Source organism: Hippopotamus amphibius, chromosome 2 (assembly GCF_030028045.1).
Source record: "Hippopotamus amphibius kiboko isolate mHipAmp2 chromosome 2, mHipAmp2.hap2, whole genome shotgun sequence".
Taxonomy (NCBI): domain Eukaryota; kingdom Metazoa; phylum Chordata; class Mammalia; order Artiodactyla; family Hippopotamidae; genus Hippopotamus; species Hippopotamus amphibius.
In genome coordinates, this window is record NC_080187.1 from 218,885,167 (window position 1) to 219,029,345 (window position 144,179).

General features: G+C 42.1%; 1 protein-coding gene and 1 non-coding gene across 2 annotated transcripts; one reads left to right on the forward strand and one right to left on the reverse strand.

The window, feature by feature from the left end:
- The first annotated feature begins 2,292 nt into the window (after positions 1-2,292).
- On the forward strand, positions 2,293-114,204 carry CHRNA7 (cholinergic receptor nicotinic alpha 7 subunit). Its single transcript, XM_057722648.1, has 10 exons — positions 2,293-2,399; positions 2,673-2,812; positions 52,073-52,117; positions 60,625-60,734; positions 98,238-98,317; positions 102,472-102,639; positions 103,611-103,805; positions 105,190-105,276; positions 108,696-108,805; positions 113,572-114,204. The coding sequence occupies exons 1-10, from the start codon at positions 2,354-2,356 to the stop codon at positions 114,088-114,090; spliced, it is 1,500 nt and encodes a 499-aa protein (XP_057578631.1). The 5' UTR covers positions 2,293-2,353; the 3' UTR covers positions 114,091-114,204.
- Positions 80,489-80,595, reverse strand: LOC130847310 (U6 spliceosomal RNA). Its single transcript, XR_009052082.1, has one exon. It is a non-coding gene; the product is annotated as a U6 spliceosomal RNA (small nuclear RNA).
- Positions 114,205-144,179: the final 29,975 nt, after the last annotated feature.

Sequence of the window (144,179 nt, forward strand, 5' to 3'; positions counted from 1 at the left end):
TCCCAGGCTAGCAATATGTGGTACCGTACTCTCGTGATGCTGGGCAGTGGACATGAGCACAGCCCCCAGTCAGCCACGTGATCACGTGATCATGAGGATAAACAAATGATACTGCCATTCTGTTTTTCACTTTCAGTACAGTGCCACAATAAGTTACATGAGATATTCAAGACTTCATTATAAAATGTTTTGTCTTAGATGATTTTTCCCAACTGTAGGCTGATGTAAGTGTTCTGAGCACATTCAAGGTAGGCAAGGCTGAGCTTTGATATTTGGTAGGTTTACGTTGTATTCAATGCATTTTCAACTCAAAATGTTTTCAACTTAAAATGTTTTCAACTTATGATGGGTTTATTGAGATGGAACCCTATCACAGGTCAAAGAAGATCCCTACTTACTGACTTGTCATCCCACTGGAAAATGCTTTAACTTGAGGTTTCTGTTATTATGGGGTACAAGAGAGGCAAGGAAGTAGTTAAGCTTTCAGGAACGTGATTCCCAGGACTATATGTACATATATGAAGTCCTTTGGCCCCTCTGGGCTCATATGCCTCTAAAATGGAGAAGGGCTTTTAGGTAATTTCAGGGAATGTATAGGAGCGTGAGTGCTGCATTCATTGGACCAGTAGAGATGGTGTGCCAGTGGGAATCTTCCAATTGATGCTTCTTACGTCTCCTCTATTCTGTTGTTGGGTTTTATTTTCCTTGTCTGACTCCTTTTTTGCCAGCAGCCAGTACCATGTCGCTCATTCCTTCACCACATGCCAGCTCTGTGTGTATCCAGGCCGCCACAGATGGTATGGAACTCAGGAGCCAGATGAAGTGAAGAGCAAGCCTGTCTGCTCACCAGGAATCCCTGTCCTGGTGTCCCTGTCTCTGGGCAAACACCTCCTTTGAGGCAAGCCCAGGTCAGCAGTCACCTCTTCTATGAATTCTTCTCCAGGAAAGAATGAATCCTTCGTTCCTCTAGGATCCTACTGCAGTTATCAAAGCCTATACTGATTATTTATTTATATGCACATCAATTAACAGGGGTGTGAATTTGCTACAAAACACTTCATTGCAAGGCTGACGTATTCCTCTGTTTTTCCAAATCAAATCACTGGCTTAGTTGCCTATTCCTCTGTTGGGGTAAATTCAAGGGCAGTCACATTTTGGTAAGACTTTCCCTAGTTTTTGGTGCCATCCAAGAATCCTGGGCCTTATGCAGTTTCAGCAATGTGGGCACTGCCTCTGCTGGTCCACAGCGATCCCAGCTCCTGGTGGAGCTCAGATTCTCTAGGGGCTGAGGAAGGTGAGCTGCAGAGCTCCCTAAGTGGGCACAGGGAACTCCTCAGCACTCAGCCTTCTGCAACATGCTTGCTGAGAGCAGAGGGGACAGAGTTTACCCACCACTGTTGAGGGCCCTCCTCAGCATTCTCTCTCCCAACCTCTTCCAGAACCATGACCCCTCCTCAACATCCAGGGTATAACTAAGCCCCTGACCCCTTTGACTGGTGTCTGCTCTGAGCCTCCCCTTGGCAATTAACTCTCTCCGGCTCAGAAAACAAACAAACAAAAAACCCAGATCACACCACCAGGTCTTGACTGTCCTTCCAGCGAGCGGTTCTGAGTTAACTTTTCAACCTTTTGAACCTCCTTTAAAAGAGAACGAGACAAAAAGAGCATATACGCTGGGAATTCCTCCGCACACTTACGCAGCCTCTCCTCCCTATAGAATTCCTTCCTGTCAGACCTCGCCTCTCCTCTCGGCACCTCCAGAACCGGCTGAGAATCAGGCCCGGGATGCCCAGCAAATGGTTGCTGAAAGAACATCCACGACTGGCGGGAGGTAGGAGGGGCCTGTCTCAGGTCTGTCTAGTCTCCTTGGAGGGGCTCACGAACCTGTGGGAGCCTGGTTCCCGGGCGCTGTACCCAGCCCAGGCGCGTGGGAGGGAGGGCCCTAGGGAACCGGACCCAGAAGGGTCCCGGCGTTCTCCCAGCGACCCGGTGGCTTCTCTGAGAGCAGCAGCGAGCGGAGTGGGGACAAAAGACAGAAGGGACCGGCAGAGTCCAGCCGTGGTCAGCCTTGGGAGCGCGGGGACCGCTTGGTGGAGACAGAGGCGGGGCGGGGGCTACTGTCCCCTGCTGCGGCCAACCGAGCCGCCCTGGGGGCCGGCGGTCGGGGAAGTGGGGGGGCGCGGGGGGGTGGGGGCGGGGCTCGTCACGTGGAGAGGCGCGCGGGGGCGGGCAGGCGGGGCGGGGGCGCGCGCTCGGCTCTTTAAAGGCGCGCGAGCAGAGCCGGGAGAAGCGGCTCTGCGGCCGCAGGCGCAGGCCCGGGCCGACTGCCGAGACGCGCAGCTGTGTCCCCAACATGCGCCGCTTGTTGTGCCTGGCGCTGGCCGCGTCGCTCCTGCACGGTAAAGCCGCCGGTCTCCCCGCCCTCCTCTCCTCGTCCGCGGGATCCCGGGCGCACCCCGGGCGGCACGGGGCACCCCGCGCCGGGGCCGGGGTGGGGGGCTCGCGCCGGCCGGGGACGGCGGCGGTCGCTTCCCGCGGTGCCCGGGGAAGGCAAGCTCTGCGCGTCTGGGCTGCGCCGCTTGGGCGGCCGGGGTGCGGGCAGGGGGCGCGGGGCGCATCTCCCGCTGGCCTTCCCTGAGCAGCCCGCCCCGCTCTCCTCTCCTCTCCTGAAGTGTCCCTGCAAGGCGAGTTCCAGAGGAAGCTCTACAAGGACCTGGTCAAGAACTACAACCCCTTGGAGAGGCCCGTGGCCAACGACTCGCAGCCGCTCACCGTCTACTTCTCCCTGAGCCTCCTGCAGATCATGGACGTGGTGAGTCCCAGCCCGGGCCTGCTCGCCGCCGCGTGCCTCGGTTTCCCCGGCGGCCCGGGAGGAGACTGGCGCGCCCCGCCCACCTGTGCGCGGGTGCTTCAGACCCTACTTACCCTCGGCTTAGAAACTCGGGACGAAAGTATGTCCGTCCCCAGCCTGGAATTATCAAGAACAGGTCCGAATGATCACGCGTTAGTACCCCTTATGGTATAAGTGTTGGCGTGCAGTCCGACGTGATGTCAATTTAGAGATTTCTAGGCTTTTCTGCCGTCCGTGCTATGCAACTTCGCTGGGTAGGGGGCTGGCCCTGGGCTTTGCAGCTGGTTCATCTGTCCAGCCAGAGCATTGAGACCCCTCCCCAATGCCAATAATGGGCATTCTTTGCCTTCCTGGGGAGGGAAGTGAGGGTCGTCCTGCTCTGAGGATGAGCAAGGCTCCGCCGCCGGGATACACTTGTCTGCTCCTTCAGGCAGCTGCTTCCAGCCCCACGGGCTTCTTGCAGACTTCTGGTGCTTACTTCAATTGTCAGATCTGTGTAATATCTGGGTAAGTTTGTTCTTTCTCACTTCTAGATTACTTTGGATATTCAGTCAGCACATATTTAATATGGATATTGGATATTAAATCGGCACATCCTTCATACAATATATTTTACAAAAAAGTTGAAGTCATTATACATGGGTTTCAGTGTCTATCCTGTACAAGGCATTGGACTCTGCTCTGGAGCAGTGTACAGGCAGGATGGTGTTCCAGGGAGGGAAGAATGTGGAAGGCAAGGGGTGTGAGAAGAGCTACAACAGGTAGAAAGTGCTCCAGGGGAGTGCAGATTAGACGTGTAAGAAGACGGGTGAGATTTCATAATCCTGCAAATAAAGAGTGCCCGTTCTGTTACACTGATGTATGTGGCATCCCTTAACCTAGTTAAATTGCTGTGATGAATGGCTTGCTTTCCCATGCAACACGTCTGTTAACTGTGTACTTCCTTCTACAGATAGACCTATGCTTTAGAATATTCAATGTGCATGCGATGACTTGGGCAAGTTATCACAGAGGAAAGCTGTAAAGGCAGACAAGTGCTGTCCTGTGGGTTACCAGGGGAAACATTCCTGTGTACAGAGCTTCGACAGCAGGAAAGGCGAAAGGACAGAGATTTGGGGTTAGGGGAAGAGGGGCTGAGAAAGCCGCCCTGATGTTGAGTGGAGCCAGAGTGGGGGAGTAGAGTTACCGGGGATTTGGAGCAGCACAGGCCCTGCGGCATCTGGGGAGGCACGTACTTTACAGAGCAGCTTCTCTGTTGCTTCAGAGAGCTCAGCTTCTGTGCTTGGGGGCCTTGGCAGGTTCTGGCTCTGCTTGTTTCTGGATGGTTGGCTGGAGGAAATTTCTTAAACATCTCAGTCTGTACTTCCCTGTTAATACATTGGACAGGGTAGCACTTCAGTGGTCATTGTGATGACCTGAAGACTGAGGAGGAAACACAAAGTTAAACAGAAGACTATGGCCATTTTCATCAAAACAAAACAAAACAAAACATCCGTCCCCCTGCTCCCCTCAATATGACAGAGGACCAGACAGCTGAGCTGACATGCTCCACAAGTGGTGAGAAAGGGAAACATCCCCACCCCACTTGCCCAGTCTTGGCCTCTGATGGGTGTCACTATGCATGTGTGCCACAACTGCCTATCTTGGAATGGTCCTTGTGCTGGCTGGATGGGATGTGGAGGGGCAGTGACTACTTAGCCAGGGAGCAGGAACAGCGACCAAGGGGAGTAGACTCCCTTAGGGCTGTGGCAGTCTTGTTTGAAGAGAAGACCATTCACCAGGAAGCTGCAGGCTTCTTCCTGGGTACCTTCTCTTTAAGAGACCCTTAAGGAATCAGGTTACATGAGGGATTTTGGCTTTTATGAGAAGCATAAGTTAGGGTTACATGATGTGACAACTAAAAATTAATAAAACACAAATATTGTCAGGTTAGAATATTTTAGAAATAACAACAATTATAAGCAGTGTGTGTCACCAGTATTCCAATATTAGAGAAGCACTTGTCAAGATGGCTTTTAGCTGCCAGAGGTCATGGGAGGGTGGGAGGGGAGAAAGCCTTGATCTCACCTTGGCCGTGGATCTCGCCCTGAATGTGTTGAACTTCGCAGGCAAGCAATGCTGTGAGCTCATGGAGTGGCCTTGAGCAAATTACTTTACCTTTCTAAGCCCTGTTTCCTCATGTGTAAAATGAGAATAATAATACCAACTTCACAGTGTTTTGAGAGGATTAAATAAGAGAAAGTGCTTGCCACACACTAGTGATTCACTGAAGGTTTGCTTGATCTTCATTATGTAGTTACTCAACTCAAAGATTGGGACATCAGTGCCTAGAAAGATGTGGTCTCTTGCCCAAGGTTAAAGGCAGGGCTACTAAGAACACCCACACCTACCTTGCACGTCCTTTGCATCTCCTGCCTCCTTTAGAATCTGTAACTTCTTTTGCAGAACAAAGCCAGGTTAATTTATTTAAACTGCCTTAGTATAATTGATTAAATGTGACTGTCCTGAGATCCTGGGTGAAAAGGAAGTCTCTATATCAGAAATAATGAAACATGCAAACATTTGTATTCCAGCCTGACTCGGCTCTGTCTGGTTTTGAAACAGAGCCAGGGCTTTCCAGCTGGACTCTCAGGACCCTGGACAGAGATACAGTGACTCATAAGTGATTCAGGTGGCAGAGCCCTAACTGGTGTCAGGTTCTCTTTACAAATTTTGTTTCTGGGGTCCTTTGCCCATTCTGACGGGGCTGTTCTAGAGACCAGTTTTTCTTCCCAATGTTGTTATTGTTCCCCCTTTTGCCAGCAGAGATTTCCTGGCGTAATAGGGAGATAATGTCTGATCCTACACATCTTATTTTCATGGAAGGTCATTCACCTGTTCATGTTACTCCACACATACTTATTGAAACTTTTTTGTGGACTTTGCTAGATTCTGGGAATTAATACATGGTTAAGGTATTATTTCTACTCCGAGACTTCACAGTCTTATCTAGGAAGACTGATATGTAAATCCAAGATTACATCATGTGTAATTGAACACAAATGTCTGTACAAAGTGGTGCAGACACACATAGGAAGAAATATTTACCTCCTGCCAGGGTGACTAGGAATTAGATTTCTAAAGGTGAGTAGGAATTTGGCAGTTGGAGAAAATAGGAAAGGCTTTCCAGGTAAGGTGAACAGAGTGAGCAAAGATGAGAGTGGGGGTGAGGACAGCACACCCTCAACAAGTTGTGTTCTGTGGAACACTGGCTCCCAGTTGATATTGGCTGCAGGTTTTGCTGCAAAACTTTTCAGAAACTTGAATTTGCTCGTGTGTATTGAGAATTTTTTAAAAGAGGGATATCATACTAACCAAACTACTAACTTTCCCTTTTATACCCTTTTGTAAGAATGATATTCTAGAAACACACCTTGCAAGATGAAGGATGGGGTTATCTTTTGGTGGGAGGGCTGAGGCGAGCTCATACCGTAGACAGAAGACTTGTTGAGCATGAGGTGTGTTGCCTGGCTCTGCGGAGTTTAAATTTTGCCCTGGGCCCTGGTCTGGGTATCTCCTAGGACATGAGGAGGCCGTGGTGGTGTGCCAGAGGAGTTGTGAAGCTGCAAGATCAGCTAACTATTGCATATTTTCCTAGAAATGGAAACAGTCCAAACCATGATATTTGTATTAAATCCAAAATGTATAAATCATAGACTAGAATAAAAAATTGTGTATAAATTTTTGAAGACAAAGCATGTGTGTTCAGAGGGTTAGTTTTACCTGCTGTGGTCTGCTCTAGCTATGCATCAGGCCCCCTTGGTGAGGCATGAGGTGGAGAGTGGGAAGGGGTGGTGGGTTTTTAATCAGAGGAGGGACGTTACTAGCTCTTTGTTTAGATCGAGGATGCTGAGGGCAATGCATGTGTGGGACGATTAAAGAGAAGAGAAAGTGTAGACAAAGGATGAAGAGATCGAAACTAGAATGGTCATTGTGGGAATGTGAAGACATGAACAGATTCCAGAGACATTTTGTGTATACTAGCTATGATATATAACCATGTATGTGAACTTCATGTAGGTGCATAAATAAATTTAAGTGAAAGTACCTAAATTATTCCTAAATGCATACTCTGACTTATGGTGATTATTAATTTACTTCATGGGCTTGTAACTGGGATGGGAATGAGATAATACCTAAGAAATCATCTTGAAGTGATGCAAGTATAAGGTTCTAAACTACCAACAATTTCCATAATATTTCTCCTTTATGCATGCCATTTAGTTGTTCGCCTGTACACATACATCTAAAGGCCACTCTGAGTGTTGATTTGCATAAAATAAATGTGTACAGTTACGAAAGCATGTCTGGAAGGCAGGTATTTAAAAGAGTGATAGGAATCAACACATAATTACATGGAAATGTATAATACATAATGATGCAGGGATGATGATTTTTGCCATTTGATAGATTTGGGATTGCAGATTCAACTTTTTAGAAGATTTAGTCACAAGGCAGCAGAACTAAGTGGTCGTGAATTTGGGGTTTGCTACTGCAGGTGGCAGGCATGGGTGTGGAGCCCAGGATCCAAGGGCTTGTGTGTTATCTGAAAGCACTTGGCAGCCTCTGCTCTGGTTTTTCTGACTTATGATTTTATATTTACTGGCCACCATGTAAAATGCTACAACTCTAACTTAGTATTACCAAATATTTGCTGTAAAATTTGTACACCTTAAAGACAGTCTATGAAGAAAACCCAAGGTGCAATTATGTAATTGTCCTAATAATGTTTTTATAAGTGATATTTCTTACAGCTACAAATATAATATGTCTTGTGCAAGAAATCAAATCAAACAAAAAAAAGACTGCCGGGGGAGAGCAGGGGGAATCACCCCAATTACCATTACTCAAGGCCTTCTGGTGCAGTTCAGGCTCTTTTCTCTATGTTTACGGGATGTTTAGAGGAATATTTAAAAATTAAGATGGCGTAACACCACTATGGCACCTTAAGCAATATTAGCAGGTATTACTTTTAAAGTGACACAAGTAGGCCAAGTAGTAAACTAATATGAGTTTTAAAATAAAATTGTGTTCTTTCCCCACAATTACATAACTCTTACCATCACTGCATATTCAGTCCCTATTCCTATTTTTATTTTAGAAATCTCTTACCAAGTATTTATTGAAATGATTCATGATGTTACTTCTAAGCCTGGCTGCTTTTTTATTTTGTCCCAGATGTTGTATGTGAAAAATCACAGAGAAAATTTGAAGATCCTGACGCGACTGTCCTCCAGTTTTATGTGTGCTTCTGATCAACGCTCAGGCTATAGGTATCAGCAAGCACAAATCACATTAATCCAGTTAGTGATTGAGAAGAGGAGGACCTGCACTTCCATTCCTGTGAGGACTGGTTTGTTTCTGAATCTTGTATGTACATTCTAGGGTGTGAATATAGAGGACTTACCAGGGTCTTCCTCCTATCCTATGGACCCTGCACCCCCATCTGTCCTGATATCTCTCGAGTCGGCCAAGATCTGCTTAAATTTATGGCTCTGTAGGAATTGCTTTAGAAATCATCACACGGTTCTGGAAAAATGGTTCCAGATCGTGTTATTCTCCTAAGCTTCCCTCCCTTTTCTGGACCCTGACCCTGCTGTTCCTCATTGCCCTCTTAGTTCTCTGGTGCCTTCATGCACCTGATAATTGCATTTTTCTAATTGTTCTCACTGGAGGGCTAGTGAGAATTACTTTATTCATCATTGCTGGCAGCAGAACTGAAATTATAAATTAAAACTTGTTAACTTTATAATGCAGCTTTATAATTGATCCAGATTTATTAAGGTAGAAATTGTATTCCTCTTAAACCTCTTTATGGCTCTGGGACATAAAGGTACAAAATTCTTTCAGCTTTATAGACTGGGGATTATGGGCACTTTTGGTAAAGGAAGCTTTCTTGTAAATGTTACCTTTCAAGTCTACCCCTGAAGATATTCCCCACAGGCTCAGTTATCTCAGAGCACCTGATTCATCCCTGACATGCTGCTAAAGGACCAGAAATGATCTTGTCATGGAGAGATGCCAGTGAAAATTTCTGCTCCCTTATTGATTTATCCGGATTAGGTAGTGTTTTTCTCCTTAGAGAAGAAGAATGTAATTTGGAAGTTTCTAATTCCCACGCTCTTTATTTCAGTGATTTCGTTATTCACATTCTACATCTGCTATAAACTGTTTTAGCAAAAAGAGCCCTCAGAGTAAAAACCAAAACCATTGTAAAAAAGTTTGCATGTGCACATTTATGTGTGTATAAATACACACACACACACACACACACACACCTGTTAGTCTTATCTCTCCTTGTTGAATTTTTTTTTGGCTATCACAAGATAAGACATCACATAATGTGCTTGTTTAGTTTCCATGAGAAAAAGGCTAGATGTTACAGCAAAAGCCTTGGAGTCACAGCTCCCAGAGAACCAACTAATTGACTGAAATTAACACGAAATTAAGTAAGAAATTGTTTAAAATCCTGCAGGGGGAGGGGGTTGTGGGAGAGGCCTGGACACCAGGCTCTGAGCTAGAGAGTAGAAGAAGGAGCTGACCCATCCCCCCTGCAGGTGGCGGTGGGCTGAGTGGGGGGACATTGTGGCTGCCGCGATTAATGAGTGCCACCTGTGAGGTGACTCCCAGCATGGGAAATTTATTCTGGAATCACTGAGGGCAAATTCTCAGTAAAGATTCCTGTCTTGGGGTAAACAGGGTGGTTCTGAGCAAGAAAAAACATGTTTGTTTTATTTGGTGGAGAAAAGGCAAGTGGTCAGGTTGAGCTCCAGGTGTTTTGAAACCTTAGAATCGTAAGACGGTTTTCTAATCTACTGCAAAGGTCTTCAAAAGCTCATATATAAAATTTGTTATGTGGGCCGCTCTGATTAAGCAAATTAAGCCAAGGCTGCTCACTGATTGATGAAACTCAAATTGATAACATTAACAATTAAAATCACTGGTCCGGAAACATTCATTTAATCACTGTTTTCTCTTAAGTTGTTTCACTGACATTTGAAGTAACCTTTAATATGCTGGCTAGGTCTTACACACATTTCATCTTAGAAGTCATTTTAAACTTTGAATTACGGTGTAATACGCATCCACTGTGGGGCACAATATCAAAACCAACTGGGTGAATCATCACCGTGAACCCACGCAGGTAACCACCACCCAAGACGGCTCTTCGCCCTTCTTTCCCATGGGAAAACCATTAACGTGATGTTTTGCCCTTCTCCAGAACTTTATACAAGTGGAGTCACACAGTGTGTATTCTTTTGTTTTCTTTTGGTCATGTTTCTTTTTTGTGAGTCATCCAAGTTCTTGCCTGTTGCTGTGGTTTATTTTTTATCGTGTGGATATAACAAGATTTGTTGCTCTATTGCTGAAGATTTAAGTTGTTTCTAACTTTTGTCTCTTATGAAGGACACTGTCATGAATATTCTAATTGCACACGTCTTTTGACACACATGTGTTTGTATTTCTGTCGTGTGTATATGTAGATAGGAGGGGACTAGCCAGGCCATAGGATGGTATATCTTTAACTTTTCCAGATGAAGCCAAACCCTTTTCAAAATGATTATACCAATTAACATTCTCACCAGCAGTGTCTGAAAAATTCTTCTTGTTCTACATAATTACCCACACTTTGTATTTTAGTCTTTTAAATTTACCATTCTGGTGGGTGGGGAGTGATACTTCCTTGTGATTTTAATTAGCAGTTTCCTGATTACCAATAAAGTCTAGGACATTTTCATTTCTTAATTTTCCACTTGGATATCATCTTCTCTTGCAAAGTATTTATTCATGTCTCTTACCTATTTTGAATCTTTGTGTGTTTGTGTGCGTGTATGTGGGGGGGGGGTTTGTTTTTTCCTTACTGGGATATGTATGAATTTTTCTATATTATGGACATGAGCCCTTTTTAAAATGTTTTTGGAAGTATTTTCTCTGACTCTTTGGCTGGTCTTTTCACTCTTTTCTTATTCTTTCTCTCTTTTGTAAACTTTTAATTGAAGTAGAATATGCTTACAGATAAATGGTATCTTTTGATGAACAGAAATTCTTAATTGCCTAATTTTGTAATTCTTTTCTTCTATGTTTGGTGCTTATTATGTTATCATGGAAAAAATGTCTTTCCCTTCTTCAGGCTCATGAAGATACCTTCCTATATATTTGCTTTTAGAGGCTTTTTGTTGTTATTGTTTTACCTTCACATGGAAATCTTGACTGATGATTATTTTGTTTTTCAGGGGTAATTAAAGGGTTGTTAGTATAATGACTGTATAATTGGTGAACTTTATTGCATTTAAACATTGTATTATCCACTATGTCTGCCCCCAAATGGACATTTCAGTTATTTAGTGTGTGCATAATATGAGAAAATGTAGGGGCTCTGACATTTTTAATGTGACACAAACGAACCTATCTATGAAACAGAAACAGATTCACAGACACAGAGGACACACTTGTAGTCGCCGGGTGTGGGTTGGGGTGGGGTGAATTGGGAGTTTGGTTAGCAGATGCAAAATGATAAAAAGAAAATAAAGGAGGGATTACAAACTGTAGCCCACAGGTTAAAATCTGCCCACTGCTTGTTTTCGTAAATAAAGTTTTATTGGAACACACACATAAATGTCAGCAGGGCACACAACATTTACAGAGCCGACAGTAAAGGATTTCTGAAAAGTCCTGGGCCCTCTCCACGTTTCCCATTGCTGACCATTTCCCAGAGGTCTTCAGCTACCTCTGTTTCTGGTTATGACTCCCATTTTAATAGTCTGCTTATAGTCCTCTTCCTGGATTCATCAACTTCACCCACTTTCTGTGACTTCCTGTTATGACAGATATGAACTTGGCTCATTCACAGCTCTCCCTACCTGCCCTCTTACCTCTGGTCTTGCTTCTTCCACTGCTCACTTTTGCACCTTTGAGAGGGTGGAACAGGTATAGGGGGTCAACAGTATGGTGATGGATGGAAATTAAACTTCCGGTGGTGAGCATGCTGGAGTGTATACAGAAGTAGAAGTGTAATGTGCACATCAAACTTATATGATGTTATAAACCAATGTTGTGATATCAGTCAAATGTGGAATCTAAAATATGATGCCAGTGAACATATCTAAGAAACAGAAACAGACACACATAGAGAACAGCCTTGTGGTTGCCAAGGGGGAGAGGGGGTGGGGAGGGATGGATTGGGAGTTTTGGGTTAGCGGATGCAAGCTATTATATATAGAATGGGTAAATAACAAGGTCCTACTGTACAGCACAGGGAACTATATTCAATATCCTGTGATAAACCATAATGGAAAAGAATATGGAAAGGGGTGTGTGTATATGTATAACTGAATCACTTTGCTATACAGCAGAAACTAACACAACATTGTAAATCAACTATATTTCAATTAAAGAAAATGTTACTTCGATAAAAATATTAGAATAATCTCAACTATATCTACAAACTAACTTGGTGAAAAAAAAAAGACAGTCTTAAAGCTTCTTGTCATTTCTGTTACCTGGAATTCAGTTTTCCTTCTCTGAAATTACCACCGTTCTGCCCCTTTCTTCTCTCGAAGTCCTTCCATCTCCACACTGGTAACATTTACATTCTATTTTGGAGCCATATTTAATTTCTTTGTAATTTGACATTGGCTTGATTCGACTTAAAAAGAAAAAAAAAAAGCAACCCTCATGATTTTGTGACAGTGTAAGTGCTGTTCTCTGCAAAGCCATTTTTCTAAGCCCCGTTTTCCTTCTCTGTGGGTTCGGTGTTGTGGCTTCCATGCCATTCAGTGTGGTTGAGTGCTCTTGGTGTCAGCTGATCTAGGGTCAAGCTAAGATGCTCTCCTTTTTTATCTTCTTCACCAAACCCTATTGTACCTTCCTTTCCTGACGTCCTCAGTCATGCTGTCTGTCCTCTGGGTCCTCCTTTCACTATTCCTTCTGTCTTTTGTACACTTGCCCCTCTTTCTCTGAGGATACCAGTTAGAGGGTTGTCCTTTATTTTATTTTATTATTTTATTTTATTTTAGTTTTTTAATTTATTTGGTCATGCTGGTCTTAGTTACAGCTGGTAGGCTCCTTAGTTGTGGCTCGTCAGCTTCTTAAGTGTGGCATGTGGGCTTCTTATTGTGGCATGCATGTGGGATCTAGTTCCCTGACCAGGGATTGAACCTGGGACCCCCATACTGGGAGCTCGGAGTCTCAACCACTGTGCCGCCAGGGAAGTCCCTCTTTCTTTATTTTTGTAGTTCATTTGTTTTAAACCAAACAATGTTATTTCTTCTAGGGTTATTTTCCCCCCTTTCTTTTAATTTTGCTTATTTATTGATTTGCCTTTCTGTTTATTTTTACTGTTTGTTTGGCAAGACTTCCTAAAGTGCTTTGTGATTCTTAGTATTCTCTTCCTATTTTTAAATTAGGGAACAGAAACATTGGTAGAAGTGCTCTATCAGATGGGGGCTGTTATATTTTGAGGACCTAAATGCTCAAGGGCCGAATGCTTTGCTCCAAGGCACCTCTTTTGGCTTTAGTTTCTTTATTCTTAACTCAGGGCTGTCCAGTAGAAATGTAATGTCAGCCCCAGATGTGATTTTAGATTTTATGGTGGTCACATTTGAAAAGGAAAATGGTGCGGGGAACATTAATTTTAATAAGATATCTTACTTAGCTTGGTATTCCTAAATTATTAAAATTACAACAGATAGCAAACATAAAAAAATGTTAATGAGATAGTTTATGCTTTTAGAAGATGGCAGAGCTAAGCCTTGGAAATCCCGTGTTAGGCTCACAGCACTGGCCACACACATAGGACTCAAGAGCCACGTTTTGGAGTGGCCACCATATTGTACTGTACAGTGCTTACCGATCAGATCAGTTTGTTTGAGTTTTGGCTCCGTGGAGTGAGGAGAAATCTGGCTGCTTGTTATTGTCAGAAGGGAGTTGACAAAGCTTTCTCTGAATTCACCTGTGACAGCTCCACTCCGTACTCTCTGCCCTCCTCCAGACTCTGGGCACTTCTGAACTCCATGGGCTTCTGCACAGCAGACCTGCTCCCTCTACCCTGCAGTCCCCTCCCCAGTGTTCAGCATGGGGCGTCCTTCATCTGATTTTGCAGTCACCAAGCCTATATGTGTGTGCTCTCTTCTTGTAATGTATTGAAATATCTTGTCTTTTTATGGCCTCATTCCCATTCTCTTTGTTTTGGGGGAATTTATACTTGTTGACTGAAAAAAATGCACAACCTAAAAGTTGAGAATTATGTTTTATTTGGTGGACAGAACTGAGAACTTAAACCTGGGAGGCAGCCTCTCAGATAGCTCTAAGGGACTGCTCTGAAGAGATAAGGCAGGAGCCAGGGTAATATAGGAGTTTCTGCAACAAAGACCAGATTGTCAGAACATCAGACGATTACTGTTAGTTAAAGACAACCAGACATCTCAAGTTAAGAAATTTAGCACTTTTCTATATATAGGCAGATGCAAGACTCTGGCTCACTGAAATCATTCCTTTGATATGCACCTCAGCTATCTGGGGCCAGTATCCTGTGCAGTTCTCATCCTGAGTCTGCTTAGGGTGCCTCTTTGGGGGTGGCTGCAGTGACTGACTGCTTGATGGTGGGCATTCTGTTTCCATCCTGAGTTCCCTCAGGGCTCACCATCAGGGCAGCTGTAATGTGGTGGCTTGATGGCTGCAACATCTTTTGTTTACTGATATGGCAGGCAACACTTTTTCATTGACATACCATTTCCCTCTTTTATTTTAATGTCAGTGGTCTTAGAAGGAAAGGGGAAATAGATGGGTATAAGCTGGCATCTTAAGCTAGAAACTTACAGGATACTCTTATCAGCAAATAAGCCACTGGGCAAAAATATGTTATTTTGTATTTTCAATTAATTATTCGATTCACAAATCCATGTCGATAATTCTGCAATTTTATTTTGATATTTAATGGGTTCCTTTAAACTGACTGAGTGGTGAACACTTGGGCAAAATTGTGTCTGTCATTTTTGTAAATCAGTGCAGTTCCTTGGGAAGGTGTATGAACCTGTCTTTCAGATGGATTTTAGTGAATTGAATATATGCCTACAGGGTATTATCTAAAAAAATACAGTTAGAAGTTGTAATTTCCTATTCCATGGCTACACTTGTGACTTAATTGAGAATGAGAGAATGAGCATTGTTATGTACTACTTACATTTATGATTTATTGAAATGTTAATGAATGTTTTCTTTAATGTAGCCCCTGTAGAGGGAGATGTAGTTACTCTAAGAAAGCTTTTAAAATATCAAATACTTTTGGACTCCTGTTAGGATTAAAGCCCAATTATTTGAAAAATTTTGGTAGAGATATTCTTCTTTTCAGGCTGAGTTTATTTAGTAGGACTGGCAGGTGTATCTCAAAGCAGGGTCTCATGATGGGTGTTGATGGCCCACAAATGAGATGGAGATGGATTTTTCTCTCCTTATTTTTGTTTTGGATGCTTATAATCCGACACTGGAGAAAAATAAAAGTTCCCCACAGTGTGCGAAGCAACTTAAAACAGTTCTCTACTGATTGTTTTCAAAGACAGCTTTAATGAGGAAATGAACTTTTTGATATGTTAACTTGAAAAATCTTGACTTTATATTTATAGCGTATATATTAGTAAATGAAACATTTTATGGGTCTTAAAAATCAGTTGGTCAAAAACTTTAAAACACTTAAGATAAAACATTTAAAAACTTCTTTACGAGGGTTTCTTATTAAACCAAAAATGTTACTCTTAGACTTTTTTCATTAAATGTTGGAGTTACTCAACAAATTGTGACTGAACCACCTAGGACAATATTTTATATTTACCTAAAATATCTGGAGATTGAGGATCAACAAAATTCCTTGATGGAAACCAGGCATGTTGATAAAAAAACAAAGCCCAGAGAATCCCGATATTTGCAAAGAGTCAAGTGCTTCTGGCTAGACTTCAGGGGCACATTCTATAGACAGAATCGCACGCAGCGGAGATATTTAAAAATAGGAGAATCTCTCCAAATCTGGCTTATCCTCTATATTAGTGGTCTTGGGTTTTTTAGTTCCAGAGTGAATGGAAATTGCACCAGAGGCTTTTCTCTGGAAGTCTTTACACCCGGGAGTGATCTGTGCTGACATCTGGTCTCAGGAATGAGAGGCACTGAAAGCAGCTCTGTACCAGGAGCTGGACTGGTACTCAGCTGCAGGGACGTCCCCCTTACCTCGTTTCTTTCCCTCGGAGGGCATCAGGCCAGTTGGACCCCTCCTCTTGTTCCATGTATGGAACAATTAATGTGATGGCCTTGGCTCAGGATGCTGCTTTGTCAATAACAATTGGGTATGCATTAAAGCAACAGTGTGCAGATGGCACCTTCATTGTTGATGACAGAGAAAATTATAGGCAGTGGATTAAATTAAAAACTGAAAGGGAATGAATACTCATGACAGGAAATGTGTTTCCTTTCCAGTGGTGGTTTGCATCTGTGGGGAGCAGCTGGTCACTGATGTGTCATCACAAACCAGCTTTCCACTGACTCCCTGCATTTTTTTCAGATATCACTTTAAAAGCACACAGAATTAGACAGAAATACTTTTAAAGGGCTTGAAACTTAATCTCAAATAGAGGAAGGGAATAGTAAAATGGGATACATGGTGTGACTTTCTCTAGATTGGAAAGATTTCACCTATTTCAGAAATGCTGCTCTTCTGGAGGAAGATGAGACTCTGAGTTTATCATCATGTCTATAGGAAATCTGGAAAAGACGGTAGGTGTTGACCTGATCTCAGAGAGGCAGCAGTGAGCAGTGGTATGAATCAAGATCTTAGCTCCCTGCCCAGGAATTGAACCTGGGTAGCCTGGATGAAAACAGGAGTCCTGGCCCCCAGACCAGCAAGGGCGAGAGGTTAGAAGCTGTTTTTCCCTAGCTCTTGCCCCCAGTGAAAAATGCATTTCTCACGAAGGCAAAAACTGCAAAAACAGGTACAAAGTTTATTATTAGAGACACAGCACAACAACAAGTGGGAGAGCATGCAGAGAAACCATTTGTTTAGTTAAGACAGAAGCAAGACAGAGACACACACCTGGAGAGGAAGGGTGTGGGCATCCTCCCTAATGGAGGGGGGGGAGCCCAGTAAACAGGTGGTTAAATCATTTGTACAGGATGGTTCTTCCAGGTCTTTGTTACCTTTGGCCAATTATGTGGTTTCTTTTTCCACACCTGACCTGTCCTAGGACTCTCTCCAACATGCGTGTGTGACTTTTTTCCAAGATGGATTCCAGCCCAGAGGCCTATGGGGTGGCCTTCGTATCACATATTATGGGGTGGTGCCCCCTCCTTTTTGACCCCAAGGAGCCTTTCTGCACATGTGCAATGTCTCCCTTGCCCCAAGGATGGGACATATATGACTTCTTGATCTCTTAACAGGGTTTAGCCCCTCTCTGTTGCTGTCATGACTGTCATCTTAAGGGGTCCACAGGAGACAAAGCCTGGCAATTTACCCCGTTTCTGTTGTTACTTCCATTTCAGAGTGCAAACGGCTGGTTGTAAATATCTAACCTGGAGCCCACCTATCTCCTGTCTCAGGAAATGCAAACAGGAGGCTAATTGTGTCTGGCCTGAAGCCCACTTTTTTCTTGCCCCAAGAAATGTAAATAGGAGGCCAGTTGTAAATGCCTAGCCTGGAGCCCATCAATCTCCTGCTTCAGACCTGGACTGAAGGGGGATTCAGGGCCTGTTTCCCCTGCTGATAGGTGGCTTTTTAGGTGTATATCAACATCTGCGTTTGAAAAGAGCCCTAAAATGGCATCATCTGTATGTGTGTAAATTTAAAGTGTTCAGACACTTTCAAACACCTAGCTTTTGCCTCTTCTTTGATCATGTGAATGAGGTGTTATATTATTAGGACCATTCTTGTCTAGGCAGAGAAGATTTGGGGACTTGAACCCAGGCATTCTTCATGTTTTTTGTTTGGGGATATTTTTGTTTGGTTTTTAATTTTTAAACATGTTCTGCAGTATTCAAGATAGTTAAATAGGTGACCAATGAGATTTTATTATTATTTTGAATTATTTTGGGGGGTATTTGATGTCTTATTTCATTCCAGTTATTTTTGTTTTTGATGCTCAGATGATCAAGGTGACTCCTGTCCTTTTGATAGGGTCACCGTGATCCTTGATAGCTTCTCTGTTTTATGAACAAAATAAAGTGAGGTGTTCCAAGGCTGTCTTATACTTCCCACTCCAGACCTGAATCTGCTTATATCAAGAAGCCTGTCAGTGGGAAACTGTATTTGGAAATCACAGATTGACAGTAAGCATTGGAGTAAATTCTGACTTGATCCTAGTAAGTATCTCAGAAAGAGATAACTGAGCAAAAGGGAAGTAAAAATATAAATAAATGGTCTTTTTAAAAAAGCCTCTAGAGTTCAAGGAAGGCATGAAAACTTAGATGTAGAAAGCTCACTGAACACTTCAATTTCAGTGCACCAAGGACAAGGAAAAAAAGTCTTAAATTCATCCAGAACAGAGGGAAATCATTTGCCAAAGAATAATTGCCAAAATGACATCTGTGGTCTTATCAGAAGATCTGGGCTTTGTAAAGGCCCTAGGCTATAACGTCATAGCTCAGGTGAGAAGTTGATGGTTGTCCTGAAATCTCTACACAGCCAAGGAGGAAAACAAACCAAATTTTCAAATATGCAAGGATCCAGATTTTACCACCCACAGATTATCTGAAAGCATTTCCAGATACTGTATTCCAGTTATGTAAAAACCAAAACATACCCTAGCCAAAGTAAGCGGGGTATGAGAAAAATTAGTCAGAGGTCAGAAAAAATTCCCATCAACCCTAATTAAGTGTCAAACAGCGACCATCCCTGAAATGTTAATAGCAATCTGTAACCCAAATCTCTCTCTCTCTCTCTTTCTCTCTTCCTCTCTCTGTATGTATGTGTATTTCCAAAAATTTTAAATAACTGCTATATGAGTGGAAGGAGGTTCTAAAACTTTCAAGTCTTGAAGGGGAAACTGAAACAAATAAACTTGAACATTCCAATAATATTTAGAAATGGTTTTAAGAAGCATGACAAAATACTGTGGGAAAACAGCCACACACGATAACAGAAACAAGCCCAGTCTCATCCCCAGTCACTCTGTTGTGAAGTGGGTAGACACACAGATTTAAAAACAGCAGCCCCAGGTTCACTTTTAAAAGCTGCAGCTGTGTGCCACTTCCAAGAGAAATAAATTAAAAGTACTTAGAAAGGCAAAAATACGTAGACAGACAGACATAGAGATAAATGGTAGGTGGGGAATAGCTCCAGCAGATGTTAGTGGACACGGCGCTGGATCTGGCCCTAACAGAAGCTCACTGGGATGGTTAATTCTGTGTGTGCACTTGTCTGGGCTGAGCTTGCCCGGATAGCTGGTAAAACTCTAAATCTGGGTATGTGCGTGAGGGAGTTTCTGGAAGAGACTGAGTAAAGAAAATCACATTTATCCAGGCAGGTGGGCCTCATCCAATTCATTGAGGTCCTGAAGAGAACAAAAAGGCAGAGGAAGGGCAGATTTGCTCTCTGCTTGAGCTGGGATATCTAACTTCTCTTGCCCTCGGACATCAGAGCTCCTGGTTCATGGGCCTTCCAACTTCACACTCCGGGGGGGTTGGGGGGGGGGGGAAGGATACTTACACCGTTGGCCTTTGGACTTGGACTGAATTACACCACCAGCTTTCCTGGCTTTCTGGATGGCAGACCACAGGACTGTGCTGCCTGTTTTGTGTGAGCCAATTCTTATTAAATTGTGTGAGCCAATTCTTATTAAAATTTTCTTCTTGGAATTCCCTGGTTGTCCAGTGGTTAGGAATTGGCATTTTCAGTGCCGTGGTCCAGGTTCAGCCCCTGGTCTAGGAACTAAGACCCCACAAGCCATGTGGCGTGGCCAAAATTTTTTTTTTTCTTCTCTGGAGAACCCTGACTAACACGCTCATCATGGAAAGCCATCAGCAGTGGGAGATGGAGCTTACATGTCAGGCAGGAGGTGATGGACAGCTGTGCATCCTCAGAGGCCCTGTGGGCCTCAGACTCTGGGTCCTTCATGTGAATTGCAAGATCCAGCACCGGTGCCCAGCTCTGCAGTGAGCGTGTCACCAAATTCAGTCCTTGCAGCAGCCCTGTGGAATGTACTTTTTTTCACCTTATTCTGTTGATTGCACACCAGTGCTGGTGCAGTTCACGGGAGCTGTGATAGTGGGGTCACCAGGTGCTCAGAGATTGTAGGTGGCTTACAGACAGTCGGGAGCTTGTCAGACACCACATGGGGTTCCTGTGATGGGTGGACTGCGGGAGCTCCATCCTTCCCCCAGCCCAGACTGGAAGCCAGGTAGCAGCAGGAGAGGAGGGAGGAGTATGGTCCAGGCACTTTCCATGCCTACAGAGAGCAGCCTGAGATGGCTCAAAGACTAGCTCAAAGACTCGTTTCTATAAAGAGATTTCCCAATCCCTGCCAATCAGGGTTAATTTTTTTCACTCCTGTGATCAAAACATTTTACTTATTGACACGTTGCTACTAGGAAGACTGAGAGAGAAACACAAGATTTGGGATCATAAGAACAGTTTCAAACTAGATCCAACACTCCGTAATTGTGTGAGCTTAGGAACCCTGCCGCACCTCTTGGGTTCTGCCCCTTAAAATACAATACTGCTTCCTGTGATAACATCCCAGTGCTGTTATGGGTTGGTGATGCTTTTAAAAAATTTGTTAACATGATTCTTGCATATAGGTTAAACACAGAAATAGTTATACAAGGCCTATTCATACCTCTGCCTTGGTTTACATTTCCCAGAAGCGTCTGATTCTGACTCTGGGTGTTTCTTTGAGGTTTGCATCTTATATGTCTAAATAAAATGATTATAACAACTACTGCTTTTTGGTTCAGAGTTGTGGTCTAAGGACTTCCCAATACTGAAGGTGAGGATTTAGTTGTCCATTCACCCCCCACCACCAAATAAGTAATCTACTTTCTTTTTTCTTTCCTTATCCTTCCAATGAAATTGTATTATCATTTTTGGTTAAATTAATATACAGTGTATTTATTAAAATTGTTATGAAATCACTGTTCACCCAAGCCAAGTAGTGGGCTATGATTACATTTATTTTCTAGTATAACCTTTTAGTTTTCCTCAGAGTGAATACTGTTGTCTTTTCCTAGTTGTTGAATTTTTCATGTAACAATCAGTGTTTCATCCCCAGACTTTCCAGCAGACATGTAAGTTGCTCTCCTTGATTCAGACACATGGGGTTTTATTTCGTCCACATTTTTAGTGAACTTATCTTTAGAAGCATTTGTCTTCCTGCTTGTAACTAAATTGGCAACTATTGAACTGATATTTTCCTTCACTATCGGATTCTGTCAACAAAGCTCTGACACCGACTGGGTGTCTTACAGTTCAGTCCAGTTCTGACCCTAACTACTCTGTGTTGGCATCAAACCCTACAAGGTAAAAGGCACGATTCCCAGTGAGATGCTCTTGCTTCAGATGCCAGCTGCAAGTGGGGTCTTCAGGCTGTCTGCATGTGTCTGGCTGACTGCAAATTTGGGGCTTCCCCAAACCCCAGGTTTTGATAATTCATTAGACCAACTCACACAACTCAGGAGAATGCTATACTTACAATGATCATTTTATTATATGGATACAAATGAGCAACCAGATGAAAAGTATGTAGACCTAGGTGGAGGAGGGTTCGGAGCACAGGAACTGGGTTGTGCCACCCTCCTGGTATATTGTGCCACCCTTCCAGGAGGAAGCTATAAAAAAGAGCCAAAATATAAGCAAGGAATAAAGGGGCTTTGAAGAAACGGACAAGTACAGGGAGCAGATGAAAACTTCCAAAACTTAAAAAAAAAAGTAACTTCAGAAGTGTAAGAGAAGCAATTACATCAATGTAAAAAGAGCAAGGTTTATCAGGACACAGATACTACCAATAAGGAACAGTCAGAGTGCAAAACAGAGTCTTGGAAATTGGAACATTGGAAGATAGAAGGCAAAAAACCAACAAAATTCCAAGGAAAAAATTCTTTAGCTTATCCCCAACCAAACTATCCATTAAGTAGAAGGGACAAAAATAAAGGCACGTGAGACCTGGAAACCATTCTTCTATGCTCCCTTTCTCAGACTGCTGCTGATGGACCCCATCCACCAGAATGAGAACATAAATCTAGAAATGAAATCACATAGGTCCCTGAAAAGGGTATAACTGGAGAAAAGCAATAGGAATTCTCTACTTGAGTTGTGGTATAATAAAATATAAAGTATATATATAATATAAAATATTGTATATATATATTTTTTCCTTTGTACCTAGTTCCTGACATGCCACAAAGCTTCAAAAATACTTGAAATTTCCTGATAGGAATGTCTTCATTATGCTAATAAGGTAACTTATGGCAGGGCTATCCTTAATAGCTTCAGGGTAGATGCAGGTCATCAGAAAAACCCTAGAGGAGGTTAGAGGGTTGGAACTTTCCGCTCAACCTTCAGTGAGGGGAGGGGATACTGGAAATGGAGCTCAGTAATGTGGCCAATAATCTAATCAACTGTGTCTACAAAAGGGAATTTCAATAAAAACTAGATGGCAAAGTTTGGGAAATAACTTCTGAAGTTATATATTTTTTAAGTTTTGAAAGGTTTCATGTGCTGCCTGTATTGTCTGTTTCTTGTTTTTTATATTGGAGGCTTTCTCATAATGCTAAGTGATCCTTGATAGGAGCTGTGTGTGTGTGTCCATGTCCATGAGGGTCTCAGAGAGAGTAGTGGTGTAGGCTTCACTATAGCACAATTTGGCTGGGAAGGTATTATTTTAGAGACCTTAGTATGATTAGATCTCTTAGGCTGATCAGTTTGCCCAGAGAAAATTTTTATAGTCTGCCACCTGGGCAGCCTGGGCCTGGCAAACAGAGTTCTGAGAGCCAAGAGGGGACAGGGGCTGGAGGAGTCAGGTATTCTTAACCCCATCTCTATTTGTAATGTGTTACTTCCATTGTAGCTCTGCCTGTATCTGATGTACAGAATCCTGCTGGTCTGGCTTCTCCAGAGGGTAAGATTCTAATATCCTGCCAGGGCAGGGAGGAGCAGCTACCAGTCATGCATATGAGTATATTGGGACATTTGAATGATTCTTGTAAAAACTTGCTGTCCGTCCTCCTGTTTTGGTTAAAACCTCATCTGCACTTCTGCTCTCATGGATATCTGCTCCCTCCAACTTGTGAGCCGTTCTGGGCTCCGTCTCAGCCTCCTCCACGTGGTCTTAGATTGCACTTGGAAGACTCTGTCAGTCATCATTTCTTGTCCATTTACTTTAGAGATTCCAAATTGTTTATGTTGTTTCCTTTTATGTTTGTTTTGGTAAGTTTGCATTTATTCCTTAACGTGTTTCTTTATTGCACTTTTTCTTTTTTTGAATTTTGGGAAGAAGAGGGTGTATGCTTACGTCTAGATCACATTTTTAGTAGGAATCCTCTGAACGTTGATTCTTAACCAGGATTCTGTACCAGAACCCCATGAAGAGCTTTGTCAAATATGATTGCTTGAGGGATGGGAGTGAAAAATAGTGGGATAAAGACCCCTGGAAATTCTCCCCTCCACAAAATCAAGGAGAAAACTGGAAAAAATTTCCCAAACCAACTTTTTCCAAAACTTTGGAAATTACCCAAAGGCATGCAGAAATCCAGGGGAACATTAAGTCAAGAAAATTAGTTGACTTTTGGTAAGAACAGTGAGCTTTGTAACTTGCCCTCTATTCCATCCAGGGTACCAGCCCCCACAGGGAAAAGAATTCATTGCCACAGAATAGTTTTCTTTGATCTGTCTGTTGAGTGATTAGAAAACCCCACTTGCAAGGCTGTCTTTAACAGACCTAATCCAGAGTTTTCTAGTCCATAAAACTTTTCCCAGGAGCATTTGCTGAATTTTTTCCACTCTGTCTCCCATTTCCATATTTCTTCTGTGTCACCATAATTTTTCTTTTTTTGTCTTTTTTTTTTCTTTAACTTTTTACCCCCTTCACCCATTTCTCCCACCTCCCACCCTCCGTATCAGGTTTTTGTTTTTGTTTTGTTCTTTTAGATTCCACATATGAGAGATCATACACAGTATTTGTCTTTGTCTGACTTATTTCACTTAACACAGTGCCATTCAGTTTCATCCATATTGTCACAAATGGCAAGATTTCATTCTTTTTTATGATTATATGTGTGTATATATATGTTTGTGTGTATATATATATATAGTGAAATATATATATCACAGTTTCTTTATTCGTTCATCCATCAGTGGATACTTCAGTTGCTTCTGTATCTTGGCTGTTATAAACAATGCTACAGTGAGTGTGGGGGCACATATATCTTTGAGTTAGTGTTTTTGTTTTCTTAAATTCCCAGGAGTGAAATTTCATATAGTAGTTCTAATTTTAATTTTTTGAGTAACCTCCATAATGTTTTCCAGAGTGGCTGCACCAATTTACATTTCCACCAACTGTGTATAAGAGCTCCCTTCTCCAGAAAGCATGTGTAGGCTATGCACATGCTCGGAAAAGACCTGAGAAGGTCTTAACTCCTCACTTCTGATTGACCTTGAGGCTGAGCACAAGCAGGAAGTAAATGCTAAGGCAGTGTGGTCAGCTGCCTGGCTGAGAGTTGATGATGTGCCTCAGCACACACAGAAGATCCCACTGACAAAGACTGGGAGGCTTGTTGGTTCCAGGCATTTAAGGAAATTTCTGTTCATTCCATCATTATCTGAAAACTGAGCTAATCAAACAGAGACTTCAGTGGCTACATACAACAAAGAATACACTTTACAGAATTAATTCAGAAAAGTGATTACATAAATAACAACAAGATCAAACCTGGGTGGAGAAAGAATACGATTTCTAGAGTTGTCATGTTATATTATTTTAAATGTACATTTTCAGCAAAAATATATGACATGCAATGAAAAGGGAAAGTTTGGTCCATACGCAGAAATAAACAATCAATAGAAACTATCCCGAGGAAGCCCACACATTGGATTTATTAGACAAAAACTTTAAATCAGTTATTTTATATCTCTCCAATGAGTTAAAGGGGATCATCTATAAAGAACCAAAGGAAAGTTCAAGAATGTCTCATCAAATACAGAATATCAATAATGAGATATAAAAAAGGTATAAATTCTGGTGTAGAAGATTCCAAAAACTGAAAGGAAAAATCACTCGAGTCTTCAAAGGCAGATTTGAGCAGGTGGAAGAATGAAACTAGGAACTTGAAGATAAGTCAATGAGATTATCCAGTCTGAAGAACTTAAAAAAAAAAGAATGAAGAAAAATAAACTAAATCTCAGAGACCTGTTAGACACCATCATATGCAAAATGAGAGTTCTAGATGGAGCAGAAAGAAAGTTGAAGAAAGAATATTTGAAGATATAATGGATGGAAACTTAAACAAATTTGATGAAAAACATTAACCTACACATCCAAAGAGCTCAGTGAACTGCAAGTAGGATAAACTCAAAGAGATCCACACATAGATGCTCATAATCAAACTGTTGAAAGACAAATACAGAGAGAATCTTGAAAACAGCAGGAGAGAACTGACTCATCCCATTCAAAGAATCCTCAATCAGGTTAACAACTGATCTGTCAACAGAAGCCATGAAGAATAGAAGGCAGTGGGATGACATGTTCAAAATGCTAAAAGACCTTTAATCAAGAATTCTATGTCCGGCAAAATTACCTTTTAAAAATGAAAGATGAGTTAATACACAGTTGGCTCTCTGTATCTGTGAGTTTCACATCTGAAGATTCAACCAACCTCAGGCTGAAAATCTCAGGTTGAAAACCTCAGGATGAAAATTAGATTGAAAATATGAAAAAAAAAATTTTCAGGAAGCTCCAAAAAGAAAAACTTGAATTTGCTACATGCTGGCAATTATTTATATAGCATTTATATTGTATTTACAACCATTTGCATAGCATTTAAGTTGTATTAGATACTATAAGTAATCTAGAGATGAATTAAAGTACCTGGGAAGATGTATGTAGGTTGTATGCAAATACTACACCATTTTGTACAAGGGACTTGAGCATCCCTGGATTTTGGTATCCGAGGGTGGTCCTGGAACCAATTCCCCTGGATACCAAAGGACAACTACATTCTCAAATTTTGAAACTATGAGAGAGTTCATGTCATAGGTCATCAGGCAAATGCAAATTAAAACAACAGTGAGGTACCAATAACACCTATGAAAATGGCCAAAATACAGAACACCGGCAACACCAAATACTGGCAGGGATGTGCAACAGGAACTCTTGTTCATTGCTGGTGGGAATGTAAAATGCTACAGCCACTCTGCAAGACGGTTTGGTGATTTCTTATGGAACCAAACATACTCTTACTATAACATCTAGCAATCCCACTCCTTGGCATTTACTCAAACGAATTGAAAACTTATGTCCACACAAAAACTTGCACACAGATGTTTATAACAGCCTCATTTAGTATTATTGCCCAGATTTGGAAACAACCAAGATGTCTTTCAGTCGATAAATAGATCATCCAGTCGATGGAATGTTATTCATCACTAAAAAGAAATGAGCTATTAAGTCATGAAAAGGCATAGGAACCTTACATACATGTTACTAAAGTGAAAAGTCAGTCTGAAAAGTCTTCATACTGAGTGAGTTCAACCATATGACATTCTGGAAAAGGCAAAACTATGGAGATTATAACAAAATCAGTGGTTTCCAAGAGTCAAGGGAGGGCGTGATGAATAGGCAGAGCACAGAGAATTTTTAGGGCAGTGAAACTACTCTGAATGATACTTAAATGATAGATATGTGTCATTATATTGTTTGTCAAACTCATAGACAACACCAAGAATAATGTAAACTATGGACTTTCGTTGGTAATGATGTGTCTGTGAAGGTTCATCAATTGTAACAGTTCTGTTACTTTGGTGGGGGGGGTATTGATAATGAGGGAAGCTGTGCATGTGGGGACAGGGAAACCGCTGTACCTTCCCCTCAGTTTTGCTGTGAATCTAAAACTGCTCTAAAAAACACAGTTAAAAAAAAAAGCTGAGATAATTCTTGCCAGTAACTTTACTGTACAAGAAATACTAAAAGGACTCCTTTAGGTGAAATGAAATGTCAGTAGACAGTAACTTGTATCCACATGAATAATAAATAAAGAGCAGCAGTAAGGTAACTACCTAGGTAAATATAAAACACAGTATAAATATGTGTTTTATCACTTTTTTCTTCCTATTTGATTTGAAGTGCAAATAAAGCAATAATTATAAATATGTGTTGATGTGCATACTGTATATGAAGTCTGTGTGGTATAGGGAAAGAGGGCAGAGGAAGCAGAACTGTAGAGGGGCAGAATTTTTGTATAATATTTATTTCGGTTAATATCAATTCAAACAGGATTGTAGTAAGTTGTTAATTGTAATCCCCAGGAAAAATACCTTTAAAAATATGGTAAATGAAATGACAAGGAGATTGAAATGGTAGTCTAGAAAGTTTTGATTTAACACATCAGAAGGCAAAAAATAAGAGAGGGATTCAGGTAGAGGGAGCCACATTAGACACTGAAAACAAATAGCAAAATTCAGATATAAATCCTGCTTTTATCAGAAATTACATTAAATTTAAATAGACATTCCAATTGGAAGACAGAGAATGATGGAATGGGTAAAAAAAAATGATCTGACTGACTGTCTCTACAAAGATACTCTTTAGATTCTAAGATATAAATACACTATCATTTGAATTTTGTTTGCCTATACATAAGGTATTCTCTTTCTTTTGGTGTTTCAAAGGTTTTCTCATTGTCTTTAGCTTCTGGAAGTTTGACTCTGATGTATCTTGGTAGGATTTCTTTAGATTTATCTTGTTTGGAGTTTGCTCACTTTCTGAATCTATAGATTGCGTCTCATCAGATTTGGGAAGTGTCAGCCATTATTTCTTCACGCACTTTTTTAGTTTCACCTTCTTTTTCATCCAAGACTCCAATTATACAATTATTAGATATTTTATTTTAGTCCCAGAGGTCCCTGAGGCTCTGTTTGTTTTTTCCTTTTTTCAGTTTTTTTTTCTCTGTTTTCCAAATTGGGTAATTTCTATTGTTCTATCTCCCAATTCATACATTCTTTCACCATTCTTCTGTTGAGCCTCTCCATTTAGTTTTAATTTAGGTTATTTTGTTTTCTAGTTCTAAAATTTTCACTTGATTGTCCTGTATATCTTCTACTTCTCTGCTGAGACTTTCTATTTTTTCATTTATTTCTTTCATGTTTGCAGTTGCTCTTTGGAGCAGTTTTTGATATCTGCTTTCAAACCTCTATCAGATAATTCTAACATCTCTTGGTTGTCATCTTGTTGGCATCCATTGGTTGCCTTTTTAAATTCAGTTTGAGATCTTCTTGGCTCTTTGTCTGGTGAGTAGTTTTCAGTAGGAACCTAAACACTTCACTTATTTTGTTATGAGACTCTGGGTCTTATTTAAAGTTTCTGTTTAGCTGGCTCTCTCTGACACCACTGCTGCAGAGGGAGGAGGGGCACAGCCTTGTTACTTTCATTTGAGGGTGGAGTCCAGATTCCCTACTTGGCTCCTGTTCACATGGGGGAGGGGAAAGGGGCAGGCTCCTCCTTTCTGCTGGGTTGAGATGGGATTCCTGCTCCCTATTGTGCATCCTGCTACCATCCTGGACCTCGTTACTGTTCTCCACATGGCATTCACTGACACTGAGAATGTGTGTGTGTGTGTGTGTGTGTGTGTGTGTGTCTCCCTCATTACTGCTGGGCAGTGTTTAAAATCCTCACTCTCTGAAATGTGTCCTGTGACATCATTCCAGCAAAGAGGAGGGGCAGGGGGAAGGTTATTGTCTCTTTACTGCCAGATGGGGGTAGAAGCGGGCTCCCCACATGTTCTTCACTGCATGGTTGGACATAGCTTGTTAAATGAAAGTCACGGCTTCCAAACTGGCCTTCTCTGATCCCAAACTGGCTTTCTCTGACCCAGCCCTGGTGGGAGTGTTAGGGTGCCTTGTTATAGCCTGGAGAGGGTACAAGTCTGGTGTTTGTGGACCTGGTTGATCATGGGACCATCTTTTTTCCTATGATGTTTGGGTAGAGTATCTGTTTGATCATGGGACCATCTTTTTTCCTATGATGTTTGGGTAGAGTATCTGTTGTATAAAAATAAATCTTGCTAGCATGTTGTTTCCTAGCTCTTTGATTAGAGATAACAGGCTTTTGTTGGCACTATTTTTTTTTTTTTTTTGTCTGTGCCTGATGCCTTTCTGGGTGGCCAGGTCTCTTTGTCTCTAAGTCTGGAATATATAAATCAAAAAGAACACCCAGGAAGTTCACTGCAGTGTTGTCCCTTGGGTCCTGAGGTCTCCTCTGCACCTTTTAGAGTCTTCCTATGTTTGATTTATATATAATATCTAAGGGGTTTAGTTGTTTTTCATTGTTTTTAGTGATGGAGATAGGAAAAAGTATATCTATTTTGTCTTTCTGGACCTCATACATTTTTTTTTTATTTTTTATTTTTTTGGGGGTACACCAATTTCAATCATCTGTTTTTATACACATATTGGACCTCATACATTTTTATTGCTGTTGAAGTGATCACTAAAAATTCTGTACTGAGTCAAAATACATAGTATATTTAAAATCATAACTCCTATGTATATGTTAAGGTCAGTTTCACACCCTTCATATATTTATCTTAGTGAAGTCAAGTAATTCTTAGTAAAACAGGTTGGATATAAGAAAATTTCACAGAGCAGTTCAGTATTGACATAATCAGTCAGATCATAATCATCACTGGGGATGAGAAATATGACATCACAGAGCCAAATTTAAACAATTCTTTAAACAATTGGGTAATGCTATAAGTACAATTTTATGGGATGTTTTTCTTCCATTTTATATTTTATTGTATTATTCATATGACTATATCCTTTTGAAAATATTTTACTGATTGCATAGTATTTCCTTTTACTGATATGCCGCAATCTATTATTGGGCAGTTAGCTTGTTTATATTATAACAGTGCTGGCACTATAAATAACATAATCTTTGGACTGCTGTGTTTATTCTGATGTCTAATTATTTCTTCAGGATCATTTCTTAGATGTGGAATTAATCCCAAAAGTTAATATTTTTTTTTTTAAGTCTCTTGACCTAAAGATAACTTAAATGTTGTTGGAAGAGAGTATGTGCTAGTTTACATTGACTCACGGTTGTTGGAAACTGCCTGTTTCATTATACCCTCATCAGCTCTGAGTCTTATTATCATTTTAAAATACTTAATAGGCAACTTGGCTTAGTGTCTGGACACACAACTTTGTATGAATACAGATTTAAGTAAATGGTCCACAGTTATTGGAAGCCATTTCTTTTTTTCCCCCCCTCAGGATCATTTCCTACTGTCAGTGATGAAAAATCCATGAACCCATACCCAGAGGAGGAAGAATCCAGAAGGTGGAAATGTAGTATTAGTTGACAGTTGGGTGAATTATTTATAAACTTGATATTGGAGTTAATCCAGTGAGATGAGAGAAGACAAACATATTGAATGGCAGTCTGTTACTTGCTTTCCCTTTGGATATTTGGAGGAACCTCGTTTCGCCCCTTCCTGCCAAAGCAGCAATATGTATTCATAACTTTTGTAGTATTACTCCTTTCCTCTTTACCTGTCCATTTACTGGGCAAGATTTTCATTCTTATTAGTGTGTTGTATTCACTTTGCAAGAGCCAGAAGAATAGGTGTGTCATCCACTGTCTTAACATCCTTCCCTGGTGCCTTTCTGATGGAGAAGAGAGGGATGACCTCAGACTCCTGGTGGAGCAGTGTAGGTGTGCTCTTGGGAAACTCCTCCTGAGGGCAGAGGGGTAGGTGAGACTCTTGGCATGAGGTTGGTCAGGGGAGGTTAGGGAAGGGAAGGGAAGGGCAGGTAAGAAGAGGATAGAGAGTGGCCAGTCCATGCTGGCACTCCATCAGAGTTCTTGAACTAGATTGTAAGATGTCAAGGGGGTACTTCCTTCTCTGGGAATCTGTCCTTATTTCATAACCTGAGCCTCTCTAATAATCTATCCATGGAATCCAGGTTAGGGCAAATGCATTACTTCATTAAGTTGAACAGAAATTGGTTGCTGTTCTAGATGATAATATAAAAGTAGGTGCAGATTAATTTTGATCTACAAGTGAGACTGGGATCATAGATCGTCTGGGAGGAGGAGGTGGGGGTTGTGGGAGAGAATTTCAAAGCTGTAGCTGTCCTGTAGATATAAGCTCAGGCATCCCCTATACTGAGCACTTTCTTCCTGCTCCCCCACCCCAAGTTCATAATGAAAAAATATTCCCAGACATATTAATTGGCTCATACTTAACCTAAGGTCATTTATGAAACAAGGAATTACTTGGGAACTTTATGCAAACTATTTAATCACCTGAATTACGAAAAAAGTTCCTGAAGTAATTCCTTTTCTGATTTTGTGACGGGAACATTTTTCTTGGTCATTGGGGTCATGTGCTTTATGGCCTGGGTCACTTCATTGTACTTCTCAGAAGAAGCAAAGAGGTCTGAATAGTCTGAATTTGGGTTATTTAGCTGCTCACTGTTTGCTGTGAAATAGGAATCTGAATATGCTCTGGATTAGATGGGAAATGGACTTCGGGGCTGCGGAAGGGAGAGGTGTTGAATTTTCCTTTCTGAGTGTTAGACTCTGCAGTGATTATTTAGAATGAATTGCCAAATTATTTCTGGGCACCGGTGATTTATTAGCTTTCTACAAGTCTGTAAGAGATGGATTAGAATCTAAAATCCATAGGGGACTCATTATTTATAGATTTTACAGAAAAACATAAAGGATTCTATACATCTGTTTGGGAAACACAGGCTTAATCAGATTCTCCGGGACCTCTTAGAGCCCTTGTGATAACAGTATGAGCTGGGAATCTAAGAGAGGACATCATAGTGCTTTCTCTTGGTTGATGTGCATCATTTGGGTAGTACTGTTAGCCCACAGGTTTCCAAGGTGGCCCCATCCTGGTTTTACAAGGGGAGGACTTTATATTTTTAAATTTTATTTTATTGAAGTATAGTTGATTTATAGTGTTAATATCTGTACAGCAAAGTCATTCAGTTATACATACATATTATTGCTCATATTCCTTTCCATTATGGTTTATTACAGGATATTGAATGTAGTTCCCTGTGCTGTACAGTAGGTCCTTGTTATCTATTTTATATATAGTAGTGTGTATCTGTTAATCCTAAATTCCCAATTTATCCCCCATCCCTGCTCTCCCCTTTGGTAACCATAAGCTTGTTTTCTATGTCTGTGAGTCTGTTTCTGTGCGTCTGTTTCTGTTTTGTATCTTATTTTACATTCCACATATAAATGATATCATATGGTATTTGTCTTTCTCTTTCTGACTTACTTCACTTAGTAGATTTAGTTTTTTAAATACATATTTTATTTTAGAACAGTTTTAGATTTAGGGAAAACATGCGGAGATTTATCCATTTACTCCATGCACGGTTTCCCCGTTATTATCATTGGACATTTGTATGGTGTCTTTTATTATAATTAATGAACGTATATTGATAGATTATTTTGACTCAGGTCTATGCTTTATTAAGATTTTCTTGTTTTTTTGCTTATTGTCCTTTTTCTGTTTCAGGATCCCATCCAGGTACCACATTCCATTTAGTTGTCTCCTTAGGCTTCTCTTGGTTGTGACAGTTTCTCAGACTTTCCTCGTTTTTGATGATTTTGACAGTTTTGAAGAGTGCTTGTCAGGCATTTTGTAGAATGTCCTTCGATTGGGATTTGTTGGATGTTTTCCTCACCTGGGTACTTGTTCTCTTTGTTCCTGTGATGCTTTGATGCACCCTCATCATTGTGATTTTATGTGTTTATTTTTTGACCACTTTCTTACTTCCTGGCACTCAAAGATGCTCCAGGTCATCTTGTCTATTTCCTGCACAACACCTGGAATCAAGTGTTTCTCAAGGACCCCTGGTTCTTTCTATTGGAGAATGATTAGGAAACAAAATCTGGGTGCTAGGTGTGTGTGTTCATCGCTCCTGGAGCATCATAGTTTCTAGGCCCTGTAAATTGATGGAGTAAGGAGACGTGTATGTATACTAACCCATGTATGTGCACATATATGTGGTATTTCTATATATAACATTGGAATCTGTATTAAGCGAAACATGAATTCGTCCTTATATCTTCAACTGTCATCCATTACCATATAGGTAATTCTAACCTCCTTCCACCCCAACAGTGAGAAATCTGACTCCCTCCATCTTCCATCCATTTACATAATTGTTCAACTGCAGTATACATGCAGTGGTTTTAGAATTGTTAACCCTCTATGGAGAACAGCTTCATCACCTAGAGTGCAGTGCTTGTGTACAGTGCCTTACAGACTCCATTCACTTTGGAATTTACTTAGGTCAGCACCCTTTTCCTGCAACTCTGTCAGGGAGGTTCATACTTTTGTTATGTATTTAGATCCCTTTCTCACATTTTTCATTCCCTCCTGGATCCTCTGACTTCCTAGATGTTTTTCTTTTAAATTTGCAAACATTAAGGTTTACTCTTCAGGCTATAAAGTTATATGGGTTTTGACAAGTGCTTTATGTCTTGTGTTCACTATTGCAATACTGTACAAAATTGTTTCCCTCCTCTAAAAATCCCCTGTGCTCCATCTATTCATCCCTATAACCTCTCATACAACACAGCTGATCATCTGTTTACCAGCCCTAGTTTTGCCTGTTTTGGAACGTCTTATAATTGGAATCATACAGTATGTTGCCTTCTCAGTCTGGCTTCTTTCACTTAGCAGTATATATTTAAGGTTTCTCTCTGTCTTTCGTGGTTTGATAGCTCATTTCATTTTATCCCTGAATAATAGTCCATTGTATGGCTGTAACACAGTTTGTTTATCCATTCTTCTACTGTAGGACATCTTGGTTGCTTCCAAGTTTTGGGAGTTATGAATAAAGCAGCCATAAACATTAACATGAAGGCTTTTATGTGGATAAAAGTTTTCAAACCACTGAGTAAATATCTAGGAGTGCAATTGTTGGATAGTCTGGTGACACTATGTTTAGTTTTGTAAGAAACTGCCAAACTGTCTTCCAGACTGGCTGTGCTGTTTTGCATTCCCACCAGCAGTAAATGAGAGTTCTTGCTGCTCCACATCCTCTCAGCAATTGGTATTGTCAGTTTTTTAGATATTAATCCTTCTAATAGATGTGTGGAAGTATCTCACAATTTTAATTTGTGATTCCTTAATGACATGTTGAGCATCTTTTTGTATGCTTGTTTACCATCTCTATATTTTCGTTGTTCAGGTGTCTGTTCACATCTTTTACTTATTTTTTTTAGTTAGGTTATTTGTTTTCTTATTGTTGACTTTTTTCCCTATATTTCAGACCCAAGTCCTGTATCAGAGATGTATTTTGAGAAACTGTCCCTCAGTCTGTAGTTTGTCTTTTCATTCTGGTAACTGTCTTTCACAGGGCAGTTCTTAAGTTTCATAAAATCCAACCTAGCAATTTTACTTATTTCATGTTTTGCATGGATCATCATCCCTTTGGAGTTGTGTCCAAAAACTCATCACCAAACCTGAGAGCACACATATTTCCTCTTACATTTTCTTCTAGTTTTACATTTAGTCTTATGATCCACATAAAAAAATTATTTATTTTTTGGAAGCATCGGGTATTAGTTGTGGCATGCAGGATCTTTCGTTATGGCGTGTGGGCTCTTCATTGCAGTGCGGTATGCGGGCTCCAGAGCACATGGGCTCTTTAGTTGCATTGCATGGGCTCAGTAGTTGCGGCAGGCAGGCTTAGTTTGCCCCGCAGCATGTGGGATCTTAGTTCCCCCACCAGGGATTGAACTGGCATCCCCTGCATTGCAAGATGGATTCTTAACCAGTGGACCACCAGGGAAGTCTCCATTTTGATTTTACTTCTGTGATAGGTATTGGGTCTGCATCTAGTTTTCTAGATATTATCCTGCTTGGTGATATGGATATGTGATTTGTGCCTGTCCTTAATTTTGGGAAGTTCTCAGCCATTATTACTTCAATTATTCATCTACTGTGCTCCTTCTTCTTCTGGTAACCCAATTACATAAAGTTATACCTTTTGAAACTGTCCCAGAGTTATTGGATGGTCTGTTTTTTTCATTTTTTCCTTTTTTTTGCACTTCAGTTTCAGAAATTTCTATGACATACTTTCAAGCCTACTGATTCTTTCCTTGGTTGTGCCCAGTCCACTCATGAGACCGTCAAAGGCTTTCTCTCTTTAATTTAAAATGTTTACATTTAATAGAATTTTGTACATTTTTGACAAAATATATTCAAATTGCATACATTTGAATTCTTTATTTCTGTTACAGTGTTTTTGATCCCTAGTATTTCCTTCAGATGCTTCCTTAGAGTTTCCATATTCCTGCTGACATTACCCATCTGTTCTTGCATGTTGTTTATTTCTCCTTTAGAGCCCTTTAAGATAAGATCATATTATCTTAAATTTAGTGTCTGATAATCTCAACACCTGTGTCATATCAGAGTCTTTTTCTGATGCTTGCTTTGTCTCTTCAGACTTTTTTCTTGTCTTTTAATTGCCTTGTAGTTCTGTTATAAACCAGAACTGTCCTATAGACATTTACATATAGGTAACAGAAATTGAAATAAATACACCTTTCGTGGGAGAACTTATGCTAGTTTGGCTAGTATTTGGGCTGTAATGTTTGCTGTAGCTTTCTGTGCCAGAGGCTTCAGATTCTTCTAGTATCTATTTTTGTCTCCCCTCTTGGCTTTGGTCTTTGCTCAGCACCCCTCCTCAGAGGGAGTCTGCAGCTCTTTCAGTGAGGACCCACTGCCCTCATTCTGGAATGTTAGTGTGGTGGGAAGATGTGGGGTAGGGGAAGTGTTCTATAGGTTCTGTAGTTTTAGGACTAAATCTCAGTCCTTCACTGGGCCTGTCTGTGCTCCTGGGCTGTGGCCTTCAGCAGTGTTTCCCTCCTACGATAGCTTTTGTCCCCCCCTTCACATGAAACAGAAAGGCTGCAGGGTGCTGGTGTGGGAGGAATGGTGGGGATCAAGCTCTGGAAAGCTTGGAGAGTGGCTTTTGCTATGGAGAAGGTCCTGGGTGGCCTGTTTACCAAGAGTTGCTCCTTCCCTCCCCATGCCAGAGTTACAAGGGGGTCTTTCTTGCACATTTACCGTGAGAACTTGGTGGTGCTTCTGAAGATAAAATCCATGAAAGTGTAGGGTGTCCACAAGGTTGTGGCCCACTGGAGATTTCTTATTCTCATTCAAGTTCATCTGCAGCAAACAAAGACTCATCAAAAAGAGCATGTGGGTGTTACTGCAAGTTTATGGCTCTAGTGGCCTCCGCCCCAGGTAAGCAGATCTTGTCTGTGACTCTCTGAATTCATCTATTTCCAGGTTTTGGTGTGCTACTTTACCTTGCAACATCAGTCTCTCATGGGGCCAGCCAAAGTCACTGATTTTCAGTATGTTCACTGTTTGTTTTTGTTTTGTTTTGATTTCCTTGCTATAAGTGTGGGAGTGATTAATTCTGAACTCTTTACATATAGGAGCTGAAAAACTGATTACACTTTGATTAGTTTTTGAGGCATACTCATTTTCTTGAGGAACTTGTTGAGCTTCATTAAACTGAGGGTTAGTTCAGCAGTTCTGGAAATTTCTCAGTCATTGTTTCTTTAAATTTTCTCCTTCTGAAGCTTTTTCAAATGTGTATCAGATATTTTCATTGTATCTTTTGTGTCTTTCAAGAATTCATGTCATCCTGTATTTTAGGTCATCTGTTCAGATATGTCTTCACTTTACTAACTATTATTTCAGGTCTTTCTAGTCTGTAACCTATCCATTGAATGTTTATTTCAATGACTACATTTTTCATTTTGCAAAACTTGTACTTCTATTTTGTCTCGTCTTATCCCAGAGTATCGTAATCATCTATTGTGCTTTTGATATCTTTATGTATTTAATCATTTTAAGTATGTAGTAAGTATTTTCCCTCTGATATTTCTCATCTGAATTTTTGGGAATTTATTCCTGCTGAGTTGGTTTTCTGTGTCTTAGTCATGGGTGATTTTTTTAATTACGTATTTTATATTTTGCATTAGGAGGACATGATCATGATTGTGGTTTCTGAACAAAATGTGTTTTTTTGCCTTTTTTTTTTTTTTTTTTTTTTTTGGTTTGCTCTTTCGTTTGTTTTCTCTGCTTTTGTCTGGTGCCTCAAGTTTCACTGCCGTGGAACAGTTTTTATACTATTTTCTTGGTTTGCAGAGTCCCCAGGCATTGTGGATTATTTATATTTGAATTCTCCATCAGAAAGAAGACCCACACATTTTTTAGGAGTTATAAGTGCAGCCTTTTCCCCTCCATTGTCAGCCCAGACTGAGACAGACAGACCTCCTTATATTTCCTCCTGGTGGTTGGCTCTTCAAGATCCCTGTGCTCCGTGGCTGGATGTGGGGTGCAGTTCAGCTCCCCTCACCTGCAGAGTTGAAGCCTTGCCTTCAGTCCCATGGAGGCATTGCTCAGGTTCTCTGAGTATAACTGGCCACTGCTATTCCCATTCTAACCACTCTCCCCACACCAGCGTATGCACTTTTCGGTTTCCTCTTAGATTTTTTGTTTTTGAAGATTTCTATTCCTTTTTTGTGAGCTTCTATTTGCATTTAAGAAGACATTTCTGTGATTTCCTCTAGCATCTCTAGGTGTTTGGTAGGCAGGACAGTGTTCAGGTCATGGATTTGGCTGTTTTGTTAGAACCAGAAGTATGTCTCCTGTGTGTGGTCCCAGGACACTTTCTGTTTCCCACGTACGTATTCTCCATTTCGGCTCAAGTTGTGTCCTCCTTGTGGCACCTCTGTGTCCTCTTCTCTAATTGACTTAATCTCTTTGTGTTTTTCCTCTACACACACTGTGGTTATCTCATGCCTTGCCTTCATGCCAGTAATTCAGTTTTCAGCTGAGTCTGTTTTGTTCCTTTCTGGTTCTCATTTATTAGCCATGTAACCATGTTGTTTTGGTTCTCAGTTTATTTGCTTAGCTCTGCAGTCTCCCTTTTTTTTCATTTGGGTATTTTATAATCTCATCTTTGAAATCATGTTTAATTTGATCCAAGGCTTTATTTAATTATATAGTAGAAAGAACCCACAGGAAGCATGCTCGTCTTTATTGGCTTTTTTCCAGATTATACTTTGTATTTCAGTTGTGTTTATCTGCTTGCCTTCCTTTCTTCCTTGCATTTGCTATTTTAAATTATTTGTGTATTCATTCATTCATTGCCAAACTATGTTTGTGAATCTGCCATTCCAGTTTTTTTTCATCTTGCCCATGCCTTATGAGGGTGTGTCTACTCATAATTTTAAATTTTTTGTGCTGTAATGGTGGTAATTTTTTTTCATATTATTCTTTCCTTTTATGTGATCTTTACTTTTGCTTAATTTATTAAACTGGTTAATCTACATTGCTTGTAGAAATGTTATAAATGTCAAATAACAAATGAAGAAAACATTACTGCTTTCACTTCTGGCTCCTGCCTTCCTTCATGTATCTCATCTCCTTCCCTATCTTTGACCTTTTGAACCCACCTTGGTACCAAAGGTACTGTTGAGATCCCTTTACCACTAGCTCATGTTTTTAGAGGACCTCGTTTTGATGGGACTTGCTACAACCAGGTTCATGAGAGAGTTCGTTGGAGAAGCCTGATGCTGAAGCTCCTGCACCGTTTCCATGAGCTGGGTATTTGTGGAGTCCAGCAGTGCATGCAGTTCATTGCTTTGAGTCCTGCCAGAGATAACCTGTCATGTGTGCTGTGTTTGTGAAGGGGATGCTTAGACACTGATTTAGTTAGGATGATGGCTTCAGGAAAGGGAAATTTATTGTTTCTGTCCAGGGGGAGTTCAGATAAAGCTTGAGTGGTGGTTCACTGGTGTGGCTGCTCTACCTCTCTCCCGCTTCTCTCCTGCATCCGTAATCCCCCGGCCCTTCCACTGCTTCCTCCACTTTCCAGACCTGCTGACTCAAAATAGAGTCTCTTCTCTGGTTCTGCTCTCATGATCCATGCCTCAGGCTTCATTCTTCCAGATTTGGGTCTTTTGTGGGGAGACGGGGAGGCTTTTCCTCTAACAGAAGTGGAAATAAGGCCTTTCAGTCCTAGTTAAAAGCACATCCTTGAACCCCTCGCCCCTCCCTGGGGAGGCTGGGGAAACTTTTCACACTGTACCTCAAGACACAGACCCTGAGCAACCCCCAAATGAGAAGAGTGATGGGGCTGGGCCCTGAGTCCAAGAACAGTGATGTCTCAGGAGTGCCAGGCCTGCACCGGTGGTTCTCAAACTGCTAAGCTTCAGGACCCCTCTACTCGTGTAAGTTATTGCAGATTCCATCCCCCACCCCCCATTTTTTTTTTACATGGGTTACACCTATCAATATTTATTACCATGTTTGAAATAAAAACTGAGAAAACATTTTCAAGTCAATGAATTATTTAAAATTATAATAAACCTGTGCCTTGTTACCATAACAATATTTTAAGAAAAATAACACATTTTCTCAGGAAAAAAATAGTCGTGAGAAGGGTGGCATTGTTTTATATGTTTGCAAATCTCCTTAATGCTCAGCTTCGTAGAAGAGAGCTGGATTCTCTGATCCGCTTCTGCAGTCATTCTGCTGCATCATATGTCACGTGGCCTTTGCAGGGCTCTACCAACTGCTCATGAGTAATGAGGGTGAAACAGGCTAATAACGTCTAAGGATTGTGAAAAAGTTGTGACTTCACTGATCCTCTGAAAGCATCTCAGAAACTCAGAGGTTCCCAGCCTGTACTTTGAGAACTTCTGTGCTGTACAGATACCAAAGGGAACCATTTTCTATGACCATCACCAAAGTGTTTCCTGTTAGGATATTGGAAACAGAGTCACCTGGTGGCTGAAACACTGGTGGCTGTTGAGCTAAACAGGTGAGGGGTTAGGTCTCAGCTTCCACACGAGCTGCAGGACTTAGGGCCATGGGCTTGTTTGGTTTCACAGTTTATATCTTTGTACACCCTTCCCCCTGGATTATAAAGGTGATGTAGGCTCACTGCAAAACACTCAGAACAGAGACATATACAGTTAAATTTGGGAGTTCTTCCCTAATCCCCATTATTAGATGAGAATAATAATAATAGTACTGAGTTTGCTGGGTGGTTTTCACAAGACTGTAATGAGTTTGCAAAAAAAAAAAGTGTACATGGGTGCATGTGTGTGTATGACATGCAGAAGACTACAAACTCTATTTAAGGTTTAGCTATGTTATTTTCAGGTATCATTTACTGGTATCCTCTGTGGTGAAAATCATGGGCTTGTTCATCTTTTGCCCATTTTTCTGTTGCATTGTCTGCCTTCTTCTTAATGATTTGTAGGCATTTATTTCTTATTCTGGATATGAGTCTTTTCTCAGCCCTAATATTGTGCTGACTCAGGGAAAATCACAGTCTCTCAATTTATTTTTCTGTAGAAACAGGACAAAAATATGGTTAGTGTAAAGATTAAATCAGATAAAAGGTGTGATTCTTGTTAAAAAAAAAAAGAAACTACAGAGTGCTACATAAATAAGAATTTATGTTATCTGGCAACTTTCTCTGCAAACAAGAGTTGAGACACAGTTAGATCTGTTGTTACCTATTTTTTTCCCCAGCATCTACACAAATGCAAAGAAAAAGTATTGGGAGATCTGCAAAATAATGTTGAATAATGTTACCCTGTAACATCCAGAAGAATAACTGCTGTAGGAGTGCAGGGTAGCACATCAGAATGGTTATACTCTAAAGCAGACACATGATTATTCCAGGAGATTTTTTTTTTTAAAAGCATGGCTACTTAAGTCAGAGTGTACTCAAAAAATCCCTTTATTGAGATGTGATTGACATACAAAAAGCTATACGTATTTAATGTATGCAATATGATGAGTTTGGAGATAACCATACATTGTGAAACTCTTATCACAGTCTATTTCATAAACATAGCCATCACCTCCCAAAGTTTCCTTCTGCCCTCTTTTTAATTTATTATAATTGTTATTATTTCTGTGCTATAAACACCTAACATAAGATCTACCCTCTTAGCAAATGTTTAAGTCTACCCTACAGCATTATTAGTTATAGGCTCTGTGCCTCACAGGAGATCTCTGGGGCTTGTTCATCTTGCAGAACTGAAAATTTGCACCCTTGTACTAATGCCTCCACCAGCCCCTGGCAGTCACCATTCTACTCTGTGCTTCTATGGGTTGGATTATTTTAGATTTTGTATACAAGTGGAATCATGCAGTATCTTTCTGTGTCTGGTTTCTTTCACTTAACATAATGTCCTCCAGGTTCATCCACGCTATTGCAAATAGTGGGATTTTCTTCCTTTTTGAGGCTGAAAAATATTCTGAAGTGCTCAGTTTGAAAAACAAAGGAGGGGGCGGAGTCAAGACAGTGGACTAGGAGACTGCAGAGTTTGCATCTGACACAACTAGGGCACCTTCCAGGCACTGGTTGGGGGCTATGGACACCTAAAGGGATGGGAGGAACCCCCAGCAACCAGGTAGGCTATCCGGGGAAATGAGGGAGGAGGATAAGTGGAGGTGGGACAGGACCGGTGCCCCTGAGATGTGGCTGGGGGAGGGGAAGGGATCCCACACCCAGAAGGGAGATGGAGGTAGGAACCGTTGAGAAGTCAGAGAATCATCAGAAGGGAGCATGGCCAATGCTTCCCCTGCCCACTTGGGCCCCAGGGAGCCTGCTGAGATCCCAGGCCAGGTCCTCTGCCCATGGAGGCCCGTTCTAGCACATGGGTTCTGAGGGAGGGGGAGGAAGGGAAGGGAGAGCAAAAAAGTAAAGGCCAGACCAGTGGGACTGGTGCCTCTGAGGGGCAGCTGGGAGAGAGGAGGAGTTACTACACCTGGCAGGGCCCACCTACTGTTAGGAGATCAGCGGGGACAGGAGAGACCCATGGGAGAACAGAGGAACGGAAGCAAGTGCAGCCAGTGCTTCCCCTGCCCATGTGGGCACCGGGGAGCCTCTTTGGCTCCCTCCAGCAGCACTAAACCTAAGCACTGCCAACATCCCCCCACCTAGGGCCTTACCTTCAAAATCTGAAACTCCACGCTATAAGGTCCCCCTCAGGCCCTGCTGCCTTTTCCGCTCTGCACAGGTACTAAGCCTAGGCACCATCCCTACCTAAGTTCCACTCGTGCCTAAGCTTCACCCCTCAACATCCAAGGCCTTTTCTGGCCTTATTTATTTATTTAATTTTAATTTTTAAAATTTGTTTTCTTCTTTTAGGTTGTGGTTCTGTTTTACCTTATTATTGATTCATTTATATTTTTATTTTTTCTAACAATTTTTTATTTTTCTAATTTTATTTTATTCTTTATACTTTGTTATTCCTTTTTTTCTGTTGTGGTTATGTTTTACCTTGTTGCAGTTGTTTTAATTATATTTTTTTTTTCCTAATATGTTTTTTATCTTTCTAATTTTATTTTATTCTTTGTTGTTGTACTGCTTCTTTTTTTTTCCTTTCTTTTGCCTCACCATGTGGCTTGTGGGATCTTGGTTCCCAGGCTGGGGGTCAGACCTAAGCTCCTGTGGTGGGAGTGCCAAGTCCAAACTGCTGGACTAACAGAGAACCTCAGACCCCAGGGAATATTAATTGGAGTGAGATCTCCCAGAGGTTCTCATCTCGGCACAAAGACCCAGCTCTACCTCACTGTCTGCAAACTCCAGTGCTGGATGCCTCAGGCCAAACAACCAGTAAGACAGGAATACAGCCCCACCAATCAAAAAAAAAAAAAAAAAAAAAAAGAGAGATGATAAAACTATACATTACAGACAAAGGAGCAAGGTAAAAACTTACAAGACCAAATAAATGAAGAGAAAATAGGCAACCTATCTGAAAAAGAATTCAGAATAATGATAGTTAAGATGATCCCAAATCTCCAAAATAGAATGAAAGCACAGATCAAGAAAATATAAGAAATGTTTAACAAACATCTAGAACTAAAGAACAAACAAACAGTGATGAACAACACAATAACTGAAATGAAAAATACACTAGAAGGAGTCAATAGTAGAATAACTGATGCAGAAGAGCAAATAAGTGAGCTGGAAAATAGAATGGTGGAAATAAATGCCAAGGAGCAAAATAAAGAAAAAAGAATGAAAAGAATTGAGGACAGTCTCAGAGACCTCTGGGACAACATTAAATGCAACAACATTTGAATTATAGGGGTTCCAGAAGAAGAAGAGAAAGGGAAAGGGCCAGAGAAAATATTTGAAGGGATTATACACAAAAACTTCCCTAATATGAGAGAGGAAATAGCCACCCAAGTCCAGGAAGCACAGAGAGTCCCATACAGGATAAGCCCTATGAGAAACACACTAAGACACATATTAATAAAACTAATAAAAATTAAATTCAAAGAAAAAATATTAAAAGTAGCAAGTGAAAAGCAACAAATAACATACAAGGGAATCCCCATAAGGTTATCAGCTGATTTTCTCAGCAGAAACTCTGCAGGCCAGAAGAGAGTGGCCAGGATATATTTAAAGTGATGAAAGGGAAAAACCTGCAACAAAGATTACTCTGCCTAGCAAGGATCTCATTTGGATTTGATGGAGAAATCAAAAGTTTTACAGACAGGCAAAAGCTATGAGAATCCAACACCACAAAACCAGCTTTACAACAAATGCCAAAGGAACTTCTCTAAGCGGGAAACACAATAGAAGAAAAAGACTAACAAAGAGAAATCCAAATCAATTAAGAAAATGGTAATAAGAACACACATATCCATAATCACCTTGAATGTAAATGGATTAAATGCTCCAACCAAAGGACACAGATGGCTGAATGGATACAAAAACAAAACCTGTGTATATGCTGTCTACAAGAGAACCACTTCAGACCTAGGGAAACATACATACCAAAAATGAGGGGATGGAAAAAGATATTTCAAGCAAATAGGAATCAAAAGAAAGCTGGTGTAGCAATTCTAATATCAGACAAGATAGACTTTAAAATAAAGACTGTTATAGGAAACAAGGAAGGACACTACATAATGATCAAGGGATCAATCCAAGAAGAAAACATTACAATTATAAATATTTATGCCCCCAACATAGGGGCACCTCCATATGTAAGGCAAATGTTAACAGCTATAAAAGTGGAAATGGACAGTAACACAGTAATAGTGGGGGACTTTAACACTCCACTTACACCAATGGACAGATCATCCAGACAGAAAATAAATAAGGAAACACAAGCTTTAAATGACACAACAGACCAGATAGACTTAATTGATATTTATAGGACATTGCACCTGAAAGTGGAGGAATACACTTTCTTCTCAAGTGCACACAGAACAGTCTCCAGAATAGATCACATCTTGGGTCCCAAATCAAGCCTTAGAAAATTTAAGAAAATTGAAATTGTATCAAGCATCTTTTCCAACCACAATGCTATAAGATTAGAAATCAATTACAGGAAAAAAAAAAAAAACCTGTAAAATCACAAATATATGGAGGCTAAACAGTGTACTGCTAAGTAACCAAGAGATCACTGAAGAAAAGAAGAAATTAAAAAATGCCTAGAAATAAATGGCAATGAAAACATGACAATCCAAATCCTACAGGATGCAGCAAAAGCAGTTTTAAGAGGAAAGTTTATAGCAATTCAAGCTCACCTCAAGAAACAGGAAAAATCTCAAATAATCTAATGTTACACCTAAAGCAACTAGGAAAAGAACAAAGAAAACCCAAAGTTAGAAGGAAAGAAATCATAAAGATCAGAACAGAAATAAATGAAATAGAAATGAAGAAAACAATAGCAAAGATCAATAAAACTAAAAGTTGGTTCTTTGAGGAGATAAAATTGATAAACCTTTAGCCAGACTCATCAAGGAAAAAAAAGGGAGAGAACTCAAATCAATAAAATTAGAAATGAAACAGGAGAAATTACAACTGACACCACAGAAATACAAAGGATCATAAGAGAATGTTACAAGCACCTGTGTGCCCCAAAATGGACAACGTAGAAGAAATGGACAAATTCTTAGAAAGGTACAACTTTCCAAGACTGAACCAGGAAGAATTAGAAAATATAAACAGACCAATCACAAGGAATGAAATTGAAACTGTGATTAAAAATCTTCCAACAAACAAATGTTCAGGCCCCGATGGCTTCACAGGCACATTCTGTCAAACATTTAGAGAAGAGTTAACACCTGTCCTTCTTAAACTCTTCCAAAAAATTTCAGAGGGAGGAACACTCCCAAACTCATTCTACAAGACCACCACCACCTTGATTCCAAAACCAGACAAAGATATCACAAAAGAAGAAAATTACAGACCAGTATCACTGATGAACATAGACACAAAAATCCTTAACAAAATAATAGCAAACAGAATCCAAGAGTACATTAAAAGGATCATACATAATGATCAAGTGGGATTTATCCCAGGGATGCAAGCATTCTTCAATATATGCAAAAAAACCCTATATGATACACCATATTAACAAATTAAAGAATAAAATTAGTATGATCATCTCAATAGATGCATAAAAGCTTTTGGCACAATTCAACACCCATTTATGATAAAAACTCTCCAGAAAGTGGGCATAGAGAAAACCTACCTCAACATAATAAGGCCATATATGACAAACCCACAGCCAACATTATTCTCAATGGTGAAAAACTGAAAGCATTCCCTCTAAGATCAGGAATAAGACAAGGATGTCCACTCTCACCACTATTATTCAACATAGTATTGGAAGTCCTAGCCAGGGCAGTCAGAGTAGAAGAAGAATACAAATTGGAAAAGAAGTAAAACTGTCACTGTTTGCAGATGACATGATACTATACATTGAAAATCCTAAATATGCCACCAGAAAACTACTAGAACTAATCAATGAATTTTGTAAGGTTTGCAGGATACAAAATTAACACACAGAAATGTCTTTCATTCCTATACAGTAACAACAAAAGATTGGAAAGAGAAATTAAGGAAACAATCCCATTTACCATCGCAACAAAAGAAATAAAATACCTAGGAATAAACCTACCTAAGGAGGCAACAGACCTCTTTTACTCAGAAAACTATAAAACACTGATGAAAGAATTCAAAGCTGACACAAACAGCTGGAAAGCTATACCATTCTCCTGGGTTGGCATAATCAATATTGTGAAAATGACTATACTATCCGAAAGCAATCCACAAGTTCAGTGCAATCCCTACCAAATTACCAATGATGTTTTTCACAGAATTAGGACAAAACTTTTACAATTTGTATAGAAACACAAAAGACCCCAAAGAGCCAAAGCAATCTTGAGAAAGAAAAATGGAGTTGGAGGAATCAGGCCCCCCAACTTCAGACTATACTACAAAGCTACAGTAATCAAGATAGTATGGTATGGGCACAAAAACAGAAATGTAGATCAATGGTACAGGATAGAAAGCCCAGAAATAAATCTGCACACCTATGGTCACCTAATTTATGACAAAAGAGGCAAGAATATACAATTGAGAACAGACAGTCCCTTCAATAAGTGGTGCTGGGAAAACTGGATAGCTACATGTAAGAAAATGAAATGAGAACACTCCCTAACACCACACACAAAAATAAACTCAGAATGGATTAAAGACCTATATGTAAGACTGGACACTATAAAACTCTTAGAAGACATAGGATGTACACTCTGACATAAATCACAGCAAGATCTTTTTTGATCTTGATCACCTCCTAGAATAATGGAAATAAAAACAAAAATAAACAAGGGGGGACCTAATGAAACTTAAAAGCTTTTGCACAGCAAAAGAAACCACAAATGATGAAAAGACAACCCACAGAATAGGAGAAAATACTTGCAAGCAAAGCAACGGACAAAGGATTAATCTCCAAAATATACAAATAGCTGATGCAGCTCAATATCAAAAAAAACCCAATCAAAAAATGGGAAGAAAATATATAGATAGGCATTTCAGCAAAGAAGACATACAGATGGCCACAAGGCACATGAAAAGATGCTAAACAGCCCAGATTATTAGCGAAATGCAAATCAAAGCTACAGTGAGGTAGAGTGGCCATTGTCAAAAAACCTACAAACAGTAAATGTTGGAGAGGGTGCAGAGAAGAGAGAACCCTCTTGCACTGTTGGTGGGAATGTAAATTGATACAGCCACTGTGGAAAATAGTATGGAGGTTCCTTAACGAACTGAAAATACAACTTCCATATGACCCAGCAATCCCACTACCCTGAGAAAAATATAATTCAAAAAGACATATGTACCACAGTGTTCATTGCAACACTATTTACAGTAGCCAGGACATGGAAGCAACCTAAATGTCCATCAACAGCTGAATGGATAAAGAAGATGTGGTATATATATATATATATATATATATATATATATATATATATATATATAATGGAATATTACTCAGACATAAAAAAAATGAAATTGGGTCATTTGTAGAGATGTGGATGGACCTAGAGTCTGTCATACAGAGTGAAGTAAGTCAGAAAGAGAAAAACAAATATCTTACATTAATGCATATATGTGGCATCTAGAAAAATGGTACAGATGAACCTATTTGCAGGGCAGGAATAGAAAGGCAGACCTAGAGAATGGACACGTGGACATAGGTGGGGAAGGGGAGGATGGGATGAATTGGGAGATTTGGTTTGATATAAATGCACTACCATGTGTAAAATAAATAGCTAATGGGAACCTGCTGTATAGCACAGGGAGCTCAGCCCTGTGCTCTGTGATTACCTAGATGGATGGGAGGAAGGCGGGTAGGGAGGTCCATAGGGAATGGGATATATTTATACATATAACTGATTCATTTCGATGTAAAGCAGACACTAACACAACATTGTAATGCAATATACTCCAATGAAATTGTTTTTCAAAAAAAGGAAAGAAAAAACAGAGAGGTTGGCTTTGAGGGTGTTTTGTGCTCTGGTCTGTGTGATTCGTGGCAGCTAGGCGTCTTGTGTTCTCCTGTGAGATCCCTGGGTCAGGAAGGGGGTGGGTCTTGCAGGGGAGCTGTGTGTGTGTGGGGCGGGGGGTGGAGAGAGAGAGAGAGAGTGAGAGAAATAGAGTCATCACATAGGGACCCACTGAAGCTGAGTCACACGTCATAGCCTGTGTAACACTGCCCTCATCACTCCCACACTGGGAGGTGGTAGGGGCAGCTACTGTCTCCCCATTTCCCAGAAGAGAACACTGAAACTACAGACACTGAGTGCCTGATGGTGGGGAGCTGATTGGAGCCCACGGGGTTTTCCGGCAGCTGGTGTGGGCTCTGCTCCTCTGTGCTGTCCTGCCAGGTTGGGTCAGGGCTGTGATAGGCAGGCAGCTGCTGAGGGTCTGGAATCACTGGAACCCATGCCTGGATCCTGTGCTTTTTGTTCCCAAGGGGTGGTACCTGTGTTTTTTTAGAGCCCTTGTGCCAGGATCTGGGGTCAGGGTTTGGAAGCCTCATACCCCTCTCCCTCCCGAGAGTCCCAGTGTTGGACCCCTGTGCCTCCTGCCTGTGCCAGATGTGACTGCAGAGTTCGGCCTCATTGGCTTATTCCTGATTTCACACAAGTGCGAGGGCAGCACGGGAGGCCGGTGGCCGGGGTGTCTGTGGAGGAGGACAAGGTGAGAGAGGAGAGAGCTTCCCTCCCAGGGCAGGGAATTGATTTCCACCTGACTTCAGTGAGCAGGACGTGCAGCCCCTGAGGACGTGCAGCCCCTGAGGTTGGGCAGTTGAGTGCAGAGCTGAAGACTGCATCTAGAAGCAGGGCACCATGGGTGGTGGTGGCGAGGAGGAGGCTGGGAAGCTGTGGCGGGGATACTGGGTATAGGGGGACCTGGCCGTGCAGACCTCACAGGCCCTGGTCACCTGGTCTGTGCCCTCAGGGGCCAGCCCTGAGTGGACCGGGAGGGTGGCCGTCCTCTGTGTTTACAACTTGGGAACTGGTCGCTAGGTCCCTTCTTTTTTTAAATGGGAAATAGATTTATTATGCATTAAAAGAAGTTCAGATAACTTATCCTTGTGGGAAGAAACAGAAAGTGCATGCTAGTCCCTTCTAAAGCAGCTGGGATGACTGGCAGGAAGTTTCCTCCTCTGGTTGAACTGCACTCTGCCTCCCCGATGCCTGTGCTGTCCGAGGCCACAGGTCTGCCCAGGTTGCTGGTTCTCTTCCAGAGCCGCTGGGCTTGCTCAGGAGGAAGGAGGAGGACGTGGGGCAGGGAAGGCCCCTGGGAGTTGAGGGGGAGGAAAATCTTGAAGGGTAGGGATGCACACAGTGGGTTTGAGGGGTCGTGGCTTTGGTCTTGCAAGGTCATAGGGAGTAAAGGTGGTGTCTCTTCTTCAGGACCCCACCCCCATCACTCTGGTAAAGTCTGTCTCCTAGTCATCCTTGCTGAAGGTGCCCCGTTCCTGTCCTCCATGACTTGTCACCATTTGTAATTATAGGTGTATCATTGTCGAATTGTGTTATCCCACTCTCTACCCACATTTTATATTCCATGAGCTCAGGGACCTTGTCTGTTCAGTTTCTACTGTGCATGTCAGGCTGGCATAATGCCTGAGACAGGAAGTGCTCCATAAATATTTGTCTCGTGAGTGAATGAATGAAAGAGCAAACGAACACTTGACTGGACTGTGGCTTGTAGAAAGGGCTGTGTGCTGCCCGGAGGACTGGAGACTGGATTCCTTGAGCAGTACAGCTGGAGGAGGGCAGAGAGCCGGTCTGGAGCTGAGCAGAGTTCAGACCCTGTGAGAGCCCTGCCTTCCATCAGCTTGGCTGCTGTAACCAAAGTACCATGGACTGGGTGGCTTAACAACACACATTTATTTCTCACAATTCTGGAGGCTGGGGAGTTCAAGGTCAAGGCACCTGCAGCTTTGATGTCTGGTGAGAGCCTGGTTCATGGATGGCTGTCTTCTGCTGGGTCTCCACATGGCAGAAGGGATGAGGGAGCTCTCTGGGGTCCCTTTAATAAGGACAATAATCCTGGTCATGAGGGTGAACGCACCCTCATGACCTAAACACCTTCCAAAGGCCCCACCTCCTAGGACATCCCAACGGGGGTATGTTTCAACATAGGAAATGTGGAGCAACACAGACATTCAGTCTTTGGGGGAGAAGGACGTGCTTCACAAGGGGGTGGGAAGAAGGTGGAACGCCTTGTCACCATGTGGACTGAGAGAGCGGAGACTCAGTCAGTGGGTGGCCCTGGGATCCGGGCAGGGGGGCACCTTGGGAACACAGACAGCAGCCTCTCTGCTGGTCCTGCAGGCTTTTCCTGCCTCTCTTTGGAGGCTCCCCCACCTGCATCGCCGCTCCCTCCGTCGGAGGCTGGCTGCTGCTTTGCGTTGATTACGGTTTGAAATGCCTGCTCCGTCTCATGCTGCCCCACACCACAGAAATCCCGTTTCCTTCTAATGAGGTTTCAGCTAGCATGTTGGAAAGAAGAAAGCCTTTTAATTAGATTGGTCGTAATTGAGCTCCCAAACCACAGAAGCCTTTCTCTCAGAAGATAAAGACACAGATGCAATTAAAGAAAGAAAACCACCTGAATGGAACACTGGCTAATTTTCAGTCCATTAAAAACAACAACTCCTTAATAAGTCGAGGCAAGGGACATATGTCCTAAAAGAGTTTGTCAGTGCTTTCAAATAGCACTGGAGATCAGACTGGAGCTAGAGCCCTCGTGCAATTCAGATGCATGGCTCTGTTGGGGACTGTTCAGCTCGGCACAGAGGACGGAGAGAGGTTAGCTCCACAGCTTTTTCTACCAGAACCTTTGGCAGGAGCATTGGTACATCAAAGAATCTCTGCCAGCTCCTTGCACGTTCAACACATTTGTGTTTTAATGAGAAGCAGCATCCAGTCCTCACTTGCTTCCCTGCCCTGTGACCATGCCCCGGCAGATGGTGTTCCTTCTGTCACTGGGTCTGCTTTTGTGTATGTGATCGGGGAACCAGGCCAGGTAGCTCCTGTTGGAGGAGCTCATGGCCTCAGCTTCTGGGTGTCTCGGCATTAATAAGTACTTTCTCCTGGAGAGGGTGGAAATTGCTAATTTACAGCGTTTTTTAGGTGGGAATTGAACACGACATAGTGAACGACAGTGTGCTCAGTAGAACTATTGCATGAGATATGCTCGTTTGTCTCCGTGCATGCCATGGCCTTTGCTAGACCCTTCTGGGCTTTGCCAGCCATGATGAAAAGCATCCCAGCTGGAAAGGCCCGATGTTGATTAGCATCTTCTTTGGGTGCCCAGTGTGGGGGCAGACCCTCTGTGGATCTGCCATCCCGAGCTCCTTGGACAGGATGCAGGCTTGACGCCCTGCTGGAGCCCACGCTCAGTTTGAAAATGTGAAAAGAGGGGCTCTTGACACAGATGCAAGTGTGAATGGTTCCTTCATAAAGTCACCTCACCATTCTGACCCTTAGTTTGCTCACCTGGGCAGGGTGTGCTGTGTAGGTATGTGTCAAGGGCCTGGCATGCTGCCTGGTCTGTGGGGGATGGGAGGAAGGGCAGGCAGACCCCAGGGTGCCAAGCAGCACTGTCCGCACAGGCGCCACAGCTTCACAGGGGGGCTCCCTTTCCCCGGGGGAGGGAAGCCTGAGATCTTTCAATCTGCTTAAAACTCTATCCATTCCAGTAATAAACCTGACTTTAAAAGATTGGAATTTGCACCCAGTCTTATTTTTGAAGTATACAAATGATAAATAATGCATAAGGAAAAAAAAGCTAAACCATTAGCAGGTGTCGTCTCTGGATGGTGGGGGTGCAGGGTTTTAATTTTCTTCTCTATACTTTTCCATCTTTTGTAAACACTCTGTAATGAATGTGTATTACTTCAGAATAAATAGAAAAGCTTCTATGTGGGGGAATGCTGGAGTGTATTTGGAAGTGCTCTGTGAATTCTAATTTCCACAAACACCAACCATCCCAACATCAGATTTGTGTGTGAATAAGAGTATCATTTCCTCTTGTGTAAACTGTATAAACCATATTTTTGACTTTTTTTTTTCCCTTTAAAGGATGAGAAGAACCAAGTGTTGACCACCAACATTTGGCTGCAAATGGTAAGTTGCGACATCCGCGGTGCCTGTGCTGGAATTGCAGGGAGGGTCCCGTGAGGCAAGCCAGGACTGCCCTCCCTCCTCCACGTATACCAACAGAGAAGCAGACCACCCTGCCTTTGCGTGTCCCACACCGCACCCTGCATGCTCGCGTTTCACCACAGGGTGACTTGGGGAAATTTCAAAAGCAAAAATATGGGCAAGTCATAACATGCAGGTCTGCGTGTGCGTGTCCACAGCCTGCACTGTAACCGGTCCCCAGGGCTTGGGAGTGCCTGCCTTGCTCCCCCTGCCTCCAGCCTGTGCGTGTCTGAATGCGACAGAGATGCCTAAGCCCGAGGCCTTCGTGCTTCCTGCTCTAGTGACCCCTGCAAGAATTTTGAGATGCTGTATTTTTTCATTCATGAATTTTTACCTTGACATCTGACCGTTCTAACCCTAGTTTAATTACCTACAGATTATGTCACTTCCATCCAATTGTAAAGATGGACATTTAGAAATAAAATTGTCAGTCTCTATTTTAAATTGAACCTGTTAAATGCCATAGAATTTGATGCCCATATCATTAATTTAAAAAATATACAAAGAAGCCCTTCTTTAACTGGTGGATATTTTACATAGTCCCCTTTTCTCTCTACATTTATATTTCTGTTCCACTTTCCACACAGAATTTTATCCTAATGTGATACAACTTTATGTTTGAAAGTTTTTTTATTAATCATTCTGTCTTGATTCTCTCAAATGTAAATATATACATAAAATTATTCCTTCAGAAAATAAGTATTAAGAATTTTTCTTTCGGATTGATTTAGGATTACAGTGATTATTGGTACATAGTTCATCAAGGTGTCCTAATCACAAATTTTAATAAATAATTATTAAACATAAAGAACTGGAAATCTACCTCTCTACCAGAGATGGGGCTTTCTTTTAATTTCATTAATATATTCACAGATGACTAGTTTTTATTGCTAAAATTGAGACAGAGATTTCGCTATCAATTCTATAACTTTTAAAAATAGTTGTAGTAACATATACAGTTCAGAATGAAAGGCACTTTGTAACAGCAATGTTACTCAGTTCCTTGAACTTCTTACAGATTATATGCCAAAAATAATAGAGTTTTCATCAGGGTGTATCAGCTGACTCGATTAGTTTCTCCTTCAATTTTGCTGAAAGCAAAAAGTTAAAAGATTAAAACCCATCTGATCTTTGAAAATATTTTTCATCCAAATTTTTAACAAAATAGACATAGACCCTGGTATTTTGAGTTGACTTTTTCTTGGTTCCTGGATCAGTGTCCCAAGAATTGAGAGAAGGAAAAAAGATCTTTCTTTGTAAAGTGGGAGGGGGACACTTCAACATGGAGGCAAAGGATTTTACTAGGCAGTTCTTGGGCAGGTGAGTTTTAGTTGAATACAAGTGGACGTTGAGGGGCAGAAAACAGAAAATGGATTTGCTTCACACCATCTGCTTGTGTCCCAGGGGTACTCTTAGCTACGCCTGAGACCTGTTGCAGTACCTTCCTGTAATAAGTAACATAGGAACCCTTGAGGGTCTTCCCTGCAGGATTTAAAGCAATGTTCTTCAGTGAGTGAATCCCACCTGCACACGTGCTCACCGACTCCAGCTTCCCTCCTTTTGCCAGGGTCGCGGGGTCTGTGTTTCCCTGGAAGCCAGCCCTTCCTCAGTGGACATGGTTCTGTCTCCTGGCACCTGCTGAGAGCTGGGCTTTCACAACTGCCCGTATCACCTGGAGCATCATAAAAGTGTCTGCGAGTCACTCACGTTAGCTTACAGACATGCTGCAGTCTGTCCCCCATAAACCTGCCTGGTGACTCCCTGGTTTCCTCTCACCTTTACAGCAAGGCTCCCCTGAGCAGTACCCACCCCCACCCCTCCACTGTCCTCAGTCTCTCCCCTTGCATTCTTACTTAAACTCACCTTCATCTGGCTGTGTGTGAGCAAAGCACTAACCCCCAGGTTACTACATATCATGAGTAGTGTTTTTCCCCATCTTTTTGATGAGAATTTTCAACCATACCGAGAAGTTGAACTTACAGTGAGCACCCATATACCTGCCTCCTGGAGTCTATAAGTAGCTTTTTACTGTACTTGCTTTATCCCATATCTGGCCATCTGTTTATCTAGTTTATTTTTAAATGCAGCTGAAAGTAGAATAGTGGACAGTGGTACCCTTTCACCCACATATTTCATGGAGATCTCAGATTTCAGAGGGTTTTTTTCTTTCTTTCAAGGTAAAAGTATTAGCATGCGGTGCAATGCAGTGCACATATCTAAGAGCATATCTGTCAGTGAATTGCCAGGAATGCCTTCAGGTCTGAAGCACCCCCCCCCGCCCCGCCCCCATCCCCTGCAATCAGGACTGTAATATAAGGTAAAGCTCTGGGAATTCTGAGCCACAATGCAAAATGCTTCCTTTTTTTACATAAAACTGCCCATTTCCCTTGCCCTCTAAAGTGCAGAGCTGCTGTGGACATTTTTCTCAGGGAGAGAGAGACACACGGAATTTGCCCCTGGCATGTCAGGTCATGTTTCCCTGAGCCTCTGTTTCTTAGCCCTAAGTGATTGATCTTCAGCAAAGTATATGATCTGGCATTTTTTTAAAGGGTGTTGGTTTCCAGGAGAAATGTAACTGGATTATTACTGACTGCATTGAGTTCAGGTGCTCCATAAATGAACACCCTTGCTTTGGAGGATGTCACCAGAGGTCTCTAAATTTCTTTCAAGCACAGCATATTTCTAATTAAGACTTGCATTTGCAGAAGCATCTGCGGCTTCATTTGTTTTAAAACTCACCTTTTAATCTCATGTACCTATTCAACTAATCGTTTCAAGCACCCGCTTTATGGAAAGCATTGAACTAGGCCATGCTGGGGGGCCCAGAAAAGAATGAGACCCAGTTTCTACTTGCAGACCATTTCCAATCCAGCTGTGTAATTTACACTCTAAAAAAGGTTCAAATATCAAGACCAAGTACCTCCCTAGAGAATTGGAAGGAGCAGGCTGGCTGTGTAGGCCATGGAGTTGGCAGGCGGGAGAATGTGACGATCATCGGAGAGCCCGGGTGTTTCTAGGTGTGACCTCAGTAATTAACACTTCTTTTCAGGTGCCCACTGTATGGAAAACAAGCTGGGCACCTTTGTAGCACGCATCCTTATAAAGGTGGGGCCGGGGGGGGGGGGGTCACATTTACCTGGCACCTGTAGCTCGTGGAGCAGCTGTAACAGTAGCTCTCATCTGACTTTTAAGGAATCACAAGTATCTTGGATTTAGAACAGACCTTAACAGTTGTCTAATCAAAACCTCTGCCCCACCCAGTGTTTCCATCTGGAAAGCCGTGGCATTCCTATTGTGGCCACAGCATAGACATGGGGAACTCAGATGTCACCCCAAGAGGCCTTGGAAGCTGCCCAGAGCCATTTGTAAGATGATCATCTTGATTCCTGCCCTTTGTGTTCTCCAACTGGTGACCAGCCTGGCCTGCCCCAGCCCAAGTAATGGGGACAGACAAGAAGTGAGGCCCATGCTGAAGGCAGTCAAGGCCAGAGTCCCCAGGGAGGGAGGGTGGAACCGTGGACAGGAGGGGACAGAGGGCCCAGGAAATTGCTCTCAGCAACTGGTTTTTCTCTCCCCTCGTTTCATGTTGCTGAATTCCTGTTCTGAAAACCTGAATCCACATAATCTTTTCTCTAGATATTTAAACTCTGAGGTCATTATGCTACAAATGACGGATTTTCTATACATTCAAAAAGAAGAGGCAGAAAAAACATTCTCTTTGACCTACAGTTTGTTGATTGTGTTTTTCTTTCTCTTACCTGCCCTTGATTTGTAGGAATTTCCAGTTATTTAGATAGCCTGAAGGAAAAGAAAGTGTCTGATCTCTCTGTTTACCTCTTTATATTCCTAGGAGGAAGCAGTTAGTGTATTTTCTCTGCAGATTAGTTTCATCATTTGGGGAGGCCTGTCAGACGTAATCTGATTTAATCTATAAGAAGAAACTACAGAAGCCATTTCAGTTTCTAAAGAGACATTTGAGCTGTCTGGAGAGTTATAGTTGCTTTAAAAAATATGTCTTCTTTAATTTTGTAATTTTGACCATTCTTCTGGTTTTAAGTTTCCCATCTTTCTTATGCATAGTTTTTACCTCCTAATTCTAGTTATGGAATTAATAGCACCATAGAATATTAGATTTTAAACCGTATGTATTCCTAAAATGCGTACCTTCTCCATTTCGGCACTCTTTATCACTTTTCTCTGACAAATAGAAATGCCACACATTATGCTCATAGATGAAAGGTCAGTGGTTTGCTTAGGGCCATAAAAGCAACCCACGGTTAAGGGTGGTGTTTCAATTACTGTGTCCCACGGAGAGAAGAAAGTTTTAGGGCAGAAGGAAGGAGGAGGCCCACTCTCTTCCTCTGAGATCAGAAACAGTTGAGGGGAAGGATGTTCAGAGCATGTGCATGTGAGGTGTTTCCTGACCCCAGGCGCTTGGCGTCTGCCCCACCCGTAGCTGGTTCTGTGAGTCTCGGGACTCGACCCTCGGTATCCAGCATTTGGGCTCTATTCTGAGTTAGCATCCAATCCCAAGAGGTAAGGGCTCAGTCCCGCAGACTTGAGACACCAGCTGCAGATGGGGGACAGGTGACCCACACTTTTGTCCAGCTGAGTTCAAATTCGGGGGTCCCCCCTCCCTAGTCAGGTTCAGTACTTTTCTAAAACAGCTCCTGGAACTCAGAAGAAACATTTTATCTATGTTTACAATTTATTATAAAGGATGCAGCTCAGGAATGGCTGAAGGCAGAGATACCAGGGCAGGTGTGAGGGAAGGAGTGGAGCTTCTGTGCTCCCTGTGTCCCTGCACCTTGACGTGATCACCATCCTTGTTTTTTTTATCTTTTCCTGCTCCAACAGCAGCAAAGTTTGTTTATTTATTATTAATTTTTATTGGCATATAGTTGCTCTACCATGTCAGCCTTGTTGTTCAGAGTTTTATAATCCAGTCTCCAGCCTCTCCCCTCTTCCTGGATATAGGGATGTGGTGAGGCTGAGGGTTCTCACCCTCTAATGCAGGGTTGGACTTTCTGGTGACCAGCGGCATCTGCCGGCCTGAAGCCACATAGGGGCACCACCCTAAGCCAGCTCATCAGAATGAAAATTATGTTCAAAAAACGTTGGATCACTCAGGAAGTTCCCAGGGTTTTAGGAGATCTGTGAAACCAAGGAAAAAGCCCAAATATATTTCTTATTATACCATACTGTATTTTTTTTAAATGGAGAAAACTTTCACTTTCTTCTCTTTCATTCATTTGCTCTTACTCTCTACTTTCTCTCTTGCGTTGAATATTTCCGTGCACACGCATTTAAAAAGAGTTTCCTGTGGGCCGAAGGCAGGTTCTAATAGGGGCAGTTATCAGAGCCCTGAAAGAATGGGATTCTTACTGTGCATTTTAGTTCAAGGGTCCCTTCCTGCCTTACGTGCCCCCTTAACCACCCCATGTCATCTTATCTGGAAGACTTGATGAGAAGGAATCACACAGAAACAGGGAGAGAAAGCGAAGTGCAGCACCTTATGAGGGGAAGCTCTGGGAAGGTTGGCACTCGTAGGTTGATGCCTGTTTCCAGGTGCCCACATGTGGAAGCTGTGCCAGCAGCTGTCTGTGCTCGGATTTTGCTCAGTGCCTCTGCCCTCCAGGGCCCTGCAATCTGAGTGGGCAATAGTGCTTTGGAGGATAGGAAACCCCCTCTGCTTGTTTATGGGTCCTTTGCCACATCCATTCTTAGGAAATCTTCATGAAAACCCAGGACCGTGCAGCACTGAGATTCCTGCTGCATCTCCTGACACTGAGCTGGCCCTTGCTCTCTCCGCCTTTGGCTGCAGCTCAGTTATTACAGCTCTCGGGTCCTCTGGGATTTTGTGAAAGGGAGGGATCCCTTTTTTCCTTTAAAGCCATCATAGATCACATGCCTCCCAGGGCCATGTGACTTACCTGCTGTGACACTTTATCTCATTGCATCCTTACCGTACCTGGTGAGGTGTGACACATATGAGCTAACTGCAGCTCAGAGAGGGTGGTTTGCCTGCTAGAGCTCACATAGCTCTTCTCCATCAGAGCCTTGGTACAAACCCAAGTCTGTTTGATTCCAAAGCTCCCAGTAGTCCCGCCTTCTGCCGTGAGAGTGGGAGAGACCCAGCTTGGCTTTGGACTAAGGGAGAGCCCTAGAAGGGCAGCACCTTCAGGGATGATGAGCATCTTGTTGGGGTGCAGGATCTGCCTGTGAAGACAGATTGGGTGGGGAAGAACCACCCATGGTAGAGCCCAGGAGCCAGCCAGTTTGAAGTCAAATAATGCAGTTCTGAGTCCTGACCCAGTGACCGACAAAGAAGATGCCTCTTCTCTGGGCCCCAGTTTTCTCTTGTAAATAAGAACAGTCATGCTGGCATCCTGGCATCCTGGTGAGCATGGTACACATAGCAGATGCAGTGAGCAGGATGCAGGGATATGTGCCTGGGGCACATGCAGCTGAGTAGGGGAGACGGGAAGGGTGAGGAATTGCCGGGGAGGCTTCCTGCAGCTCAGACCTGGTGCCCGTAGGAGAGGTTTAAGCTTGACCGACTGAGTGCTTCCTCTTCCCTGCTTCCCCTTGCACTGTGGCCATCATTTCAGCAGGCAGAGGAGGTGGGTATCTGCCTGCCACACCTACCTTTCTGGGCAGTTCTGGTGGCCCTTGGGCCCTGAGCAGCATGGTGGGGAAGGTGACAGTGTCAGACTCTGTGATAATCAGCTGTCAACTGGAGAAGCATCCCAGGGCTGGGTATGAGAACATGGTCAGGAAAGCACAGGTGTTGGGCACAGAAGGGTGTATGCCCAGAGCAAGGGAGAGAAAAGAAGGGAGCGCTGGGCAAATGGGGAAGAGATGGAGCTGCTGGAGCAAACACAGTGTGACTGGTACCCAGGCTTTCCTGCAAAACTGCTTGAACAAGACTGGCCCTTTCTGTGTGCTCTGCTGTCTTGTCCTCCCCCAGCTGCACACGTCTGATGAGAAACATCAGCCAGGCAGGTCTCTATCCTAAATGCCCCAGATGTTACTTCAGCACATTAGGTATCAATCCATCCTCCTTCTCACGGTCCTTTGGTGTGACATGCTGTTACTCGCCTGCATATCCCCTCTTGTCTGACTTCAGGTAGTCCCAGAACTGGGATGCTTGCCTACCCTTTCCAGAGGATGGTGGGATCTCTGGGATTTGCCCTTTGACCCCTATTGCCAGTTTCAATAGCTCTAGACCCACAACCCCTTGGCTGCAATTCTCACATCTCAGCAGCTCTGAACACGACAGGGCTTTTTGTTTGTTTGTTTGTTTTTGTTTTTATAACTTTACATCAAACTCATTGGGTCTAAAATCAAACTGAAATTGATATACATTTATTTTCTCAGTAAAAATATGCATGTTTTGCTGCAGAAATAATGATTGATTATAGGGAGTTGTCCCTGGCCCAGCTTGGGGTGTGGTGTTGCATCACATACTTTTTTACATCTGAGAAAGTTTGAACTCCAGAGCAGGTGGCCCCAGGGGGACTGAATGTAGGATGGCGGCCTTTACTGGGTCTGCTCTGATTACGCACACCTGTAGGAGCTAGTGAATTCAAACCGGGCAGCCCTGCAGTCCTGGTTGGGTGGTGCTAGTTGTCCAGCAGTGCAGGTGGGGTCCTACCTGGGCAGTCTTTACAGGGCTAGTGGACCCCAGGTAGCTCTGGGGTGCATGGTCCTGGGGCAGAGGACCCCAGACATGGGCCTTCCTCTCACAAAGATCCCTCAAGAACTATTTCAGGCCTAGCCCCAAAGAGACACACCGTGTTCGTGTGTTTATAGATATTTCCCCAGTCTTATCGTGTACCCTCATGTCCTGATTCATTGTTTTACCACCAATGCCCATGTTTGCATTTTTGAGTTGTGGTGTCAGAAGCACTATTCTTACATGAAAATAATAATTCAAATCCAAAAACAGGCCCTCAGAAATTTCTGAGAGGTACCCCTGCAGGTGCATGAAGTTGTTTCCTGGAAATAAATATTCTGCATTTTTCCAGCTTGGTTCTTGTTCTAATTGAAATAATGAATTTATTTGTCCAAAGTGTCCTTACAATGGAAAACTTTGAAAGTGAAACAGTTCTTCATTTGGCTGGGAAAAAGTCGAGGAGAGGAAGCCTTGGGGGCATGCAGTGGACTGGAATTCACTTTAATGCTACCCTCTGACTGTGGTCATGATGACAGCAGGATCTTAAGTGTGATTTTTATGCTATTCATGGTCGTTTTGTAAGGGGTTTTTTAATTCCCAGCTTCCATATATTTTACAGATAGCAACTCAATTATGTACATAGATGTCTGGAACTCTTTTTTGGTTTTGAAGTTGTCTAATAATCTCTTATAAGATATATTAGCAGGCAAGGAAGCAAAGTGCTGCTAACGCTGCTGTCTGTGTTTGTCAGTCTTGGACAGATCACTATTTACAGTGGAATATGTCAGAGTATCCAGGTGTGAAGACGGTTCGTTTCCCAGATGGCCAGATTTGGAAGCCAGACATTCTCCTCTACAACAGGTAAGCACAATGGACAAAGGGAAAAAATGAGCTTATTCTTGGACATGTGTAACAATCAAGCATATCTGAGTATTTTATAGCGGTGCTGGGTACATTATCTGTAATTTGGGACTGCGGATCCCCACAAGGGTTTGTAGGCAGCAGCTGTGTCCTGTATCCAGTGTTTTCTTCTCTGGCACGCTGGCCTGCAGCATCCTGCATCCTGCGTCTGATGGCCGTGTCCACAGGGCTGTGCGTTACAGGTGTGCAGGTACTTGTGTGCACGTTGGCACTGAGACATTTTTGCATGTGGCCTTACCTTTGCCCCTGAATGACAGCAGTTACAGTCACAGCACGAGAAGTTGCTGGTCAATGGGATGCATGGATGGAGGCCACTGTCTGGACCCGCGTCCTCATTTGATGCACTACCCTTTGGGCATTGGGAGAGCCCTGTGGGGCAACCAAGCACAGGACTATCATCTCTAGCCACACTCGGAAGTTTGTACCTGATGGAAGAAGGGTGGGTAGCAGTCGTGTTCTAATAGTCCTTCTCCTGAGGTCAGGAAAGGAGGGCTTTGTCGATCATCCAAGGCCATCTGATTTGTAGAGTGGAAGCCCAGAAGGTGGGTATCCAGGCAGGGTAAATTTCTTGAAGCACTCAAATTATTTACTAAACTACATAGTCAAATAAGGGAATCCAGAGCCTCCTTCTCCAAAAAGGTATAGGATGTGATAACCAGCTTAATATACAAGAAAGATATTTCCTAGTGATGGCTGCTGCCTCTGGGCCCACCTGGAAGAAAGGAGGCCCAGCACCTTGGTGACTCAGGAGACAGTGCTACCATCGGCCACTGCCTGTGGTCACAGTGATCCCCCCAGGACCAACTGATGGGTTTGTCCTACTCTGACTGCTTCTAGAAGGCTGGGTGATTCCTTGTCTTGTATCCACTTTTAATTCTTTCCCTTTCTTCCTGTTATCATGTTTCATTTGAATCGTTGGGTCTGTCTCTAGAAGACCACCCCTTCTGATTTGCTGCCACTCTTTCGTTTTTTAAATTAGTTCAGGCAGCTGAGCTTTGAAAGATGTCTCAGGTCAGAGTAAGTGGTCCCTTATTGAATAGAAGCACAGGAGTTCCAGTGCCTTCTCCTGGGCCCATCTGTTTCCTGGGGGCTATATTAGTTGCCCAGGGCTGCCAGGACAAAATAACACCAACTGGGTTCCTTAAACAACAGAAATTTATTTTCTCACAGAAATTTTTCTCTTGGAGGCTGGAAGTCCCAGATCCAGGTGTCTGCAGAGTTAGCTTCTTCTGAGGCTCCTCTCTTTGGTTTGTAAACGGCCGTCTTCTCCCTGTGTCCTCACATGGTCTCCCTCTGTGGGTGTCTGTGTCCTCATCTCTTCTTATAAAGACATTAGTCATGTTGGATTAGGGCCCACTCTCATGACCTCATTTTAACTTAGTTACCTCTTTAAGGAGTATCTCCAAATACAGTTTCATTCAGAGATACTTGAGCATGTGAATTAGGACTTCATCCTGTGACTTTTGGGGGGACACAGTTCAGCCTATAACAGGGGCATTGCCATTTTGCCATTGACTGCTTAAGGATAAAGGATTACGACTGAAGAAGTCTGGGTGTAAATCTTAGCTGTAATGTTTACTATGTCTGTAAGTCTCAGATTCCTCCTTGGCCCAGTGGGGGAAATGCCAACGTCACAGAGTTTGGAAGGATGACTGCAGATGTACATAGAATGCTTGGTGTGGTACTCGGCAAAGAATAAACATTCAGTAATGGCAGTTGTGTGCTCGCAGGCCTGGTGGTGAGGGTTTCTGCTTCCAGTGACACAGGTTTGACAACTTAAAAAGAAATGTCAGTACTGTTTTTCATTATTCCCAATTCAGTCTTTTAAATCTGAAATCAAGGGTAAATATTTTAATATGGTAGCATCTTAAGAATAAGGCTTTAAGAGATGGTTCTTATGGCTTATCTGTAAGACCTTAATCCCCGATAAAGAAAAGGTGTGGAGTTTCTAATATTCTGGCTAATGAAGAGTTACCAAGTATTCTATACATAACTGAATTTCAAGGAGCAAAGTACAGCTGTCTCTGTCTGATAGATGCCACCAGGGACCAGGCCCCCAGGAATAATGCATCCCCCTCTTCCTCTCCTGTTTCCCCTGGAGCCCTAAATAACCATCATCTCCCTGCCTCTCAGTCCTGTATCCCTGTTGACTGAGTCCACCAGCCTCTATCATGGGCTCTGTAGAGGCTGCCTCCTCTTCTGCGTTAGTTTTCTTCCGAGAAATGAGATGTGGGACATTTTGTCTGAAGTAACTTGCTAAGTATATGGCCGGCATGTCCACGTGAGCACAGCAAAGGGTAAGCAGGTTACGGAAGATATTGAAACCAGTCGTAGACATGGTATCAGTTGTCTTTTGCCACTTAACAAATTAACAAATGACCCTGAACTTAGCGGCTCAAGGAAAAAACACAACGCAGATTATTTCTCGCCATGCTGTGGGCTGGCTGGGCCCATGTGGCTGCTTAACTGTTCTGAGATGCTGGCAGAAGGCAGCGGGCTAGGGCTCAGATGAGCTGGGATGTGAGGGCACACCCCCAGGGCTGGCGGTGGTGGTGATGGTGCTGTGGGTGGGGCCTTAGCTGGGGCTGCACCTGGCACCTGGGCCACCTGCCTCCTCCCTCCCTGAGGCTTTTCCACATGGCCTGGCTACTCGAGAGAGGAAGGCAGTGGGGGCTGCAGATCCCTTAGGGACTGAGTGCAAGAAACCAGATCAGCCCTTCACCTGGTCCTGTTGGGCAGAGTAGGTAGTGGTGCAGCCTGGAGGAGGGAGGAGAAATCAATCCCCTTCTCCAGGGTCCCAGGGAAGGAGGCAGGGAGGCTGCCCTGGGGAGACCAACTGTCCAGGCTGAGAGGGGACAGTGGTGACACAGGAAGGTCAGAGTAAAGACTAGGAGGAGTGGAAGGACCCAAACAGATGTACGTAACTCAGGAGCACTCAGCTCAGGGCGCCCTCAGGAGGAGGGGGAGATGCAGGGTGACCCCCTTATCACTCCATCCATGGGCGGGCCTCCCTCTGCTGCCACGCCTCCTGCCCCAGGTGTGTGTTGACTGTACCAGCATCCCTGCCCCGCTCCCCCCCGCCCCCCAGCCCCACAGCCTCCTCTTCTACCTGCTGTCTGTCAGCTGAGGGATGTGCCCTGACTCTTTCCCACTTTTTACATGTGCCCCCTCTAGGCATAGGACGCTCACCCTTCTCTCTGCCCCTAGACCTCAACTCCACACCCCTTTGACTCCAATGCCTTTCTCTGTCACATGACTCCTAGAAAGGGGTTCCTCTGCCCCATTGCACGCAGGTTCTGCCTCCTCTCCTGGGCACCTGGAAAGCGTCTAACAACTATTTATGCACAGATGAGATGGAAGGAAGGAGGGAGGGTACAGGCTTGAGGAGGAGAAGCAAAGGGGATGATCTGTGTGATGCCAGTGTTGCCAGGGACAGCGAGAGAAGAAAGAGAAGGAGAGACATCATATTGGCAGCCTGGAAAATATGAGACTGGTTGACTGAGTCCAGAAACTGGCACAGGAAGTAGCAAAAACAGGACTGCATTTAGTAAGATCTTGACCTTCTGATATTCTGTTACGGGGAATTTGAGAGATGTTGAGTTTAATACTTTCTGCCACCCAGAGGCGCTCAAAATGATATGTTTCTTCAGTGGACGCATGTGATAATTAATTACATGCATGTGGCGCGGTGGGGGCGGTATGCTTCTTTCAGGAGGGGACATGTCAGCCTTCTGTGTGAGCCATGGTTTGAAAGGGAACATTGTTTCGGGTCAGGGGAAACATCACCAACACGTATGTTACATTTCTCCTTCTGTTCCAGCTTGATTTTGCAGTCTAAGTGTGGGCCCCACATGGTTTTTGAGATAAAACACATTTTCTGTGCTTTGAAGAGGCTGGGTCACTGCAACACAGACACCTCTGCATCGTTTCTGGGAGGGGCTACTTTATTTCCCTGATGGGTAGTGACCATGTTAGAATTGCTGGCCAACTGGCTGGGTGGCTCTGAGGGGAGGACGGGTGCTGATAAAAGCATCCCTGCTGGATGCCAAGCCCCGTGGTTTCCTGGTTGCTTTGTTCTGCTTTACTTTAAGTCTGCAGTTCAAGGAGCTGTCTGGACACAATCTTGCTGAAAGTGAGAAGTGAGCATGGATGGCTGGGTATGATTCCCACCTCCCCGCCCCGCTCCCCGTCGTCGTTTTGGTTTTTATCTTCTGCATGATTACATTTATTGATGTTCTAGAATAGGAGATACAGATCGATAAAATGGTTGCTTCTGGGAGGGGCATTTGACTGGAAAGGGGCATGAGGGAACTTTCTGGGGTAATGGGCGTGTCTGTATCTCGACTTTACGGTGGTTATGGTTACATGAATATAATCTGCATCAAAATTCAGGGAAACACACACCAAAAATCTGTGCTTTCTGCTTGTAAATCATACATCAATTTGAAAAGCATAGTCAGTTAAATAGCAGGTGGTTCACAAATAAAGAGAAGACCAATGAACCGAAAGACACGTTTAAGTCATTTACACAGAACATAGCAAAGAGATGCAAAAAGATGAAAAGTAAGAGAAATGCCTCGACTGGGAGAATACAGTGAGACATTATTAAAATGTTTAATTGGAGTCCAAGATAGAAATTATAGAGAAAATGAGGGAAAAGCAATGTTTAAAGAAATAATGGCTGGGACTTTTCTAGAAATTATAAAAAATACCAGTCGTCAGGTAGAGGAACCCCAGCCAATCCTAACTGGGACAAATGGTATTTATTATAGTTCCTGTCTTTGCAGGACGAATCACTCCAAAATTTAAAACCAGAAGAATCGTTGTAACCGCTCCCACTTTCTGTGGGTGAAGGATTTGGGGAGGGGTCCAGCTGGGTGGTCTGACTCTGGGTCTCACAGAGTTTCAGCCCAGTGTTGGCTGGGGCTGCAGTCAACGGGCAGCCTAACTGGAGCATCCCAACAAGGTAACTCACCCAGGTGGCTGGCAAATTGATGTTGCCCCTTAGTTAGGAGTCTTAATTCTTATGCACATGGGCCTCTTTATGGCTTGAATGTCCTCGTGGTGTGGTGGCTGGCTTCCCTCAGAATGAGTCATGCAACAGACTGACCTAGGAAGAGCCACAGTGCCTTTTGGGTGGAATGAAGGGCCTACCTGGTAACAGCATTGCTTTGTAGAGGAAAGCCTGAACCCCAGCGATGTCTCAGTCACCCCTGCACATGCAACCATGGGCAGCTGCCACAGCCTCTCTGGGCTTGTCAGTTCTTGAGCTGTTTCGTCAGAAAATCCCATGACAATATTGGAATCTTTGTTGATGAATGTAACTTGCTGATGTTTTTGTTGGCTCTGTATTTTTAGGATGGCATGGGGTGTCAACCATCTCTTTCTTTATAGGCTGTGCAAAACCACATTTGCACATCTGCAGGCTCCTGTCTGGCTCCGAGGCTGCAGGCCTCTGGCTCCAGCCCTCTTTCTGTCACGTGTTCCCCTGATTCGGCTGATGGCAGAGCTTGGGGAGAGGGTGGTACATGCAGGACACAGCCAGGTGCAGTGTGATCCAGCCCATGAGGGCTTGTAATTGTGTTGGTCAATGAGTCGCTGGTGAAATAGAATTTATTCTCTTCCCAAGTGTCTTAGGTTCTCTTAGACATCAGCCCAAGACAAGGATTTGAGTGCACATAGTTTGAGAGAGTAAGTGAGACAGGGGAGGGAGGGAAACCAATATAGGATGCTTTACAAAGCTACTGCTATGGGCAGCTGGGCCCATTCCCACCAGGGACTTTCATGGTGTTTATCTGCCAACTGCCTTCTGTTATAGATTGACAGCTGCTTCCAGGGCTGTCATTCTGCTTGCCTATCCATGCACAAACCAGAGCCTCAGGCGGGGCTGCAGATTCTTGGCATGGGCGGCTGTCAGGGCCTCAGGTGTGGGGAGGACGGCTGTTGGAATGGTCAGCTCAGTGCAGGTGAGCTGCCCACTGACGTTCCAATCGTTTTCACCTTGGTCTGGTTGGAGATCCCATCCTGGCTCTTGGGAGGCGGGCAGCAGTGATGTGAGTGATGGGAAGGCATCCTGGGACTCAGGCAAAGCAGAGGAGGGAGGCAGGCGGCAAAGCTAACAGAGATGAGCCGGGACCTGCATCTTTGTGAGTGGCAGTTGCTCCCCTGGGCAGCATGCGTTGTCATGGTATCACAGTGGTCCACGTGTGGGACGGGATCTTAGGGAGAGAATCTCTTAGACTCGGTGCTGTTGCTGCCCCGGCCTCCAGAAGGAGGTTCCTGGGTTGGTGCTCCCAGGCCCGTCACGCAGCGGTGGCTGGTCTAGGGGTCGGGGTCAGGGCAGGAGGGGTCACTGAAAGGACGTCAGTGGCAGCTCTTGATGGGGCAGGAATCTCCAGTTGAGTGAGGGTAACTTTTCAACTGTAGCTCTTAGAGAAGGAGGCTTTAGGGCGTGCTGTGATAGCATCTGCTCTATCAAGTCTTCTGACCTAATCTGGAGGGAGGCTGTTTGTACCTCAGGTGAGGTGGGAAGAGGGCAGAACGGGTTTTAGGAGGTGAGTGGGACCTGTCAACCTGTGTGCATCCAAACCTCCCCCTTCTCACCCCTGCCCCTGCTGATGTTTGTGTTTCATTTGTCTCCTCACTCAGCCAATATTTAATGAAGGCTTACCTGCCGTTATCACACACTGTTCTAGGATCTGAGGACATCACAGACAAAAATCCTGGCCCTCTAGAGAAAGGGAGAGAGGGGACAGCATGCACCAGGATTTTGGGGGCTGTAAGAATTGGGGAGAGAGCCTCACACGTGTTGGAGCCAGAGGTGGGGTGTGAGACCAACAGAATGACTAGAGGGAGGCCGTGGAAAAAGTCAGAGCATCAGGGAGGCAGATGCTCTTGACAGAAAGAACAGGTGCACAGGCCTGTCAGGAAAGGTTGTGAAAGGCTTTGAAATGCAAAACATCATCATCATCATCAAATAAATAAAATGGTGAAGGAGAGGAAGATGATCAGTAATCTGTGGCATCTTCATGTGAGATCACCTGTATCCTCCAGGTGATCAGATGCTCTAGTGGACTCAGTAGGCCATGGTCTTTGAACTGTCTTTCAACTTTGTAAGTTCTAGAACTGGTAGTGATGAAATGATTCCAGTCTATAGAGAAGCAAATGGAATCTGTCCGGTGGACTGACTCCTCTGTGAATAGGTGGGATCTGCATTCCTGGTCGCCTGTGTCCGTGTCTGCTTTTTGGATGCTCCTCTGAATGGGTTTTTGACACCTTGCTGTTTCCCTCATTAACTATTGACTTAAAAAAATAAATCATTGGCATATGTTTATTTTATATTTGTGAAAGTATCTTGATTTGATCTTTTAAAAATGTATCTTTTTTTGATCACCCCGAGGCAGGAACTTGTCATCTACATCTGTCCTCGGAACAGGAGGGGCCAGTGTCAGGAGTGAGTTAGGGGAGAGGCTCAGAGACACTGGGGATGCTGCCTGAGTCTCCCAGGTCTTGGCTTTTACTTTGAATGAGACAGGAGAGTCTCTGAGCCTCTTTATAGAATTGTGTTTCCTTTTTTGCTCTGAATAACTGTCAAAATCCTGATTCATATTCTCCTTCTGACTTGCTAGCAACTGATTCCCATCCCATGGTTATTTTGTCTGGAAGTTATCGTCTGTTCTTCTCTGCTTATACACTCCTCCCAGCTTACAGCAGTGGATGTGTTTTACCTCCATCATTTCCTCCAGTATCTTGGTAAAATCGGGGGGATGGAGGTCATGTGGTTGTGCATCCTCATTCAGCCCCTGGGAGCCCGGAGACCCAGCTGCTCATGTTGACTCGGAGCCCAGCCTTTCCGCCAGCATGGACTGTCACTAGTGGACCTTTAGTGCCCTTGCTTTCCTCCTTTCTTTCTGCAAAGGGCCAGATAGTTCTAAAGTCTGTGTTAGCATCCAAATTTTTCAGGGCGGGAAACTGGTGCCCAGAGAGGTTCAGCCACTTGCCCGAGGTCACCCATCAGGGCATGCCTGACTCCAGAGTGTGATGTACTTGCCTCTCGTTGTGCTTTTAGAGCTCTTGTGTTTTATTTTTCTACAAGTTAGATGAAGTGGAATCACTCCTCTCTCCCACCCTCAGAATCGACTCCACTTTCAGACCTTCTCTGGACACTCCGTCTCAGCCTTTTTTCTCGCACTCTGGGAGGGGTGAGCCTGTCTCCTCCCAATTTCAGAGCCACTGGGGGATTTTCATACCATCTCTTCTTGATAATCTTTCCTCAGCATCCAACAACCAACTTTTCCTGAACCAAATCCCTTGCCAGCCAGTGTGGAATGACAAAATGCAAACTGCCGGGTGAGAGCTGTAGCAGAATTTCAAACAGAGAGCCGCGTGCTGCAGCCAGCAGAGTTTTCTAGGGACATCTTTGCATTCACGGCGGTCCTGGCAAGACTATCTTCCTGCCTGTGGTGCCAGGCCAGCCCACCGAGGCCCCCCCCCCGCCGCCCACAGCTCTGTGCACCCTGGGGTCTGCAAGACCCATCCATCCCAAGATCCTGGCTTTGGGAGATGAGCTTATTGATCTTTGTGACATCAGACACGGAGCCAAATTGGTTGTAAGGGTCTGCGTAATAAATACGTGAGACAGGAATTCGATGAGGAGTTTGCTCATCCTCAGGAGCCTCCTGGGGGAAGGGAGGGGCCAAGGTGAGCCCTCACCCTGCCCCCTCCTCAGCCTGCTGCAGGGTCCCTGTGGGATCCACTGCCTACCCAAGCTGTGCTCACTGGCCGCCTGCACAAAGGAAGGAGAGCATAGGAAGTTGTGATTGACAGGGACAAGACATGGTGGGGGGGGAGGGGTGCGGTGCTGGTCCTGCCCCCGAAGCTCCCAGGGCTTCAGCTGTGCAGGGGCTGGGTCTAGCTCAGAGTGCCCATGGCATGCATCAGAATCTGGAGGAACCAGGCTGTGGGGCAGGGCCTCCGGGCTGGCGTGTAGCTGCTACTGTCAGTTCAGCTCAGGGGATCTTCTGAGGACACGCCTTCACTGCCCTTGAGATGTTTGTAATCAGTTACGCATGCTTTAGCCTGGTGGGCTCATCTGATCAGATTCCTGACTGTGATGAGGTCATGTGGAATTACTGTCCCTCACTCGCAATTAAGGAAACTTTCTGAGACACAGGACCAAGGCCTTGGCACCCAAACCTTTGACTTTTCCCAGCACTTGACAGCCTCGTCATGGGTGTAAGACAGAGGATCAGAAGATCATCTTACAGAACAGATGATGTGAGTCTAGATCTGGAAGAGCAAGATCCTCATCCAGTGGGAGGGGGAGAAGTTGTTCTTGGGAAGGAGGCCAGACTGGACCCGTCTGCCAGGAGCAGTCCTGGCACCTTTTAAGAGTGGCCCAGCTTAGTTAATAATGTGTGTGGTCCTCTCACTTAGGACAAGTGGCTACAGGGAAACAGCAGTTAGATGAAGGCCTGGAAGCCAACAGGATAAGGCACCTCATGGGGAAACACTAGGTGAGGCCATGGCATGGGGCTCTTAGGGGGGGCAGTGGTTGACAATCTTGGAAGGGAACAAATGTTGCAGGACCCCCAAAAGAACAGGATCATAGGCCAGGATGAAGTACAGTAAGGCATTCAGACCCGTCCAGCTGGGCTTCACCAGGACTCTCCCCTCGATGTCCAGTGCAGTTGCTGCCTCTGGGATGCTGTGGGCCTTAGAGGACTTGGTGTTTCTCAGCCTCACGTCACGTGCAAATCCAGTTTAACACTCAGGTTCCTCTGCTTTGGCCAGAGAGCTCTGTCAAAAGGACTATGTTCTATTCACGTCTTTTATTCCCCAAAATGAGTATGGCAAACAGCACATGGAAAGCATCAAATTAGAGTGAGTGGATGCAATGTTGGGGGCTGTGACCCTCGTGCTGTAGGGAATTGCCAGAATCCTTAGTGCTTGGTACTCACAGCTCTGGCTTGAGAGATCCATTCCCAGCACCACTAAATAAAAAATAAGTGAATTATGGTTGTTTGGGGGCAGGGGTGTGGGGTGTGAGTCATAAAATGCAAATACCTAGAGTTTATCATTCTCTTTTCTCCTTCACATCGCATACCAATCCATCATGAAGGATTATCCAGTTTAAACTACTTCAGTTATCTTTTAGCATGACTCATGGTCTTTTATTGAAGATAAGTTATACATTCTTAATAAATCAGATCTTTTTACTACTCTTATTATGTATCCTCTGTGGCTTTGGGTTACATACTGGAAGGTTCCACAATGCATTCTACTCTAGTTTTTTTCTAATACTTTTTGGTAAACTAGTTTGCTTTTCATTTTGTGGGTTTTTTTTTTTTTTTTAATTTAATTTTTTTTAATGGTGTAAGGTAAGGGTCTAACTTTTCTTTAAACGATAGGAAATGGTTCAACATGATTTACTAAATATTCCATCTTTTTCCTACTGAATTGAAATAGGATAGTTGTATTCATCTATTCATGTATCAGTAGCCTACTTAGTGCTAAGGAGAGTAAACAAAAAGAGATATATATCTTGAATATCATGCTGAAATTTAAAAAATATCCAAAATATAGGGAAAACCTTTAGAAGCCCTCAAAGTGAAAAAGTACAGTAACAAGAAACAAATATGCCTCAGTTATTAGGTCTTACTTTCAAATATTAGAGTGAAATTACTTTTAAAATAAAATCCTTTGCTGAACTAAATTATCCAATCAAAAACTAAAGAAGCTTCAAGTTTGTAAAGACTCAAGTCGTTTACATCCTCTCTGAAAGAATTACTCAAGGATATACTTAAGCAAAATGAGATTAAACCAAGGAAGATTTCTTTGCCTCCCCCAGGTAGCTGGGGAGGGTTAGGAAATTCTGGGAACAAAACTCTCCAGGTGGAGCTGGAGGCAGAGGGAGTCCCATGGTGCTGGCTTCACGGTCAGAAGTGGGGTATCCAACTTGCTGAGCTGGGAAAGGGGAGGGAGAGAACAGTCTTGGTTAAAACATGGGTTGGAGCACAGTCAGCAGTTGTTAGCAAAGAAACCACTGAAAGTCATAGTTAAGTTTAAATATTTGATAATGTTTTAAATATAAATAATACCTTAGAGGTTTGGGTTGGTAAGAGATTGGGACATAGAGCAGAGACAGTGGAAGTTTGCTGTGGGGCTTCTCTGGTCCATGTATGACAGACACACCTTAGTTAAATGCAGAAAGGTACAACATTTAAAAAAGTACAAGTGAATCAATATGTTAAATATATGAGTAGCTAACAGAGGAAAAGAAGTGGTAATGTAACTTCTAAACCACTAGACACAAAATAAGGAAAGAAAAATTTCTTTCAGTGTACCTAATGCATGAATAGAAAAATAAGAAACAACATCACAGAGTATGATAAAAAGACAATTAGTAGAATAGCAGGAATAGAACAATCACTAATCAGAAAAATGCAGATAGGTTTAAATCCCATAACAATTCCCCAAACAAAATAGACTCTCTAATTGGTTGAAAGCAAACAAACAAAAACAACCAACTCTATGATATATTCATAAGATAGATTTTAATCAAATGATCCAGCAGAATGAAAATAAAGCCATTGAAAAAGTTATATGTGTAAAATGCCATAGAAAGAAATCAGATTTAGCAGTATTCTTGTTCAACAAAGTAAAAACCAAAGACAAAGGGGATGAAAAGGGTCAAAATGAATATTTTGTGTTGATTAAAGGCAAGTTTACTGAGAAAACAATGTGGTCCTGAACAATTATGTGGCAAACATGTAGCTTTAAAATGTATGCAACCAATACTGATGAAAAGCACAGAGGAAATGGACAAAATCAGAATCTCAGGAAAGAAAGTATGGTTAATGGGATGAAAAAACCAGTTTGCTAAGAACCAAGAAATAGAGAGATTTGTACCCAACAAACAGAAATATTTCTTTTAAACACACTTGAAATATCCACAGAAATTGTTTTTGCACCACAAATATCTAGAATATTCCAAAATGTAGATATGGCATGGCTTTGGTTCTCTGATCACAGCGCTCTAAAAGTAGAATTTAACAACAAAGGGATAATAATACAGTAATGTGTATGTATGTGTATATATAATGTCCACTTAACTTTAAAAAAACACTCAAGCTTGGCTTATAGGAATTTTTAAGAAATGTCTTTTAAGGAATGAATGACAATGAGCAGGAACATATCAAAACCAGGGAGAGATGTCAAAGTAGTGTCTAAAGATAAGAAAACAAGGAACTTTGAAATTTGATTAATAAAACCTGTACCTCAAAAAGTTAGAAAATGAATATCAGGATAAACTGGAAGAAATTAAGAATTAGTTAAGACATAACAGAAATGATTTTTAAAAGGCATAAAACAAACACATTTTAAAAAAAGAAAATTCGAAATGAAAATCTAGTTCTTTGAAAACATCAAAAAAGTGAATGAATGAAAGAACGTATATGTAAATTGAACACCTGGTTGAAATGGATGATTTTCTAGGGAAATAAAAATTACAAAATATACCTAATATACTTTTTAGTAGGAAATCAGAATAGACTTAAAAATACATAAAAATGGAAAAGGTAGGCAAATATTTAAATTTTAAAAGGTGTATTTTTACATTTGAATTTTACATCTTCAAAGAATAGATAAATATACATTATATAAATTATTCTAGAATGTGCATACGAGATGGAAAATTTATAAAGCTAACACATTAAACTAACATGGCAAAGACATCTCAATAGAAGGGAAATATTGACAAATCTTACATGTAAATATGAATGCAGATACCCTAAAAGAATACCGACAGGTAAATTCTAGCAGCTCACTAAGTGAAAAATACCAAATAATTTTTGTCCCAGGTAGGCAAGGATGGATTATCTTGGTAGATTTACTAATGCAATTCACATTGACTTGTATCCATGTTAAACAAGGAAACAAATTAACAGACAGAAGAAATATTAAATTCAGATCTTATTCTTGATGGCAACACATTATAAACCAAGACTAGAAGAAAACTGTGGTAATTGGATAAATACGATCCACAAGAAAACTGCAGCAAACATAAACTAACAGTTGACAAGTTAGATCCACGTCCAAGTCAGACATAAGGGAAAGATGCCCGATATCCCTTCTGTCAGCAGTCTGCTGGAGGGTGTAGCCAGAGGATGACAAGAAAAAATTAAAAATAAGAGATCTAAATATAGCAGGAAGACAACACTGCCGTTACTTCTAGTTGATTATTGACTTAAAAATAGAACGTGCTGACAAACTTGGAGCTAAATAGAGTTGAGCAAGAAAGACAAGATAATAGCTGAGCTGTACATCGCTGAGTAACAGGGAAGCAAAATGGAAAACAGGATCTCATTTACAATAGTGTGGATGACCGTGAAATACTGAGGGATAAGTCTGGGACAAATGTGCCCGCCAGTGAGAGCTGAATTTAACAATTATTTTGTCTCTGTTAAGATTATGTTTTTGCTTCCTTGTCTAATGTGGATATGTAGTGAATTGCATTAGTAAGTCTACCAGTTTCATCCATCTTTGCCTATCTGGGATAAAAACTCACCAAAGCATCTGAAAGAGTGTGCAGCCAGAAGCACCATTGCTGCGGAGAGGTTCTGGAACAAGGATCTAGAACTGCTCTGCCCCCGTGCAAGCCACGTCTGCAGTCCACCTGCACCAGGTCAGAGTGTTCATGAGGAGACAATCAATGAGCTTTAAAAGCTCCCAGGCTGCTCAGAGGCTTCTTTGGTGTGGTCCTCTGAGTCCTTGCAGCCCATGTGGGTACTTTCAATCCTCCGGGTCATTTTGACTTTTCTAATTTGATTTTCTGGCTTCTGCTCTGCTAAGAAGCTCCCAAGTACTTGTTAGCAATGGGGGCTTCATCTCTACCTGCTCCAGGGTGTGGTACAGCAGGTGTGGAGTACAGCTGAGGAATCTGCTACAAGTGGTCCATGGACCAAACTTTGAAAGACACTGAACTGCTGGGCATGAATACCAACTTGCATGTCTTTAATTAGGTGGAAACTGGGAAGAATTTGGGAGTTTGATGTCATGGATTTCAGCCCATACAGTAACCTTAATTAAATTCTTGTCTCTCTCTCGCTGTCCAGAGAGAGAGAGAGAGACCAACTGAATGATGAAGGATGCTCATGTCATTGGTGGCCTATGGCAAAAGAACAAACAGGAACTTGATTCTAACCATCTGAGTGCTTCTCCCTGGTACTTACCTAGGTATTGCTTCTAACTTTCCCAGGATGCATCAATGCCAGAGAACGTTAGTGAATTATTACAGGATTCCTTATGCATTTGGTAATCAACAGGCAAGATGTGTTATGACTATAACATAGTTCCTTTGATGTTCTTAGTAAGCAGAATGTAGGATGGGTTCTATTTTATAGACTTCCAGTGGATGCCTCTAAAGACTTGTGTCAGGTGGCATCTGGATTTGAAGGTTGCAGTTCTTCCAGACCTTCCAGTAGACGTCGTCATGTTCTTTTTATCTAGGCTTTGTTGACCCTAACCTCATTTATTGTGAGAGCCAACTTCAGATTGAGGGCAAGGCCAAAAAAAAAAAAAAAATCTTCATGGTTCAAAAGACTAGTATCAATGGCCATTACAAAGTCAGATCGCTTCATTTCCATCCCCTCTTCCCTAAACAGCTAAGTATCATTTTATATATCTTTCTTCAGTCCATCCATTTAATACATTTTGATGTGGCTTTAATGACTGCATTTTTCAGTCATTATAAACATTTTCCATGTTTCTTTGGGCATTTTCTGATTATAATTTTAGTGGTAACCTAGGATTCCATTGAGATGATGTATTTTAATTGACCATTGTTGGATATTTGGTGTCTAATTAAAAAAATAATTCTACTCTTTATTTTGAAATAATTATAGATTCACAAGAAAACAGAAAAAAATGTACAGGGAGGTACATTTTCGTATCCTTCCCAATTTCCCAATGATAACATTTTAAATAACACCAGTACAATGTCACAACCGAGAAATTGACATTGGTACAATTCACAGTTTATTCAGATTTCACCCGTTTTACATATATGCATTTGTGTGTGTGTCTGTAAGTGTGCATAATTCTGTGCAATTTCATCACGTGTGTAGATTTGTGTAACTCCTCCCACAGTTAAGCTCTGGCGCATACTCATCGGATATCCACTTTTAGAATTATGGCATTTCAGTAATATTAAATAAATGGACCCATACAATATATAACCTTTTGAGAGTGGCTCAATAACATTCCATGGTATAGATGTACGACATTTGTTTAAATATTCATCCATTGAAGGACACTTTTGGTATTTACGTTTTAAGCTATTGTAAATATAGCTACTATGACATTCATGTACAGGTTTTTATGTGAACAAAAGTTTTTATTTCTCTGGTATTAATTAAACAAGCGTACAATTGCTGGGTATAATATGTTGATGTTTAGTTTTATAAGAAACTGCCTACCCTTTTCAGAGGGCCTGTACCATTTACATTCTCCTCAGAAATACATGACTCAGTAACCGTATCTTCACAAGGATTTGATGTTATTATTATTTACTTTGGTCATTCTGATAGATATGTAGTAATATCTCTTTGTGGTTTTAGTTTGCATTTCTGCAGTGGCTAATGATGTTGAACATTTCTCCATGTACTTATTAGTGATGCATATCCTCTTTCATCAAATATCTGTTCATTTCTTTTGCTGTTTTCTAATTTGATCATTGCTGGATTTGTTATTATTTATTTTTCACTATTGAGTTTTGAGAGTTCTTTGTATATTCTAACTGTGAGTCTTTTGTTGGATATGTGTTGAAAATATCTTTTCTCCTTCTGTGGCTTGTCTTTTCATATTCTTAACGGGAGTTGCAAATTTTTTAAAAAAAATGTATTTATATGAAATCTACTTGATGGGTTGTGTTTAGGTGTCAAGTCTAAGAAATCTTCGTCTACATCTGTGCCCTGAAAATTTTCTCCTGTCTCCTTCTGAGTTTTATAGTTTTGAGAGTTACATTTAAGTCTGTGATTCACTTTGAGGTAATTTTTGTAAATTCTTGTATAATATGTGAGGCTTATATCAAAATTCTTTTTGCCTATGGTTTTCCAATTGCTCCAACTCCTTTCTTTGAAAAGGCTATATTCCTCTTTTGAATTGCCTCAAGTCTTTGTCAAAATCAGTTGGGCTATTGATCTGAGTCCCTCTTTCTACCAATGCGCTACTGCCTTGCTTGCTTTAGCTTTAAGTAAGGCTTAACTTTTTTTTTCATAAATTTATTTATTTATTTATTTATTTATTTTATTGGCTGTGTTGGGTCTTCGTTGCTGCACATGGGCTTTCTCTAGTTGCGGCGAGTGGGGGCTACTCTTTGTTGTGGTGTGCAGCCTTCTCATCGCGGTGGCCTCTCTTGTTGCAGAGCACAGGCTCTAGGCACGTGGGCTTCAGTAACTGCGGCACATGGGCTAAATAGTTGTGGCTCACAGGCTCTAGAGCGCAGGCTCAATAGTTGTGGTGCATGGGCTTAGTTGCTCCGCAGCATGTAGTATCTTCCTGGGGCAGGGATTGAACCCATGTCCCCTGCATTGGCAGGTGGATTCTTACCCACTGCACCACCTAGGAAGTCCAAGGCTTAATATTAAATTAAGTTTTTCCTCTCAATTTATTCCTCTTTTTCAAAATTGTTTTAGCTCTTTTAGTTCCTTTGCCTATCTCTATAAATTCAGAAGAACTTTGTCTATGTCTACAAAAAAAAACTTATTGGAATTTTGATAGGAACTTTGTTAAACCTACAGATTATTTGGGGGAGAATCGACATACTGTGTTGACTCTCCCAGTGTGTGATTGTGGTTTATATCTTGTTTAAATCTTCTATGATTTCTTTCATGGGTATTTTGTAATTTTCAGCTTACAGGTCCTGTACATGTTTTGTTAGATTTATATTTAAGAGTTTCATTTTTTTAGCAATCATAAGTGGTATTGAATTTTCAGTTTCCATAGTTGCTAGTATATAGACATACAATTGATTGTTTATTATTATTTTTGTTATATAAAATTTGGGTGTACAGCATTATAATCTGACATCTGTATACACTCAAAGTGATCACCGCTAAATGTCTAGTTACCATCCATCACCATCCTTCACTAATTTTGCTCATTGTGTGTGTCCTTTCTTCTGAAGTGAGTCTCTTATAGGCAGCCCATGTATGGGTCTTCGGTTTTTTGTCCATTCATCCACTCTGTGTATTCTGATTGGCAAATTTAGTCCATTTACATTTAAAGTAAGTATTGATAAGTATGTATTTATTGCCATTTTCTTAATTGTTTTGTAGTGATTTTTGTATTTCCTCTCTGTTCTGTTCTTCTCTTTTTCTCTTCCATTGTGTTTAGTGGTTTTCATTAGTGTTATGTTCAGATTCCTTTCTCATTTTCTTTTGTGTATTTACTGTAAATTTTTTCCTTGTGGCTACTGTAAGGTTCACATATAACATCCTGTGTAAATAGTAGCCTATTTTAAGTTGGTAGCAAATTAAATTTGAACACATTTCAAAACTTTGTTTTTAATACCCCCTCATGTTTTATGCTTTCAGTGACACATTTTCTCTCTCTTTATTTTAAGCATCCCTTAAGTAATTATTGTAATTTTAGTTAATTTTACTGCTTTTGTCTTTTAACCTTCATGCTTGTTTTATAAGTGATTAATTCACTGTATTTATTATATATTTACATTTCCAGTGAGATTTTTACTTTTGTGTGTTTTCTTATTAGTTAGTCCTGTTTCTTTTCAGCTTAAAGAAGTCCCTTTAACATTTCTTATTGGGTCAGTTTGGTGGTGATGAACTCCTTCAGCTTTTACTTATCTTGGAATATCTTGATCTCTTCTTCTGAATGATAACCTTGCTGGGTAGAGAATTATTGGCTGGAAGGTTTTTTTTTTTTTTTATTTCTGTTTTTCCTTTTAACACTTTGAATATGTCATGCCTTCTGGCCTGTACAGTTTCTGCTGAGAAATCTTAGCCTTAAAGGTTTACCTCATATGTAACTAATTGTTTTTCTCTTTCTGCTTTTAGCATTCTCTCTCTATCCTTAACTTTTATTACTTTAATTATAGTATGTCTGGGTGTGTGTCTCTATAGGTTCCTCTTATTTGGAACTGTCTGCACTTCCTGGACCTGAATTTCTGTTTCCTTCCTCAGGCTAGGGAAGTTTTCAGCCACTGTTTCTTCAAGTAATTTTTCTGACCTTTTTTCTTTCTTCTCTCCCTCTGGAACCTCTGTGATGCAAATGTTATTCTGTTTGATGTTGTACCAGTTTTAGGTATCTTCACTTTTTAAGTTCTTTATCATTTTAGTGCCCTGTCTGGATAAGTTCCATTGTTTTGTTTTCCAGCTCACTGATTTGTTCTTTTATCTCATCCAGTCTGCTGTTGAACTCCTCTCGTGTATTTTTCAGTTTAGCTGTAACTTCTGTTTGGTACTATCTTATATTTTGTGTCTCTGTTGAAGTTCTTACTTTGTCCATCCATTCTTCTCCTGAGTTTGGTGAGCATCTATATAACCATTACTTTTAACTCTTTACCAGATAAATTGCTTATCTCCATTTCATTTAGTCATTTTTGAGTTTTTGTCTTGTTCTTCTGATTGGAGCATATTCCTGTCTCTTCACTTTTCTTAATTCTCTGTGTTTGTTTCTAGATATTGGGTGAATCAGCTATCCTTCCCAGCCTTGAAGGAGTGGCCTTATTTAGGAAATGTCCTGTGGGGCTCAGAGGTACAATTCTGCCTGGCCACTAGAGCCAGGCATTCAAAGGGTGTCCCCTCGGTGGGCTGCGTGCACCTCCTCTGTGGTGGGGCCATGGCTGTTTCTGGGGCATGCTGGTGGGCTGGGCTGCCCCCCAGGATAGCTGAGGGACATAGCCACAGCTGCTGTGGTGTGCTGGTGGGTGAGTGAACCCCCTCAACTGGCTTTGAGGCTTTCCTGCGATGGCTGCACCCACTGGCAGGTGGGGCTGTTGCTTGGCTGATGTGCAGGAGTGGGCAGGGCTCTCAGTGGGACACACTCACTGGTGCTAACAGGTCAGAGGGAGAATTTCAAAATGGTGCCCACTAGCACCAGTAGTAGCAAGGTAGTCTGAAGTGGCAAAAATGCTTCCTGCCAGTGTCTCTTAGTCCCCAGGGAGCATCCGAACTGGTTCCTGCCTCTCTGGTGTTGCTTCAAGGTTAGTAAGTGGGTCCCCTTGATCTACAGTCCATATGCTTTTCAGTCTGGTGTTTTCATGCTGGTATTTGGGTTGGGTTTGCATGTGGGCCCTTTGAGAGTGAGTTTTCTGTTCTCTCAGTTCTGTGGTTTTCCTGGAAGTATTCCCTTTTGGTTTTTCTTTTTTTAATTGAAGTATAGTTGATTTACAATGTGTGTTCATTTCAGGTGTATGGCACAGTAATTCACTTATGTAATACACACACACACACACACACACACACACACACTTTTTTCTTTTTCAGATTCTTTTCCATTATGGGTTATTACAAGATATTTAGTATAGTTCCCTGTGTTATACAGTAGGTCCTTGTTTATCTATATTCTATATAGTAGTGTGTATATGTTGATCCCAAACTCCTAATTTATCCCTTCCCTCCCCCTTTGATAGCCATAAAATTGTTTTCTGTGTCTGTGAGTATGTTTCTATTCAAAAAAATATGGAATACTTCACGAATTTGTGTACCATCCTCGTGCAGGAGCCCTGAGAACCTTCTCTGTATTGTTCGGATTTTAGTGTGTGTGCTGGTGAAGTAGGCACTCTCTTTTGGTTTTTAAATCAGGTGTTTTGAGGGCTCATCTCTCTTGTGCAGGATCTAGGGGTCGGGGTGCCTGATGTGGAGCTTGAATCCCTCACACCCCGGAGAAAAGATCCAGACTTTTGTGATCCCTCCCAATTGTGGATCACCACAGCCAGGATGTGGTTTTTTCCTTGGTGAGACATCTCTCTGCCTCTCCACACACTGCTGTCCTTTTTCCCTTTGTTGCAGAGGCTCTGTTCATCCAGACTTCAGGTCCCTTTATGAGCGGTTATCCCATATGTAGTTGTGGATCTGTTGGGTCTGTAGAAGGAGGTGAGTTCAGGATCATGCTACACCACCTACATCTTCAACCCTCCTCCACAATTTTCTTTTCAATGTTGACCTTGTATCCTCTGATGTTGCTCCACTCATGTATTAGTTTTAGGAGTTGTTGTGGGGTTTTGTTGTTGTTAGAGATTTCTTGGGACTTTCTACATAGTCATGTAAATGATTTCTGTCATCACCTCAACTGCAAATAAGGTGGCTTTCTTTCTTTCTGATCTCTATACCTTTATTTCCTCCACTTTCCTGGTGAGGACTCCAGTATTATGTTGAATAAGAGTGTTGAAAGCAGATATCTCTGCCTGGTTCCTGAGTTTTTACCATTATGTATGATACTAGTTGTGGTTTTTTAGTAGATGGTCTGTATCAGGCTGAGGAAGTTCCCCTCTGTTCCAGTTTTCTGACAGTTTTTATTCTGCATGAGTGTTGAATATTATCAGTCTCTTTTTCTGCATCAGTTGGAATAAGCATGTGCTTTTTATTCTTTAGCCTCTTAATATGGTTGATTCATTGATCAGTTTTGAAATGCTCAATTAGGCTTGCACTCATGGAATAAACCCCACTTGGTTATGTCTGTAATTCTTTATATATGTTGCTAAATTGTATTTGCTAATTTTTTGTTAAGGATTTTTTTTTTTTTTTGGTCTATTTATGAGGGAATGTACTCTATACATTTTGATTTTTTTTTCTTATTGTTTTCCCCAGTACCATCTTTGTAGTTTGGGTTTCAGGATAATATTAGCTTCTTAAAATGAGTTGATAGATAATCTCTCATCCTTTATTTTCTGGGAGAGGGTTATAGAATTGGTATTAATCCTTCTTAATTGTTTGGTAGAATTTTCTAGTGAAACCATCAGGACCTAGAGAATTCTATTCAGGAATTTTTAAATTACTAACTCAATTTGTTTAATTATTTTGTGACTCTTCAGCTTATTGATTTCCTCTTGTTTAAGTTTTAGTAGGTTGTGCTTTCCAAGGAATTGGTATATTTCATCTAAACTGTCAAATTTATACGTGAAGAGTTGTTTGTGACATTCCGTTGTCATTATTTGATGTGTACCAGGCTGGTAGTGATATACTCAAATTCAGCCCTGTTATTGGTTTGTCAATTTAATAGATCTTTTCAAAGATGTAGATTTTTGTTTCATTGATGTTCCCTATTGTTTTTCTTTTCTCACTTTCATTGATTTTTCCTCCTATATTTATTATTTCCTTCCCTGTACTTGTTATGAGTTTATTTTTCTCTTCTTTTTCCTTGTTACTGAGGAGTGAGCATAGAGTTTCAGACCTGAGACTTTTTTCTTATGCATCTCCCTCTCAGCACTTTACCTGCATCTCACAAATTTTAATATGTTGTATTTTTATTTTCTTCAGTTTGGTATATCTTTTGAGTTCCCTGTAGACTTTCTCTTTGACTCGTAGATTATTTAAAAATTGGTGTTTAGATTCCAAGTGTTTGGAAATTCTCCTGTTATCTCCTTTTTATTTGTTTTTAATTTGATTCCATTGTGGGCACATGTCACACTCCTCATGGTTTTAATTCTTTCAAATTTGTTGAGGTTTTTATGGCACAGGGTGTTGTCTGTCTTAGTATATGCTCTGTGGGAACTTGAAAACAATGTGTTTTTGCTGTTTTGGGGAAAGGGCTTTCTGTCAATTAGGCCCTATTTGTTGATGGCTGTCTAATTTTTTGTCTACTTGTCCTCTCATCAAGTGTTGAGAGAGGAGTGTTGAAGAATGTGGATTTGTCTATTCCTTTTTTTTTTTTTTTTAAACTTCTTTCTGGTTTTGGTCCACATATTTTTCAGCTTGTTTGGGAAAGAATGTATGATTGTTGTGTCTTCTTCATAGATGGAGTCTTTATCAGTATGTAAATTTACATCTGCCCTTTGTAATTTTTTTTCCTCTGAAGTATAGTTTATCTGGTAATAATATAGTCAGTCTTGCTTGTTTTGATATTTTCTTGGATTATGTAATTTGGTTGGCAGCCTACAGTCCTCACTTGGTCTTTGCTGATGGTGTTGGTGGTATAACATGATTTTTTGCTTTGATGTTTAGCTGAGGTCAGACTATTACTTAAAAGTTTTCTCTGGGGCAGCTCCTCAGAGTTATCTCAGAGGCTGTCCTCTGGGCTATATTCCTCAATTTTGCTCAAATAAAACTTTTTTTTTTTTAACTAGGAATGGAAAAAAGTTTTCTATCTCCCTGGCTGCTCTTTGCTGGTCATTTGGCTTTTCTCAGGATGTTTTCATTGTTGTTGTTTCTGTCTGCACCTGTTGGTGCTTCGCAGTACTCAATTTGAAATCTAAGAGACAAATGGAAAACCCAGGGACCTCGTGTCCGTCCTTCTGCCTTCTTCTCTGCATTTTCACAGTGGCCTTATGTTTATTTATATATTATGCTAAGCGTTTTAAGCATAGTTAGTAGAAGTAATAGCACTGCAAAATACTAATAGCAAAATACCACACTCTGGGCTTTTTTTTTTTTTTTTTTTTTTGCCATTAAAGTAGATATCTATTTGGGGCAGAATCCCTAGGCCATTACATTTTATTTCTTATTTATTTATATTCTGTGTTGTTCCCAGGAAACTCTTAATGTGACTGTAATGGATACATAAAAAAGGAGACGTTTATTTCTCCAAGCCAATTCTGTTCCTGGTGAAAGCTCCTTTCCTAGCTTATAGAATCCTGCCTTCTCACTGTGTCATCTATGGAAGAGAAAGAGAGAATATGAACATTAATTTCTTCCTATTCTTATAAGTCTACCAGTCCTATTGGATTATGGCATGACTACACTTAACCTTAATTACCTCCTTAAAGGTCATATTTCCAAATATAGTCACATTGGGAGTTAGGACTTCAACATATGAATGGGGGGGGGCAGTTCAGTCCATACAAACAGGTAAAAGTATGTCTATTCTATCCATAACTGGAAGCCTGAGCTCTGATTTTTGTTGTATCAAAAATGGTAACACACATATTTGTGACTATAATTATTTTAATCTTATATATTTTCCTAGATGAAACATGAAATTTTTAAGGCACTTAAATCCTCTGACTACATTTTGTGAAATTTCTTTCCAAACATGTTATACCAGCTTGGTTTACTTAAAAAGGAAATTAGGTCCCTGATGATATGTTCCACTTAATCCAAATCAAGTTTAGTTTTTATGATTCATTATTAATCATCTTGCTTCAGTTTTTTGGTGGAAATACTTAGTATAATTTTAAGCAGGAACTCTTTAGATTAACTGCTTGAAGATAAAAACAATATTTATGTTTTTTCATTTTTAGATTTTATTTATACTGTCATAGCAAATGGTATTTTGGGAGAAAGCAAACACTTAGTTTACTTAGATTTTGTATTTATTCAGGTTAATGTTGATCAATTTCTTTACTGTCTTCAATCTAAAGGGAGAAGCTCCCTTAAAAAAATTAGTGTGGTCACTTTCAGCCAGTTACTGGGGAACTTCAGGCATGGAGTTGGTGGCCCCACTTATGTGGGAGGTTCCCAAGGTGGCCTACATGCTAGGTCAGAGGTCACTGGAACACAGGTGGGCAGAGTGCAAAGTCAGCACCTTTCCCTCTGTGTTTTCTACTCACCTTCACTCATGTGTGAATTTCCACACCTGGTTCACAGTCGTGTTTGCATAGTAACCAAGGGCATCTGTGGCAGAAGTTCTCCCCTCCCCAGCAGGGGTGACTAGCTTTCTTTTGTCCTCTTTGTTTCATGGCTCTGGAGAGAAGGGGCATCACAGCTTACACGGCTCAGGAATGGAAAACTCACTTTTACTTCGTGGACTCATTCACATCCGTGAAGTAGGCTGCCCAACCTCTGTGTTGGAGGGACTACAGGGACTCTGAGCATCCCAGGAGAATGGAGGCCAGTGCTTTCCCCACTGGAGTCCTGGGAGCTCAGGGAGCTATCCTGGGTCCTGGGTCACAAAACAACTCCCCTGGAGAGGCAGGAGTGAGACCTGGGCCCCATCCTCTTGCCCAGACCAGGAGGGGTGGAACTGAGCAGGTACTGCTGTGGAAACACTGCCCTCACTGAGAAGGAGGCTGCAGGAGCATCTCCTCAGTGCAGGAAGGTGAGTGGGAAGCTTGCCTGTTTCCTGCTGTGCGAGGGGAAGCTCTGTGTCACAACCAGTGGGGCTCAGAGACTGAAGATTCATTCTAGTCTTTGGCATCTGGAAGCCAAGAGGTGCCCTGTCCAAGCTCCATGGAGGTGCATCAGTGTTTGTGCCCCACATTTTCTGCCACCTGACAAACAGCACAAACTACAGTACTTGGTGTCTGGGAGTGGGGGCTGGAAAGCTGTGAGGAGACAGCCACAGGGCTCTGCTCTCCACCCCTATCCCCCACCTTGTCATTCGCTTCCACAAACGCTGTGGCTACATCCGTGTACCTTAAGCTCTTGCTCTGTATCGCCCTTCATTGGATTTTACAGCAAACGTTACAGACAAAGACCGTCAGGGGTGAAGGCATATACAGGCAGTGCTGGAGCTCAGTTAAGGGCAAACAAACACTTGCAAGCAGATGAGTTGAAAATTAAACTTACAAAAAAACTGAAGAAACAGTAGCTCCCTTGGAGCAAATATCAGCAGACACAACAAACTGCATATCTGGACCTAAACTTTAGATAATAGAAACTAATAAATAATGTTTAAATAATTAAACACAATTAAGAATTGAAAATGCGAGAAAAAAGCAAAACATGCTTTAAAAAGTAGCTTTGAAAAAAATCACATAAATTAATAAAGATGAGAAATACAGGCATCAAAATTTAAAACTCAGCGTATCTGCAGAACAGAAATAAACCCACAGACATAACAAACAAACTTATGGTTACCAGTGGGGAAGGGTGGGGGAGGGATGAATTAGGAGTTTGGCATTAACATATACACACTGCTGTATATAAAATAGATAAACAACAAGAACCCACTGTATAGCACGGGAACTATACTCAATATTTTGTAATAACCTAGATGGGAAAAGAATCTGAAAAAAAAAGTATGTAAATATACACACAAATATATATGTGTATGTGTAACTGAATCAGTGTGCTGTACACCTGAAACTAACACAACATTGTAAATCAACTACACTTCAGTGAAATAAAAAATTAAAAGCTCAGTAGAAGCATTGAGTGTCAGATGAGACACAGTTGAAGGAGTACAGGCAATTTCCTGGATAAATCATACCAGCTAAATAGGTGAAAGTTATGAAAGAATGGTGAATGGTTGCAGGAATATGTCACACTTAGGTGCTTCTATGTAGCAGGTCCTGGTTTAAATGTTTTACCTATATTTACAACCTTTTTGAGAAAGGTACTGTTGTTATTCCTATTTTGCAAATAAGTCAGAAACAGGAAGAGTCACCAAAATAATAGCACAGTGTGTTTGAGGTCATGCAGATGTGGACACATGAACCCCACCTAGGAGCAATCCCGCACTTAATCCTGTGAGACAGGGCATATGAGTTCCTCTCGTGTAGGTGCTCCCACATGCAGTGGCTGGTATTATAGCAGGAAATAATAGAAAGAATGTGGGAGAAGTGTTAGGAGACGATTTTTCAGAGGAAAGGTAAAATTGTGACCTGTATACAGATATAAAAAATAACATGCTAAAGAATTTATTTAACTCACAAGACATGAGGGAACCAGGCAGATATTAGACCCAATTAAAGGAAAAGTCAAACCAGGACAAATGTATGTGAAGTAAAGGAATGTTGAGATGAACTGTAAGTGGACATAAAATGTGTTTGTTTCCAGGGTGCAGGAAGTCAAATCACCACCAGTAAAATCACTCCCAGACAACATATAATTTATACATCTGTCCTCTGCCTGCAGCTTATAAAGAGCTTCCAAGAAGCTCAGTTGTAGTCTCAGGCCTTGGGTGGCCAGCTCAGAGCTGTGTGCTTGTAGAGGATGCAGTTTGCGGGTGAAATATGACAGTTTTTTTCTCCAGAAGCCATGTTCCGAAAGAATGGCTGAGAATTTAATAATATTGATGAAAAACATAAATCCTCAGTTTCAAGAGATACAAGGAGTCTGAGGAAAGATAGATAATAAGAAAAGGGCACCTAGACAACTTTGCTAAAAGCTGCAGAACTCCCGAAGCTAAGGAGATGTTGGAAACAATGAAAGAAAAAGGATAGTTTGCTACAAAAGGATGATGATTAGACAACAGTAGAAGCCAGAAAAAAATAAGAGTAAAGTTTGAGAGAAAATAATTTTCAACCTAGAATTCTGTCCCAGCTAAATCCTTCTTTACATGAACGGCAAAAGCAGGACATTTTCAGGAAAAGAAAGACTAAAGAAGTTACCATGAAGAGGTAAACCGCCATAACGAAACTATCAGAAATACATGTATTAAAGAAACTACCAGAATATACATGCAGGAACAGGGTACAAGAAGGAATGCAGTTTTTAAAAATCCAGGTAAATGTAAACAATTTTGAACACGTATACTAGTAACAATGAACGTGAGGGTGTAAAAAACAAAGCGAGATTAAAATGCTGGAAAATAGTAACCTGAAAGGCAGTACTTGGATGGCACTTGGAGGTAAACCACTTAGTTGGACTTAAGTTGTTCTGGCAGCGCTTAGAGCTGTCAGCTTTGGGTAAAATACACATGTTAAAAGTGTAAGAATGGGAGGGGGCGGGGTGGAAGGGGCAGCTGGGATGAAGTGAGAGAGCAGCACTGACATATATACGCTGCCAAAATAAAATAGGTAGCTGGTGGGAAGATGCTGCAGAACACAGGGAGATCAACTGGATGACTGGTGATGACCTAGAGGGGTGGGATAGGGAGGGTGGGAGGGAGGCTCAAGAGGGAGGGGAGATGGGGATATATGTATAAATACAGCTGATTCACTTTGCTGTGCAGCGGAAACTGGCACAATAGTGTAAAGCAATTATACTCCAATAAAGATCTGAAAAACAAATAAAAAGTAAATCCTTATCTAGGGAAAAAAAAAGGTGTAAGAATCGAAACTATGATACATTGCTAAGTGGGGGAAAAAACCAAATTCTAAAGAGTATTGTATGTAAGGTCCAAAATTTTGTTTAAAGTATCTGTGTGTATGCATGTGCATTATATACAACCAATGTATCCACATGCATAGAAAAAAGGTCGGAAATAACGTTAAAGAGGTTACCTCTGAATTACAAAATTATGGGTAATTTTTATTTTTATTCCTTCAGTCACCTCATAATTATTGTGTACCTACCATTTTCTGTATTTCCCTTTTTGTGTATATGTTTTATTTCTGAAATTAGGAAAGAGCAATAAATGTTCATTTTAAAAAGCAATAAATGTTCAATTAAATGTTCATTAAAGTTCAGTTTAATCTTAAATTAAAAATGTGAGAATAACCCTCAGAGCATAAAAATATTTTTTTTAACTTCCAGACAGGTAAGAAATGAGTAGGGAAAGAATAAAGAAAGTGTGAGAAGCCTAAAGAAGTGAGGGAAATGCAGTCAAAGGAGAGTGAAATAAAAAGCACAAAATTAAATAGTAGGAATAAAACCAAGCATTGTAACAGACAAGATAAGAGTAAAGGATTAGGCAGCCAGTTAAAAAGAAAGCGCTCCCGCAACTATATATATATATATATATATATATATATTAAAATCCAGCTATACACCATTTGGAAATATATATATGTATATTTCCAAATACACACACACCATTTTAAAGTAAAATTTGTAAACTCTCCCATTCACCATTGCAACAAAAAGAATAAAATACCTAGGAATAAACCTGCCTAAGGAGGCAAAAGATCTGTATGCAGAAAACTTTAAGACATTGATGAAAGAAATCAAAGACGACACAAACAGATGGAGGGTCATACCATGTTCCTGGACTGGAAGAATCAACATCGTGAAAATGACTGTACTATCCAAAGCAATTTACAGATTCAATGCAATCCCGATCAAATTACCAATGGCATTTTTCACAGAACTAGAGCAAGAAATCTTACGATTTGTATGGAAATGCAAAAGACCCCGAATAGCCAAAGCCATCTTGAGAAGGAAAAATGGAGTTGGTGGAATCAGGCTTCCTGACTTCAAACTATACTACAAGGCCATAGTGATCAAGACAGTATGGTACTGGCACAAAAATAGAAAAGAAGATCAGTGGAATAGAATAGAGAACTCAGAAGTAAGCCCAAACACATATGGGCACCTTATCTTTGACAAAGGAGGCACGAGTATACAATGGAAAAAAGACAGCCTCTTCAATAAGTGGTGCTGGGAAAATTGGACAGCAACATGTCAAAGAATGAAATTAGAACACTTCCTAACACCATACACAAAAATAAACTCCAAATGGATTAAAGACCTACATGTAAGGCCAGACACTATAAAACTCCTACAGGAAAACATAGGCAGAACATTCTATGACATCCATCAAAGCAAGATCCTTTTTGACCCATCTCCTAGAATCATGGAAATAAAATCGAGAATAAACAAATGGGACCTCATGAAACTTAAAAGCTTTTGCACAGCGAAAGAAACCATAAACAAGACTAAAAGGCAACCCTCAGAATGGGAAAAAATAATTGCCTATGAAACAACGGACAAAGGATTAACCTCCAAAATATACAAGCAGCTCATGAAGCTTAATACCAAAAAAGCAAATAACCCAATCCACAAATGGGCAGAAGACCTAAATAGACATTTCTCCAAAGAAGACATACAGATGGCCAACAAACACATGAAAAGATGCTCAACATCACTACTCATCAGAGAAATGCAAGTCAAAGCCACAATGAGGTATCACCTCACACCGATCAGAATGGCCATCATCACAAAATCTGGAAACCACAAATGTTGGAGAGGGTGTGGAGAAAAGGGAACTCTCCTGCACTGTTGGTGGGACTGTAAGTTGGTACAACCACTATGGAAAACAATTTGGAGGTTCCTTAAAAAACTACAAATAGAGCTACCATATGATCCAGTAATCCCACTCCTGGGCATATACCCAAAGAAAACCATAATGCCAAAAGAAACGTGTATCATAATGTTTATTGCAGCACTATTTACAATAGCCAGGACATGGAAGCAACCTAAATGCCCATCAACAAATGAATGGATAAAGAAGATGTGGCATATATATACAATGGAATATTACTCAGCTCTAAAAAGGGATGAGATGGAGCTATATGTAATGAGGTGGATAGAACTACAATCTGTCATACAGAGTGAAGTAAGTCAGAAAGAGAAGGACAAATATTGTATGCTCACTCACATATATGGAACCTAAAAATAGTACTGATGAACTCAGTGACAAGAACAAGGACGCAGATACAGAGAATGGACTGGAGAACTCGAGGTATGGGAGGGGGCGGGGGGTGAAGGGGAAACTGAGACGAAGTGAGAGAGTAGCACAGACATATATATACTACCAACTGTAAAATAGATAGTCAGTGGGAAGTTGTTGTATACCAAAGGGAGTCCAACTCGAGGATGGAAGATGCCTTAGAGGACTGGGGCGGGGAGGGTGGGGGGGACTCGAGGGGGGGGAGTCAAGGAAGGGAGGGAATACGGGGATATGTGTATAAAAACAGACGATTGAACTTGGTTTACCCCCCAAAAAATAATAAAGTAAAATTTGTGAATTAATGACCAATCTCAAGGAGTTAGAAAAAAATAAATAGAAGGAAAAATAAAGAGTGGAAATTTATTAAAATGAGAAAACTAAGTTAGAAATCAAGAAGGAATGAGTGGTTTTAAAAAGAACTAATAAAATGAACATACCTTGGGAATAATTATCACGAAAGTAAAGAAGATACAAGCAAATGTTTCTTCGATATAAAAGAGGTTTATAACCGCAGACAGCAACTTTATGGGCAACTTTACGCGAATAAATTTGGAAACTTAGACAGAATTTATTTTTTCTAGAAAACTATAAACTGGTTCTAGACAAAATAGAAAAACAGACAAGATAATTGAAACTATCTATGTATCTATCTATCCATGTATCTATCTTTAAAATATACTTTATTTTTTAGAGCAGTTTTAGATTTCCAGAAAAATTGAGAAGGTTCAGGGATTTCCTGCCCCCACACATGCACTGCCTCCTCAATTATGAACACCCCCACCAGAGTGCTATGTTTGTTACAATTGATGAGCCAACACTGACAAATAATTATTACCCAAAGTCCACAGTTTACACTAGGGTTCACTCTGTATGTTGTACATTCTATGGGTGTGGACGAATGTATAATGGCATGTATCCACCATTATAGTGTCATACAGAATAGTTTCACTGCCCTAAAAATCCTCTGTGCTCCTCCTGTTCATCCCTCTCTCCCCCCAACTCCTGGAAACCACTGAACTTCGCTGTCTCCATAGTTTTGCCTGGTCCAGAATGTTGTATAGTTGGAATCATACAGTATCCCTCAGTCTGGCTTCTTTCACTTAGTAATATGCATTTAAGCTTCTTCCAGGTTTTTTCGTGGCTTAATAGCTCATTTCATTTTAAGAGTCAATAACATTTCATTGTCTGGATGTACCATAGCTTATTTATTTATTCATTTACCTACTCAAGAACATCTTGATTGCTTCAGAGTTTTGGCAGTTTTGAATAAAGCTGCTGTAAACATCCATGTGCAGATTTTTGTCTGGACATAAGTTTTCAACTCCTCTGAGTAAATGCCAAGGAGTCTGATTGCTGGATTGTATAGTAAGAGGATGTTTAGTTTTGTAAGAAGCTACCAAACTGCCTTTCAAAGTGGCTGTTCCATTTTGCATACCCATCAGTAATGAATGAAAGTTCCTATTGCTCTATATCCTTGCCAGATTTGGTGTTCTCGGTGCTCTGGATTTTGACCATTTAATAGGTTTGTGGTGGTGTCTAGTTGTTTAAATTTGCAGTTCCCTAATATCTTCTTTGTTGAGATGTCTGTTCAAGTTTTTGGCCCATTTTTTAATTGGATTGTTTTCTTATTGTTAGGAGTTATTTGTATATTTTGGGTGGCAGTTTTTATCAGATATATCTTTTTTCATATATTTTCTACCAGTCTGAAGCTTACCTTTTCATTCTTTTGATTGATATGTTTTTAAAAAGAAATTTGAAAAAGTGAGTTTTGCAGGCAAGTTCCACCTAGCATACAATATCACTTAATAGCATGTATGTATACATCTTAACTAAAGTGTTAACTCACTAAATCTAGCAATAATTTTTAAAAAATCATAAAAAATTTAGCTTTGTAATACAAATGTTTTGTTTAACTTTAGAAAAATTCATTAATATAATTCATTCCATTAACAGAATGAAGAGGAAAAATTGTATGATCATCTTGATAGAGAAAAATCAATTGATAGTATTTAGTACCTATTTGTGAAATAGAAGAAAATTTGTGTAACCTGATGTATGGTCTTTACCAAAAGCTCATTTAATGCTGAAACATTACATTTTTTTATATGTGGAACAAAATAAAGATACCCGTTGTCATCACTTAAAACATATCTTAAGAATGGTATGAACTTAAACAACAAGAAAAGTAGAATAATAAAATACTAAGGATTAGAAAGGAATAAATAAATTACCATCATTCATAGCCTATATAATTTTTTTACATAAAAAATTCTTGGAGACTGCCTAGGCAAAATATTTTGGATACAAGTATAAAAACAGTGAATGTATTTCTTTACTCTTGCAACATTTAGAAAAAATATAGTTTAACAAACTTTATTGCCAATACCTGCAGGTGTTAAAAAGTATCAATAAATAAATCTAAGGCCAAAATAAATGATGAGTTATATATTTATTTCTGGGAAAATTCAATATCATAAAGATATCAAAATTTCCCAAGCTAATCTCTAAATTTAATGTGATTCCAACTGAAGTCTCAACTGGGTTTTCATGGGACTGGAACAGTAGGTCTTAGAACTTACAATGATAAGTAAAGGGCCAAGGATAGGTAAGATAATTTTTAGACAAAAGAACAAAGTTGGGGGACTTGCCCTGCCAAATACCAACATTTCCATTATGTTGTAGTGATTAAGATGATGTTGTACCGGGTCAGGAACAGTCCTACTAATCAAGGAACAGAATTGGGAGCCCAGAAACTTGACACATGCTGTGATAACATTATCCCATATTATTTATAACATTGTTATAACCCTGTTACAATCCGTCCAATGTTATATCCAATTGTTGTAACCACATCCATGTTATATGCCATTTAACATATAAATTGGTGGATAAAGAAAGGATCTTGAAGAGATTCTTCTGGAAGTCTCCTGCTGATGCCTAGATGTCTGCCTCATGGGATCTCTGAAAGTTAAAAATGACCGTGAAATTTCAGTTCTGTTCAAGACTTTTTGGTCATGGTCTGTGACAAGCCACACTGCTGTCATTTTAACATGTCCTTAGTGCTTCAGAATGAAATACAAAACAAAATAAAAATATCCAGAGAAAGGATTTACTACTCTCTTTTGGAACACAATTAATCTATTCTCTACAGACTTTTTTTCTTCTGAAATCTGGGCATCAGCAGTATCTTAATATGTAATTGGCAGCTTTTTTTTTTCTTAAGAGATTTAAGATAAATGGCACCTTAGGTTGACAGTCTTTTGAGATAGATGGATTTCCTCTTTTTTCTTCATTTATGTTTTTTTCTTACAATATTTTGAATTTTATTTTATTTTATTGAGATATGATTTGTATATATATGTATAACGTTGTATATTTACCGTATACAATGTGCTGATTTGATACACATATATATTGCAATATGATTACCACAGTAGCATTAACTGAAACCTCTGTCCTCATCACATAATCATTATTTCTTTTTTGTGGTAGAACAATTAAGATTGTTTTTGTCTTTCCTGCTCTTCCCTTGCTCTGTGTTTCGAGGACCATGTGAGCTCAGAGGAAATGAGTCTGATGGCGCCTGAGACCATGTTCATTACAGTCCTCACCTCACCAGCCCACAGTGTGCTCTTGGCAGCAGTGCAGTGCACCTGGGATTTTTTGCTCAGCAGCGGGGGTCAGTGCTGCAGGGTGAGATGAGCAGGGGCTGCACCGAGATGGGGTTGGAGGGCTCTGCTTCCAGGAACCCTTCCCAGGGCTGGGATCAGGCACTGTGTCAGACCCTGGGGAGCAAGGAGCAGTCTTAGCCCAGACCCTAGGGTTCACCTGTGCTCCTTGGGCTCTGCCTGCCTGTACTGCCATTGACATCTGGAAGCACAGTTTGTAATCCTCCCCTAAGGATGGGCCCTTGGGTCGTGCAGGCACAGCCACCAGTGGCTTGCTCTCAAGCCCCTGTACTAGTCTTGCTGCGTAGGGCACCATCTCACTCATGCACACTCCAGGTACACCTCACCTTCGTGAAAGCCTCCTTCAATCCAGTCTGTCTCCAGGTGTGTGATCAGACTACACTCTCTTCTGGGGACACACCTACCTTTCCACCTGTGAGCCTTCTGCCCATCCTTAGAGCCTGTCCAGATGTCCTCTGCTCCTGACCACCTGACTGATGGTGTAGGACCTGCACCTTCAATATTGGAGTTAAATATCCCTCCTCTCCATGGGTACTTCTGACTGGGGGTGCCCAGAGCCCTCCTCACACCAAGTGTAAGCTCATCCATCTCTCACTAGCTGGATGAGGACCAAGGCAGCCTGAGAGAGGAACTTTTGAGTGGAGTGAAGAGCCATGTGCCAGGGTCGTCAAAAACTCTGAGGGTATATCCTGTCTTCCCGTAGTCAAGAAAAAATATATACGTTCGATCATTTCCTAACAGTTTAATACCGAAAGTTTCAGATGCACACCAGTACAGAGGGAAGAGTGAGCCGAGTTCTGTGGACCTACCCGGCCTCCAGGGTGACCAGCATCTGATGGACATCACTGATACTGTTGCCTGGCAGATCCTTGCAGTGGTTTTGGTCATTCATGTTTCACAGGAGCTTCATCTCCTGACTGTTTTCAGATGTAGATTTTAGCAGCAGAACCCCTTTTCAAATAAACCTTATCTCTAGCCCTAATGGTCAAAACAGATGAAGTGGTAATAGCACGTAATTATTACGAGATTTTACTTTTATATCATTTACATATAAAATCAATTTGCCCATGGGAAAGAACCCTAAAACTTCCATAATGAGTATTGAGATTTGAATTTTGATAATCATGACAGTGGCACAGTTACATTTTTCTCAACATTCTATTTTGGTTGAACGATATTCAGAGATCACTGAGTTACACAGGTAAGCCGTTGCTAATGGTAACAGATTTTTATCTTGTTTTTACCCATTTGCCTTGTGATCTCAAGAGTCTCTTCAATTAAATTGATCCAAATCCATGAAGAAAGAGCTGTATGAATTTCTTTCTTTCAGAATTGAACTACTATCAGATGCCCACCATCTTTATTATAAATATAAAAATCAGACAAGATGACACCCAAGCTTAAAATAAGCAAAGCTATGCAAGCATCACACGGTGCTTTCTGCTCTTGCTGCTACAGAGGCGGAAAGAGGTGCCAGGGCAGATGCAGGTGCTGTGCTGGAATTACAGGATTAAATGTGAGTTTTTTTAAAAGAGCAATAATGCAAAAATGAAATCTTACTGGGTGACTCATTTCCAGGAGTTTCAAATACATGCAGTATTCATGGCAAGAGGAGTTTTAGCTTTCCTTCCACTAGAAAAATAATTAAATGGGCCACTTGTATTAATCCATTGGTAGTGTGTGAAGAGTTAAAATTTTGCAAACAATTATTTGAGTGTGTTTGGACTTTTATTAGCATTTTGAAACACAAGGAAAAGAAAATATTGGAATCAAACATTTGCAGAAACCCGAAGCACCTCTGCAGAATGATGGGGTTCCAGAGAACCTAATTTAAAAATCAGGGTAAAATCCAGGGTGAGTGTGTGAAGTTCCACATTCTCAGCTATTTTGTGCCCAGTCACTGTTTCTATATCATTAAGACAGTCAGGTACAGCCTGCAGTCAAGCAAAGAATATTTGCATCTTGAGCCTTCCTCCTCCTCTTTCTCCCTGAGTGTGTTTGAAAGTGAGGGGTGGGCATGTCCTTTTTCATCTCTAAGGATTATCATTTTATTGTAGCGTAGTCTTCCTCCCTTCCTTCTTCCTTTAAGCTTCATCACATTTTGGTTTTATATTCAAACCATGACTTTCTTCTACATTTTTTTTTCCTGAAGTTTCTGATACCCTTTTTTAATTAAAGATTTTTGAAAACAATGTGTCAATCAAATCCATGGTGTTTTCCACCTTGTTTCTTCTCTTCATTACTCTGAATCCCCTTTACTCTCTTCAGACAACATCATATCTTGCTGTAATTTGGACCCCCACCCCTTTTTCTAGATCCACTACGCAGCTCATCATGAAAATCCCTTTTCTGGATCTGTAGGTTTAGTCCAAAAGTTTATTTCTTCTTCCTTATTATTCACTCTCATTTCTCTGGAGCTGATGCTCAAGTCTACCACCAAAAAAATATACATAAGAAACAAAGTCTCTGACACCTTAATGTTCTTGAAAATACCTTTGCCTTCATGCTGGAGGGGTTTCTTTCAGCTCTAGAGTTTCTCTGTGTGATTGCTTTCCCTCCCACTCTCGCCCAATGTCTCTTCTGCTTCTGCTGAGTGTATTTCCCTGGCCTTTACTCTGAGGCCCTCATCCTTTCTGTCTTACACTTCATCTCAGTAATTCTTATCAGCCAAACCTCCCACCTGTTTATAAAGATGTATTTCATGGATCATATTTTAGCTTCCATATTGCCCTTTGTTTTTCTAAATGCAATATCCACTTGAGTTTTTGTGAGGATGTTACTTTTTTAAGAGGTAATTTTTCATTCCTTTCATTGACTGTTTCTTCTTGGATCTTTCTTGTCTCTGTCCTTGATTGTGTCTCTCACACTGAAGGCTGTCCTCAGATATCTTGTGATGGTGACTTTCCCCTTTAAAGGATTTTGGGAACAGAGAAGTCTTCAGAGGCTCTGTAGATGTGGGCAGCCCTTAGCAGAGGTTCCCCAGTTGCTAAAATGAGGGGAACTTAACTTGTGTTGCTGGCACCTTGACTGGCTGTCTATGTTTTCTTGAGGCTGTTTGCTTTTTTATTCATAAATTCATTTATGATATTTTAAGGATGTGTTTTAATCAGGTATGGTAAGATGTAGACACAGAAATGACTGTCAGGAAGAAAGGAAGTTTATCATACAGCTCCCTGGAAATAGGAGACATGCTCGCCCCGCAGGTCCACACAGGGAAGCACCGGGGATGGTCAGGAGGCAGAGGGTGTGAGAGGAAAACATGGTCAAAAGCCTTCATTGTGATTTTCATGGAATGGGACTGGTGAGGCAGGGTAAGCAGGGCTAGGACCCGGAATGCTTTCAGCAGGCTCTGGTGCATATGACCTGTCCTTGTTTGTCTGGTACCTGGCCCTGGGGTGACTAGGCAGGTGGATGGTGGCCAGGAGGGTGAGAGCTTCATAAAAGAGATGGTGGGTGTGTGGGCTCTGGATTGGTTGGTTTCCATTTGAGTGAGTTGTTTGCTATCTGTAGGAACTGGCTGACCTGTGGCAGGGTTGGGGTGGGGACAGTCCCTCCAGGGTCAGCAGGGGCCCAGATGTCAAACTGTCGGAACACAGAAAGTGAAAGACCTGGCTGCTAAGGGCTGTTGGTCTTAATTGTTTTTCCTTCCTGTTTTATGTGCCGCCATGTAACCAGGCTGGTAACTCCTGGCTGTAGGAGGTTCTAACCATGGGCAGGGGGTGGGGCTGGGGTGTATTCATCTAAACTTGAACCTAATTCTGTTGTCTCCACCTGTGCTCCTTCCTGTCATCACTAATCCTGGAGCCCTGTACTCTTTGAGACTGCCCAGCTCCCCCGTGCAGATGCAGCCTCAGTCATCCAAGGTGGATTTCTCAAGCACCGACCGAGCTTTGGGCCCATTCACAAAGCTGGAAGTAGAGCCATGAACATAGTGGGTCCAAATCCCGCCCTCAAGGGCTGATAGAGGGGCACTGTGCGTCCCCCCACTCTTTATCTCCTGCAGATACATTGAAATGTCTCATCTGCCGATGTCCTCCTAAGTTGTCTTCAGGTTTCACTTTTGCTAAGAGCTTTGCTTTATATGCATATGGAAAAAATCAGCGTCCCTATGAAATGGATGTGGGTGTTGGCCCCTTCCCCCTGTGCTCTGGGAAGACCTTCCAGCTCAGCCACAGGTGAGGCTCTCAGATCGCTGCCGGCTGGCCCATCTGCAAGCAGCAGGAACACAGGAGCAGCCGCCCTAGGGGCATGGGGAACCCGCTGCCCGGCTGGGCTGGCTCACAGATCTTTCTCCTGTTACCAGTGCCGATGAGCGGTTTGACGCCACGTTCCACACCAACGTGCTGGTGAATTCTTCTGGGCATTGCCAGTACCTCCCTCCAGGTAAGCGCTGCTCCCTTTGTCCCCTGGAGTTAGACAACGTGAGGGAGGTTGGGGTGCCCGATGGTGCCCACGGTGGCAGCAGCTGGCTCTGCGTTCTGGGCATCCTTAGCTTCTACACCTGCCCACGCCTCCTGCCTTCTCTTCTGGGCCTGCACGTAATTCCCTGAGCGTGGCAATGCTGTCTTCCTCTTTTTTTTTGTCTTGGGATCATGGCTCAAGCTGTCTTTGCCAACACATGTCCTGTGTCCTTATTGTCTGTTGTGTGTTCTTTAAAGTTCATCCACATTAGTTATCCACAAGCTAGTCTTCCCTGTCAGATCATTTCCATTTTCCTTACAACCTGCAAGCCAACCCCAGGCCATTTTCTTCCTCTCAGCCCTTGTTTTCTTTCCCACCACACTGGGTGCAGGGCAGATGCTGCCCTTCGGGTATTGGGGTGAGATGGTGACCTTGCCAGGCTACCTTCTTGAGTGTTCGCATTAAATCCCACCTGCTTGTTAGAGGTGAGAAGAGGTGATTTCCAAGGGGCTCATCAGCGATTTCTTCCCGAAAGGGCTTCTCTCCTTTTCAGGCAGCCATGGGTAACTGCCTCTGGGATTGAATCTCCTCCCACCAGCCCATTGTTCCTGTCAGTTCACAGGGCCCTGGGCTGCTCCTGAGTGATCCACATGGTTGGAAACCTGGGCTTCACGGCCTCAAGATATTAGCAGATTTTAAAAAGCCTTCTAGATGACTTTTCACATGTTCTTTTCCAGGGTTATTTTCCCTACTGCAAATGTTTCCTTAACTTCCTGCTTCCAGGCAGCCTGCAGCCACCTCCCACCTCACCTCCAACACACATACCACACACACACAGACACTCCACACACCACACACCACACACATTCACAGCACCCACATGCACACACATCACCCGCCATATGCATACATACACACCACACCACACATACACACATCACACAAAAAACACACCACACACCATGCATACACCCCCCCACACACACCCAGACACCCCCTCTCCAGTAGTCAGTCCCATCTTGTGCCCTTGACTCTAACTCACAGCCCACAGCAGAGCTGGCTTTGCCTCCTGGGTTGTTGTTTACATGCTTTTGCTTGTTACTAGAGGATGGGCGTCCTGAGGGCGGGGTCTGTGTTTATTCCCCTTAGAACCACCCTCATCAACCAGGGGCCTGGCCCACATGTAGGTAAATGAATGCCTGAGGAATTGAACCCGTCACAGGCAGATGCCATCCACTGTTGCCTGCAGAGATGGAAGGACTCCAGACATGCAGGTTTTCTGTCTTAACGCTTGTGCTTCCTTGCTTCTTCCTCAGCCTTTCCTCCCCTCCCCCAGGCCACGCACGCCTTCCTCCTAATAAAGACCTCGGGGGTGGGTCTTCTATCACTGGTACACTTTTTCACATGAGGCCTAGAAGTTGCGGCTTCTATCACAAGAGCTATTGTGGAAAATGACCTCCAGCAGTCATCAGCGTAGAAGAATACGGGGCTGCGGGTTGTTTTGAAGGCTAAGGCTATTTTCAGCCACAGGAACGGCACTCCTGACTCCCGGGCCCTCTGTGCAGCAGCCCCTCTGGGCCCCTGGAGTCCGTCAGGAGGGCACATTGAGCTTTGACTGTGGGAGTCTCCCCTACCCTGGCCGGAGACTGTAGGGCTGTCCTGTTCGGGGCAGCAAGCCTGTGCCTGGAGTCGAGTCGACCTGATCTGGGAAGACAGAAAGTGGTTCAGGTGCACGCTTTGGAATAGACTTGGTTATTAAGAAATGACTTTTTTCCCATGTCATATTTTTATTTTTTAAAAGCATTACTGTAGTATAAATTACATATCATACAGTTGACCCACTTTAAGTGCATGATTAAATGATTTTACAATCTAGTTCTAGAACATTTTCTATCTCTCCCCTCCACCCCCCGAAAGATCCCCTTTGCCTGTTTGCAGTTAATCCCCACCCTCCCTGCCAGCTCCAGGCAACCACTGACCTGCTTTCTGTCTCTAGAGAGTCTCTTTTCTGGTCATTTGACAGAAATGGAATAATACAGTTATAGTTTCATTTTCTACCAGGAATGAGGGTTTTGGGGGATTCAGCCCATTAATGGGAGGGCAGTGTCTGTAATGACTTCCAGATTCCTGCGGACATTAGATGTTATGCTGCAAATCCTGTTTAAAGGGACTTGAGGAGACAGAAGGTATATTATCCTTTCACAACTTGGCTGTTGGGGGCGGGGTCCCTGTTTGCAAGTTCAGTCCCTCCATTCATTTTTTTTAAATTTGGTAGCAGAAATTTACAGAGCATCTGCCCTGTCCCCATGAGCACTGGGACCCTTAGCTTAGCTATTTGTGCCATCACTGCCTTCTGGTCCTTCTCTGGGCAGCAAGGAACACATGGGCATAAATGGCTGGTGTGAGCTTATCTCGGTGACCTGATGGGAAATTTACTCCCAACTTGTCCTGTCCCTCTTTTCAGTGGAAACTCTAGCTTTTGTCCAAACACTACCTCTTCAACTAAAAGCTGTTGGTTTTTGTTCTGTTCATAATCTAGAATTCAGGCTAGTTAAAATTACCTTCCACATATATTTCTGGATAACCAAGTATTTTCTCAATTTTTAACCTAAAGAAAATGCTCATCCCGTTCCTCACCAAACGCACGCACAGAGACACACACAGACCTTTCAGATTCTGTTTCTAAGCTCTTCATCATTTTTATCAGCTTCTGTGGGATTTTTTTGCATTCTTTGCATCTCTCTTACTGTTTAGAATTTGGAGATGCAAATACATGGCAAGAGCAAGTTTACAGAACGTTTAATTCTTTGCACAGAAATCTCTTGGAATAGAAAATGTCGGTATAGTCTTTGAAATGTAAAAGACAGTAAAGCTTCAGCTGAACTTCTTTTTTAGAGATTTTTCCAGAAAGACCCAACTTATCCTAGACAGGTCTAGCTACAGTTTGGATGGGCAGGATGGACTGACCTCTCTGGTCACAGCCAGGTGAGAGGTCCTGGTACGCACACTGCCTCCTCCTGAAGGGATCACGAATGGTCCAGGGGATGTGTGCACAGCATTGATCATGGTACATGCAGAGCATCAGAAACAATGCACCATTTAACCTGCCGACCCTTGATCAGGCTAGCAAGCTTTTCACTCCATGAAGAGTAGGCTTTGTGTATTATGAACAAAGAATGAGATGGAGACCAAGGGATTGCTGTGCATTTATATTTTTTTATTTTTATTTTTTCCAGCATTGTTGAGGTGTAGGTGACAAATGAAATTGTAATATATATATACACACACACGTACATATATATGTGTAATATATATATGTATATATACACAGATACATGTATATTGTGAATATATATGTATATAGGTATACATATATATGTACCTATATCTATATATAGGTACATATATATATATCCACAATCAGGTTAATTAACACACACATCACCTCACACCTCAGATAGTTAATTTCAATTATACGATATTATTAACTGTAGTCACCATGCTGTACATTAGATCCTCAAAATGAATCCATCTTATATCTGAAAGTTTGTACCCTTTGATCAATCTCTCCCCCATTTCCCCCACCCTCTGGTCCTTGGCAAGTACTATCTGCTCTGTTTCTATGAGTTTAGGTTTTTTTTATTCAAATTCTTCATGAAGTGGTATTATACAGGATCAGTCTTTCTGTGTCTGGCTTATTTCACTTAGTATAAAGCCATCCAGTTTCATCCATGCTGTTGCAAATGGCAGGGTTTTCATCTTTTTAAAGGTTGAATAATATTCTGTATAATCCATATAAATTTGATTTTATACACACACACACGCTTATATTATATTTTATTTATTTATCCATTGACAAACAGGTTGTTTCCATGTCTTGGCTATTGTGAGTAATGCTGCAGTGAATATGCAGTGCAAATATCTCTTTGAGATACTGATTTTTGTTTCCTTTGGATGTATACACAGGAGTGGGAATGCTGGATCTTATGTAGCCCTATTTTTAATTTTTTGAGGAGCCCCCATAATTTTTCCATAGTGGCTGCATCAATTTGCATTCCCACCAACAGTGTGAGACTGCTGTGTTTAAAGCAGGTCTCGGGCAGATTCCATCTTGGTCTGTCTTATTGCCCACATAGGCATTTTCAAGAGCTCCTGCTACATCGACGTGCGCTGGTTCCCTTTTGATGTGCAGCAGTGTAAACTGAAGTTTGGGTCGTGGTCTTATGGAGGGTGGTCCTTGGATCTGCAGATGCAGGAGGCAGACATCAGCGGCTATATCCCAAATGGAGAATGGGACCTTGTGGGTAAGCCCAACAAAGACAGGATGCTGGCAAGCTAGAAGGAAGTTGCTTTATTACTGTGCTGGCTTAAAAAAGCTTGGAATTTTCCACTCTGCTTTTCAGCATGAGCATTTATTGAACCCTGCAGCATTTTCCATGATTTACTGAGAGCTCTAGGATGAGAAACAAAAAACAATTAGAAAATTCAGTGCTTTCCGTGAGGAACTTACAGTTATGGTGAGGTCAGTGCTAGCATGGACATATCTACATTATTCAGATCTGCTCCATGCCTAAAATCAGGTGGAACAGCAAAGTGCAGTTGATGGGAACCTATATTTGCTGATTTTAAATGGAAAAACAATAATTAGGTTGATAGTGGTGTCAAGTTTACAATGTATTATTTATAATCATGGTGTCTTAGTCTGTTTGGGCTGCTGTAACAGAATACCATAGACTGAGTGGCTTATAAACAACAGACATTTATTTCTCATAGTTTAGAGGCTGAACGTCCAAAATCAAGGCACTGACAGACTCAGTGTCTGGTGAGGTCAGTGCTTCCTGGTTCATAGATAGCTGTCTTCAGGCTGTGTCCTCACATGGCAGAAGGGACAGGGAAGCTCTCTGGGGTCCCTTTTATAAGGCACTAATCTCATTCCTGAGGGCTCCCCGTCATGACCTAATCACCTCCCAAAGGCCTCACCTCCAAATTACCATCACTGTGGAGGTTAGGATTTCAACATATGAACCTTGGGGAGACACATTCAGTCTATAGCACATGTAAACTGATTACATAAAAAGCCTGCCAATTTGTTAGAATATCACCAAGACACTCTTAAATAAATCTATAATAGACCTAAGGCATTTATTCAAGCAACAGTTAGCCATTATTTTGCACTTAAAATTCCATGGCTCTGTGTATGTGGGTGTGTTATAACCCCTTAAAATAAACGGTCCTTTTATTCAATGGTGGTTCCTTTCTCCTCCTGGAAATGAAGGGATTCCGGGCAAGCGGAGTGAGAAGTTCTATGAGTGCTGCAAAGAGCCATACCCAGATGTGACCTTCACCGTCACCATCCGCCGCAGGACCCTCTACTACGGCCTCAACCTGCTCATCCCCTGTGTGCTCATCTCTGCCCTGGCCCTCCTTGTCTTCTTGCTCCCCGCAGACTCCGGGGAGAAAATCTCCCTGGGTGAGTACCAGGTCTGAGCTGGGATGGGAAGGCCCTGCCTTGAGGGGGGCAGTCAGGGCTCTGGGTGCCGGAATGTGCAGGACCTTTTACATGCATCCGATCTCCAGGTGGCTTCCTGACACCACAGCCCCCTGTGTGGGATGGCCAGGCCCTCCTGAGATTCCACAGGTTCCTCTGATCCTGCATAGAGGGTGGGAATGCCCAGGGAAGGACAGTTCTTCCCTGAGAGACCCGTGCCTTCTGCCCTCCTGCCACCCCACCCCACCCCACCCCACCCCACCCGTTGGTGGCAACCAGCCGGAATTTGTTGTGGACAGGACACAGTTTAGTTTAATACAGTATCAGCTTGCGTTTATATATTGCCACAATCCGTGTAATTCCTTATGACCGTCCAATAGGAAGATAAGAAAAGTATGATTTAGATTGGCAAAATGAACCTCTCAACATCTCAAAGAGTTACTAAAGATCATTATTGGTACACATAGAAATCATTCTCAAACCCATAATTTCTGACTGTGAGTGGCGACTGAATAAAAATACTCAACCAAAAAGTTAAGGATTTTGTTTTATTTGGCGGACTTTCTGCGAATTTCAAGCCTGCCCTGGACATAGCATCTCAGATAGCTCTGAGAGGCTGCTCCACAGAGGTAAGGGAGAAGCCAGGACATACAGGAGTTCTTGCCACCAAGACCAGGTAGTCGAGACATTAAACGATTGCTGTTGATTAAAGAAAACCAAGGATCTCAAGTTAATGAATTTAGTGCTGTTCTGTGTATGGGAAGATGTAAGAGTCTGGGCTCACTGAAATCATTCCTGTAATATGCACCTCAGCTATCTGGGGCTAGTATCCTGTGTTTTCTCATCCTGAGTCCCTGCAGGCCACAGTATCGGGGAGGCTATAATGTGATGGCTTAATGGCTGTAGCATCCTTTATTTACTTATATGGCAGATGATATTTTTTCATTCATAAGATGGACACATTAAACGACTTAGCTAGGAAGTAGCAAAGTCAAGAACAGATGCCAGGTCTTCAAACTGTATGTTTTATTTTTCCTTCTACATGAAACTACCTCTCGGTACTAATGTACTAAAGAAAAAGAGAGATATATGTGCTGAGGTCAATGATTTATTTTGAGCTGTTCTTCTAAAGTTCTGGCTCCTAAGCTTGTTTCCCCAGGGGACTCCTCTGGGGCTCTGGTAAGTGACGCAGACTATTCCCAGAAAGATGCCCATTCCCCTAAATATAGAAAACCATGCATTTGGTTTCAGGAATGTCATGGCCACGCCTGCTCCTCCCCTCACACTTCCTTTAACTCATGGGCTGGATGGAGATCAGGCCTTACCATCTCTTCTGTCTCAGCAGCACTGTGTATCTCTGTTTCAGGGATCACGGTTTTACTCTCCCTCACTGTTTTCATGCTTCTGGTGGCTGAGATCATGCCTGCGACCTCTGACTCAGTGCCCTTGATAGGTAAGCAAGCATCGGGCTTCTCTAAAGACATGGACTCAGAGTGCCTGGGATTTCACAGCACAGGCAGGGAGCAGAAACACATCCTCCAGGACCCTGGAGAGCTTCTGCTGTAACTTCTCAAAGTTGACCCATGGCCTCTGCTCACCTGGGCACATGGCAGGGGAGGGGGAGTCTGGCTTTGTGGTTTGGCTTTAAGATGCAGAAATGCCCCCTTACCTCCCACAATGGCCCCCTCACACTTGTTATGGACCAGAGATTTTTACCATTAGAGATTCATTATTTTAGCTTGAGTCACTGGTTTTCCACAGATTCTTTGTCACACGTGTTAACTCTTAGCCATTGTTCCCTGAGATAACTTAATGTCTTTGTGGAAAGTTAAAGCTTGTGAGGGAAGGTGAACAGGACAAATATGTTTTGGCCACATGTTGGGCTGCTGCACAGGCCTGCAAGCCCTGTACTCGCCCAGACTTGAGACTGAAGAAAGTCTGGAGACAGGACAGAGACATCAGTGGTTTGATAGATGGGAGATCTTACACATCTGAAGCAGAAGTGTCCTGGAGTGACACCCTGTCAGTTATCTAGGGGAATTGAAGTCACATTGGCCCATTGGTTACCAGGGAAACCAGCAGAGGGGCATAGCCTCTTAGCCCCTTGGGCTAAGTACCTTCAAGGGGCGGAGGTCTTCCACTTGTTAAACTGTAAAAGAGGAGACATTCTGATCTAAAGAGTAAACAATCACTAGCTTTGGGGGAGGTGGGGGCACGTATGCAGGTATTTACTGATTAGGCTCTGCAATCAGGGGGCAAAGCCAGTCATGTGAGTAGGGTGTAGGTGAAGCAGGGACTGGTCCAGCAGGGGATGTACAGAGAGCAAGCAAACCCCCCGCAAAGGCAGGTATAAGGATCCTTCTGCCCAAGAAGGGATGGCAGAGATAGGAAGCAGCATCTCCTGTTGCTGCGCACCTCCCTGGACTGGACTGGAATAAGCAGGAGCATGCAGAGGGGTGCTCAGGGGCCAGGAGGTTAGGATCCAGTATCCTGGCCACCGCAGCCACGGTTCTGTTCCTGGTCTGGGGACCTGACCTCCAAGCCAGTTGTGAGGACGGGAAGCAAACATTCTGCCAGTAGATACTAGGTTTAATGAGAGTCCCTTTTGGCAGGGGAGGTCAGAAACAGGAAAGCGGTCTATACTCGGTGGTAGTCCTGTGTGGTTAACTAGGGGTAAGTAGGAGTGGGGGCCTTACACGATACCCCCAGGCTTCATGAATTAAGAAGCCAAGGCCCTTCTTACCGGAGCTTCCTGGATGTGTAGAATTTTGATCAGAGAGACTGTTGGTATAAGAAGCCTCTGTGGGTGTCATATTTCTCTCATTACCATCTTGGGAGCTAGGAACCATCTTTCAACCCAACATTCTGACCCCTGTCCTTTCTACCTTCCAACACAATGGTTTCAGTAGAGACCTGCAGCAGAAACCACCCTTAACCGGGTAGTCGGCAGGCCTTGCTGTGTCTGATGAACCCACAGGCTTGGTTGGTGCATAGCCCATATCTAGAACGATGGGATGCTGTTGGCCTTTGACCTCTGTCGTTGAGATTTCAGCTGTGGGATCCAGTCACCCTGGATCCCTCCATAGATCATTGCATTAGTCTGCAAAGGCTGCCACAGTAAAATTCCAGACCGGGTGGCTTACACAGGAGAAATTTATTTGCTCACAGTTTTGGAGGCTGTAAGTCCAAGACCAAGGTGCTGGCAGGGTTGGTTTCTCCTGAGGCTTCTCTCCTTCTCTTGCAGATGGGCACCTTCTGCTGTGTCCCCACATGGTTTTTTCTCTGTGTCTTCACATCCCTGTGCCCCTTTGTGTGTCCAAATTTCCCCTTCTTATAAGGACACCAGTCAGATTGGACCAGGTGCTGCACTGACAATCTCATTTTAACTTAATCCCATCTTTAAAGGCCCTCTCTCCAAACACAGTCACATTCTAAGGTACTTGGGGTTTAGGGCTTCAAAATATAGGGGGACACAGTATGCAGCCCATAATAGTCACAGTTTGGTCCCCCCTCCATCCCCTTCTTGGAGGTCCCTGATGCTGATGTTGTCTTAAGTGTCCACCTCTGGTAGCTCCTTGTAGGTTCCTCTTGGTCTCCAAGGGAGAGCAGTGAGTTCCTGCTTGCCTGGAGGGCAGGAGGTGTTATTAACTAAGTATGTGGCCCCACACTTAGCCTTGTACCAGGATGCTTTCTTTAAGAGCCCAGCCCCTTGGTGGATGGCCACACTAAAGGTTTGTTTGTTTATTTGTTTGTTTATTTATTTACATTTATGTTAGAATAATTCATTGTGTTGCTTAGAGAGGCATTGATTGTATATATTTTTTGTTTCATTTTTTAATACTCTTTTTGCACTTGTATCCATCTTTACTTCTAATCCCTTTTAATTTTATTTGTTGATATTGAAGTATAGTTGATTTACAATGTTGTGTTGGTTTTAGGTGTACAGCACAGTGATTCAGTTATATACACATATATATATACATATATATACATACATACTTTTTCAGATTCTTTTCCCTTATAGATTATTACAAATACCCTACAATTATTACAAAATACTGAGTATAGTTCCCTGTGCTATACAGTAGGTCCTTGTTGGTTATCTATTTTATATATAGTAGTGTATATGTTAATCCGAACCTCCTAGTTTATCCCTCCCACACACTGAAGGTTTAAGAATCAAAGTTGGCAGTTAAGGAACACCACCCAGCCAGCTTTCTCCTATACCCTTGGCCAATGAAATTACTAATCCCTGCACCAAACCTGCAGAGAAGGCATTTCCATTCTTCTCACCTGGGCCAAGGTGGAGAAGTGCATCCTTGCCCATCAGAGCTGAAGCTGATGTTCTCAGCCAGAAAAGACACTGCAGCTGACCTCTTCTTTGGTCTGGACAGCTGGCACTCCCTACCTCTGTGGCTCTCAGTAGATGGGGCCAGACTAGACCGGAAGTAGATTCATTTTCCAGGCCTGATAAGACAGCCAGGTGGCACCCGGGTCTGCCCATGGTAGACCCTTGCAGCTTGTCTGTGGCCTGCAGTCATCACAGTGGTGAGCACATCCTCTGTGTCCAGGTGGTTTCAGTTCTGACAGTGGTGCTTTCTCACTGGACAACCTTATCACCATCCTGTGAGGCGCAGTTAACTTTCACTGAAAGATGAAGCAGGCAGGGTTCCCAGAAGTGTAGTCTGCTAGTGAGGCCGCTCAGCCTACCAGGAATGTGGGTGGTGGGCTGCAGGCCTGGAAGAGGTCCTGTTCTGCTCTTGGGCATCGCTCCCTAGCCCCTGGTGGTCAGGATATGGTCTGGGTCCCCCTGCCATGGTGACAGGCCGTGCCTGAGGCCCCAGGTCTCCCCTGTGTCTGCTCTCTCTGCAGCCCAGTACTTCGCCAGCACCATGATCATCGTGGGCCTCTCTGTGGTCGTCACGGTGATCGTGCTACAGTACCACCACCATGACCCCGACGGCGGCAAGATGCCCAAGTGGGTGAGTTCCTTCCCAGCTCCTCCACCAGAGGGGGCTAGGGGCCCTCCCCAGAGAAGGCTCCAAGGATGACATCTATTTTAAAAATTCCACAATGTATTCCTAAACAGAAAGCTGCAGTTCCTCACCTGTCTGCATACCTCTGCATCCAGGGCACTATGGTGAGTGCTCTCAGGGTCCCACGGGGCTGTCCTTACAATATGACATCCCAGAGCAGGGCTCAGACCAACCACTGTGCACCTTTCACTGGACAGTGTTTCTAAACCTCCTTTCTGCACGTACACCATTAGAAGCAACAGACAAGATGAGATGAGCACACAGCCACTGGTTGGATCTTCAAAACAGAATGGGGAGTGAGAAGAGTAAGAGAGTGAAAAGTGTACAAATATATACATTCACTTGTCAATGAAAATAATCTATCAATAAGAAGAATAGAAAAGAATTTTATAGGAGCCAAACTGAGGGCTAGCCTGGAAGCTGGCTTCCCAGACTTGTCGGAGAAGCTGCTCTGGAGAAGCAAGGTTTTTATTACAGTTTTATATCCTGTCAGAACAAAGAATATTAAACAAGTCCGGGTTACCGTTCTTCAAGGTTAAAAAGAAAAAGCAACAAAAAACACAGATCAGCACCGAACATAGCAAGTCATCATGGCCTTGGTGCCTGAGAAGGGAGTCTTATCATTGGAGATCCAGCATTGGCATCCTAGGAAGGGAGGCATTTAATCTTTATTTTTGTTGTGGTATATTCTTTACTTCTGATCAATATGCCTTTTTCTCTAATAATTAAAGCAGATGTACAATGTATGTTTGATAGACCACAAACAGGTTATATTAGTTAGCATCAAATTCAAGTTAACTCATGTATGAGCCAGAATGACTTCCTTGTATCTCAACTTTCTTTTATCACAATACACATAGGAAAGTCATTTAACCAAAAGCCTATACGATAAAGGCATAAGTAGTGAATAGTAGGGAAGGGGGATGGGATAAAAGGAAATGGATGGAAAATAAACGTTTGTCGTCAGAGCCCAGGTCAGGCCACAGGTCCTGGTGCCTCCCGGCACTGATGCGTTGTTTTGCGTGCTGATGCTTCCCAGCCACTCCATCGGAGTCCAGCTTCCAGAGCTCTACATCCACCCTTGCCCGACTCTCGGGAAGCCTTGGTTGGGGGCCTAGCAGGGCCTGGACTTTCCTCGCCTCACTTGGTGTGAGCAAACCCCTGGCAGGGCAGAGCTGCTCCCCAACCCCTCACCCTGCTTCTTATTTGGGCCCCACAAACCCTTCAGTCTCCCTGTCCAGAGAGCGTGGCTTAGGGATGGTGGGGAGCTGAAGAAGCCCTCTCATGCCAAAACAAGCCTGTCTTTGCAGACCCGTAAACCTTGCCTCCAAGTTCAGAGTCAATTTAGGACTCACCAGTGCACTCAATGCAGCTGCAAGATGTAAGATGCATTCCCTTAATCTCCAGGAGCAGGGAGTTCCCGGGCCTTCTAAAAATGTCCATTGTGCAGTAATTTACAGTTACCCAAAAAGTTAACTTAGCAAGGACCACTTTTTTTTTTTTAAGAAATTGGCTTTACAGAGTGACTGCCTTTGAATTATTTTCCACAGCAAGTCCTTACGCTTAATAATTCCCTTGTGGCATCAGCAGTGGGCTCCCTGAAGTGCTGCCACCTCCCACACGGGGTCACATCACCATAGTCTGCAGGCTTGTTTTGAGAAGTCCCTGCCCCTCAAAAAAAGAAGCTGAGACGCATTTGCACACATTCACCTACATGCTCATCTGACTTTCTTATAACTCTGATACACTTTCTTGTCTATCCACCCATCTGTTTGAAATAACATTTACATCTTTCAGAAGTCAAAATCAAAGAAGAATTATACATAAGGGAATCCTGCTCCTATTCCTGCCGTTCCCCCTACTTCCACCACCAATGGGTAACCATTTCGATTTCTTTTTCCTTCCAGTGTTTATTTATGCAGATGCCAAAATATAAACACATATTCTTATTTCTTCCGTTTTGACTGATGTAAAGATAAGGGAATTAGGCAGTAAGATACAAGACCATTTCTAATGACCTGGTGACACTTTACTGTCCCAGAAAAATCTGAATTAAGAGCATATGCTGATTATTTACCTTTCAGCACAAGAGTATGTTAAAGCCAGTGGTGCAAAGCAGATATGAAACTTCTATTTCTCTTTCACTTTATATAACACATGGCATTTTTCTTTCTTTCTATGTGTATTTGAAACATAAACAGCCTCCGAGGGGCTTTCATTATGATCTGTTGCCATGAAGAAGACACTGCTGGTGCGGTGGCATTATGTGACATTTGCACAGCCAGAAACAAAACCGTAACCTAACAGAAGAGGTCACAAGCACAGTCTGAGAAGTGCCGAGAGGATAATCTCATCTTCTCAGATGCTTTAGCCTTGAAAGCTAATGATTCAGGCCATAAAATTCAAAATAGATTTAGCTTGAGCTGTGCCCCAGGGGATGCGCAGACCCCCACACAGGCAGGCAAAGCCCTGGATCTGAGGCTCAGCTCTCCCTGTGCGGCTGCCTCTGGCTTTGGGCACACTCACTGCCCTGCCCCATGCACTCCCTTGAGCTCTGGCCCCAGCTTTCTGGTGCCTTCAGAGTGGGAGTTGGGCTGAAATCACAGAGGGCTTGCAGAGAACCTAACAGACTCTTTTATAGATGAGGCTGCGGAAGTCTCAACACATTAGGTGACTCAAACTCACTGTGTGACCTTGAGCCAATTTATTTGCCTCTTTGAGCCTCAGATTCATCTTTTTAAAATTCATTTTATTCAACTACAGTTGATTTACAATGTTGTGTTAGTTTCTGGTGTATAGCAAAGTGATTCAGTTCTACATATACATATACATCTATTCTTTCTCAGGTTCTTTTCCATTATGGTTTATTACAGGATGCTGAGTACAGTTCCCTGTGCTATACAGTAGGACCTTGTTATTTAACCCTTCTATATATAATGGTTTGCATCTGCTAACCCCAAACTCCCAACCCATCCCTCCCCCACCCCTTCCCCCTGAGCCTCAGCTTCTTTATCTGTAAAATGGGGGTATTATACTCACTTCACTGAATGCTGAGATGCCCAAGTGGTGGCTTGTCTTATGAGCCTCCTGTGGAGGGTCCACATGGGGCTGTGTGTTTCTGCTCCTTACTGATCCTGGAAAACCCTCCAGAGTTTGCAGGCTGGCCCTTCCAGGCTCTGAAGGTGTGTCCATAGGGTGTGGGCAGGATAAAGAGAGTGCTGCCTGCGGTGGACAGGGGGTGATCTTTACAGCTGCAGCGAAACTGCTCTTATGCCTTCTTGTTCTTTTCATTGCTGTCTCCAGACCAGATGACTGCAGTTATCTTTGATAAAATGTCATAAAAATGATTACCAGGAAAGAGCGGCAGACATGAACTTCACCATTTGCTGCCTGCACTCACAGTGTAGCACTCACAACTTGCTACACTGCTCATGGAATCTACCTACAATCATAAACCAAAATTCAAATCAGTATTTGGATCATTTCAGGGAAAGGGCCCACTTTTCTTGTACTTGTCTATATAGGCTTGCAAGAATTTTTTAAAATCTGGATTAAGGTTTCACAAAGCTCCCTTCTTTCCATTAGAGGGGAAATACATCTTCTGCATGCAGGCAATGTATGTTTATAAAATACTTTAAGCCAGTGATTGGCAAACGGTGGCCCTGGTGGCCAAATCCAATGTACCAACTGATTTTGCAAATAAAATTTTCTTAGAAAAAAAGTCTGTTTGCTTTTTTGTATGTATGGCTGATTTTGCAGTATATCAGCAAAGCTAAAATATTTACTCTCTGGCCCTTTAAAGAAAGTCTGCCAACCCCAGCCTCAGACTTTTCACAGCATTTTGTTTCATATCATCTCTTCAGTCTTCACTGCAGCCTAATGAGTTAGGTCAGAGGTTCCTAAACTCTTATGGTTCACAGCACCTTTCATGTCTCAGGGTTTTTTTGTTTGCTTTGTTTGTTTTTGTTTTTATCACAGAGTACCTGGGACAAAAGGAATACCTAACAATTCAGTTATTTAAACAGATCAAAACATCTTACTAAGGACTTATGCCCTGACAACTCAGCACCTGTTGGCACAGCAAATGTCTCACATCTTGGGAGCACACTACCCTCCTTATCTGTTCCACGATAACTTTCTTGGTACTTGCCTTTTATCAGGACAAGTTCCAAAATCTGCTTTGCAAGGATAGGACATCTTGCAAGGAATGCAGTGATGTAATGTGACAGTCTGAACTGCTTCAGGTTAGGGGTGCATGCAGTGCCCGACCCATGTCACGGGGTTGCCCTTGAAACTTTAACATCTCCAGGGGTGCCCTTGTGACTTTGCCACCTCACACTGGGGTACTTCATGGGAAGTTAGAGATGGTGGTCCCTAGCCAGATGAGGAAGGACCAGAGAAAGTCACTTGCTCTGTTCCCCAGCTCAAGGCTCTCTTTAGAAGACAGCCCTCTCCACCCACAGGGTGTCTTCCCTGAGATGGCATTGTGCCCACAGTTTCTTCCAAGGATGAGTTTCTGCATTGCTTTATCATCGGCTCACATTTGATTCAACCATTGTACCGTGTTGGCACTGCTTGCCTGTGGAAACTCACCTGGGAAGGCATGGGGACCTGTCACCCCTAGGGTCCACCCCTACAAAATCTAGCTGCTATTACAGCATCCCCTTGCTGTGCCCTTCCTGGGCGCCCCTAATGTTGTGCTGTCTCTGCAGACCAGAGTCATCCTCCTGAACTGGTGTGCCTGGTTCCTGCGCATGAAGAGGCCTGGGGAGGACAAGGTGCGGCCAGCTTGCCAGCACAAGCAGCGCCGCTGCAGCCTGGCCAGCGTGGAGATGAGCACGGTGGCGGGGCCGCCGGCCGCCAACGGCAACCTGCTGTACATCGGCTTCCGCGGCCTGGACGGTGTGCACTGCGCGCCCACCCCTGACTCTGGGGTCGTGTGCGGCCGCGTGGCCTGCTCGCCCACGCACGATGAGCACCTGCTGCACAGCGGCCAGCCCTCCGAGGGGGACCCGGACCTGGCCAAGATCCTGGAGGAGGTGCGCTACATCGCCCACCGCTTCCGCTGCCAGGACGAGAGCGAGGCCGTGTGCAGTGAGTGGAAGTTCGCGGCTTGCGTGGTGGACCGCCTGTGCCTCATGGCCTTCTCCGTCTTCACCATCCTCTGCACCATCGGCATCCTGATGTCGGCGCCTAACTTCGTCGAGGCTGTGTCCAAAGACTTTGCTTGACTCAGTCGTGACTCCCACCATATAGGAAACGCGTAGATGGGCGATGACGTCATCTTAGGGAGAACCTGGAGGTGCTGATCCCACAGCAGTGTTAAACCCAAGGACGCACATGTACCCCATCGCTGTCATGTTGGTTTCAATTTACTTGTTACTTGCAGTAATAGGATCTCAGCACGTTTCTGTTCAACCCTCTTCCAGAGGCCACGTGATATCCTTGGAGCATCCTTATGGATGGACCCTGGAGAGGTCGTTTTGCCCCTTCTCCACTGCCTGGTGAGAGGTTGGGGTAGCTCAGGACTGGCGGCCAGGGGAGGCCTGGGCAGCTGGTTTGCATGCCTGCATGTCACTTGCTGTGAGGGCCTACACGAAAATTCGTATCTGCTTTGCCTGTGTACAAACCTAGATTGAAACTAAGCATAATAATAAACCACACTCAGTAAATCCATCAGATAATTGACTGATGAAAAAAACTAACCTAAAACTTAAAACCGAATGGCTGGTTTTTCTTCAAATTCAGACGTTAATTTTCTCTACCAAAGGTAGTTGGTAGATGCCAGCCTGAGTTTTGCCATTCTGCCCTGTCAGGGGAATCAGAAAGGACACAAGTGTGTGTGGATTCTGAACCAGGACCAGACCCAGTCAAGTCAGAGGAATTTTTGTAGATCCCAGGCATTCCCAAGCTTCCTCAACTGGGGGGGTTGAGTGAGTCTGTTCTGGTTGACAAAACTTAAAAGACAAGTAGAATTCTATTAGAATTGCCACCCAGTGTAATAATAGCTGAAGCTAAATTAAACCATCTGTGTGTTTTTTTAATGTAAAAATAGCTGAAGCTAAATTAAACCATATTTTTTAAAAATAATGCATTAGATGCCTCACATGTATTGGAGTTGATTAGCCTTAGAAATCAGTGGCTCCATGCAAATGCACAGCGTGAAGTCACCGAAGTATCCTATGCTTTTTCTCCAGGTGTCAGGACCGAGGGCCAGGGGCATGGGCCTCTCCTGGCTCCCTGTGTGGCAGGAGCTGGGGAGGGGGGTGGTATGGCTGATGGCTCTCCTGAATGGCAGGCCAGTGGTGGTTCGCAGGAGGGGCTGGCAGAGGAACAGTGTCTGCACACCCAGTAGCTCCAGCTTCTGGTTTGGGGGAAGGTGCTTCCCCACAGCTCATGCACCCCAGCTTCAGCCCAGAGAGCTGACTGAATGGGTGGACTCACTAGAGGTGTGTATTTTGAAAGCAAGGGAAACTTTATTTTAAATCCCAGTGGTGGCGCAGTTCTCCACTTAGATTGTCTAGCTGACAGTCAGCACTTTGCTTCTCCCATCCTTGTTGTTTAATGCGATCAGAGGAAGACACAAGGCAGTCTCTCCTGTTCTGTTGTTTGCTCTAGTAACTCTCAGAGCTCAAAACCGCAGAAAGCATCTGAGCTCCTGGGCATCTTTAATTTGCTTCTGACCCCTGAAATGGCTACATCATGAGGGAAGATTCGATTTTCAGAGCAAAAGAAATTGCATGCGCCTCTCCAGCCATTTATTTCACTCATTTATGGGTGGATTTGTGTGCACTGAGGAAGATGGAAGCATGTGTGTGCTCTGTGTGTGTGTGTGTGTGTGTGTGACCACGTGTGTGTGAGCCCCTTCAGAAGGCGGATAAACAAGGGCATTCCAGCCTCATGCTATTCAGAGCAGGGTCATCCTCAGAGTACACTTATTCTATGCGGGGTGGACAAAAAATGCACAATCTTTATTTATATTTTTTTCTATTAAAGGGTCTTTAGAAACCACGAGAAGTGTTTTGATATATGAACAGTGCTGCATTTCTTATTGCTATTTGACGTTGATCCCTACGACATTTTGCTTTAAAAAAAAAACCTGTTTTGGTTATGTATTTTATGCAGAATAACATAAAAAGGCAAACAGCAGGGGTTTGTATTTTGACCACCCACATAACTCCTCTGCGATGTAAAAAGCAGTGATAAGGAAAAGAGGCACGCATAGCAAGAAGTGTGAAGGGCTGGAAATAAGCTCCCCCACCAGCCCCTGTCTTCTCTCCTCGCAAGGGACCCCCTGAGAGCTTCTGGGGAGGGACGGGCATTTCCAGAAGGAAAGAACAGAAGGGAGAGGGGCTGAGGAGGGAGAAAGGGGACATGGAGAGAGACCTTCCTTTTCTGTCCGTTTCTAGCACCCTTGGTGTGTACAGTGTCCTACACTTTACTTTTTTCACTTGGTGTTAAGAGATCTTTCCATAACAACATATAAAGATCTACCTCATTCTTAATGGCTGCTTAGCCTTCCATCGTCCCTGTGCGCTATAACTTCTTTGATTAGTCTTTTATTAGTGAACCTATAGAGTGTTTCTGTCTTTATTTTTATACACAGATCTAGAAATAGTGTCCTTGTACTTACATCATGGCATAGTTTTGTGACCGCATCTTGATATCAATTCCAACTTGAAAATGGAGTTGCTGGGTTTAAGCTTATGTGCATTTAACACTTTTGTCAATATTGCCAGATTATTCTTCAAAAATTGATCCGTGGCTACACTTACCAAGAGTATAACGAAAAGGTCGATTTCTCAGTTTTCTCAAACAACTTTTTTTTCCAGTCTGGTGAAAAATGATATTACAGTATTATTCTGATTTAGTTCACTTTATTAGGAGTGAAGTTGAACACCTTTTCAAATGTTTTCTGGTAATTTTTTTGGTAAATTTATGTCCTTTACACAATTTTGGCTTTTTCTTAATTTGGCTGTGTATCTTGAAAACCTTTCTGTCTTATGTCTTGAAAATATTTTTGTCTTTTGATTTTCTCTATTGATTTGCTTATTTATTGTTATATGTATATATAAATTTTAAGGTTTTATGTTGTCAGTTTGTCCATATTTTCCTTGTTAGATCCCAGAATTTGTTTCCAGTTCTAAAAGACCTTTCCCATTCTGAGATTATAAATAAATTTACTCATATTTTCTTCTAAATCCTTATGGTTTCATCTGTTTATCTTTACATCTGCTAACTCCCAGGAACTCATTTATTGCAGGAAATGGAGGTAAAGATATGTTTGTTTGTTTGTTTTTCTTCCTCCAAATGGTCAGCTGTGCCAGCAAGTTATATAACTGTGCATTCTGCTGTATAATTTTAGTCTTTTCCCCATTTGTTCAAAACGCCATCTTATTTGTAAACTAAATTCCTCAAAGTGTTTGGGTCTACTTCTCTTTTATTGATTTATCTCCCTATGAATTCCTTTAATTTCTGAGGCTTCATTCCTATTAATATAAAATATTCATGTTAATATAAATATTCTCAACATGTCAACATTCTCTCCCTCTCTCTCTTTTTCTCTTTAACTCTTTCTTTCTCGTACACACACACGAGTGCATACACACACACGAGCGCGTACACACACACACACACACACACACACACACACACACACCTTTTTTAAAAAACTGGGATCACAAGGAATTTGTAGCTTGGTTGCCATCCTTCCCAGGAATACTGCAGTCCAGGCCTGTGTTCAAACCTAATTTTATGTCACTTGTAGAGTTTTATGGTTCTGTTCAGATAGGTCCTATGCACTTGTTATTGTCTATTTCTAGATATTTTATCATCTGGCTACCATTTTCAATGGAATGATTTTTTACATTCTGTATTCTCACTGGATATATAGGAAAATAGTTGATTTTGTATATCAGTGTTATAATCAAACACCGTAATTGTGATTTCTTGCTGTTTCTAAGATCTTCTTTTGCCTCCCCCTTTCCGCTGCTTTCCTTTATTCCTTTCTCTTAGCCAACTGCATTTGAGAACAGTGTTAAATTATAGTGATTCAGGCGGCGTACCTGTCTTGTTCCTGACATCAGCGGGGTGGTTTCACTTGTATAAAGACATGTATTTTCCTTGTCATAATAAAAAGTATTGTGAAGGCATTCTGGGGGAAATGTAGATGTTACTTTTTGTCACAGCCTTCTCAGTATCCACGGAGATGATCAGAAGGGTTTCCCCTTTGCTCTAGTAGTATGTTGTATATTAATAGATTGCTTCGGACCAAACTACTGTTATGTTCCTGAGATGATCTCTACTTATGATTTTTGCTGTCCATTTCATATATGAGATGAATCATTCTGCAGCTTGCTATTGTGTGCAAAACAAAAAAGAAACCAACGAACACTCTATATTCTGCAACCATTTACTTGGTTTTAGAATCACCTTCTACTTAAGTGTCAAATGTCTCACCAGGGTTGGGGGCTGTCTGGGCATACACCGGGGTGCTTCTGGATTTCTCCCACTAGGCATTGTTAGGTCCTGTGGCACTTCTGGAGTCAATTTTAGTTACATAACTTTTAGAAAATTAATTTTAGTCCATTTTTCACTATATTTGTATAGTTTTGCAATATGGGAACTTAGGATTTTTAAATTTCCTGTATATTTATGATTATGTCTCAATTTTTCACTTCTAATTGTGTGCATTTCTCCTTTTGTTTTTATTGATTTGGCTCGCTGAGGATTTTATTTTTCTATATTTTCAGACACTGAAACTTACTGACTTACTCATCAGTTCGGGGACCTGGCTGCAGCTCCTGTTGCCCCCGACCCTTCCTGGGACAGCAAGCAAGCAGTACAGGGGGAGCCACAGCAGGGCTCCGGGGCCAGGACTAGAGCTTCACTTGGCCACAAGAGCCAGAGGGTCAAACTAGAACAGGCAGCGGGAATGTGTCAGACGAGGCTGGTCGTGTCACCCCTGTGACCTCAGTTAGTTAGAGAACAGACCCACCAAAGTTTTAACTAGAAGCTGTCTGGAGGCTCTGGACTCCTGGAAGTAGTCTTTTCTCACATAATAAATTATGTTACCTAGTTACTTCTTTCTTTCTTTCTTTCTGACCCTAACCCTCCTTTCTGGCCCAGTCCTTCCTAGACCTGACCTCACTGCTCCTGGTTCCTTTTCAAATTATCACTTACTTCATTTACATGTGGGTTTGACTTTTTAACATCAGAGCTTATCCTGTGATGGGGAGGGGGACTGTTTCAGGCTTTCTGAACTCTTGTGGTCAAATCTTGCTGTGTTCACAGTACACCTCACTTTGGGAATCACAGGAATGCAAAACATTCCACCATTCTGCCCAGTTCTTTGCCTTTCTAGTCTGTCTTTCCAATGTCTCATTTAAAAATTTACACTTTTTCATAATTTTTTTTCCTGATAAAGCCTTATTGCCAGTCTCTCCTCTGCTGTGTTAGATGTCTGTAAATCTGCCTTCTGGCAAATACTGCCCATCAAAAAAATTCTGCTGTTGTATTTGGTAATTCTTAAATTTCTTCTTTCATTTTTGATATTTCAGTCCTTCTCTACTCTTATTTTTGTATTTTTTATATTTAAGGCTTTATGTTTTTAGAGCAGTTATAGATCCACAGCAAAACTGAGGAAGGTACAGATTTTTGCCTGGATATGTTTTCAACTCCTTTTAGTAAATACCAAGGGGTGTGATTACTGGATTGTATGGTAAAAGTGTGTTTAGTTTTGAAAGAAACCGTCTTCCACAGTGGCTGTACCATTTTGCATTCCCACTGGTAATGAAAGACAGTTTCTGTTTCTTCCCTTCCTTGCCAGTATTTGGTGTTGTACATCTTCTAGATTTTGGCCATCTAATCGGTGTGTACTAGCATCTCGTTGTTTTAATTTCCCTGATGGATATGATGTGGAGCATCTTTTCATATGCTTCTTTGCCATCTATATATCTTCTTTGGTGAGGTGTTTATTAAGGTCTCTGGCCCATTTTTAAAATCAGGTTGTTTTCTTATTGTTGGGTTTTTGGAGTTCTTTGTATGTATTTGATAACAGTCCTTTATCAGATGTGTCTTTTTCAAATATTTTCTCCCAGTCTGTGACTTGTGCTTTCATTCTCTTGATATTGTCTTTCAAAGAGTAGAAATTCTGCGTTTAAATGAAGTCTAGTCTATTATTTATTTCTTTCATGGATAGTGCCTTTGCTGTTGTGTTGAAAAAGTCATCTCCATACCCGAGGTCACCTGGATTTTCTCTTGTTATCTCTCAGGAGTTATATAATCTTGTGTTTTAAAGTTAGGTTTGAGTTAACTTTTTCAACAGTATATACTCTGTGTCTAGATTTATTTATTTATTTATTTTTGCATGTGGATGTTCAGTTGCTCCAGCATTATTTGTTGAAAACATTATCCTTTGCCCATTGAATTGACTTTGCTCCTTTGTCAAGGACCAGTTGACTGTATTTATGTGAGTCTATCTCTGAGCTCTTTATTTTCTCCCATTGGGTTCCATCTCTATTCATCTCTATTTGTCTATTCTTTTGTGAATACCACATTGCCTTGATTACTACAGATTTACGGTGCCTTGAAGTCAATCCTCTATTTTTTAAAAAGTGTTATATATATTTTAAAATTGTGGTAAAATATACATGACATAAAATTTACCATCTTTAAGTGTACAGTCTGGGGGCATTCGTTGCATTCACATTTTTATACAACCACCATCCATCTCCAGACCTCTTTTTATCTTGCAAAACTGAACTCTGTACCCATTAAGCACTAATACCCCATTTCCCATCCCCCAGGCCCTGGCAACCACAATTCTACTCTCTGTTTCTATGAATTTGATTATTCTTGGTACCTAACATAAGTGGAATCATACAGGGTTTGTTGTTTTGTGATTGGCTTATTTCATTTTGCATAACGCCCTCAAGCTTCATCCAAGTTGGAGTTCCTTTTCTACTTTTATTGTTTATTTTGTTGTTGTGGTTCTAACTTATGCAGTCGGTATCTAGTTCATTTATCTCCATTTACTCTGATTTAATCATACACGTTCTTTTGGTTCTGAATTTTCTTCTCATCAAAGCTTTAACAGCAACCTATATGTTTTGATACATAGCGTTTTTGTCTTCATTTTCTAAATATTCTGTAAGTTCAGCTTTGAAATATTCTTTGAACTGATTTTTTTGAATATTTTAAAATTTCCAAAATTTTTAAAAGTTAAAAATTAATTTCTAATTGTATTACATTGTGCTTTGAGCACCATGTATTCTGTACTACTTCTAATATTTATAATTTACTGAGGTATATTTTGAATTTTTTAATATAATAATTTTGTGCAAATGAGCTCTTCCCAGGGGATGGCCTTGGAGTGCTGGCCTTTGACACTGGCCAGTGGGAGCCAGGCAGGAGGGGCTACACTCCTTACTAGCAGTACTTCTCTTTTGGTTTTTCTTCCTTTTACTATACGGCATCTAGCAACTGATATCATTTGTTGATTCTATGTTTTTCATGAACTTTAAAATCAAGGCCCCAGATTTTTTTTCTGAGCTTATGCCTAGTATATCCTTAACCATAATTTTATTTTTAACCTTTTTTGAGTCACATTGTTGTAGGTTTGTTTTGAATATGCATTTACATTTTAATATAACTGATATGTTTGGTTCTAATATCATTTTTCCTTAAATAATTTCTATATATGAAGTCCATATTTTTTTTTGCTTCTTATGTTTTCAGTTTTCTTTCTTTTTCCTCCTTTGGTATATATGTATTCTTTTTGTTAAAATGGAAGACATTACAGGTATGTGTTTCAAGAGGTCACCTGTATACTCTTTACATAATATAATCAAAGCTTTATTTCATGATTTGTCAACCTGAACCTGTTCCCAGTGTTTCCACATGTTTTGAAATGGTGAATTTTTGGTCCTCTGTTTGTTGCCAAAGCTCTGCAACTTACCAGTTATTTTATTTGTCCATCTTATCTTTTAGCACTTGTATTATAGAAATGCAGTTCTCATTCTCATACAACATTTTGGAGAATTTTCTTCTGTTTGTTTGGTTCTCCCTTTGCAGAATGAAAACTTCTCATCTCTGCCACATGCCAGGTTCCGCTCTTTCTCTTCCGCTCCCCTGTGGTGCATTTGCATGGATGCCTTGCCATTTGTTTTCCTCTTGCCTCTGCTTATCAGGCAGCTCTGTGTGGACCTTCCTTTTCCTCTGAAAGAGAAGATCTCTGAACCTCTTCCCAAATTCTCTATCCTCCCATTCGAGCTGGAGGTGAAGGCTCAGACCTCCCTTTTCTTTCTGCTCTTTTGCCCTGAGGTTCTGGAAGGAAGGTTGGAGGATTTAGGTTTGTATGTTTTTACTCTTTTGCTGCAGTCACTGGTCTGTCAAGTGCCCCTAACACTCAGGTAGAGGAGACCTGCCTTGGCATTTGTTTCTCTAATTCAGCATGAAACCCTGGGGCCTCCCATCAGCTGGTTATTTTAGCTTCATCTCCCCAGCAGCATTGCCAGCACCTACCCGTAACCTACCTCCAGTCAGGACAGAAAGAATATAACCATGGATTGGGTGCTCCTGCTGGCCTTTCATAGGATGGGGGAGCGTTATCTTTTGCTCTGATTGTGCCTCGGAAGTAGTTAAAAAGCACACCCTCTTTTCTTTCTGCCCACCTGGGAAAGAAAATATGAAGACCCCGGGTGGGTTTTCTGCTCCTGTGGAGACTCTCCAGGGCTCATTAGGGGATTCGCACTGGGGATTTCTATAAACTTTCCCCTCCAGATTACAACTTCCCTTCCCGGTCACCTCACTCCACGTTGGCGGGGATGAGGTGGGGACAGCGCAATCAGGTCCTTCAGTAGGAGGTGTATGTGGGAGTGTCCCCCTGAGGCAGAGTTTTCCACATCATATTGATTCTCTTTTCCTGGCTGCAGCATTTTGAAGAGTGTGGCATGAGGCTCTGTCAAGCCATTTATTTTGCTGCAGCTGGTTAATAGTTTTGTTTGGGGCTGGAGCATCTCTGGCCCTGCTTTCCTTCATCCATTATTTTTAAGGCCCTTGACCTATATTTAAAAAGATGAGTATCAGTGGACAGATATACTCAAACACCAAAGCTAGTGGTAAATTATCAATAATTTGAGAGTATCATGGCAGATGTTTTTAACTTTATGTTGAAGCTGTTGATCTTTATGTTGAAGGAGCCTCTGTAGTTGTGGGCTTAGGATTTCTCCACCTATATTTGCCCATTTTCTCTCTATGGTCAATGAAAGTAACCAAGCATCAGCTATTTCTTTGTAGTATATCTTTTTATTAATACTAACTGCATAGCTGTTTGCTAAATCATGTTCCCTTGAACTATCACTTAAGATAAAGATAGTCTGGCAGAAATAAATACTTTAGAGTTAAAATCACTGTTATGTTTCTACCTGTGCGTTTTGGTAGTTACTATACAATAAAAACTGCTATTACACTTTTCAAGCATGATAAGGCTCAACCCACTTGAAATGAGAATCTGAGCTTGTCCCGTGCATACCACTGTGTGCTCCCTATAACTGTCATCCTCAGTCTTGGCTCCTATGTGACAGTGTTATACTCCCTTTAGCACCCTTATTTACAGAGCCCCAAATACTGAGACAGGCTGGGACCTGGGACCTGGGACCCTTTGCTGCAGTGCTTGCACTTGGACAAAAGTCTCCTCGAGCAACAAGATACAAAGAGATTATAAGGGACTAACAATTACTGCACAGGTGCCCAGTTGGGGAAAATTATGAACAAGATACAAAAAGACCAAAAACCCACTGCCACTTCTGAGGAGCTGGGAGCAAAAGCAGGGTAGTACACATGCACCCTGCACACAGCACCACCAGGAGGGTGGGCAGACCACCTAAGCCACCCCTCTGGCCAGATCCCTGGACCCACCCCTACCGTTACCCCAGCAGTCCACAATCTTTTTGGCACCAGGGACCAGTTTCATTGAAGACAGTTTTTCCACGGAGCAGGGTGGGGGTGTGGTTCAGGCGGTAATGTGAGTGACGGGGAGCGATGGGGAGCGGCAGATGAAGCATCACTCCTTGCCCGCTGCTCACCTCCTGCTGTGCCAGTCCACAGCCGGGGGGATGAGGACCCTTGTTACCCCATATAAGGTACCACCTCACCTGTCCCCTCAGGAAGCAAATAAAGGAAACTGTTGTTTGTTCTCGCTCCCCACTGCTGCAGCAAGGGCCCCAATAAAGCCTTGCCTGGATTTCTTGTCTGGCCTCATCAATGTCTATGGATTAAGGAGGCTAAGAATCCTCGTCAGTAACAGCACTGTTTACAGAAGGAGGCCTGGTGACTCATTTGAGGAAGCAGTGCCTCCAATCCTTTATGGATAGGGGCAAGTTCACTATATTGAATTAGATTCATAATTTCCAAACAGACCAAACCTTACAGCTCATCTTGCCATTGGTTTCCAAACTTAAAAAAAAAAAAAAGAAGAGGGAGAGGGCTAATTCTTCAAACTGAAGAGATCAGACTCTCTGTTCCAGAGTGGGAGTCTGGAGGGCCTGATGTGCCCCTAAAGAGAAGCTGCGCAGGGAACATTTGGGAAAGGGTCTTGATAAACATCGAGGCATCAGCCAAAGCAATTTGGGTTCAGGAGGCCATGGACCAGTGAGGGGTCAGGAGGTCACTTCTGTAAGTCTGTGTTTGGGCAAGGTGGGGCGGTGCTCTCAGGATGGAGCAGTGGTGGTATCCAACAGCTGGTGCTTTGCTTCAAGGAGGCTTCTTGAACTCTCCAGAGAGTCCTCCAGACTCCTAGAAATAAACGGGCAGAGGAGAACCAAAGCCCACTGGCTGAGACTAACCCACCACTTAAGTTCAGATTCCGTATTTATGTTACCCCATGGGAACCACAGGCTGAGATTCAATACATGCACTTAAAGTATGTTGGGCCCTGTTACAGGCTGAGTTGTGTCCCCCCAACCAAATCCATATGTTGGAGTCCAAACCACCCTCCCATACCTCAGAAAATGACTGTATTTAGAGATGGCGTCTTTAAAGCAGTGTGGGCCCTAATCCAATATGATTGGTGTCCTCACAAGAAGAGATTAGGACACAGATGTGCACAGAAGGAAGACCATGTGAAGACACAGGGAGAAGATGGGTATTTGCAAACCAAGGAAAGAGGCCCCAATAAAAAAACTAACCCTGCTGACACCTTAATCTCAGACTTCCAGCCCCCAGAACTGTGAGCAAATAAATGTGTGTTGTTTATATCACCCAACCTATGGGATTGTATTATGGTAGCCCTCACAGACCAATGCAGCTGCCTACAATAGGACATCCCCTCTGCCAGGCATTGGGTGGGGAGGTGCAGATATGGTCCCTGAAAGAATGACTCCTCAGCAGTGAGTTCTTCTTCAGTAAGGGGCTTAGATATTGTAAACAGACAAGGGCCACCCAGGAGGAAGCCAGGCCTTGAGAAATCCTGGCCGACCTCCCAGAGATGGTGTTGCTTCAGCTAAAACCAGAAGGCAAGATTGAAGCCTACACCAGCAGCTTGCTCAGTCTCTCACAAATAGTTGTTTTTGAATTAGGATGGGAAGATATCCTGACACTGCTCTCATCTACTTCTAAAATCTCCCCCACCCCACTGCCCCACCCCCCGCCCCGGGCCCCGGCCTATGGCTGTGGCAGGGAACAGAATGTAGTATCCTGTCTTAAATGATCTGGAATGAAAGGGAAACTGGAGAGGCTACCTGGTTCAATACCTGTTCATCCCACCTTTGTTTTCATGCAAAGTATTGTTTTTGTCACTGGTGTGTGATGTCTTCATTAGCTGGGAATGAAATTTCTGGCTGAAAGAATTTTTCTTTGAAAGTTAACACTTCAATGCCATGATCATGGGGGACACTTGTGGTCCCTAAAACTGCTTGTAGTTGGGGCCTGGGCGGCGGGGGGCAGCTGAGACTGAAGGTCCTGAGGACCAGGCAGTGAGAACTTCCTGAGTGTTTTAAGGCTGTGTGAATGTACCACAAAAGAATAAGCTTGAAAAAAATGTGTATATATGTATAACTGAATCACTTTGCTGCATAGCAGAAATTAACACATCATTAAAAATCAACTACACTTCAATAAAAAAAATTTAAAAAAAAGAATAAGCTTTGGTGGGCAGTGATTAAGGAAACCTCTCCAAGGTTTTCTTTAAGCATGGCAAGTCTGTTCCCTCCACACACCTTCTGTCCTTTCTCTAGTGCAGAGATGAAAATTGGCCACCCTAGGTTGGCCGCCTCACCTGCAAACCCAGCTCTGCCCCTACTGACCTCCAGCACACTCCTCACCTTATCCAAACCTCAGTTTCCCCATCTTTTAAGAGCAAACAGCCAATACTACTACCGCTGGGGCAGGAGCCTAGATATAACCTGGAACATTGGAAACACTCAGAAAATGTCAGCTAAGTTAATTTCCATCAGGATCAAACCTCAGCCTTCCCGCACAGGACATGCTATCCTTGTCTCAAAAGGCTTTACGACAAACAGGCTGCCCGGTTGTATCACAGGCATCCCTTTCAAATTCAGCAAACTCTTCCCACCACTGTTGGCAATGACATCCAGTGACAAGTTCTCTGGTGAGAGAAAGGGAAGCTTAGAGAGACACTGTCAACTGTCTCTTTCTAGTGATATTTTCTGGGACCCCAAACTGAAAAGCCCAAGTCAGAAATGAAGAGAGGGGCTTTGGCAGTGAGTCCTGGGAGAATCTGGTGGGGTCCTTAGGGAGAGGCCATGACACTTGGAAACCAGCAGAGATCCTTCACAGAATGGCTATCTGCTGAATGCCTCCTACATGCCTGGCATGTTCCCAAAATAAACGGGGGAGAAGCTTATCCACATGGAGCTGGAGTCTGGTAGAGAGGGTGGTAAATTAATAATGCACACGGACATGAATGTGACAGCATGAATGATGGGGCAAAGACCTGCGAGCAGGGGAACGAGTTCAGGCCGGCACCCCCAGAGGTAATGTGTGCAGCAGATGGCAAAAGCTGATTAGAAGTTACCCACTGGGAGAGTTAGGGAGGGCAAGGGCAGCAGCAAGTTTCCCTGTCTCTATTCCTTCCTTCCTAGGGTCTCAAACCTGCCCTCCGCCCTCTGACCAGCTTTCAGAGTCCTCTGATTGCTGCTTGTGTTATTCGAGGTGTCCGGCTGTGCTTAGAGCAGCAGGCAGGGGTCCTCTTATCTTTCCAGGATGGACCCGTGGTGAGATGGAGGCAGCTTACATCTTTATCACAGACTGTCCTTGAGGTGGGAGGATGCACTCCCAGGGGCTGCTGGGAAACACTCCAGAGTAAAGGAAGTGTTACGTGGTGGACAGATATCTGTGTGGCTGTGGACAGAAGGGCAGCAGAAGTGATGGGGCTGCCTGTTGTGAGGAAAAGGAGAGAGGTGTCTGGCCTGATGAGGACAGACAGCCCCCAGGGTCTCCTGAGGTTTTTTTTCAAGCAGCTAATGCACAACCATTGCATCTTTGTATATTGTAAGCTTAGACTGTCTTTAGCCCAAGACCTTTTTGCTATTTTTCCTTTCTGCATCCCATAATTTGAAATAACATATCTACCCATTAATGACTCTATTCCAGTGTTTCTAAAGAAAGGAATATGATGAAACATTATTCCATAATAACCCCGCAGTAAATAACGAAAAACGAGTTTTTCAGTGGTTATTATCGCTTCATAATGAGAAAGAGGGGAGCTGCCCTGACTGACTTGCAGAGCTGGCCTGGTGCTCACAGCTTGGTGTCTCCTGATGAACCTAAACAACTTCACAGAACTTCATTAGGCAAAGCAACTCAGTGAGGGTGACAGGTCAGGACAAGGGCAAGGTCACAATGTCATCATGTCTGAACACAGATGAAACAGCAAGCCACACAATGGGCAGAACATCCACCTTGTCGCAGGTGAAGAGAGAAGAGCTGCTTCTTTACAATGAAGGCTGCCGCATAACTTGCGTCTGCACTTCATTAGACATGATTTATTAAGATGTCCAAGCATAGGATTCTCTGCCTCCTGATAGCATCACAACATCCAATATAGAGCAAAGCCCAGGTTCCTGGACCCCTCTCCCCAAATCACCCAACACAAGCCTATAGTGAGTCGCTTCTGGCTCCCTTTTACTGGGATGCGCCTGGGGGTGCCTTGTGTACAGTGCCTTGTGTGCCGTGTCTCTCGCTGTAGCAAATAATAAGCCCAACTTGTCAAGTGCAGGCCTGTTCCTTGGGGTCTTCAGTTGGAGGACATTTTCAGTTATAATATATTCAGATAGGATGTCATTCACTGGCTAATTTCCATGAAAGCTTTCAAAACACATAAAACAGCTTATATATTCCACCCCCACCTGGCCACCAACTCCATGATAGTATAACTGTTGCTAAACCTTAGGATTCTAGAACACAGGATATTAAATCTAAGCTGAGAACATCTTGCATTTTTTGTGGTGTCTGAATGACACCAGGAGTAACTTCATGAAAGTGGAGATCATATTTTCTCCATTCATTCATCTACTGATGACTAATGGGAACCACCTTTAAACGCTTCTTCCCAGCTCTCCTGCTGTCTGTTCCCAAGACACACACACCATTCGCTTTAAATGGCTGCGTATGTGCTTTCAAAGAACATCTTTCAGAAAACCAAAAAGGAATAATAATTGATGTTCAGCACCAGTGTAGTTCATTTTTTAAAAACTTCCTATTTTATATTAGAGCATAGTTGATCAACAATGTTGTGATAGTTTCAGGTGTACAGCAAAGTGATTCAGTTATACACATGCATGTATCTATTCTTTTTCAAATTCTTTTCCCATTTAGGTTGTTACATAATATCGAGCAGAGTTCCCTGTGCAATGTAGTTCATTGAATGGCATGAGAATTAACTTCACACACAGTAGCATAATGACATAAAAAATAAATAAATACAATCTAAAGTTTCTGGTTACAGACTTTTAGCAAAGTGGCACTCAAAGTATATTCAACGTCAAGGAGGCTTTGCACATCATATGGAGCCTTTGACCCATACATCTGAGCAGCCTACATGTCTGTTTGTCTGGACGTGATGATGGAGTTGGGAAGCTTCAAAGAGACATCTTGCTGAGATCTGCACAGCAATTCTTTTCACCCCTTCCCAGGTGTATAAGACACAGCAGAAACACATGATCTGAACTCATGATATTTGCTCCATTGGATGACCCTACCTTTGTGGAATACATAGTGTGGGCAGGTCCCCTAAATATTTGCCATGTTATTCGACTTCACACATCCATTTCAACAAAGGAAAATATTTTAATCAGAATTTACTGGTATTAAACAATTGTGATAGTATTTTGGACAAGAGCTCCTTGAGTTTGGGGCAAAGGGAGTGGGGGAAGGTAGGGCTAGTATATTTATGAAATGAAAAGACAGAATGAAATAAATATTGAATGAGACCTACTTATACACCCCAAAAGTTATTTATCTGAAATTGAAATTTAACTGGGAATCCTGTGTTTATCTCCCCACCCCAGGGGGAAGGAGAGTGGGAAAGTCATAGCAAAAAATAATAGTAAAGACTGGGTAGATCAAAGCAGAGTTTTAAGAGAGGCTTGGTCTGTAATGGGATTCAAGGTGCTCTGCCAATGACCTAGGGGCTTTGGGCATCTGTTTTAGGAACCAGGAACTCAGTAGATGGCCAAAAGAGGACTTGGGGACAGTGTATGTAGCAGAGGATTGATGCTGTTGGGTAGTGGAGAGGTACTGACTACAGAAGGTCTGGTTATAGACCAGAGCCTAGATCAGCCCCAGAAGGCTGGCTGGGCTACGTGCTGGTCAACTGAATCAAGTTACCTGCCTGGAAAAGCTGCTGGCTCTGGCCCAGGTGATGTTCTAGGAGGAAGGGAATGAGGAAAACCATGTCCTGTTTCTCTACCCATCTCTACCCCAGGAGGACTCAGCTCAGCCCTTGGGGCTTCTGGAAGGCTCTCCTGGAAACCCAAGACAGCCACAAGCTTGTGTACTCCCTGTGAACAAGGGAAGATGAGGGCCTGACTGATGGAGAGCCCACCTGCCCTTATTGTCCTTGCCCAGCTGTGGTCCCACTCCAGGTGGCAGTGCCACTGTCTGGTTGGAGCTTGCCTGCTCCAGCAGATACCCAGTCTCAGATCAGCAATGCTGCTTTGAATGCAGAAGTGTCTTGCTGTGGATGATAAATTATACGATCATCCTATTCTTAGCCCAGGGACCTCTGTGCATTGAACTGGCTGCATCTGCTTTGGTTTAACCACAGAACCAAGCTTTACAATCTGTTGGCACTAGGATTTTGGCAGACAGAGTGAGGATGAGGAAAACTGGAACAAAAAGGAAACAAATTGAGACAGCTAGCAGAGAAAATGGTAGGGATGGGGAGGAAAAAAATCTACTCTTCCTGCTGGGCCTCCTGACCTGGGCAGACCTCTTAGGGAACAGTAGCAGACCCAAGAAACTCACACTCTAAAAGGATTACAGGAAGCTGGTTCTGAAGACACTGCGACCTGGCTCTAGGGGAGACTGAACCAGCCTGGCTCTATGCTAGATCTGCATTTAGCATTCTTCCCAGAGATGCTTCGGGGTGGGGGATGAAGGAAATAGGGACACATACAATCTTAGATTGTGTCAGGCTGATACTGAGCTGCTCTGGCCCGGCCCTTAGTGGGTGCCCTGTCAGTGCTGGTGGAGTAAATAGGAGCCCAAACCACCTTATTAGAGTTTCAGATACTTCTCTATAAATTATTAAAAGATTTCCCTTACTGTCTTAGAAATATTTTTATTTTAAAACATGGCACATATATACAATGGAATATTACTCAGCCATAAAAAGGAATGAAATTGAGTTATTTGTAGTGAGGTGGATGGACCTAGAGTCTGTCATACAGAGCAAAGTAAGCCAGAAAAAGAAAAACAAATACTGTATGCTAACACATATATATGGAATCTAAAAAATAGTACTGATGAACCCAGTTACAGGGCAAGAATATAGTTGCAGATGTAGAGAACGGGCTTGAGGACACAGCGGGGGTGGGGGGGGGCATGAAGGGGATGCTGGGACTAAGTTAGAGAGTAGCATGGACATAAATACACTACCAAATGTAAAATAGTTAGTGGGAAGTTGCTGCATAACACAGGTTGATAAACTCCATGATGGGTGATGACTTAAAGGGCTGGAATGGGGAGGGTGGAAGGGAGTCGTGGGTGGAAGGAGATATGGGGATATATGTGTAAATACAGCTGATTCACTTTGGTGTACCTCAAAAACTGGCGCAACAGTGTAAAGCAATTGTAATCCAATAAAGAGCTTAAAAAAAGTAAAAAAAAAAAATCTGTATTAGTTTCCTATGGCTGATATAACAAAATACCATCAACTTGGGAGCTTAAAACAATACATATTGTTCCCTTATAGTTCTGGTGGTCAGAAGTCTGGAGTCTCTTAGGGAAAACACCGAGGTGTAGACAGGACCCCAATATTCACAGCAGAACTATTCACAATAGCCAAGACATGGAAGCAACCTAAATGTCCATCGATAGGTGAATGGATAAAGAAGCTGTGGTACATATACACAACTGAATATTACTCACCATAAAAAGAATCATATAATATCATTTGCAGCAACATGGATGGACCTAAAGATGATCATACTAAGTGAAGTTAGTCAGACACAGAAAGGCAAATACCACATGATATCATTTATCTGTGGAATATGACACAAATGAACTTATTTATGAAACAGAAACAGACTCACAGACATAGAAAACAAACTTATAGTTACCAAAGGGGAAAGGTATGAATTAGGAGGGATGAATTAGGAGTTTGGGATTAGTAGATACAAACTACTATATGCAAAGAAGATAACAAAGTCCTACTGTATAGCACAGGGAATTATACTCAATATTTTGTAATAATCTATAAAGGAAAAGAATCTGAAAAAGCATCTCTCTCTATATATATATGTATATATATATATATATATCTATATATGTATCACTTTGCTGTACACCTAAAACTAACACAACATTGTAAATCAACTATACTTTAATTTAAGGTGTAGGCAGAATTGGTTCCTTCTGGAGGCCCTAAGGGAGGAATTGCTTCCTTGCCATTTCTAACTTCTGGAAGCTGCCTGCATTGTTTGGATCTGACCCCCTTCCTTGCACACATGGCTTTTTCTCCCCCTGTGTTCTTGTCACATTGCCCCTGTCCTTTCATAGTCAAATCTCCTTCTGCATCTCTCTCACAAGGACATCCACCTGGATAATCTAAGATAACCTCCCCATCTCAAAGTCCTTAATCACATCTGCAAAGTCCTTTTTGCCATGTAAGGTAATATATTTACAGGTTCCAGGGATTAGGATGTGGACATCCTAGGGGTCTGTTATTTGCCCAGCCACACAGCTTCTCTCTCAGATTGAATTGGTGGCCTTGCCTGTTTCTCTTTCAAAGCAGGGAAAGGAATTCAGGGCCCTGTTCTTCACAATGCTATCTGTAGATAGTATCTCTCATGTGCATCTAACGTAATCTTGAAAGCAATCTGAAAGCAAGGAGCGCTGTCATCATCACTTTGCAAATAGGAAATTGGGAAAGGAACTAACATGTACTGAGTTAAGTCAAATATCAATGGAGCATCATCCCATACAAGATCCTGTACTTTCATCACTTCATTTAATCCTCTTCCAATCTGGGAAGCATTTTTTTTTTTCTGTGTTTACTCTTATTTTGCAGATAGAGAACCTGAAATTAGAAAGGTTAAGTGGTGTAACTAAGACTGCAGAGTCAGAAATGGAGGCAATGAACTTGAACCCAGATCCATGTTTCCAGACCTCACGTCTTCCCCAGCCCTGTTCCGTCCTGTGTGTTCTCCTGACCACAGTCCTCTCATGGTCTGAGGATGGGTGGCCGATGGCTGAAGGGGACCCTGTGGGTGCTCCTTCATGGTACACTCAGACATCTTTACATGTTTGCAGAGGCATAGAACATTAGGGCAGAGATGAGTCTTAGTGCAAACTTACCCCAAGTGATCCTCAAAGCACAATGTGTACAGAACTATCTGGAAGCTTATTACAAAGTAAAAGTCCCTGAACCTCATTCTAGGAGATTTTAATTTAGCAGGTCTGGGGCAAAGACCAGGAATCCAGTTTTTAATGTGCGCAGGAACTGATTCTGATGCAATTGGACAGAAAAGAAAGATACCTGGATGAGCAGGGTAATACATTTTCTCTGGATTGTAGGATTGGCCTTTTTGTGTGGGGGGGAGGGGGAGGGTGGGGGCAGTTTTGTGTGTTAGGAGGCCAATCACAGTGGCCACACCATTAGAAAATGCCAAAGGATTCTTAACAGGTTTCTGGTTCTTTCAGCAGATCTGGTTAGGTGAAGAAATTTGCCTCAATCTGGGCTCTGATTTGAGTGAGAGAGACAGTGAAAGGTGGATTCCATGCTGTGGAATGGAACATTTGGAGATGCCTAGAGTCTAATCCTGTGCATTTGCCAAAAAGAAATCCAGAGTGGTCCTTGCAACGTCTATGTTACAACCTGTCTAACTGCACTTTCCAGAATATACGACCAACTAACCACTAAGAAATATTGCAAATCTGAAAGTAGATGGGCAGCATGCATTCACCAGAGATGTTAACACAGACTTCACTGAGGTTTGTTATTGCTTAGAATATTGAGAAATGGAGCATCAGAATGTATTATCAGCTGGGGGCGAGCGTATCCAGACTTGCTGCCTAGACATCTGGTGATCTTGGGCGGATTTACTCCGTAAGCCCTTGCTTTCTTTGAATTTATAAATGTACCAAGTCGCCTGTTACTCTGTGTTACATTTCCTAAACCAAATTGCCCGGGACAGATGCACAGTGCATTTGCTTGTCTGGCATATTTGTCACATTACAAACGAGACGTGTGAGTAATGATTCACGGCTTATCACAGATGATAATATAACTGTTATCACACTGGGGTCTGGACTCTGCAGTTCACTTGGGCTTATTACCAGCTGATTTCCTGAAAGAGCTCAGATTCCTGGCTCAGCATGCCTTTGCTAGGAGAGCGTGCTCTGAAAGGAAGAGAAGCAATAGTTACACATTTTTCTTGGTGTACCACTTCTAAAGTGGTGTCAGAGTTTTAACAAGGGTTCAGTGTCTCCCTTTAAAATCCCCCGCTCTCCGTGTTTCAGTGTGAAAGGATCCAGGCCCTGGTTTCTGCAGACAGTATTTTTTGATGGCAAGGTCAGCCGGTTGTGCTAAGCGTGTGTCCTGTGATCTCCATAAAAGGGAATCATTGAATTTTCTGTCCACTTAGCGGTGTCTTTTGTTAACAATGGGCAGGGGACTTGCATTATTTATGGAGCACTCTGACAACTCAGCAGTTTATGGAGTACAGTAAATGAAGAAAGGGAGCTCTTTATCGTTGCAATCTCAGCATCACCCTGTTAACGAAGGAATCCTGGATTATTGTGTGCACAAGTACAAAGGACACACTTTGGTCTCACATTCAAGCTAGCATTCCAATATTTGTAACTCTGTGTGTGTCTGCTGGCACAAGTGAGGTATTGCTTTAAAGATAAGGAGATTTATTTTACCCGTTATATATTCTTCCTGAAGCAAAGAGCCATCTTATTAAAATGCTGTAAGTTCATCCGTGTGGGATTTGGGTGAAGGCAATTTTTGACAATCCACTGTGTACCACTAATGAAAACAGAAATGAATTCACCCTTTTAATGGGAAAGTGACAAGCAAATAAATTAGTCTCCAGGTTATCCAATTTTAGAAAATTGTCTAAGGGAAAATATAACCAAAAATTGAGATAGAAAGTTAACAAAGTTTCCATGATTCCGAGGGATAATTTATAATTTAAAATGATTGGGGCACGGGTGTCCAGGGCAAATCTGAATGTCAAGGTTTGCCCCCAGCCTCTCTGATTGCTGCTTCTTACTTTTTACTGAACCCCTTCCCTCTCTACTTCCTCATAAGTGTGGGGAAAATTCACATGAAACTATTACCATCATAAAGTAACATACTGTGTTTGCTGTCTGACACTGGCCAGGGAATGCCTTAGTTTTGTCTTTTTCTTAAGTTATTACCTCTGCTTCACCACAGGGAAAAATAGATACTGTGTGTTGGGTCCAGGAAATGTGACTAACATTAAGTTGTATCTTAGTGTTTAGGAAAGGCGTGGGGAATAGCTACAGTTAAGAACTCTCTTTTGCATTTACTATGGGGGTTCCTTGAAAAACTTAAAAAATGGAGCTACCATGTGATCCTGCAATCCCACTCCTGGGCATATGATTTCTGGAGAAAACCATAATTAGAAAAAATACATGCACTGCTGTGTTACAGTAGCCAAGATATGGAAGCAACCTAAATATCCATTGACAGATGAATGAATAAAGAAGATGTGGTACATATATACAATGGAATATTTCTCAGTCATAAAAAAAGAATGAAATAATGGATAGACCTAGAGATTATCATACTAAGTGAAGTAAGTCAGACAAGGACAAATATGGTATCACTTATATGTGGAATCTAAAAAATAATACAAATGAATATATTTACATAATAGAAACAGACTCATAGGCATTGAAAACAAATTAACAGTTACCAAAGGGGAAGCAGGGGAAGGGATAAAGTAGGAGTATGGGATTAACAGATGCACACTATTATGCACAAAATTGATAAACAACAAGGATGTACTATATAACAGAGGGAACAATATTCAATATCTTGTAATGACCTACAATGGAAAAGAATCTGATATATATATATAATATAAAATATATTTTATATATGTATAAAACAGAATCACTTTGCTATACACCTGAAACTAACACAATATTGTAAATCAACTCTACTTTTACTTTTTTATTTTTAATTTTTTTTTAGTTATCTATTTTATACGTATTAGTGTATATATGTCAATTCAATCTCCCAATTGATCCCACCCCTCCACCCTGCTTTCCCTGCTTGGTGTCCACATGTTTGTTCTCCACATCTGTGTCTCTATTTCTGCCTTGCAAATCGATTCATCTGTACCATTTTTCTAGACTCCACATATATGTGTTAATATATGATATTTGTTTTTCTCTTTCTGACTTACCTCACCCTGTATGATAATCTCTGGGTCCATCCATGTCTCTACAAATGACCTAATTTCGTTCCCTTTTATGGCTGAGTAATATCTCATTGTATATAAGTACCACATCTTCTTTATACATTCCTCTGTCGATGGACATTTAGGTTGCTTCCATAATCTGGCTATTGTAAATAGTGCTGCAATGAACACTGGGGTGCATGTGTCTTTTAGAATTATGGTTTTCTCTGGGTATATGCCCAGTAGGGGTGTAGCTGGGTCATATGGTAATTCTATTTTTAGTTTTTTAAGGAACCTCTGTACTGTTTTCCATAGTGGCTGTATTAATTTACATTCCCACCAATGCAAGAGGGTTCCCTTTTCTCCACCCTCTCCGCCAGCATTTATTGTTTATAGATTTTCTGATGATGCCCTTTCTAACAGGTGTGAGGTGATACCTCATTGCAGTGTTTTTTTTACAATAAACTGCATATATTTAAAGCATACAATTTGATAATTTTTTTCTTTTGAGTAATGTATGTATAGCAATACCAATCTCCCAATTGATCCCACCCCAGAACCCCCGGCTTTCCCCACTTGGTGTCCATATGTTTGTTCTCTACATCTGGGTCTCTATTTCTGCTTTGCAAACCAGTTGATTTGTACCATTTTTTTTATATTCTGCATATATGTGTTAATATACGATATTTGTTTTTCTCTTTCTGACTCATTTCACTCTGTATGATAGTCTCTAGGTCCATCCATGACTCTACAAATGTCCCAATTTCATTCCTTTTTACAGCTGTGTAATATTTCATTATATATATATATATACCACATCTTCTTTATCCATTCATCTGTTGATGGACATTTAGGTTGCTTCCATGTCCTGGCTATTGTAAATAGTGCTGCAATGAACACTTGAGTGCATGTGTCTTTTTGAATTATGGTGTTCTCTGGGTATATGCCCAGTAGTGGTGTAGCTGGGTCATATGGTAGTTCTATTTTTAGTTTTGCAAGGAACGTCCATACTCTTCTCCATAGTGGCTGTATCAATTTACATTCCCAGCAACAGTGCAAGAGGTTCCCTTTTCTCCACACCATCTCCAGCATTTACTGTTTGTAGATTTTCTGATGATGCCCAATCTAACTGGTGTGAGGTGATGCCTCACTGTGGTTTTGATTTGCATTTCTCTAATAATTAGTGATGTTGAGCAGCTTTTCATGTGCCTATTGGCCAGCTACATGTTTTCTTTGGAGAAATGCCTGTTTAGGTCTTCTGCCCATTTTTTGATTGGGTTGCTTGTTTCTTTTTGATATTGAGCTGCATGAACTCTTTATATATTTTGGAGATTAATCCTTTTTCTCTTGATTCACTTGCAAATATTTTCTCCCATTCTGAGGGTTGTCTTTTTGTCTTGCTAATAGTTTCGTTTGCTGTGCACTCATTGTGGTTTTGATGTGCATTTCTCTAATAATTAGTGATGTTGAGCAGCTTTTTATGTGCCTATTGGCCAGCTACATGTCTTCTTTGGAGAAATGCCTGTTTAGGTCTTCTGCTCATTTTTTGATTGGGTTGCTTGTTTCTTTTTGATATTGAGCTGGATGAACTGTTTATATATTTTGGAGATAAATCCTTTGTCTGTTGATTCATTTGCAAATATTTTCTCCCATTCTAAGGATCATTTTTTGTCTTGCTTATAGTTTCCTTTGCATAGGTAACCATGACCTCGCCAACTTCCACACCTTGCTTCCAAGTTGGCCAGAAGAGGAGAGGAGCACAGGAGAGTGTGCACGAAAGTGCTTTATGAGGCGGCCTGGAAGTGGCATTCATGCTCCAGCAGTCAGCACTCAACCATACAGCCACGTGTGACTGCAAGGCAGGCTGGGTAAGGAAGAGGAGGGACAGATTTTTAACCCTTAGGAATCTCTGCATTAATCTTGTGAAAATCTGTCTGCACCCTTCTTCCCACATACCAGAACTCACTCAAGCCCTTCCCCAAGAGACCAACCTCAAGTTCCATCCAGCTCATTCTGGGATCTGGGTGAAGGCTCCTCTTCTCCATCTGTCCGGATGTGGCTCACCATCCTCTAGCTGCCTGTAAACTAAGTGCTGTGGTGGGACAGGCACAGAGTAACCCCAATGAAACTGCCCTCAAAAGGGAGACATACAGTGGGAAATACCAGGATACATACAGCAATTACCATCCCCAGCAACAGTGGACTCTTACTGTACCAGCACCTTGGAAGAAGGGCCTTGATTAGACGTTGGATCTGGGCTCCAGGAGAATCTCCTTTGCCTCTGGCTCTACCCTTTGACAAGGTTTATTTTTGTCCTTCCGTTTTCTTTCATGACTATATTTGAAGTATGCATTGGAGAATATGCCGTTCTTTGGGTAGGGGTGTGTGTACAGTTTTTGTAGCAGTTTTCCTGCTGGTGCCAGTTTGGGGGCCCCAAATTTATGTTACACTTCCAGGGTTTTTTAAGCTCATGGTTTCTTTGGTAACGTAACTTTATCAAAAGTTTTGTAGGCTTCTGATCTTCTGTCAGTCAATTTTACATCCCAACAACCACATCCATACTTCCATGAAGGCTTATTCATTGTTTACCTGAAATTTAAATCTAACAGGGTGTCCTATGTGGGAAGACATTCAGAAGTCTTTCTGAAACCTTGTAAATGTTACTAAAAGTAATTAAAGTATGTGGGCCGAGTGACTGGATGCAGAATGTCCTGCTTGAGCAGTGGAGGAACTAAGGGTGCTGGGTGTGGAGACCATGGGGGCATAGGCTACCGTGGAAACAGAATATTGACCCTCTCTGGGGGCGCAGCCCCTTTCTCACTTGCACACCTCATATCACCCTGTTTGGCCCTGGAGGATGGCTGGTTAGCCAGAGACGGGTAAGATTCCTCAGGGGAGGAACAACCTAAGACAGGCACAGTTGCAGAGGGGCCAACAGGGGTGGGGCACAGACACTTAATCCTTCTGAGAAAGGTCTCCTGCCCCCAGGGCTGCTTTGCTCTCCACTCCCGGTTCAAATCCACGCCCAACTCAGATCCACACCCTGCTCAAATCGGACCCAGGAGGCAAACAAAGATCATTGCCCCAGTCATGTGAGGCCTTTGTTTGTTTACTCCAAAGATAACCTTGTTTGTGGGACTAAACTGGGAGTGTTAGACCCTTAGGCTATGGCAAGAACTCAATAAAAGCAACATGGAATCAATCAGCAAGGCTCTTGATCCTAGAGGTCTTGAGTCCCCTGGTCCCATCTTTCTCTCAAATCTATGTCTGTGTTTTCTTTAAGCTTGCGGCACCCGTCACTCACCTCGAGTGGCCGAGCTGGTCTCGGCAGTCCTATATTTTAATTTGGTAAATCTGCCAACCCTAAAGTTACCATGAAGTGTTGGACCAAATGTCCGTCACTGCTGGTGGCGGCCTCTCTCTTTCTAGATCATCCTGTGCCCAACACCCAAGCACTAAGTTAGGCCATGAATTTCAGGCCTTGTTTATGGCACTGCCCCTCTTCAAAGTGGAGATTTCTGTACTGATTAGAGCAGATATAGCTGTGGTAACAGACCTGAACGTGTAACAGCTCTACCCAAGAGAAGTTCATTTCTCACACATCTAACAGCCCCAGGCAGCAACCCACTTGAGGAGGATGTAAGTCTGCTCCATTCCATCATTCAGGGCCCCAGGGATCCCCCAATAGGGTTCTGCCATCCTCATCACATTTCTTCTAAGGACTCTCTGGGGATTACCATTCCAAGCAGGCAGGAGAGGGAGAGAACTTAGGAGAAACTGGGGGTGTGTTTTAGGAATCTGGCTTGGCAGTAACACCTATTACTTGTGTTCACCTTCCACTGGCTGAGACCTCAGTTACATGACCGAAACTAATTGTGATGTTGCTGTAAGTTTAGCTGCTTGCCCAAGAAGAAAAGTTAACTAGATTTTGAAGAACTGCTAGCAAATTCTGCCCCAGAGCTAACGAAGAATGTACAAGTCTTATGTGAATAAAACTTCATACTTTGTTGAAGGACATTAAAAACAAAACAAAACAACTAAATAACAGGAGAGACATATTATGGTCTGATATGGAAAGATATAAGCATGCAAAAATGTAATTCTCCCTCACAATAATCTAAAAATTATATGAAATCTTAGTCAAAATTGCAACTGAATGTTTCATGGAAACGGATAAAATGATTTTACATTTCATACGGTAGAGAATATCTATTTTTTTAAAGAGAACAATATAGTGTGATTATCACTAGAGATCAATTATAATTAAAATAGGGTGGTATTTGTACAAAAGTAGATAAATAGAAGAGATAAAGTAGAGAATTCAGGAAATATTCTTGATGGTGTTCAACCTTAAAAAAAGGAAATTCTGTCACATGTGTCATGATTCAACACAGATGAATCCTGAGGACATTAAGTGAAATAAGATAGTCACACACAAAAATACTGTATGACACTACTTATATGAGGTTCTTAGAGGAGTCAAATTCATAGATACAGAAAGTAGATGGTGGTTGCCAGGGGCTGGGGGAAGGGAATGGGGAGTTGTTGTTTAAGGGAGTATAAAGTTTGAGTTTTTCAAGATGAAAAATTCTGGAAATCTTTCCCACAACAATGTGAGTATACTTAACACTACTGAACTGTACACTTAAAAATGGTTAAAATGGTAAATTTTATGTTATTTTTTAACCACAACTGGAAATTTATTAAGTTGAAAAATATATTATTGTATTGATAGGATAGTAGCTTATGAAAATTAAAAAAAAATTCAAGTTTCAAGTGTTTCAAGTCAGTGGTAAATGGATAGCACATTCAAGAAATAATTTCCTTCTGGAATAAAATAAACTTCCTTACAGTATAAAAACAATAAGATTCTGATAAAAAGCAGGACTGTAAACTTAGAAAAAAATGTTAGAGAGTGTTTGAGTGTTTTCATAATATTGAGGTGTTGCAAAGGCCAAATAAAAATCAAAGTTGTAACACAGAAAATATAGGGAGTTGCTGCATTATATTGCAGTGGTGTAAAAACATTTCTAAGCAAAGTGCAAAACTCAGAATCCATAAATAAATCTAATGAAATGTTTGCCTTCATAAAATCTGAAATTACCTTCAGGAAAAAAAGTCACCATAGAGTTAAAAGGCACTTGACTAGTAGAAGATATTGCAATATATTTAATCAACAAAGAGTTAATATGTAGAATATATAAAGAGATCTAAAAATTAATAAGAAAGGAAAACATGTAATAGAAACATTTTAACTATGAACATGACCTTCATAGAGGACTGAAACATAGCCAATTAACATATGAAAAAGTGTTAATTCTCACTCAAAATCAAGAAATAGCAAAATAAAACCGTATTGAATTTTTTCCCCTCATCTATTAGGTTGGGATTAATTCAAAGGCTGCAGAGTAATGGATGTCCTCATTCATCTCTCTTGGGAATTGTAAGTTATTTTTAGTCTTTCAGAAAAACTGGATGCATTTGTCAAAGTAGTAAATGTGTATATATTTTTATTCATGAAGTTTCCACTAGGAATCTATCTTCAATATTCCCATATGTGAAAAGGGATGCACATATAAAAATATTCACTGCAGCATTATTGATTTGAGGAAAGAGCGGAAGTTAAATATTCATCAACAGGGTTTGGCTAAATAAATTGGTTACATCCATACCATGGAATACTATGTAGGCATTACAAAGAATACTGTTGGCTTATAAGTCCTGCCCTTGGAGGATCCCTAAGACATATCATTAAAAAAAAAAAAGAAAAAGGCTCCAACGTGATCAATTTAGTAGGTGCCTGATAAAATCATGGGAAAGATGCATACTGCCTTGGTTAGGTATTGCCACAATTCTGTTGTGTCACAAACTCAGAGGACCTGAACAACTATCTCTTATTGTGATGACTCTCTGGGTCATGGAGCAGCTCTGCCTCAACACGTAAGCCGTGTTCTGGTCTCCTCTGCATGTTTCTCACCCTCCTTGGATCAGCAGGCTGGCCAGGACATGTAGTTCTCACGCCGGGGACAGACCCTCAAGAGCCTGAACAGAAACATGCAAGACTTCTTAATGCCTGTCTTGAAACTGGCACACAATTGCTTTTACCCTCTGCCCTTGGCCGAGGCAGGTCCCACACCCCAGCTCAAAGTCAAGACACTCCAGCCAGAAGTCCGTGCACAGAGGAGTTGACTGGGGCTCGTGTGTCAATCTACTAAATAGACTAAAGTGTTAACAATAGTTATTCCTCAGGAGAAGATTTTGCATGATCATTTTATGCATGTATTTGTTAAATATTGACTAGCCTTTACCATGTACCAAGCTCTGTTCTTGGCATTGGACCATGAGGGATGAACAAAAGTCACAACCCCAACAAACATCATTCCCTCATGGAGCTTACATTCTAGTAAAGGAGACACCTTAAAGGAGGTAAATAAGGAAAACGTATAGTGTGTTAGATAGTGATACATGCTAAAGAGGAAAACAAAAAAGAGAAAAGAGACATACATTTGGTCTGTAGGGGGAGGGAATATAAACATTTAGATCATGTGTTAGGGAAGGCCACTGACTGAGAGGATGACTTGTAAGTGAAGCTCTGAAGGAAGCGAGGAAATGAGATATCTGGTATGAGGGAAGGGCCTTCCAGGATGGAGGAACCGCAAGTGCAAAGGCCCTGAGGCAGGAGCATGACCAGCAAGTTCAAAAAAGAGGAGGGGCCATGGTGGCTGGGGCAGAATGAACAAGGGAAAGAAGAGAAGGTTTTCACCGGAGAGGCCACAGAACACAATCATGTCCCTGACAGGTGCCTCCCTAGGGACTGCAGACAAGCCCAAGACCCATACCTGGTGGGTACTTGCCTGCTTTCCTGCTGTGGATTTTCAGGTATTTTCAGAAACTTACTTCCTCTTCCCTATACTCTGCTCCTAGGCAGGTGTTGCTCTGGCACTTTTTCATGCCTGCTTAGCCAGACTTTCTTCCAGTGACAGGAGATCCCTCAGAACCATCTCCTGAGTTCTGTGGGTCTCTTGTCCCAGTTCCTGGCCCCACTCAACAGCCTCCTCCAGTTAACCAAGGTGTGACAGACAGATCAAGAGCTCTGTGGGATATGCAATTACTGGCAAGTGGATAGGTCAAGGATTAGGAAAATTATGATCAAGATGATGCCTGAAAGACCCAATTAATTATAAAAGGGATAGATAGTTTAAGTACCCCTATCCATGGCTATCCAATTCTAGACCCTGGAAGGTCCTTTCAGAGGACACAGAGGGACTGAACCCAAATAAGAAAAGCCAGTAAATCTATTAGACACAGAATGGTACCTGTTAGTTCTGACATCACAGAAATAGCTGGAAAACTAAAACCACTGGTGAAGTACATAGCATGGAAAAAATGAAGTTCTCCTGCTATAGAATTGAAGCAAATTAAAATATACATTATATTATACACACACACCCCAAATGGTCCAGATGTAACACATTTCTTCTCACTCTTTTAACTATCAAAGAAGTGGGGGTCAGTGGGGATGAGTTCCCTAAAAGACAAAATATTTTACCATTGCATTAAACGATAGAGCATTTCAGCTAATTCTTGTAATTACTATTGATGCAATAAATGGAGAAATCTATTAAGTCCTTGAATTTGAATAACCTTGATGCTACAAGTCACAGTAACAAATTAAGATTGCTTCTCTGAGTGAACACATTAACCAGGTTTGCCCTTTTGGACCTCACACAGACCACAGGTGGCCTCCAGCCAATATCATTAAGTAAGGACCCTGGAGATTAGACGTAGACAGGTTCCCAATACACAGCCACAAGCCCACAAGTGATGTGGTTTGTGGTGTAGCCAGCCCTTGGGAATACTTCCAGGATGTATGTTTCAAAGATGAGATGGGAATGAAGTCAAAAGAGCACTTGTAAGTACTAATGATGAGTTTGTATGGTTGTGTACTTAATAGTTATTGTCAGGAAATCTACAATGACCAAAACATACCCCCACCTGTATCCAGGAAGTAGTGTTTAAACACCTATTTTTTGAAGTTTAAAAATAAGCATGGGCTTCATTAGCAATGGGGCTCCTCCCCCAGAGATGCCCCTCCCACCCCCCACTTGACATTTTTAGGAGTGAAAAATATGTATAAAATACACCCTGTTACTAACAGCTGATGTGGGGTTTCAGGATTGATTTGATGATGTCCTTCACCT

Bases quoted from the DNA above. Each gene is read 5' to 3' on its own strand.
- CHRNA7 (XM_057722648.1), top strand. From the start codon at position 2,354: ATGCGCCGCTTGTTGTGCCTGGCGCTGGCCGCGTCGCTCCTGCACG. The intron at 2,813-52,072 runs GTGAGTCCCAGC...TTCCCTTTAAAG, and splicing joins TCCTGCAGATCATGGACGTG to GATGAGAAGAACCAAGTGTT. The intron at 103,806-105,189 runs GTGAGTACCAGG...TCTCTGTTTCAG, and splicing joins CGGGGAGAAAATCTCCCTGG to GGATCACGGTTTTACTCTCC.